The 139282-nt window shown below is 48.4% G+C and overlaps 6 protein-coding genes across 22 annotated transcripts; 1 reads left to right on the forward strand and 5 right to left on the reverse strand.

Annotated features, from left to right (window-relative positions):
* Positions 1–13203: 13203 nt before the first annotated feature.
* MUC21 (mucin 21, cell surface associated) lies at positions 13204–18010 on the reverse strand. The gene is made up of 4 exons (XM_037046814.1): positions 17636–18010; positions 14422–15831; positions 13976–14286; positions 13204–13636 (listed from the first exon to the last, which is right to left on the reverse strand). The coding sequence occupies exons 1-4, from the start codon at positions 17697–17699 to the stop codon at positions 13463–13465; spliced, it is 1959 nt and encodes a 652-aa protein (XP_036902709.1). The 5' UTR covers positions 17700–18010; the 3' UTR covers positions 13204–13462.
* Positions 18011–52382: 34372 nt separating this feature from the next.
* MUCL3 (mucin like 3) lies at positions 52383–61613 on the reverse strand. Its single transcript, XM_037046815.1, has 4 exons — positions 61478–61613; positions 54725–56109; positions 54098–54601; positions 52383–53652 (listed from the first exon to the last, which is right to left on the reverse strand). Exons 1-4 carry the CDS (start codon positions 61557–61559, stop codon positions 53506–53508), a joined length of 2118 nt encoding a protein of 705 aa, XP_036902710.1. The 5' UTR covers positions 61560–61613; the 3' UTR covers positions 52383–53505.
* Positions 61614–70483: 8870 nt separating this feature from the next.
* Positions 70484–71379, forward strand: SFTA2 (surfactant associated 2). Its single transcript, XM_037046894.1, has 3 exons — positions 70484–70651; positions 70881–70969; positions 71112–71379. Exons 1-3 carry the CDS (start codon positions 70591–70593, stop codon positions 71196–71198), a joined length of 237 nt encoding a protein of 78 aa, XP_036902789.1. The 5' UTR covers positions 70484–70590; the 3' UTR covers positions 71199–71379.
* A 2648-nt stretch (positions 71380–74027) lies between these two features.
* Positions 74028–85931, reverse strand: VARS2 (valyl-tRNA synthetase 2, mitochondrial). 10 transcript variants are annotated; one of them, XR_005066611.1, is made up of 30 exons: positions 85152–85751; positions 84953–85034; positions 84736–84836; positions 84350–84471; positions 84179–84245; positions 83984–84081; positions 83027–83108; positions 82738–82857; positions 82227–82338; positions 81440–81528; positions 80859–80949; positions 80501–80628; positions 80283–80386; positions 79998–80079; positions 79718–79794; positions 79571–79646; positions 79236–79341; positions 79031–79101; positions 78800–78925; positions 78474–78578; positions 78262–78330; positions 78058–78136; positions 77822–77949; positions 77541–77693; positions 76537–76743; positions 75746–75857; positions 75442–75617; positions 75167–75295; positions 74890–75062; positions 74028–74649 (listed from the first exon to the last, which is right to left on the reverse strand). XR_005066611.1 is itself a non-coding variant. In XM_037046821.1 (30 exons), exons 2-30 carry the CDS (start codon positions 85341–85343, stop codon positions 74967–74969), a joined length of 3180 nt encoding a protein of 1059 aa, XP_036902716.1. In that variant the 5' UTR covers positions 85344–85352; positions 85805–85931; the 3' UTR covers positions 74711–74966. The 10 variants fall into 10 exon arrangements, 9 of the variants coding, with proteins under 9 accessions (XP_036902716.1, XP_036902713.1, XP_036902715.1 ...); XM_037046821.1 differs by lacking the exon at positions 74028–74649 and adding an exon at positions 85805–85931 and having other exon boundaries at positions 74711–75062; positions 85152–85352; XM_037046818.1 differs by lacking the exon at positions 74028–74649 and adding an exon at positions 85805–85931 and having other exon boundaries at positions 74711–75062; positions 85152–85374.
* A 160-nt stretch (positions 85932–86091) lies between these two features.
* Positions 86092–91543, reverse strand: GTF2H4 (general transcription factor IIH subunit 4). Of its 2 annotated transcripts, none has more exons than XM_037046827.1 (14): positions 91372–91543; positions 90582–90724; positions 90201–90305; positions 89722–89853; positions 89372–89468; positions 89195–89283; positions 88867–88978; positions 88659–88727; positions 88360–88443; positions 87981–88113; positions 87645–87775; positions 86970–87017; positions 86754–86832; positions 86092–86359 (listed from the first exon to the last, which is right to left on the reverse strand). In XM_037046827.1, exons 1-14 carry the CDS (start codon positions 91372–91374, stop codon positions 86187–86189), a joined length of 1398 nt encoding a protein of 465 aa, XP_036902722.1. In that variant the 5' UTR covers positions 91375–91543; the 3' UTR covers positions 86092–86186. The 2 variants fall into 2 exon arrangements, with proteins under 2 accessions (XP_036902722.1, XP_036902723.1); XM_037046828.1 differs by having other exon boundaries at positions 91343–91543.
* A 4851-nt stretch (positions 91544–96394) lies between these two features.
* Positions 96395–111200, reverse strand: DDR1 (discoidin domain receptor tyrosine kinase 1). Of its 7 annotated transcripts, none has more exons than XM_037046833.1 (20): positions 111138–111200; positions 109964–110127; positions 109490–109592; positions 107282–107411; positions 107087–107189; positions 106653–106881; positions 104972–105119; positions 104655–104763; positions 104055–104241; positions 103697–103943; positions 103101–103196; positions 102835–102986; positions 101876–102041; positions 101061–101171; positions 99735–99979; positions 99225–99352; positions 98769–98987; positions 98099–98333; positions 97450–97599; positions 96395–97343 (listed from the first exon to the last, which is right to left on the reverse strand). In XM_037046833.1, exons 4-20 carry the CDS (start codon positions 107367–107369, stop codon positions 97203–97205), a joined length of 2754 nt encoding a protein of 917 aa, XP_036902728.1. In that variant the 5' UTR covers positions 107370–107411; positions 109490–109592; positions 109964–110127; positions 111138–111200; the 3' UTR covers positions 96395–97202. The 7 variants fall into 7 exon arrangements, with proteins under 7 accessions (XP_036902728.1, XP_036902725.1, XP_036902729.1 ...); XM_037046830.1 differs by lacking the exons at positions 109490–109592; positions 111138–111200 and adding exons at positions 107661–107728; positions 110790–110815; XM_037046834.1 differs by lacking the exon at positions 111138–111200 and adding an exon at positions 110790–110806.
* Between the last annotated feature and the right edge of the window lie 28082 nt (positions 111201–139282).

Consider the following 139282-nt stretch of genomic DNA (forward strand, 5'->3'; position numbering starts at 1 on the left):
TCTCCTCTTTCATTTCTGATTGTGTTTATTTGTGTCCTCTCTCTTCTTTTCTTAATGAGCCTACTTAAAGGCTTGTCTATTTTGTTTATCTTTTCAAAAAACCAACTCTTGGATTCATTGATCCTTATAATTGTGCTTTTGGTCTCTATGTCATTTAATTCTGCTCTGATCTTGGTTATTTCCTTCCTTGTACTTGCTCTGGGCTGTCTTTGTTGTTGTTCTTCGAGTTCTTGCAGGCGTCGGGTTAGGTTGTTTGTTTGAAATGTTTCTATTTTCTTTAGGTAAGCCTGTATTGCTATGAACTTCCCTCTCAGGACTGCCTTGGCCGTGTCCCATAAGTTTTGGGTTGTTGTGAGTTCATTTTCATTTGTTTCCAGAAACTTTTTGATTTCTTCCCTAATTTCAATCTTGACCCATTCGTTGTTTAATAGCATACCATTCAGTCTCCATGATTTTGGGTGTTTTGGGTTTTTTCCTTTGGGGTTGGTTTCTAATTTCAGTCCCTTGTGGTCAGAGAAAATGCTTGGTATGATTTCAATTTTCTTGAATTTGTTGAGGCTCATTTTGTGTCCTATCATGTGGTCTATCTTTGAAAATGTTCCATGTGCATTTGAAAAGAATGTGTATTTAGCTTCTTTGGGATGAAGCGCTCTATATATATCAGTCAAGTCCATTTCTTCTAGAGTGTCGTTTAATGCTGCTATATCTTTGTTGATATTTTGTTTGGAAGATCTGTCCATTTTTGACAGTGGGGTGTTAAAATCCCCTACTATAATTGTGTTGCTGTCAATATCTTTCTTGAAGTCTTCTAGGATTTTTCTTATATATTTGGGTGCTCCTATGTTGGGTGCATATATATTTATGATGTTAATGTCTTCGTGCTGGATTCTTCCCTTGAGCAATATGAAGTGACCTTCTGGGTCTCTCTTTATGGCCCTTTTTTTGAAGTCTATTTTGTCTGATATTAGAATTGCTACCCCGGCTTTTTTTTCTTGTCCATTTGCTTGGAAAATTTGTTTCCAGCCTTTCACTTTTAGTCTGTGATGGTCTTTTGTCCTGAGGTGGGTCTCCTGTAGGCAGCATATGTGTGGGTCATGCTTTCTTATCCATTCAGCTATTCTATGTCTTTTGATTGGAGCATTTAATCCATTTACATTCAAGGTTATTATTGATAGGGACTTATTCATTGCCATTTTTGTACCACAGTTCCTCTCTGTCTCTCTCTTTTCCTTCCTTTCCTTAAAGCAGCCCTTTTAGTATTTCTTGTAGAGCTGGTTTGGTGGAGGCATATTCTTTTAGACTTCTTTTGTCTTGGAAGCTCTTTATTTGGCCTTCTATCTTGATTGAGAGCCTTGCTGGGTAAAGTAGCCTTGGTTGTAGGCCTCTGGTTCTCATTACTTGAAATATTTCTTGCCATTCTCTTCTTGCTTGGAGTGTTTCCATTGAGAAGTCAGTAGCTAACCTTATTGGGGCTCCCTTGTATGTTACTTCCTTTTTCTCCCTTGCTGCCTTTAGGATTCTCTCTTTGTCTTGAAATTTTGCCATTTTAATGATGATGTGTCTTGAAGTGGGCCTCTTTGGGTTCCTCTTGAATGGGACTCTCTGTGATTCCTGGATTCGTGTAACTTTTTCTCTCATCAAATTAGGAAAATTTTCCATCATTACTCTTTCAAATAGGTTTTCTATCCCTTGTTCTTCTTCTTCTCCTTCTGGTATTCCTATTATTCGGATATTATTACGTTTCATATTATCTTGCATTTCTCTTAGCCCATCTTCATTCTTTTTGAGCCTCTTTTCCCTTTCTTGCTCTTTCTGGGAGATTCTTTCTACTGTGTCCTCCAACTCACTGATCCGATCTTCTGCCTCATCGATCCTGCTTTTCATTCCTTCTACTGTGTTCTTCAGTTCCGAAATTGTATTCTTCATTTCCTCTTGTCCTTTGGTGATAGTTTCTATTTCCTTTTTCATGTTGATATAGTTTGCGGAGAGCTCATGGTAGCTCCCCTCTAGTTTCTGGTAGCTCATTGTGAGCTCTTTGAATTTCCTGATAACTAGTGCTTTGAATTCAATATCTGATAGCTGACTTGCCTCTCTTTCATCTTACATTATTTCTGAGACTTCCACCTTTTCTTTCATTTGGGCATTGTTTCTTTGTCTTCCCATTGCTTATGAGAGTCTTCTTGTTAGCTTCAGCTTCTTAAATTGATCTCTTCTGACTCCCTAGGTTTATGGTGTGAATTTCTGTGGTAGAATTCCTGTGAAATTCAGTGGTGCAGTCTCCTGCAGGTATCTTGATGTTCTCTGCTTCCACCTACTCCTTTCTTTGTGTGTGTGTGATCAGAGTTGCTGGGCTCCCGCTGAATCCTCTGTGGCATACCCCCCGCACTGGCCATAGACAGAAGCCTCTGGGCCCTGGAAGCTGTGGCAGCAGCAGCTCCAAGGTCTTTACGCGCCAGCCAATGGCTGCTGGTCCTGCCGCTGCAGCTTTTGACTTTACTCTTGGGTGCCTGGCTCCCGAGGGCAGCCGGCCCTGCCGCTGCTGCTTTTGTCTTTACTCACAGGTGCCCAGTCCCGATGAGTCCTCTGTGTCAGACGCCCCTGTCTCTGGGCGCAGGCGGAAGCCTCTGGGCCCCGACCGCTGAGACAGCCGCGGCTCCGAGGTCTTTATGTGCTGGCCAATGGCTGTCCTCCCGCCGCTGCCACCGCCACCACTGCCGCTGCCCTTGACTTTACTCAGGGTTGCCGGGCTCCCAATGAGTTCTCCGTGGCAGACGCCCCTGTCGCTGGGCACAGACGGAAGGAAGCCTCTGGGCTCCAACCGCTGCAGCAGCCGCGGCTCCGAGGTCTTTACGCGCCGGCTAATGGCTGCCGCTGGCCTGGCCGCCTCTGTCCTTACTCACGTCCCTGAGACCCCAACCACCTCTAGCTGTCTGGTTTGTCACTATCTCTGGTCTCTTATTTTCATAAGTGCTGGGGAATTGTTGGATGGGGAATTGATTGCGCTGTTCTTCTGTAAATCTGCCAGGATTTTCTCCCAGGTGTACGAGAACTGGAGTTGCTCCGTCCTACTCCGCCGCCATTTTCCTCTCTCTAGTGGTACCCCTATAATTTGGATGTTGGAATGTATAAAGGTATCCTGGAGGTTCCTAAGCTTCTCCTCATTTTTTTCAAATTCTTGTTTCTTTATCTTTTTTGTTCGGTTGTTTCTTCCTTCCTTCTGGTCCACTCCATTCATTTGTGTCCCAGTTTCCTTTCCATCACTATTGGTTCCTTTTGCATTTTGCTTCATTTCACTTAGTGTAGCCTTCATTTTTCCATCTAATTTGTGACTAAAATGACCCAGTTCTGTGAGCATCCTGATCACCAGTGTTTTGAAATGGGCATCTGATAGGTTGGCTATCTCTTGGTCCCTCAGAAGTATTGTCTCTGGGGCTTTGAGTGGTTCTTCTGCTTGAGCCATAATGTTTTGGTCAGGTCATGTGTGTTACGTATGAGGGGCGGAACCTTAGATGTTCACCAGGGCGGGTCAACTTATATTGCTGGGTTGCGATGCTGTATGTGGAGGTGGGGTCAGAGAGGGAGCATTGGTGTTTGTTGTGCTCTCTCTCAGATTTCAGTTCCCTCTGCCACTTCCCACAAGCAAATTGGGCCCTTCTGGTGCTGGTTCCCAAGTGGGTGGGCTTGTGTACATTCTAGGACCATGTGGGTTTCTCCAACGAACTCTTCTATGAGGCTGGGAACCTCTCCCGGCACCTCAATTCCTGAAAGTTTTTCCAGTCAGTCCCTTTTGGCTTTAATTTTTGTCGTTGGAGCCTTGGGTTGTGTGGTCTGTCTCACTGCCCATTGTTTTGCCTGGTTTATCTGCACGCTAATGTGTGTCTGCAGTCAGCCAGCCACCTTGTGAGACTTACTGGGTTTGCCCGTTTTGTCCCTGTGCCCACCCGCGTCTGCTAACCATCATCATTTTCTTCCAGGACCCCTCTCTGCTGGCTGCTGAATCCACCCCTCTTACCTGTCTGGATGAGTGGTTCATTGTTGTTGGATTTCTGTGCAGTTCAGTTTTCTGTCTGTTCTGGTTGTGTTTTTGTTTCTGAATCTTTGTTGTCCTTAAATTTGATTGTGCGAGGAGGTACAATATTTCCACCTCTGCCTTCATCTTGGCCAGAAGTTGTAAATACTAATTTAACACTAAAGATTTGATATGAACATTTGGGTGAAGTATGAAATGGAATATGAGGTGTTTATGTGCAGAGGCGGGAGGTGGGTGCTCAATCTCCTTTTGAACAGAAGGATTGAAGACCAAAACAACTGACAAATAAGAATGTTATTTAGAAATAAGAAGGTAAGTGTCAAAAGAAACTCAGGATTAGAATGCACTAGAGAAAAGCAGTGGGAGAAAGGGGTCAGGATCTGAAGTTTGACTATAAGCCTGCAGGATTTTTTCCTTTTACAGAACTATTTACATGCAGTATCTAGTAAAATAAAATTAAAATGAAATAAACAAGTAAATGGGAGGTGAGAAGGGGAAATAGCAAATGTAGAGAATTGTTTAAAAGGTGGGTGATGAAGGAGAATGGAGGGGAGGCAGTGGTAGGGAGTGATGTGGCTGCACAGCTGTTAGGCATGGACATTATTTCTGTTGAGTAAATGTTGAATCCGGGAACCTCTGTGGTTAGATCACCTGAGAGCTTACTAACACAAGATCTCAGCACAGCCACTCCATGCTTACAGACCTGGGATCTCTGGACACCAGAGCTGCAAAACCAAGGTTGTTAATAATTTCCCTGAGTGATATTTATTGACACTGTTTGGATGCTGATGGGAAGGATTGAAGAATGGTGGAGGAAGAAAAGATATGAGAAGGAGAAAACCCAGAGAAGGCTCCAGAGATGACAGGAGGGTGAGAAGGGAAGCAGATGTCCCAGGGGGGAGTCAATCCTTGCTAATTCCCTATAACAGAGTATGTGTGGTGGGGGTGTTACTTTATAGACCTGGTGGTGAGACAACAGGGTGCCTGTCAGCACCTGGTACATTTGTTTCTTTTGTGATGAAATTGTTTTTGGGCCCTGGCTGGTGTGGCTCAGTGGTTGAGTGCCAGCCTGCAAATCAAAGGGTCACCAGTTCAATTCCCAGTCGGGGCACATGCCTAGGTTGCAGGCCAGGTCCCCAGTAGGGGGTACTTGAGAGGCAACCACACACTGATGTTTCCCTCTCTTTCTTCCTCCTTTCCCCTCCCTAAAAAATAAATAAATAAAATCTTTTTAAAAAGAGAGAAAGAAATCTTGTTTGGGTCTGTTTGCCTTCTGCAGCAGGTGGGGTCCTGTGAGGGCAGGACTCTGGCTTTTCTGCTTTTCTGCAGCTGTCTTCACCAGGGCCTGGCAGGTCGCAGTGCCTGGCTCAGGGTACCAACTCCGTAAATGTCTGTCGGATGACTACATGAAGGACATGCTAGGTCTGAAGTAAAATCAGATGGATAGGCCTGGAGTCAACTATTGGAAGAGTTGGAAGTGGATTTGGGAGTCCCTGGTAGGGAGGGAACAGTTGAAGCATTTGAGATAAAAGTGATCACAAGAATGGGGGAGAAAAGAGAGAGCCCTTAAGGAGGGAGGGCTGAGGCAGAGGGAGGGCTGGAGTAGAGGGAGGGAGGAAATACAGAAAAGGATGCAAGACATGGACATATTGGTAAAGAAAGGGGGAAATCTCCCCAAATCCTCTACATCAGGGGTGTCAAACTCATTTTCACTGGGAGCCACATCAGCCTTGTGGTTGCCTTCAAGGGGCTGAATGTAATTTTAGGACTGTACAAATGTAACTACTTCTAACAATTAAGCAAGAGCTTAGTGCTGCCGCCAGGTAGAAACAAGGTGCTGGGCTGGATAAAACAAGGTGGATGGCAGGATTCAGCCCATGGGCCTTATGTTTGCCACCTGTGCTCTACATCATTTGACCTAGATCTTTTCTTTTAATTCTGTACCTTCCTCCTCTTGACCTGACCTCCTATAGCAAAGCAAAGGAAGTAGATATGCTCGTTAAGCCTGTATCTAATAGTAAGGAAGAAAATTTGATGAGAGAAATCAAAGATTAGAGTCTGTGAAATCAGCTCAGGCCATGAGGTCAGGTCCCACTGCAGCCCTGATCCCCACCGCTCACCTCAGGGGTTGCTTCCTTCCACAGAAACCATCACTGACTCCCAGGAGAGTCCTGCTTTCCCATGGGCAACCTTCAGTTTGTTTCTCCCAGGAATTCTGAGGGAGGAAGTCTTGTTGAAATCATGTTGCACTTGAGAAAGGGATATTTCTACTGAACTTTAGACTCAGAACGTGGCTCTAATTTGGAATTAAGAATGCTATCGAAACTAGGATGTTCCAGTTCAAAATAAAACATCTGTTTGAAATACAGAGGAAGTGAGACACCCTTGGCTGTGCTGACCTTCAGACCCCAGGCAGTGGAGTTGGGGGCAGTACTAGCTTTTGCAGAAATGGCCAAAAGAGTAAGTCATCTTTGCTTTTGGGAGAGGAATCATGCCTGGACTTGGACCCCTCTCTCAGACCTATGGTCTCCATACCTTTCTCCTCAATTAACTCTTAAGTCACTTACCCAGGACTCCAAAGAGCAGCAGCCACGGGACCAGGAAATCAGGAGAGATGTTCCTTCTCCTCGTCTTGAAATGATGCACAGGGGAAGTTCTCATTTAGAAGGCCTCAGCCCCAGAGGAAGGTGAACTGTAGAGGCAAAGAGGCAAGAGGCACACTCCCAGGGCCTTGAAGGGAAGTATGGCTGCAGGGAAATCTCAGGAGGCCAGTCAGAGCCAAGGTAAGCCCCCAGAGGTGGAGGCTGGGATACTCTACAAATTGCCTGAGTTTGACTTCTAGCTTTCTTCTCTTTTCTCATGAGCATATCTAAGGCATTTATACTGGCCACAGCTTCAGGTCCTCCCTTCCTAGAAAAGGGAATCTCTGTGTCCTACTCTGCAGCTCCAGGCTGTTCCCCCTGGGGTCCAAGTAGGAGCAAAGGCAGCAGAAGGCAAGTCAGCCAGAGCAGAGGGGGCAGGCCCAGGGAGAGGCAGGGAAGGGATCAGTGTCTGGTAAAAGGACTCCATACTTTGAACCAGAAATTATATGAAGCCTGTTTTCTTTGAGTGTATGCTTCATTTCCAAAGCAGGCAGCCTGTGTAAAGGAGGAAAGAGGAAGAGAAGAAAAGGAAGCAAGTAGATCTTTAAGGTCAACAGGTATTCATTTTGGGGGAGCTGGGGATTTAAGGCCTTCTCCAGAGAGTTTTCTCCTAGATGCAGGGCAGTGCACAACTGTGATCCTTTCTCTGGACTCTCCCAGCCAGAGTGCCTATTCCCAACCTCATTCTGTGTGGAATCCTGGATCTGGCACTATTGGAAAGAACCTAGAAATAAGAGCACAGAAGCTACATAGGCCCAGCATGAGCAGCATGAAGAAACAGATGAAACAGTCATCAGAAGGCATAGGGCAAGAAAACTGAGGAGTCAGGAATGGGCTGAGTACGTGAAGCACACTGGCCAGAGACCATGTTTTGAATACCTGTTTGGAGAGTCAGTTGTGATGATATGAAGGAAAGAGCACACGAGAGCTGAGGGCTTAAACTTTTGTTTGGATGAGACAGCAAGAGATTCATCCATCACACTGAGAGGAATTTCAGGGACCAACCACTTGCATAAAGTAAACACAGTGTGGGTTCAAAATTCATCCTTGAGCCTCTTGTGCTGAAAGTCTTACTTGGAAAATTCCCAAGTTCCAGCTTCTCACTGCCATGTCCCTCAATGTCCTGCTTCAGATCTTCCTCAGCCTACCAGACGAGAGCCTGCTTTCTCTTTCTAATTTTAGTGTATCTTCAATTCTAGTTCTTGTCATTATAAGGAGTCTCATAGCTACCTTCCCCTATCACATGTGGTTTATCAGAAAAAATAAATAAAAAGAAACAAGATCTTCTGTGAAAAACAAACCAACATGATTTTTGCCTGCAACCCATCTTCCTCCAAGCTGCCCCCAAAGGTGGTGGTCACCCTTGGACTGGAAGTGCTAATCTCTCATGATGTTGTTCAGACTTCATCAAACAGCTAAACCACCATTTGTGTAGGGAAAAAACTACATATTCTCTTACTGGTTCATGTTTAATCTAAATTATGTACCATAAATTTAATAATTTTATTTACTTTATTTTTTAAATATATTTTATTGATTATATCATTACAGTTGTTCTATTCCCCCCCTCATTCCCATCCACCCACAAACTCCCTCCCCCACCATTCTCCCCCCCTTAGTTTATAACCACCTGTCTCAAGTTCTTTAGATTCTATATTTCCCCCACTATTCTTGCCCTCCCCCTATCTATTTTCTACCTACTGTCTATGCTATTTTCTGTACCTTCTCCCCCCTTCTCCTCCTCCCACTCCCCTGTTGCTAACCTTCCATGTGTTCTTCATTTCTACGGTTCTGCTCCTGATCTAGCTGTCCTCTTGGTCTGCTTTTGTTTTAGGTGTGGTTGTTAATAACTGTGAGTTTGCTGTCCTTTCACTGTTCATATTTTTCATCTTCTTTTTCTTAGATAAGTCCCTTTAGCATTTCATATAATAAGGGCTTGGTGATGATGAACTCCTTGAACTTGACCTTATCTGAGAAGCACTTTATCTGTCCTTCCATTCTAAATGAAAGTTTTGCTGGATAAAGCAATCTTGGCTGTAGGTCTTTGGATTTCAATAATTGGAATACTTCTTTCCAGCCCCTTCTTGCCTTTAAGGTCTCCTTTGAGAAATCCGCTGACATTCTGATGGGTACTCCATTGTAGGTGACTGTCCCCTTATCTCTTGCTGCTTCTGGGATTCTCTCCTTCATTTTAATCTTGGCTAATGTAATTATGATGTGCCTTGGTGTGTTCCTTCCTGGGTCGAACTTCTTTGGGACTCTCTGAGCTTCCTGGATTTCCTGGAAGTCTATTTCCTTTGCCAGACTGGGGAAGTTCTCCTTTATTATTTGTTCAAATAAGTTTTCCACTAGTGGCTGTTTCTTTTCCCCTTCTGGTACCCCTATAATTCAGATGTTGGAATGTTTAACGATGTCCTGGAGGTTCCTAAGCCTCTCCTCATTTTTTTGAATTCTTGTTTCTTCATTCTTTTCTGGTTGGATGTTTCGTTCTTCCTTCTGGTCCACTCCATTGATTTGAGTCCCAGTTTCCTTTCCATCACCATAGGTTTCCTGTGCATTTCCCTTCATTTCAATTAGTTTAGCCTTCATATGTTCCTCTAATTTGTGACTATAATCAACCAGTTCTGTGAGCATCCTGATAAACGGTGTCTTGAACTGTGCATCTGAGAGGCTGGCCATCTCTTGGTCACTTAGAGTTATCGGCTCTGGGGCTTTGAGTTCTTCTTGAGCCATACTTTGGACTGTTTGTGCCTGTTAAGTATGAGGAGCGGAGCCCTAGGAGTTCACCAGGGCGGGGAAAGTCAGTTGCTGGGTTGTGATGCTGTATGTGGCCACGGAGTCAAAGGAAATCAATGGCGGTCCCCTCTGCCTCCTCCCGTTGCTGGGGCTGCCCGGTCCGGCGCGAATGTGCAACCTCGATCAGCCTGCCCCGCACCCTCACTGGGTTTGCTGCTGGGGCCTGTGGGGTCCGTCTCACTGCTCACACCTCTGCTGGTTTATCCACACGCGAATGTGTGACCGAGCTCAGCCTGCCCCACACCCTCACTGGGTCCAAGCTGCCTGTGTGCCTGGGTCACCTGGGTCTCGGGATTCTTCCTGCCCAACCCTGCTCCTCTGCGGGCTCTGACCCTCTTACCGTCTTGGTTGAACGGTTCATTGTTGTTGGAATTCTGTAAAGTTCAGTTTTCTGTTCTTTGGCTGGGTCTTTGTTTACTAAACCTTTGTTGTATTCAAACTTGGTTGTGGGAGAAGGCACAGTGTTTCCACCTATGCCTCCGTCTTGGCGGAAGTCCAAATTTAATAATTTTAAAAGATGTAATACATACCATATTGTAAGTATAGATATTTAAATAATAAGGCAGTTTTATTGCTGTTTAAAATGTTTGAAATGTATGCTAACACTTCTCATCTCAGTATCCACCATTTCCCTTTTTAATAGAATATAAGCAAGTTCTCCCTTAACAGTCTGATCCACAGAGTTCCTTCTGCTGCTCTCTGAATATACCACTTGCCCCACATTATTCAACTGTAATCTTTTTGTTTAAAAGATAGTTTTGAACATCATGTTTTTCTGTACCAAAAGATATGTTTATAAACTTTTTAATTTTCCTGTGACTTTAAAATTTACATTTCTCAATAACCTTTTGGTGAAAAGTAAATAAAAATATTTTTTCTATGAAGTATTCTCCCATATTTTCAAGAAAATATGAAACAAGAACCTACCTAATATACAAGATAAGAAAATTTATAGACTGCTTACTAATACAGGACAATTCTAAGGGCTTCACAGCAACTCTGTGAAGTGGGTCCACGATTCCCTCAATTTTATGGATGAGCACACTGAAGTCTTGAAGAATTAAGGAATTTGTGCTAGGCCTCAGGGAGTTTAGATTTGAGACAAAAAATTCTAGTGCCCCATCTGTGCTCTTAGCTGACATGCTGTAAGGCCTCTCTGTGTTCCTTTCATCTTAAGATGTAGCATTAATCAGTTGGAAGTAAATATGGAACTAGTTACATTTTTCTCCTTGAAATCATGCAAGATATACAACTGCAACCTAGACTAAGAAACTGGTGAATGAGACTATCTCCTCACAAAGAATGGTGTACAAACCTGGGATGTGGGTTTCATATGTTTCTGTTTTTCAGCAATTTCTACCAACCCTGAATATCCTGCAGTACGCAGACAGACCGCCAAGGTGGGCCGCTTGCCATTGGTTCTCATCTGGGTTAGCAAAGGCACTGCCACCTGTGTTACTGGTTGCAGGGGCTGCCTGGGCCCTACTTCCACAGCAGGCTCCCACGGGAGGGGTGCATTCTTTGACACAGATGGGAGAGAACAGTTAAACAGTAATTTTATTACTCCTGTTCCTCACTCTACAATATATCTGAATACATCCCATCTGAACACGTACCAAAATTACCAGTTATACACCACTTAGCCCCTAAAAGGAATTTATATGAGGCAGGCAAAAGCATGAGCCCTACTCTGGGTATATAAAGCCTAAGCTAGAAGAAATTTTTAAGATATTCCTTCATTTTCTCTATAACGGTAGGGACCAGAAAGCAAAGATGGATGACTGTGAAGGGGAGTTAGAAGAGCATACGTAGCCTGATGCTCCGACCACAGAGGTCTTCTCAGACACATCAGTTTTAGGCAAGTATATATATGGAAGTTGAAGATCTGGAAAGTGATTCCCATAAAACATCCCACACCTGCATAATATTCTTTAGAAAGTCTTTGTGCGCCTTAAAGAGCATGAGTCAGATTCATTCGAAGATCAATGTACTAGACCAACAGAGCAAACTGGTCTGGCAGATCAGCACCTCACCTGCCCACTTCCTGGACTTCTGCTCCGTGAACCGGGCCTTCATCAGGTAAAAACGTCTGTGTTCACGGGAGTGTATTCCATGACAAAAGTTGAGTAACTGCTTTCTAACTCTATAAACATACTTCAGGCTCTGGGAGTACTGAGATACTCACAGTAATATAACTAGTGAATTAATCAGAAGATAATTTGCTCACCATAACTTCCTCCCTTCTTCCTCTATTACCAAGTGCCCATTGCTTTGAGTCCTTTGTGATTTATCTTTAGCAACGAAAATTTTTATTTACACATTTTCTATAATGCCCGGTAATAATACTATAGTAGCTTTACTGAGATATAATTACATGCTGTATAGTTCACCTATTTGAAATAGGTAAGTCAGTCAATGGTTTTGAGTATATCTACAGAGTTATAGTTAGTGAATACTTTCAATCTGCATGCTCAACTTTTTCTTCTCTTTATTCTTTCATTCCTCTCATCCATTTTCTCCTTTTTTCTCTGTTTTGAACTTATTGTTCTTGTGTTGGTATTCCCAAAATCTGTCTTCCGGTGTCTTCCACTTTCTGGTGGTTCTCATCTCTGCAGTTTGTGTCTAACTGAGCTACTTCTTTCCCCCACTTGCTCACCCAGGTTACTAATGTTATTCTCAACAGTGACCAGTCTTTCTCAGTTCATTTGTTATGATTTTAAATGTGAAAAGCTGTGTCTTACAATGTTTAATTACCTAGATGGATTGCCTTTCCTTATCGCAGTTATTTTCACACCTTTCACATTCTTTCCACAGTTCACACCAGTGGGCAGCACCTTTTCAGGGGGTTCAGCTCAGCTTCTCCTTCTGGTTGCTGAACCCCTCTAAGTGAGGTGATGATGAGCCTGCCTGTGGCTTTGCATGGCCTCATTAATTAGGTTCAGCTGTTTGGGTTTCAGAAACCCAATGAGTGCTGGAAGGCAAAACAGTTTCCACTGTTGTGAGTTGGGGTGAAGTCACCCGAAAACTGCTAATTTTCTCCCAAGGGCTCTGTCCCAGGTGTGGGCATGCTCACTGCCTTATGGAACCTAGAGCATCTTGGCATTCCAAAGCAGCTCCCTGTGTCCTCTAAGGCCTGTAGGTTCAGGTAGCCAGGTCCTCTACACCCATGAAAGGGATATGTGCAGTCCTTCAAGGAGACTTCATGAGCCTCTTAAAATGTTAGTCCTAAGCCAGAAAGGTTCAGGCCAGAAAGACCTTGCCTGGTAAAACAGGAAGTGCTTCCTCTCTCTTCCAAAGGGCTCACTCTGAGAGAAATGTGCCAACTAGCATCTTCAGTCTGACAAGTAGCCCAGGTCAGGAGCAGAAGAAAATGCCCTGCACACTGTGATGTGAAGTGAACACACCCAGCCCCCAGCCCCCTGTGCCCCTCCACCTCATCATGCTCTGGCAGCTCACACATGAGCTCTGCACCACAGACCTATTCAGTGCACTCCTGGAATCCTGGCCCAGGCCCTCCCTTCTCATTTCTCCCAACTCATTCCCCTAGGAGCCTGAATGAGTCTTGGGGATCCTGGGTAAGAGTCCTACTTGGGACAAGAATTAGAAAAGGAGGACACATGAATGAAGTCTCTGGATTTTGCTGTGGAGATTTTGAATGGCAGGTGCTTTACAGCATGGCAGTTCTCTCATATGACTGGGAAATGCATGTTAGTGCAGTAAACACCCACTCATGTGTACACACAGGTTTTCTCTGTCCTTTATTTTGGATGTATTTATTTCTAAGCCAAATGACCATAAGTGTCTCTTCTTTCCAATGTCTGATAAAAGCAACAGAGAGGGAGGAAGCATCTTCTCCAAGGCTGTCACAGATCCAAAGCTGGGAGGGGACCTCTGGGGACAAATGAAAAGACACTCAGATCTCCAGTCCCTCAGGTCAGCTTCCTCCACGAAGAAGGTGGCTCTCTGACTTCAGCCCTGTTCAGGGTCTCTTGTATCACCCTCTCATCTCCATAGCTACAGTGGATTCTTGTTTCCTCCAGAACCACCTACGGCTCCACCTAGGCCTGTGGTGGACTCTGTGACTCCTTTCAGGGCCCAGGTCAAGGTGGGGGTCATGGGGGTGGTAGACAGGTATGTTAAAGCTGCCTCTCAGGTTCAGGAAGTTTCTCTAGAAAAAGAAAGGTGAATATTTTTAAAATTATGTACCCTCTTCCACATCTTCACTATGGATTCCTACTGGAGCCCTCTCCCCTCTCAAACTACCATTGTTATCTTGTACTTCTTCCTCCAGCCTTTTCCGTTCTTTTGGCCCCTTTACTGTCAAGTCAGTAGTTCCCTTGTACACTGATTGGCTCCTCTGGCCACATTGTGGTACTTCCCTGTAGTAACTCTCCCCGATCTCCCCTCTCCCTACTCACCCCCAGCTTGGTTCCCCTATTATTCATACCCATTTGCTAGGTTCCTGCTACTCCTTCCCCAGGCACTCCCCTGCTTATTAGGCACTCACCACACAGAAGAAGAGCCCAGCAAAGAATCCCACAGCCACTACAGCCGAGACCAGAGTGATGAGAAAGATTTCCCATGGCTTCAAGGACCCATCGGCCCCCACTTTACTTGTTGAAGTAGCAGCACTTGTACTGTTTCTGCTGGAAGTTGTGTGCATTCCAGTTGACAAAGGTGGGCCTGAGGTTGCACTGGATCCAGTGTTGACAGCTGTACTGGTCCCACTGGAGGTCCCAATGGATATGGTACTCAAGGCTGTGCTGGTCCCACTGGAAGTCTCATTGGATCCAGTGTTGGAGGCTGTGTTGGTTTTATCTGAGGTCACACTGGATCCAGTATTGGAAGTTGTGCCAGTTTCACCTGAAGTCACATTGGATCCAGTGTTGGAGCCTGTGCTGGTTCTACTGGAGGTTACTGGGGATCCAGTGTCAGAGGCTGTGCTGGTTCTACTGGAGGTCACACTGGATCCAGTATTGGAAGTTGTGCCAGTTTCACCTGAAGTCACATTGGATCCAGTGTTGGAGGCTGTGCTCATTCTACTGGAGGTCACACTGGATCCAGTGTTGGAGCCTGTGCTGGTTCTACTGGAGGTTACTGGGGATCCAGCTTTGGAAGTCGTACTAGCTTCACTTGAGGTCACACTCGATCCAGTGTTGGAGGCTGTGCTCATTGTACTGTAGCTGACACTAAACCCAGTATTGAAAGTAGTGCTCGCTTCACCCGAGGTCACCCTGGATGCAGTGTTGGAAGCTGTGCTGGTTCTACTGGAGGTCACACTGGATTCAGTATTGGAACTTGTGTTGGATTCACCCAAGGTTGCACTGGATCCAGTGTTGGAGGCTGTGCTGGTTTTATCCGAGGTCACACTGGATACAGCATTGGAGGCAGTACTGGTTCTACTGGAGGTTACTGTGGATCCAGTTTCAGGAGCTGTGGTGGTTCTACTAGAGGTCACACTGTATCCAGTATTGGAACTAGTGCTGGTTTCACCTGAGGTGACACTGGATCCTGTGTTGAAAATTGTGCTGGTTTTATCCGAGGTCACACTGGATCCAGTGTTGGAGCCTGTGCTGGTTCTACTGGAGGTTACTGGGGATCCAGTATTGGAAGTTGTACTGGTTTCACTTGAGGTCACACTGGATCCAGTGTTGGAAGCTGTGCTGGTTCTACTGGAGGTCACACTGGATTCAGTATTGGAACTTGTGTTGGATTCACCCGAGGTTGCACTGGATCCAGTGTTGGAGGCTGTGCTGGTTTTATCCGAGGTCACACTGGATACAGCATTAGAGGCAGTACTGGTTCTACTGGAGGTTACTGTGGATCCAGTGTCAGAGGCAGTGCTGGTTCTACTGGAGGTTACTGGGGATCCAGTTTCAGGGGTTGTGGCAGTTCTACTAGTGGTCACACTGTACCCAGTATTGGAAGTAGTGCTCATTTCACCCGAGGTCACACTGGATCCAGTGTTGGAGGCTGTGCTGGTTCTACTGGAGGCCAAACTGGATCCAGTATTGGAGGTTGTGCTGGTTTCACTTGAGGTCACACTGGATCCAGTGTTGAAGGCAGTACTGGTTCTACTGGAGGTTACTGTGGACCCAGTGTCAGAGGTTGTGCTGGTTCTACTGGAGATCACTGTGGATCCAGTGTTGGAAGTTGTGCTGGTTTCCCCTGAGGTCACACCAGATCCAGTGTTGGAGGCTGTGCTTTTTCCACTGGAGGTCATACTGGATCCAGTGTTAGAGGCTGTGCTGGTCTCACTGAATGTTGTGCTGGATCCAGTGTAGGTGGTGAATGTACTGATTCCCTTAGGGGCTACACTGGATGTAGTGTTGACAGTTGTGCTGTCATCATTGTGGCTCATGCCTGATTATAATGATAAATGATGACAAATAAATATGTAGGTATACAGAGAGAGATACAGAAGGAAAGAGAGGATGGGACAGAGACAGAGAAAGGGAGGGAGACAGAGGAGCAGAGAGCATATATACTTACTGTTCCCAGCTTGGTTAAATTTATTACGTAAATAATTCTACTTAACGCCCACACAGGCCTTTGAAATCAGTACTATTATTATCACCAGCTAAGATGAAGAAACTGAGGCTTACAGATATTAAGCCTAGCTCAAAATTATACAGCCAGTCAGTAGTAGAAAAGGAATTTGAATCTAGGCTGTTGAATTGGCACTTGTAGCTACTACCATGCTCTGTCACCTTCTCCACACAGGCCCAACACAGGGCTTACCTGACCTAGTTTCACTGGCAGTAAGCTTATTGCAAAATCTGCTATACAAGATGTAACACAGATAAAAATTCTCATAAAAAACTTGTAGGACCCAGCTTAAACTAATATTTACTGATTATTTCATTCTCAAAGTTGTATTGCTCCCTTCTTGAACATTTCTCAAACTGTTATTCAGAAAACACCTGCATTAAGATCACCCAGAGAGCTTGTTAAAAATAAGGATTCCTACACAAACAGCCCCAGACTAAATGAGTCAGAGTTTGAGGTGGGGCCCAGGTATCTGTCTCTTCTAAAGGAGCAAGTTATCCTATTTGCACTAAAGTGCCAGGGGCTCCTGACCACTGTGGCAGAGGTTGGACAAGAACAGGTTATATGTAGATTAAATGTATAAGCTCTCCCAGGACTAAGGACCATATCAAGACCCACAGTGTAGGGTAGTTTTTAGTGTTCTTGGAGGCTCAGCTGGAGTTAAGGTTGTGCCTATTTTCTGCCCCTCACTACATTGAAGCACAAAGACACTGAGGTTCCCTAGAGCCTGTATTTATTTCAATGTGGCTCATTTTACTACTAACTGGGACATGGATGCCCACCATCTCACTCTGCATGTGTATATTTTTTCCTTAGTCTTATTTCAAGTAACATAGGATTAGGATATAGCTGTATTTTGGAAAGGTCCCCAATTCTGCAATGGGATGCAAATCAGGATTAAGATCAGAATCATGCCTAAAACTAAATAGGAAACTGAGATGATCGTGTGACATCTCACGATCAGAAGTAGAGGTGCCATGTGACAGAGAGAGTGGATTTAACCTGAGAAGTTTGGGAGAACAGATGAGTCAAAATGATAAGAGGCTCATTCTAATTCAAAATGTTGAATTCTCTAAGAAGTCAAGCTTTCTGGTTGTGCAATAGGAGATGGCCCACAGAGAGTTTGCATGCCAGGACTATGGAAACAGAGTGAGAATCAGTTTTGATCCTTAAATCCTACTCTCCTTGGTCTGAGGTTAATTTAGGCTGATGTGGAATTAGGTTAGGAACAGGACAGAAATTAGGTTTGTAGATTATTAGATGGGTGATATTTTAAAAAATAATCAACTCTCCTCATTCTTAATATTTAGCACCCCCAGCTATATCACATAGGTCATACCATTTTGTAGATGCAGAACCAATGCACAGAGTAGTTAAACAGCTCACCCAAAGTACACAGGCAACAAATGGAGCCATAGTTCCTATGCAGGCAATCGAAGAGCAGTTTTAACACTGTACTCAGACTGCTTCCCTGGCGATTTGTTATTAGACTGTGGTGCCTGGAGTAAATGATCATGGTCATATGGAGGACCCCTATAGCTGCTCTAAGTGGTGGACACCACTCCACAACCCTCCCCCAAAGGTTTTTAGACCACCGCTTTTAAAGAAAATTACTTACCATGTTTTAAAACTAGGAGATGCAATAGTAACAAAGACTTAAGGGGAATGCTTCCTTTCTGCATCTTGATCTGTCTCTTGATGGTCAGAAAGCAAGATAGCTTGATCCCAGATGCAGCCAAGACCTAGAAGGCAATGAGCAGTATTCTTGAATAAGGAGAGTTCACGGTGAAGAGATAAAAGCTGGAGCTTCCAGGAGCTTGGGTCTCCTACATATGTTCTCTTGGGAAGAGCTGTGTGTTTAGGGATGGAGTAAGAGACTGGATGGCTGGTTTCCTTAAGCTTCTTCCATGCGATGCTCTTGCCTCTTTCTTTATCATGGAAGAGCCACAGGGGCCTTTATAGCCTCATATGGGTTGGGGAGGAAGTAGAAAGTTGACTTGTTCTTCTGTCAACTATGAGCAGCTAAGAAAACAACACTGAACCTGAGAAGAAGTAGACTAGCGGTCAAGAGGAAGGTTAAAAAAAGATCACATTACACAGGGCACTGGGCTGGGTTGCAGCAGGAAGTAGAATGGGACAAGGAGATCAAGGTTGTCAGAGTGGATGGGACCCACCCTCTGAGGCATGAATGGGGCCAGAAACCTGTTCTACATCTGTTTCCTGGTCTGGAAGTCCTATGTGCCTGTTTCAGCAAGGAAGAAGCCCTAATGGACTGAGATAAGGGGGCAGGATCCCACCTCTCCCAAACAAACAAAAATGTAAGACTCAAAAGAGAGCAGTAATGAGAGATCTGGGCCCCCTCAGTTATGGGTAGAAGGCAGATGGAGCCCTGTGCTGTGCAGTAAGTAGGTATTTAACAATGTGCATTGAATGAATAGGGGAAGAGGGATACAAGGATCAATACAGCCATCTCTGTGGTCTCTCAGGCTTGGGGCCTGAAGGCATGGGGAGACTGTTGAATGTGCAGGAACAAGCCACCTGCCAGACTGCAGAGACAATATAGGGCCCCCTTGTGACCCTCAACCCAGGACTTCCCCTCTTGCTGGTTTTCAGAGAAATCCATTAGAGCTTTTCCACCCTGGGATCCTAGAGATGTTCTTTATCATAAGCCTCAATGAAGCATCTCTCAGTAGGTTATACCTCAGGTCACATTAGGACCCTTTAAGTTTGTTATGGGAGGGAGATCTACAGTCCAAGTCTGCCAGGAGCTTCCTGTTGGGTCTGGACATGGATGCAGAAGCTGGAAGCACATGGTCAGCTAGATGAGCATGAAGGAAGAAACCCAAACGAGCAGGAGGTTTGAGAGTTCATGAAGAAGACTTCTTGTGCCCAGGACAAGAGGTGTGAGCTAATGGGAGTTCCACACATACTGTGTGACAGAAGTCAGAGGCTTCTCAGATTGTTTATTTTTAGGTGAATGAGTACCCGCAACACGTGAGACCAGCTAGAAAGAAGCTGGCAAATGGGAGGGGGCTAGAGACATGTGGGACCTTGGAATAAGTGAATCTGAGAGTCAGGAAGGGTGACTCAGCATGGGGTGTGCTGAGAAAGGCTCAGACACAAATGTCCTGGCAGCTGTGTGGGCAGTTCCTGAGGCGGAGGGCAAGGGGCCAGTCAGTGACAAATTGGGTCCTAGACTCCCCGCAATCCTAAAAAACCAATAGCACTCTAAGAAAGAAACCTTCTTTTCCCCTTTAGACATGCTTGGAGGCAGAGATCCTGAAGTCCAGTCCAGATCACATCGGTTAGAGGTTATTCTTAAAGAAAAATTTTAACATGCACATTTATTATAGGCTCAATGTCATTAATATTTTACTCTTCCCCCAAAGCAACACAAGGACCTTGGCACACTTTCATTCTTATTACCCATCTACCAACTCATACCCTAAGGTTTTTAAGTATTTTAATTCTACCTTGCTTTTTATCTTTCTGAGAGATTATTGTTGTCTGCTTATATACCATAAGCCAGCACATAGTTGCACAGATACAGTCAGCTTCAAACGAGACTGGGGAATATACATGCGCTCAACTAACCTTGAGAAATCTGTTGTAAAAGATGGAGAATGGGTTTTAGTAGACAACCATAAAACTATGGCACACATTTAAACCTGCTTGCTTTGCGTTCTGTATTTAATAACTCCAATGTCTTTGGGTTTTGTGGATCTGATCCTTTTATTTTGTCTTGTTTCTTGCTGGCTTTCATTGCTGTTGTTTGATATCATTTGTGATTGAGAGTTATGACTTCAAACTATTTTTCTTGTGATAGCTGTAGAAGTTCCTTGAGGCCTGAGATGAAGGTCTGATTTTCCACAGAGATTTTGCATGTTTGGGCCACAGCGGCCTTTTAAATTACATGATAGGTTTGAGGTCTTTTGAATCACCCTTGATTTGGGGCAGCAAACCATGTAGAGTATAATGGTTACAGCTATTTCTCAAGACATACTTCCTCCTCCTCTTCCTTCCCCTGCACCAGGTTCAGAAAGAGGCCATTTTGCTTGCATTTCCTTAGGGGAGAGGTGGGCTTATTTTCAGTTTGCACTCTGCCCGGAGGTTTCAGGTTAATGTGAAGGTCCCCTACTAGAGTCCCCACTTTGACTGGTGCTACTGAAGCTTAAATGTGCTGGGTTTCGCCAAAGACAGCTTCAGTACTCCCCGTACTCCTTGGGTTCCTAACTTAACTTAGTCGCTAATTTTAACATTCCTTATTTTCCTGCTGACTCGTTGATTCATTTAAGAAGACTTTTTAGTCCGCCATTTTAAGCTTTTCATGGTGTTTTAGGCCAAGGCTCCTAACCCATTGTGAAGCTAGAAATTTATATGCCCATTGGATTGTTTTGAGAAATAAAGTGTGGTGCATTTAAAGGCAGCAGCATGGAAAGATGTGATAATAAAGGACAATGAAGAAAGAGAAAACATAAAAATATAGTTTCTAAGTGGAAGAAACAAAGAGTAAAGGAGGACGAATCTTCCCAAAGATGAAGGAGATCTGGGGGGTGCTGAGTAAGTCTTAAGATGGTTTTCTGTGTGCCCAGTTTGTGTGATTTGAAGCTACAAACCTAGAAAGTGGTTACCCAGACTTACTGAGGTGACCATTTTGCATATATACAAATATGGAATCATTCTGTTTTATACCTGAAACTAATGTAATGTTGTACGTCAGTTGTATCTCAAATTTAAAAAAAAAGGAAGCATGGGCAATAGACCAGTGAAGATCATCAGTTTGCCAACAGGCACTTGCAGAATTCCTGCTATGCACTTTTCACCAGTGACTTCCACAGTCAGGATTCCAGCCTGATGTGATTAGAGGTGACTTCTCACTGTTTTGGGAACCCACCCCTTCAACCAGACATAAAAGCCATTTCTACACCTGGGGTCCTGGAAATGTCAACTGATAATTTTTGCTAAGATGATCCTCGATATGAGACCATGTTTCAATGAAGGAGAGTTCTCTGGTGTGAGAGTCTTCTTTTCAGATAGTCGTGATGTCTTTTTTTTCTGCGGAAGTCTTAGAAAATAACTCAACAGTGTTTTTAAACTTCTGCCCTGGCAGGCGTAGCTCAGTGGATTGAGCACGAGCCTGCGAACCAGAGGATCTCGGTTCGATTCCCAGTCAGGGCACATGCCTGGGTTGCAGGCTGGTTCCCTGCAGGCCAACTCCCAGCAGGGGATGCACGAAAGGCAACCATACATTGATGTTTCTCTCCCTTTCTCCTTCCCCTCTAAAGATAAATAAATAAATAATCTAAAAATTAAAAAAATAATAATAAAAATTGGTGAATTAAAAAAAAAACTTTGTTGTTTTTGTCCTTTTTGACTACTGATTTTAGTAAAGGCTGTGAAAGAACTGCCATTTTTCTCTGTTTGAGAAACGCCTTACTGCTCTCCCTGACTGTGTTTCTTATTGTTGCTCTCATTACAAAATGAGTCAACAAATTTGCCTTGCTCTGACCTTTTCAAAAAATGAAGAATGTCAGCCCTGGCCAGTGTGACTCAGTTGGTTAGAACATCATCCCATAAACCTAAATGTTGCAGGTTCGATTTCTGGTCAAGGCCCATACTTAGGTTTTGGGTTTGATCCCTGGTCAGGGCCCATGCAAGAGGCAATCGATCGATGCTTCTCTCACACATTGATATTGCTCTCACTCTCTCTCCCTCCATTCCCCCTCTTTAGAATCAATAATCATGTCCTTAAGTGAGGATAGTTAAAAAAATATGAAGAACGTCATGTAATCTAGAAATTCTCATGGGAGGTTTTTTACACCCTCCACTTGGTATCAATGTGAAAAATAGGCATTTTTCTCGGTCCTTACTGTTCATGATGGGCAATGCAGTTTTATTCCAGTTTAACCATGCACTGAAGCTTTAGCCCTGTAGGTGGCAGCTTTATTTAGGATTTCCTATTACATGCCACCCCTTGTGCAGGTCCTGGACTTTGCCCCCTGTACCCTCATGCTGTATGTAGTTCAGTGGAGTTGACAAATACCCTCAGTGTAAAGGCTGCTTCGGAGCTTTCCTTCAGTCTCTCTGAGAATCTGTTTTCTCTCAGCTGTTGACCTAAATATTACCTACTGCCTACCCAGCTAACACAGTTACAAAGATATTTTCCAATATTTTGCCCAGCAATTTTTGTCGTTTTCCCTGAGAGGCATGATTAATGTATCTTGTCTGCTCCACTGCCTTTTTGGAAGCCCATTCAGACCCATTTTATGGTCAGTGCCTTCTGCTCCCTGATCCCCTTCCTCCCTACTATTTTCTTTCTACAGCATCCTCCGTTGACCAGTTTGTGTTTATACTCCCCCTTTCCTGTGCGGCTTCCCTGTGGCCTCCTCTCTGGTCCATTTCATGGCTGCTGTATGGTCTTCCTCACCCCCATGGTAGTGCCATGATTCATGCCATAACCAGCTCCATGACTGTGGCTCAACTCATGGCTCTCCCCATGTCCAAAGCCATGTGCTGCTCCATGGACCAGTTTCACAAGCTGTGGGGCATTCCAGGGCCCTCTCCTGTGTCCAGGTCTAGACAAAGGCTTGGAGGTTACAAATGCCTCTATTTACCGGGGAAAAAGTTCCTCTAAAAGACCCCCCCACACAAAAAAGCATCATTAGTAGAGTGAAACCTTCCTTCCATAGCATTAAACCTTCTTGGATTGTGACTGGCTGGGGCTACGCAATTTGGCTGGGAGTCCCCAGCCCTGTGTGGGGACCGTGTCAGAGGTATGGGACAAGATTACACAGGAACATGATTGATTACTGGAAGCAAAAGCTTTCTATTTACCACAGGTAAACAGCCCTTTCAACTAGGAAGGATAAACATGGCTTTCTACCTGGCTCCTGGTACCTGCGCGTGGTGTTGTTCTGCACATAGGAGGCCTCCAGTAAATACTGGTTCAATGACTCAGGCTGTCTCTTTGCAGAACACCAGTTTCCAAAGCCCAACTCGATGTTGTCTTCTTTTTTTGCTGCCTGAGGGTATGCCCAGGTACTGCTGTTGGCCTTCCCTGACACCAGGCTGGCCAGGCACCCTGGTGTCCAGTCATTTGCTGTGGGGGCCCGCCAGGCCACAAGGGGATCAAGGACAGAGTTCTCCACTGTGAAAATGGTGGATGAACTTGGTTTCTGGTCCCTGGAGCTGGCGGGTACCTTGACACTTTCCTAACCTTCTAGTTCCCAGCCTTGAAGGACACAACAAGATCCTGGCACAGGTGTCATGTTCCCAGATGGTTATGAGAACTTCTTGCCCTTTTGATAGCTTAAGGGAGTGTACGAACTTTGAGAAACAACATTGTTTCTAGTTCCCTGCAGTCTTGCTTTAGGCATTAACAGTTTGTATTTAAGACAGCTGTTCCTTGAATAAAGTTGCCATTTGCCAGCAGAGCTTATGGTCCTCTCCATTCTTTCAGTCCCTCGCCTCACCTCGTGACCACCCTTGCTGCAGCGGGCTGCGGCAGAGTGGCGCCCGAAGAACAGGGACCCAGAAAAGAGGGGTCTGGAAGAACAGGGACCCAGAAAAAGGGGGTCTGGGGGGACCTGAAGAGTCCTAATCGCGAGGATAGAGGAGCCCGAGAGGACCACTGCTACGGGAGCCTGGTAAGTTAAAAGTAAAAGTAGCAGGGAGCGGGGTTGGAGAGTTCATAATCATGGGGATTTCACACTCATCAGATCGGGGACTTTTTGAACAAGTCCTTTGCTCCTTATTGAGGGGGCGAGGCATTACTACCTCTAAGAGTCAAATACATCGTTTTGTAGATTTTATTCAACAAGTTTGCCCCTGGTTCCCGGAAGAAGGTACTATTAATATGGAAATTTGGAAAAAGGTAGGAGAACGTATTCGTGAACACTACCGTGCTCACGGTCCAGAGAAAACTCCTGTTGATGCATTTTCTTTGTGGACACTAGTGAGAGATTGTCTTAGAGGAGATTCTGAGTTTGAAAAATGGGAACGTGGGACTCGCGGTAGTTTTCGAGCCACTCGTTTGGCAGAGGATCTTTCTCGCTCTCTACCTCCAGTGCCGACTGCCCCGCCTCCAACTCCGCGGTTTGAGGAACCTGATCTTAAGGTGGCGACTGATCTTAAGGTGGCGACTGTTCAATCCGGGCCGCCAAACCCTGATGAAGTCGATTGGGGAGATCTAGCAGGTCAAGCGGCCGCCTATGACCCCTCTCATGGGGCTTTTCTTAACATAAAGAAAGTAGATGAGAATCCAAAGGAGACAGAACTGGATTTTAGTTTTAAAGACCTCCTTCATCTTCTTCAGACTTTAAAACAGCAGACTTGTGAAACTAAGGAGGAACCAGTTCAGGATACAGTCCCCATAAACCCTCCTTTTGAAGACCCTCTATTCCCGAAAAATCCTACCACTCCATTAATAGCCCGAGTGGGATATCGCCCAGGTCCGCCTCCTAATGATGTAAGTGCATCCCCCTTACAGTTGGCGATGCGGCGAGCGTTTCATGAGGGCGAATCCATAGAAGGATTTTCCTCTGCCCCTCAAATTTTCCCTGTTGTCCAACACCAAAATTAGGGTCAACAGTGGCGAGATTATGAACCTATTCCCTATAAAACTTTAAAGGAGCTAAAATTGGCTTGTGCTCAATACGGCGCAACAGCTCCTTTTACCATAGCTACTATGGAGACTATTGGTAACCTTATTTTGCCTCCACAGGATTGGAAAAACATGTAAAGCTGTAACATGGAAAAATATGTAAAGCTGTACTTTCTGGAAGAGAGTATTTACTATGGCTGACTGAGTATTATGAAAACTGTGACCGGCACGCTCAAACTAATGCCGCTGGTCAGGCGCAGATCACATATGAGCAATTATCTGGGACAGGAAATTTTACAGATGTTCGGCAGCAATTAAATTTTCACCCCCAAGCTTATGATTATATTAGATGGGCCGCCACTACGGCTTGGAAAAAATTACCCAAAACAGGGGTAAGGAAGGAAGAACTGTCAAAAATTAGACAAGGGCCCGATGAACCCTTCCAAGACTTTGTTGCGCGTCTTCTAACAGCAGCACAGAGAACTATTGGAGACTATGACGCTGCCACTATGGCCACCAGAGAGATGGCATTTGAAAACGCTAATGCTACCTGTCAAGCTGCCATGCGACCCTGGAAGGGTAGGGCAACCTTAAATGATTATATTAAGTTATGTGCTGACATAGGCCCAGGGTATATACAAGGAATTACTTTAGCTGCAGCCCTGAAAGGACAAACAGTAAATGAATTCTTAGCCACAAGAAAGGGAGGTAGGAGAAAACCCAGACCCCCCGGGAGTTGTTATAATTGTGGAAAAATGGGTCATGTTGTTAGACAATGCCCTAATTCTGGAAGGTCGAATAATCCAAGTCCTGCTCAAGGTCGCTCACCAGGCTTGTGCCCTAGATGTAGAAGGGGAAGTCACTGGTCAAATGAATGTCATTCTCAGAGAGATCGTGACGGAAATCAGTTACCCCCGTTGGGAAACGGGAAGCGGGGCCAGCCTCGGGCCCCGAAACAAATTTTCGGGGCAGTCACCAACCTGATGCCCACCTCGGGAGTACAGGGGACCGGCTTACTGTTTCCCACCTTAAACGAGCCACCCCAGGAAGCGCCAGTTTGGACCTCTGCCTTGCCAAACATGTAACACTGGTTCCAGAAATGGGAATACAGGCTTTACCCACTGGAGTATTCGGTCCTTTACCTGATAACACAGTAGGTCTCCTAATAGGAAGAAGTGGCTTTACTATGAAAGGGTTAATTGTAGCACCTGGAGTCATAGATTCAGATTATACAGGAGAAATTAAAGTTATGGCAAAAACTGAACATATTATTATTAATTTGCCTTCAGAAACACGAATTGCTCAATTATTATTGCTTCCTTATGTCAAAACTGAGCAAGGAGCTTACTCGATGAATTATCGAGGGAATGCAGGATTTGGTTCCTCTGATGCCTTTCTGTTAAAAGCAATAAAAATGGATCGCCCAGAATGTTGTCTTACTATCAGTGGAAAAAGGTTTACAGGCATTTTAGATACAGGGGCTGATGTCTCTGTAATCTCTCTCAATCATTGGCCCCGTTCTTGGCCTATGCACCCCACAACAACTACCCTTCAAGGGGTCGGACAGTCATCTTCACCATATCAGAATGCCTCTATTTTATCCTAGGCTCATGAGGAAAGCTCAACAGGCACTTTTCAGCCCTATATTCTTCCCCATCTCCCCATTAACCTTTGGGGACGTGATGTTATGGAACAAATGGGCCTTGTCCTCTGACAGCCACAGGCTCCCTCTCAGTCTTTTTCATAGCGGCCGCTACCTTTCCTGCCCCATATGCTGATCCAATCTCTTGGAAAAATAACAACCCCATATGGGTAGATCAGTGGCCGCTACCTCAGGAAAAACTTAAAGCAACCCAACAGCTGGTGCAGGAGCAGCTTGCTGCTGGTCATATTGAGCCTTCTACATCGCCTTGGAATTCCCCTATTTTTATTATCAAAAAGAAATCAGGAAAATAGAGGTTATTACAAGACCTAAGAAAGGTCAACGCCTCCATACACCCTATAGGGGTGCTTCAACCTGGCCTGCCATCTCCGGCTGGAATCCCACCTAATACTTTTAAGATTATTATTGACTTAAAAGACTGTTTTTATACTATTCCGTTGTCTCCTTCGGACTGTCCACGATTTGCTTTTAGTGTTCCAACAGTCAATCTTAGAGAACCCATGAAGCGATATCAGTGGAAAGTACTGCCTCAGGGAATGGCTAATAGCCCTACGTTATGTCAAAAATTTGTACAGCAGGCTATTCAACAAACTCGAGATCAATTTCCTCTTACATTGATCATTCATTACATGGATGATATTCTATTGGCACACGAGAATGAATCTTATTTGCATTCTACTTTCCAGCATATACAACGAGCTTTATCCCAATCTGGCTTACAAATTGCTACTGATAAGGTACAAAATACCTATCCATTTTCATACTTAGGGTATTCTTTGAAACCCACTTCCTTCTCTCCGCAGAAACTGGCCATTGATACTTCTCAATTAAAAACTTTACATGACTTTCAAACCTTTTTAGGAGAACTTAATTGGATTCGTCCCTCTCTTAAATTATCCACGGGTGACTTAAAACCTCTGTTTAATATTCTCTTAGGAGACCCTGATCCTTCATCTCCTAGGTTCATGACTCCAGAGGCAAAGAAGGCTTTACAGTCTGTAGAAGTCGCTTTATCAGCAGCTCAACTCACATATTGTGATAGTTCACGACCATGGTCTTTAATCATTCTTCCTACTACCTTGACCCCTACAGGAGTTTTATATCAGGATGGAGTATTACAATGGATCCATGGATCGTCTACTCCAAAGAAGGCTTTGAGTTCCTATCCCTCTCTAGTAGCAGAACGCATCCAGCAAGGACGTAAAATCTCTCTCCAAATTTTAGGACATGATCCCACTATTATTGTTATACCTTATACCGCTGAGCAACTCAACTGGCTTCTTAACTTTAATGACATTTTTGCTCTTGCTTTTGAAGGTTTTGCTGGGACTATCTCTCATCATCTTCCAGCTAATAAAATTTTACAATTTGCTCACACTGCGCGATTTATTTTTCCTAAAATCGTCACTTCCGAGCCCTTATCAACTGCCTTTACCTTGTTTACAGATGGATCTTCTAATGGACGTGCCGTTCTGCTTACTCCTACCAAGCCTCTCATCTGGACCACTCCTTATGCCTCAGCTCAAGAAGTAGAGTTATTTGCTGTTAGCCAGGCTCTTGCCTTATATAAACAGCCATTTAATCTTTACACAGACAGTCAGTATGTTGTCCGAGCAATGACTGTTTTAGAAACTGTTCCTTTAATTCATACCTCTAACTCTACAATTTCTCAACTTTTTTCAGATATTCAACAACTTTTGCAAAAGCGACACTTTCCCTGTTTCATTGGTCACATTCGAGGACATTCCTCCCTACCTGGACCCCTTGCCCATGGTAATCAGACTGCAGATACTTTTACGCAAATTTTCCTTTCACAGGAGCAAAAGGCTGTATCTTCCCATGCTCTGCATCATCAATCTGCTCGCTCTCTTCGTTACCAATTTCGTCTCACTCGAGAAGCTGCCCGCCAAATTGTTAAATCCTGTTCTACTTGTTCTCAGCTTCTCCCTGTACCTCATTATGGCATCAACCCTCGTGGTCTTAAACCTAATGATCTTTGGCAGATGGACGTTACTCATTGCCCAGCATTTGGACGATTACGTTACTTACATGTCACTGTTGATACCTGTTCTCATTTTATTTGTGCCTCTCCTCTCACAGGGGAAAATGTACGCAACGTCATTACTCACCTTCTCTCTTGCTTTTCAATCCTTGGAGTTCCTAAAATTTTAAAGACGGATAATGCTCCTGCATATACTAGCAAAAGTTTCGCTTCTTTTTGTGCTTCATTCCAGATTCTTCATAAAACAGGTATACCTCACAACCCACAAGGACAAGGCATCATTGAACGCACTCACCTTTCCCTCAAACATCAATTTTTTAAATTAAAAGGGGGGAGATGGTATGATCCTCATTCTCCTAAACTGTTAGTGTCACATTCTTTATTTGTTCTTAACTTTTTAACTTTGGATCTAGAGGGACGCTCCGCAGCTGATCGGCATTGGGGGCCGCGTATGCGACATTACCCGTTGGTTTATTGGAGAGACCCCATAGATGGCTCTCGTCATGGACCTGACCCAGTGTTAGTATGGGGCAGAGGGCATGTTTGTGTTTTTCCAACAGACGCAGAAGCCCCTCGTTGGCTTCCCGAACGCTGTGTCAGACATGCCCAGAGGCAAGATGAACCGGCTGCGGAGACGGCTAGCACGCCTGACAATACAGCCTCGCCTCAACCACCCAGAGCGAGCTCGGAGAAGAATCCAACGCCTAGCGATTTTGCTGAGCCTTCTGTGGATGCTGAGGATTCAAGTGAAGACTGAAGAGTATTGGGCTTTTGTCCCTAATCCTCCTATGATGCATCCTGTGACCTGGAATGATAAGGACTCTATCCCTGTTTATGTTAACAACACTAAAGTTTTAGGACCTCCTTCTATAGGGCATGTTATTCCAATATCTATACTTTATAACTATACAGGATTATCTACTACTATACCCATTTGCTTTTCATTAAATAACAATAATTGCACTCTTATCTCTAGATACGCCGATTGGGATGGGAATTTCACTGATGGGACTCATTGGGGTGTGGACTTGCTATACCTTCGACGGAATGTTTCAACTACCATTGTAGGACCGGGAGATCCTCCACCTGATATCCCATTGTGCACGCAGAAAACGCCGTCCCCAAGTCAATTGGGACCTGCTTGGAGGATTTGCCATTTCAACTATACCATCTGTGATCAAGGACTTTGTGACTGGAGTGATTACCATCCTGGAACATTCAGACCTATGAACCTATTGTATGGTATATGGACTCGAAACAACCGTACATTTCAGAGTATGTTATGGAGGGCGGTTGCTGCCCTTCAATATGTTACTATTGCTAAGAGAAATGTTCAATGGGTTCATTTAGGAAACCAGGATGCTATAAATGTTTCTGGGACTCAGAAAAATGTTTCAATTATTGCTTGCGTTCCAGATCCATATGCTTTTGTAGCCGGAAATGTTCAACTTATATATGATCAAAAGTATAACTTAAGCTGTCATAACTGCTTCCTAACCAATTGTTTAAATGCATCAATGAATGTTACTTCGTTTGCCGTTATAAAGCAACCTGCCTTCACTTTTGTACCTGTTAACCTTTCTATCCCCTGGTTTAGTGATCCAGGGTATGCTATTATTAAGGCTACTAACGATTTGATTTTAGCCCGATCAAAAAGATTTATAGGGACGCTTATTGCAGGAATTACCACCCTGATTGCCCTCATTGCGACAGCAACTACAGCTGCTATTGCTCTAACTGAAGGTGTACAAACAGCAGACTTTGTTAATGAGCTAGCACATAATGTCTCTATTGCCTTTCAAACCCAAGAGGACTGGGACCGAAAAGTAGAACAGAAATTGAATGCCTTGTATGATACTGTTAGAATTGTTGGAGAAGAGTTAAACTCGCTCGAGATTCGGTCTTCCTTGAAGTGTCATTTCATGTTTCCTCATATATGTGTCACCCCCTTTTCTTATAATTCGACTGAGTTTCCATGGACAAAGGTTCGCAATCATTTGTTAGGAATTTGGCATAATTGCAATTCTTCTTTAGACCTTGTTACGTTACATAAAGAAATTCAAGATTTGATAAATGCCCCTCCTTTAAACATAGATATTGCTCGAGATGCTCAGAATTTCTTGTCTGCTTTATCCAAGAAGTTTCCCTCTTTTGGGCATATTCTTTATAATTGGATAGGTTTTGGTATCTTTGTTATTCTGCTTTTGTTGTGTATACCTTGCATTATTCGGCTTTTTATCAAACAAATCGGTGGCTTATACGTAGACCTCAAAAAACATAAGCTGAACATGACAAAGGATGTAGAGCCAGTGCACTATATAAAATAAAAAAGGGGGAAATGTGGGGGTCCGCCAGGCCTTAAGGGGGCCAAGGACAGAGTTCTCCACTGTGAAAATGGTGGACGAACTTGGTTTCTGGTCCCTGGAGCCGGCGGGTACCTTGACACTTTCCTAACCTTTTAGTTCCCAGCCTTGAAGGACACAACAAGGCTCTGGCGCAGGTGTCATGTTCCCAGATGGTTATGAGAACTTCTTGCCCTTGGTAGCTTAAGGGAGTGCACTAACTTTGAAAAACAATATTGTTTCTAGTTCCCTGCAGTCTTGCTTTAGGCATTAACAGTTTGTATTTAAGACAGCTGTTGCTTGAATAAAGTTGCCATTTGCCAGCAGAGCTTATGGTCCTCTCCATTCTTTCAGTCCCTCGCCTCACCTCGTGACCACCCTTGCTGCAGCGGGCTGCGGCAATTTGCTCCTGGAAGCACCAGCAGCAGTCCTCTAGGGCAAAACTCTAGAGCTAATGACAGGGCATCAGAGCGGACAGATTGTGGGCATCACCAAGTCCAACCCTCTATAACTACAGACGGGGAAACAGCCCCAGAGAAGCCCCGGGGAGTGGAGTCTCTTGTGCAAAAGGCACTGTGTCAAGTCTTTGGTAAAAGTGGGTAACCTAGAAACCCTTTCTACGTAGAAGCATGTATTCACTCAATAGATTTCATTAAGTGTTTACCACATGTTAAGCCCTGGCTGGGCTATGCTGGGAGGGATACTTAGATGGGTAAGAAACAATTTTTTTCTGGAATAACTACAAAGAGGGACCCCCCAAACCCCTGAATTATCTGGAGGGCAGGTCCCTTCCAGTACAGGCTTCCCCCACTAGGTGAGTGTTCTGAGAACCCACCTGTAGCAATGTGCCAGCTGGCATTGTTGTGAGAGGCTGCATTTGGCTTCAGTGAAAATTTCTTTAAGACTCTTTCAACACATTTGCCCACTTCATGATGGTTTTTTTATGAGCACACCTGCCCACATCACACTGAGTGTTCAATAGTTTTTGACCAGAAACAGCATGATCCCCTTGCCTGACCTTTCCTATTCACCCAATCTTGCCCCAGGTGACTTTTTTTATTTGTTTTCCTGGGTGAAAAAAGTCCTCAAAGGGAAATGTTTTGCTGATGTGGAAGAGGTAAAACAAAAAATGGCAGAAGCACTAAAAGGTATCAAAATCGATGAGTTCGAAAACCATTTTGAGCAGTGGAAAAAATATCTTGACAGGTGTATTGCATCAAAGGGAGAGTACTTTGAAGGTGACTGAATTTTAAACATGCAAGAATAAATACACAATTTTTTATAAATTCCAGGTTTTGGAGGTCCCCCGTCATAACTAGATCTGAATGGAAGGGGCTGGGGAGAAGGAAAGAACAAAGAATTAAACAGAATATTCGCATGCATTGCAGGCAAGAGAGCACTAGGGTGGGAGTCAGAAAGTCTAAGAGGTTTCTATCAACTACGTTTCTGTCTCTGAGCTTTGGCAACCCTGTCCATAAAATGAGTGTGATAACTCCAGCTTGGCCTATCCATACAACAGCTGGAAAATGACTACATGAACTTTGGGTGGAGATATTTTGACAAATGAATAAATATAGTGATTTCAAACAAATAAGTTGTACCAAAGCAAGGGACTGGTAAGTGGCAAAAATGGTTGCGCCCCCACCTGCAGCAGAAAGCAGCCTCCTCCCAAGACCCTGAGCATAAGACCCAGGCAGATGTACAGAGGAGAGACAACACATGCTGGGTGGCTGGAGGGGGCCAGCCAGTGGCAGTGACACAGAACGAGGAAATGGAGGTGGTGAGATGAGCAGCATTTGCTCCCTGTTGTGTTGTTGGTGGAGCATGATAGGAAGAAGTTGGTCTGAAATTCTGGTACAACATCTAATCCAAGTGAGGAAACGTGGGCGCTAACAGAAAACTTTAGAGTTGGAGGGCAAGTGTGTGGTTTAGGAATACCAGTTTTAAGACCTTAGAGACTGACCCTCTCCTCTTGTGGACTCGGTCTAGAATGGCATGACTTTTGCCCAAGGAAGACACAAATGGAGAGAAAAAAAAAAGAGAGTGAGACAGAGGATGAGGCAAGGGCCAAACCTGGGCTTTTTCATCAAGAAGCCCTGTTTCCTCAAAAAAGCCAGTTTGCCAAGTCCTGGCTAGGCTACATCAGAAAATCAGCCAGATAGCTCCCTCTATTTCCTGCTCTGGGGGGGTGCAGATGGACAAGGCTTCTGACCGTGAGGAATTTGTACTCTTGTAGGGAGACAAATTTGCCCTTAAATAATTTCCATACTGATTTGGGAAGCTCAGAGCAGGGCATTGGGGAGGCCTAGAAAGTCTGGGAAGACTTGGATAGGCTTCTGGGGGGTAGCTGGGCCTGGAGCTGTGTCGTGGAGGACAGGAAGGATTCGGCTGCAGGCAAAAGGTTCACAGATTCAGTCAGTGCTGTCCTGAAGAGAGAAGCAGGTGTTTTGAAACTGTGTACAACATTTTTCATGGTCATAGCAGATGTGTACAAAGTGTGTGTCAGGAGTATGTCAGAATAGTAAAGATTTTAAGTCTCTACTCTGAAGTTGAAGCAACATTGTGTCCTGTGCATCTTGGCTGCCTGGCTTCAGAGCTGGGTCCACTCTCTTCCCAGGGCAAACAATCCTTACACATCAAAACAATTTTTTAAATGTAACTTATGAAGTGATCCCCCAGTAAGTCTAGTACCCCTGATGCCATCCAGAGTTATTACTATATTATTGATTATATTCCCTATGCTGTACTTTACATCCCCATGACTCTTCTGTAACTGCCTATTTGTACTTTTTAATCCCTCCACGTTTCTCACCCAACCCCCCAAACTCCCTCCCCTTTGGCAAGGATCAATTTGTGTGTTTTGCTCATTTGTTTATTTTGTTTTTTAGAGTCCACATGTAAATGAAATCATATGGTAAAAAGAAACCTAGGAATGTTAAAAATAACAAACTTTCAGTTTGCAACACTTTTTTTTCTGTTCTCATTTGTTCTTTCTGTGGGTGTGCTATTGCTGCTTCCTTACTCTCATTGGTTCTTCTGCTTCTCTAATGAGCTAACTGCTGTCCTCACTCCTGTACTACCTACCCACTCTCCTGGTCAATGCTGGGATCTTGGCTGGCTCCCTTGGCAAGGCCATGTGCCTCTGGGCTTTCAGAATGAGGGTAAGTCCTCTGCCTATACCCAGGGAGCAGAGTCTCTCAGAAACAGGGAGCCCCTTGTCGTGTTAATCAACCCACCTGTCTGTGAGGTCAGGTAACAAAAATGAAATTTCACACAACAGAAGTCAGAAAAGTAGTTGCCTGGGCTGGGCAGGTATTGACAGGGAGTGGCACAAAGGAAACTGCTCAGATGATAGAAACGTTCAATAGTTTGAACTGGGTGGTGGTTATACAGGTGTGTACACATTTTTTAATCAATCAAGATATACACTTGTACATGAGATGCATGCACCTCCTATAAGTTATACTTTGATTTAAAAAAGAAAAGATAAGGGAAGGCTGGCTCACAAGGAGCTAATGCTTGGCGGGCAAGTGGTAAACACCCACCAGAGCACAGCCCTCTTGAGCAGACTTGGCTTAGAGCCCAGCTCTGTGTTACGTCCTCAGAAAGGTACTTTTAATCTCTGCCAGATAATAAGAGTACATACCCTAATGTGGGTAAGCCAAGTTAAGGGGAGACAGTGCTGTCTTGCACTCTTAGCTCTGGACCTCACACCTGGTAAACTTAATAAAATTCTAGTTATTATTACACCATCTTAAACATGTAGAGGCTTGCTCATGGCTGGTGAGTCTCATTTTGTTCTTGCCATAGAGATCAGAGAATCTGAAATAAGAAACTCAAATAAGTTGATTGTAAGTTATGCCAAAGATGTGTTGGCTGGTGTGTGAAATTTTCATGTATTTGTTGTGTATTTACCCTGACTTATTTTTACAGGAAGACCACTTACAGGAAACATAAAGCTAAAATGGGAAAATAGAAATATATATTTAAAACAGAACAAGAAATATGCATTGGAGTGGAAGAGTAAGAGCCAGATGGAGAATAGAATGCAGAAAGGCAATCAGCGGCTGTTATGTGGATGTCAACACCCAGCAGAGGCAACTGCAGGGCTCTGGGCTGGAAACAGGTCAGCCCTCTGAGCCCCAGAACCTCCCCTGCACCAGGTCAAACATTTTGGTGGCTACCGTTCTTATTAAGGCTATCACCTTGTACTCTGTCCTTAGTCTTTAATGACGTATTTTGAAATTCCCGACCTATTTGAGCTGTACTAAGAGGCACCTAGAAAAGTGAATTTCTTTTCACTTGAGTCAAATCAAAAAAGGTGGAGCCCTGGCTGGTGTAGCTCAGTGGTTTGAGCGCGGGCCTGTGAACCACATGATCATGGTTCGATTCCCAGTCAGGGCAGATGCCTGGGTTGCAGGCCAGTTCCCAGCAGGGGACTGACGAGAGGCAACCATACATTGATATTTCTCTCCTTTTCTCCTTCCCTTCCCCTCTAAAGATAAATAAATAAAATCTTTACTTTAAAAAAAAGATGGGAAAAGAGCCCCACTGCCCTCACACTCCCAGAAGTAGTGTGTAGTAGCACCTGAAAGGAAGTGAAAGCCTACTGGGGCCCAAAGCTCATCATTTCTAGACACACTTCTTTTAGAGCTATTGTCCCAGCTACTCTACCTCATTGTCAAAGACAAGCTTCCTGCCCTTCTCCATTTCTTCCTAACTCTCCCCTGGGCCCCACTTCACCTTTCTTATTTTTTTCCCCACTTCTTGCTACATCTATCATGAACATTTTCTGTCTCTCTCCTTCTCATGGTGTTTATGTTATCCTAGGAGAGAAAGTAAAAACCAGACTGACAGGGTAACAGCCTACCCTGTCATTCATTGGCTGGGCTGACAACCTAGGGTGGAGCTGGGACAGAGCCAAATTCATTGCAAAGATCATTTCCCCAAGGGCACACTGCAGCCAGAAAGCATCACTACAGTCCTTTCTTTGAGCAGCTTACTCACTTTCAGTGATTTAGTCAGTGAAAAATGTTGTTCTTCAAAACCACAGACTGTTTCAAATTTGCTGTTTGAAAGTATATCAGTAAGAAAGAAATATTCCAATTTTGTCTGGAGAATCTAAGTTACTTTGACACAGAGAAGCAGCCCAGGGGCAAAGAGTTTCTGAATATATCCGAATCCATTGTAACTTAGTGACTCGTGCCCAGAAGAACTGGGTCCACTTCACAGTCCAGGCTGCTGTGGACCCTGCTGCACAGCCCTGCCTCACTTTGAGCTTACTCAAACTCTGCTCCATTGAACTTCACTGAAACTCCACATTGCCCCTAACTGTGAGGACTCTCTTCCTTAGTTCGGTAAGAAGATCCTTGGTCCCCCTGGTGCACAGCCTCCCTTGTGGCCATGCACCTGCAAATCTGCTATGAGGCCACAGCTTGCTCCTGCTGCTTGCCTGTAGTGGGCTCAAATAAATATGACTCCTCACACTGCTCTCTCCTTCTGAACATCCATCCCCATTATTTTACTCCCACATGTGGTCTAGCTGCTAGGTGGGTTCCCCCATTCCATGCACAGTGACTCCACAGGTGAAAATTCCATCCCACCAGCAATCCAACACTGACCCAATGGCAGCCAGAGAGATGAGGATGATGGCCCAGGGCTGCAAACGCCCACTTGGTTTAGTGGCATTTGTTGGTGTGTGGCTCCTATGGACTGTATTTGTGCCCATGGTGACTGAGCCAGTTTTACAGGAGGTGGTGCTGGTTCCAGGAGTGGTGGTCAGCTCAGAGGTAGACCCTGTGCTGGTGGTCCTGGTTCCAGGGACTGATGTGGTAGATGATGCTCCAGTAGTGGAGGAGCCCAGGCCAGAGGTCTTCAGAGCAACCCCAGGGTCAGCACTGCTGGTCACAGTGGTCATGGACTCCATTCCAGTGGTGACAGAGATGGGTCTAGCAGGTCTTGTTCCAGTGGTCCTGGTGCCTGGGAAACAGGTCACACAATATGCTGCATCTGCAGTGGAGACCATTAAAGGAGAGGGAGGTGTACTTAGAACAGAGGAGTTGAATCTGGCACACCTGTGGTGGTGGTGCTGGTGGCTGGAGGAGATGTATTGTGGTGGTAAAGCAATTTACTGGAGGTCATGGTCCCCAGAATAGAGGCGAGTGTCTCATAGAAGAGAAGGCACAGTATGTCCACTGGTGGCACTGATGACGGTGTGGGCAGAGGATTGAGGAAATGTGACTATGACTCATGCAGAGCAGAAGACCTATTCAAGTTCAGAAGTGCCACCCAAAGAGATAAAAGTGATACTTGTGTGATGTAGTCACGGGGTGTGAGGAGGATGCTGGAAGAAGTTGAGAGATATTCATGGGTGAGGCAGTGGCCAGGGCTGGGAGCAGAGGTGACATGATCTAACACCATCATGGAGGTTATCGAGGTCCAGGTGAGTTTGCTCTGAACAGGTGTGGAGGAACCTGACCCACGTGGAGGAGGCTAGCTCCAGGGACAGGAGAGAGTGGACTCAGAACAGACACCAGTAGCTGAGGGCCTACTATAGCAGAGGCAGTGCAGGTGGTAGCTTCCACAGCAATGGCTGTGTTTGCATCAGAAGTGGTTACACGGATGCACAGCAGTGTCACTCACTGAAATAACAGTGGGGGGCTCAGGATGAAGTATGTATAATCTTATTCAACATGAGTGCTGATGGCAAGTGCAGATGTGGTTTTGTTCACAGCAGGTGCCAGAGCACAAGAAAAATCATCCTGGTCTAAGACTGGAACAAAGATTGGCAAACTTGTTTTGTAAAGGGTCAGATGGTAAATTTTTTAAGCTATCTGGATCACACAGACTCTGTTACAACTATGCAACCTAGCTGGAAAGCAACTACAGATGTAAATGAATGTACTGGCTGTGCTCCAATAACACTCTTCTTGGATATACAGGTAACGGGAGACACTTGGCCCATGGATGGAACCAGGGGTCAATATATGGAAGATGAGGTGGTGATGTCACAGGTGGTAGGTTGTCCTTGGCACAGAAGTGAGAGTATCTGACAAACTGGGATAGTTGTCAATAGAGTTGAGGTAAGTTTCCTGTTGGCAGAAGTGATGGGATGTAATTAACTTGTGTGTAGGGGATATTTGCAAAGAGGTATTTCTGATTGGGACAGACGTGATAGACAGAAAACAAAAGGAGGGGAGGCCAGAGTAGAACAGGGAATAGTATTTATCTAGTGTGTGGTGACTTGACTAGAGTCTAAACCGGAAATGATAGAAACAGTTGAGAAGGTGCTTAGAGAAGCTTTTAGTATCTAATAAAACTGTTTTAGAAGCACCATTGTGATAGACGAACAGCCCTGGAGGCACTGGAACATTGGAATGAGCTGGAACACTCCTAGTAGATACAGATCCTGAAACGTATACAAGTGTATCTACAGCCAGCCAGGATGCTGGTAAATGAGGAGTACGAACAGGCAGTTGAGGGCTTACGGAAACCTCCAGGCTGCTAGTGGTATAAGGATGCAAGGTTGATCAGGCAGCACTCTATTCAAAAAGAGACAAATGTTTATAAGGAAATTGCGAATCATCCAACTGGTGATAAGAGAACAGTTACTGAAGTCCTAGTTCACCTATCTGGCTATCTGACTGCGGAACACTATCAGGGAGAGCTCTAGCACACCAGGGCTCATGGCGGTGACCATGGTGCTGCCCACTGAGAAGCAAGATCAAACTGTTGTGTTGGAGTCCTCAGAGCTCCACATTTCAAGTCCAGGGACAGAGATTATGCTAACCAGAGTCTGAGGATGTTGCATTTGGGAAGGGGGATAAAGAAGAAATCTCCAATATGGTTGCATATGTGCAACTAAGCCCATGTGCATGGACTTAATGACCCTGAATTGTACACTTCAAAATAGTTACATTGCAAAAAAAAGTTAAAATACCAGAGCTTATATTATACATATTTTACCACAATAAAACATTTTAAGAAAAAGGAAGAGGAACATTAGGAGGAGACGGAGGAGGAAGAGAAGGAGGTGGATGTTAGGGAGGAGGAGTAGGAGGGTGAGGAGAAGGAAGGGGAGTTTAGCAGTTTTACCACAGGCTGACACAGAGGAGGATGAATATTCGGGGCTATGCAAGTATATTGCTTTTCAAAAAATAAAAAAAATAATAATAATTGAGCACAGGCCTGAGAGCCAAAGGGTAACAGTTCGATTCCCAGTCAGGGCACATACCTGGGTTGAGGGCCAGGTCCCCCACGTTGATGCAAGGAGCAACCACACATTGATGTTTCTCTCCCTCTCTTTCTCCTCTCTCTAAAAGATAAATAAAATAATTGTGATATGCCATTTCATGCACTTGGAACTTATTCAAGAGTATTGTATCTGTCATTGTAGCTATGCTTTGGAGTTCTAATACAGACTGTAATTCTTAGTTCCTGATTCCCTAAGCCAACCATCTGTGTCCACTACCTGTGAAACAGTCTTTTTCTTTTCATAAGAGCTTTCCTAAACAGGAGTTAACTGCAAATATACTGTCATGTTTTAATACAGAGGATTTTAAAACTTGTGAGCCACATTTTCATCACACTGTATTTTTTGTGATCTGCTGAGCCTCGCTATTGCATCTGAGTGCTTTTCTTTCTTTTTACATTTTAAAATTAACTTTTTAAATTGTTTTTCAATTATAGTCGTCCCAATTTTTCTCTCATTGCTCTCCCCTGTCCTACCCACACCCCCCCCCCCAACTCCCAGTCAATCTCCACCCTGTTGTCCTTGTCCATGGGTCCTTTATACATGTTTCTTAACTAGACCCTTCTCTGTTCCCCCATTATCCTCTTCCCCCTCCCCTCTGGTCACTGTCAGCTTGTTCTTTATTTCAATGTCTCTGGTTCTATTTTGCTTGTTTGTTTTATTGATTAGGTTCCACTTATAGGTGAGATCATATGGTATTTGTCTTTCACCACCTGGCTTATTGCACTTAGCATAATGCTCTCCAGTTCCATCCCTGCTGCCACAAAGGGTAAGATTTCCTTCTTTCTTTCTCCTGGATAGTATTCCATTGTTTAAATGTACCACAGTTTTTTGATCCACTCATTTACTGATGGACACTTTGGCTGCTTCCAGCACTTGGCTATTGTAAATTGTGCTACTATGAACACTGGGGTGCAGAGATTCCTCAGAATTGGTTAATGCTTTTCTGAGACAGGTAGATTTTGTTAGTACAAATTACTTAAATAACTGGTATAAATGAATGACAGAAAATACCCGTATGAACATATAAGAAATATAAATAAAATATACCTGGTGAAAAAAAATTTAAAAAAGAAAAAACAGGGGAGGGGGCAGGGCAGGGAATATAAAACAGAAAACTGTACTTGAATAAGAATTAAATAAAAAATAAAAATTTGGCAAAAAAGAAAAAAGAAAAAACAACTTGCACCTTGGCTAGTATGGCTCAGCTGGTGGGAGCACCATCCTGTAGCTGAAGGGTGGCAGGTTCAACTAACTCCCAGTGAGGGTACATACTTAGGTTGCAGGTTTATCCCAGGACAAGGGACTGTGCATACAGTTCCTGGTCTGTGCACAAACATCAAGCAACCAATCAATGTTTCTCTCTTTCATCAATGTTTCCCTCTCTCCCTTCCTAGCTCTCTAAAAGCAATGAAAAAAATGTCCGTGGGTGAGGATAAAAAAAAACTTGTAAGCCAAAATCTAGATAAATTATGTTCTGAACAAATGGAACAACAGGCATGGATATTGTCTTGGGCTCATGTCATTTACTCTTGGAGACTTTCCTTTTTATTTTATTTAATAATTGCTGCTAAAAGTAAAGTTTACTGATAAAAAATTAATTAGACCTGGCTGGTGTAACTCAGTGGGTTGAACTCGAGCCTGCAAATCAAAGGGTTACCAGTTGATTCCCAGTCAGGGCACATGCCTGTGTTGCAAGCCAGGTCCCCAGTAGGGGGCACAAGAGAGGGAACCACACATTGATGTTTCTCTTCCTGTTTCCACGGGAAGTATCCTGGTACTACACCTCCTTCCTAATACTATGCCGCCTCCTATCCTTATTCTTTCTCCTGGTGTGCTGCATTTGCAAACTGGGGCTGTAGCAGGGGCTGAGCAAGCTAAGCAAAACATATTAAGTATCCAAAAGTACAGACAATACAGAGATAGGCTATGAAAGGTTTCTTAGGCTCTGCTGAGGAAGAAATGCCAATCAGCCACAAAGTGAGGCAGTATAAAGCTTTATTGGGGTTTGCTCACCCGGGCGAGGTTCTCCAGTCCACAGAGTGGGGCCGGAAAAGCCATGACCAAGCAGGGAATGTGGAGGGGTTTTATTTTGGTTGGCTCTCTTCGTGGGAGCTGGGGATTGGTCCCCTTTGAAAAAAGTGGCAATATATCATTGGCGGTTCTCCCCGGGCTCAGGTTGCTATGAGGATATCTGTTTTGGCAAACCTTGCCCTTTCGGCTCTCTGGTTTGACATCATGTCTTTTCCGGGTTGTGGTTCAGCCACCATTTTGTCCTACCCCGCCCATCCTGACATTCCAACCTCTTTCATAGGATAAGGGGCGTCCTGTTCGATCCAGCTACTTCCTGCTGTCAGGGAAGCATAGAGGGGAGGTGCTAGAGGTCGGGCGTTTCTGGTTTGTCAGGGAGGGGTGAGTAGGTTTTCTAACAGCGGGAGGATAAGGGAGGAGGAAGGGGTCAGGTTTTGCGTGATCTGAAGAATGGCGCCTAATAATTGGAGAACATCCCATCCTAGAAATGGAATAGGGCAGGAGGGTATGACAAGGAATGAATGGGAAAAGGGAAAGCCATCCAGACTGCAGGTAATCAGGGGGTGTGGCATTGCGAGATGGGATCCCATCAACCCCCATGACTGAGATCTGGGAAGGAGTAAGAGGTCCTGAAAAAGGTGGTAAAACAGAGTAGGTAGCCCCCATGTCCACTAGGAAAGAGATAGACTTACCCACTACCTGCAGTGTTACCCTGGGCTCGGCGAAAGTGATGGGGTTCTTCGAGCCCAGGCTTCTTCAGACATCTAGGAGTCTGAGAAGTTCCAGCGCAGGCAGGGAAGAGTACACACCTTGATCAGCTGGTCCCCCATGTGGAGACACTGGGGATGAGCCTCTAATGGGACAGGCATCCCTCCAGTGGCCAAGCTGTCAGCAATTGGGGCAAGGCTTCATTGGTGGCTGAGGTTGAGGACACTGGCGGGCCCAGTGCCCTTCTTTGCCACACTTGAAACAGGCCCCCAGTGGGGTGTTCTTTGGCCCAGACTTAGGCTTCACTCCCACGCTGGAGTTTGCTGCCAGCCATAGGGCTGCTAGCATGGCCTGGGTTTGCAGGGTTACCTTTTGCTGTAGACGAGCCTGGCAGGCAGCCTCAGCCTCTGCTTCCTGGTTATTGAAAATCTTAAATGCCGTATTTACCAGATCTCAGATGGGGGTTTGGGGGCCATCCTTGGCCTTTTTCAGTTTCCTTCTAATATCTGGGGCCAATTGGGAGATAAAGTGAGTAGCTAAGACAGTGGCCCCAGCTTTAGAAGCTGGTCAAGGCGGGTATGGAGCACCATTGCTTCGGTTAGTCTGTTGAGAAACAGTGCCAGATTTTCTCCGGGGCCTTGGGTGACTTCTCTGAGCTTATCATAACTGACTGTTTTCTGGGCAGATTAGTGCAAACCTGCTATCAGGTCACGGCGCCTCTGACCCGCCTGTCCTACCTGGTAGTCCTAGTCTGGTTCTGCCTCTGGCACAGCTTCAGCCCCAACTGGCATGAGGGGATTGGTGGCGTGGGTTTGGTCTGCATGAGCCCTAGCTGCAGTCCAGACGTGGTCACGCTCGTCCGGGGTCATGGTGGAAGTTAAAATGATGTGCAGGTCATGCCATGTGAGGTCATAAGCCTGGACTAGGTACTGGAATTCCCTGATAAAATTGGTAGGGTTAGTGAAGAATGAGCCTAGGCATTTCTCAGTTGAAGAGAGGTCAGTTAGTGAAAAAGGGACATGGACCCAAACGACACCTTCTGCTCCTGCCACTTCCCAGAGGGGTCAAACACGGGAGTCTAGGGGCTCTAGATTCAGGCTGGAGCAAGTATGTGAGCTGACAGGGGAAGAAAGGTCTTCAGAGGGAGGGGGAGAATCCAGTTGAGAGGGGAGGGCTGGGGTTGGAGTAGCTGTTGGTGGGAGCTGATAAGGAGGGGGAGAAGGAGGAGAAGCAAGATCTTCAGGGGAATCAGAAAAGGAGGAGGGAGGTTCTGGGGCAATAGGCTTAGGAGGCTGGACGGGTTCAAGGTTCCCTTGGGCGAGGAGAACTTGGGCTGTGGAGCATTGGGTGCACAGATCCAGGTGGGAGTGCAAGGCCCAAAAAAAGCCCTGAATGTAGGGGACCTCAGACCATTTGCCAGTCCATCTGCAAAAATTATCTAGGTCAGTAAGGGTAATGAAATCGAAAGTGCCTTTAGGAGGCCAAGTTTCATGATTATCGAGCTGATATAACGGCCAGGCCATAGTGGATAGGGAAATCAGCCGTTTTTGCTTGAGGCCATGGTCAATTACTTTAAAATTTTTTCAGAAGGCACCCTAGAGGTGATTTAGGATCCGGCTTGGACTCCTGCCCGCCCCACCCCCCCATTCCTGGTCCCACGAGGAGCAGCAGATGGGAATTAGCGTCCCTCAACCCAATCTGCTGGTCCACTCTGGTAAAAATGGGGATCTAGGCCCAGGGACGTGTCTCCAGTGCCTAGAGCCTCTCAGCAGGGGAGGGCAGTCCCTCCCAGAAGGGTCACCCTGACGCAGCGCTGCGATTTGGTGGAGAGCAGTCTCTCCCAGCAGACAGGGGCCTAGAATCAGCATTTGGGGACCAGAAACTTAAGGGCAATGGCACTTACCCTGGTTCTTAGTCTGGACTGGTGGGGCAGCCATGAGGACTCCTCAGGGATTAGGGAGAGGAGCAGTCTTCAGCAGACAACAACTCCTACTGGGTTTGGGCACCAGATGAAAGGTTTTCTTAGGCTCCGCTGAGAAAGAAATGCCAATCAGCGAGAGTTAGGCAGTATAGAGCTTTATTGGGATTTGCGCACCCGGGGCGAGGTTCCCGGGTCCGCAGAGTGGGGCCAGGAAAGCCGTGCCCAAGCTGGGAATGTGGCGGGGTTTTATTTTGGTTTATTTTATCTCTTCGTGGGAGCTGGGGATTGGTTCCCTTTGAACAAAGTGGCAATATATCATTGTTGGTTCTCCTCGGGCTCAGGTTGCTATGCAGATATCCGTTTTGGCAAAGCCCGCCCTTTTGGCTCTCTGGCTTGATGTCAGCTGTCTTTTCTGGGTTGTAGTTCAGCTGCCATTTTGTCTTACCCAGCCCATCCTGACAGGCTACCCCAAGAGCGGCCTGCTCCCCAGAACTCCACCCTGGGGGAGTTACGGTCACTAGTTCAATTCCTAGGATTACTGCAAAGATGCCAACAAGAGTCAGGTATCCCCAGGAAGGCAAGAATCCTCAGAAACAACAATCCATTTACTGGAGTCCTTGCTGGTGACTGGTCTTCTCCTTAACCTCAAGGTGGGCAGCCTCAGCGATGGTTGCTCTGAATCGTCGTCAGCCCTCTGGTCCTCGGGGTCTGCTGCTGTCTTGGCTTGGCTGTAGTGGATCCAAGGCATGATTCCTGCAACCTTAAGGGCAGTTGGGGTAGTTAAAATGACTAAAGGAGGCCCTGTTCATGTGGGTTGGAGGAGCTCCTTTTTCCAGTCTTTTACCCATACATAGTTCCAGGCTTATGTGCGTGGTCTGGGCCCCCTGTAGACAGGGTTCCTGGCCTAATCAGGCCTGGTGTATCTGGTTAAGTGTTTCCCCTAGCTTCTGGAGATACCTAGTCTGCCCTGCTTCTCCAAGAACTTTAAGCTCTCCCCTAGGCAGGGTCAAGATAGCTGGTGGCCTGCCGTAGACTAGCTCGAATGGTGTGTAACCAGTGGGGTTTGGGGCATTCCAAACTCTGAACAGTGCTAATGGCAGCAAGTTGGGCCAGGGTAGGTTAGTCTCTTGATCAAATTTGGCCAGCGTCTCTTTCAGAGTCCAATTCATGTGTTCTACCTTTCTTGAGCTCTGGGGGCAGTAGGCAGTGTGTAATTTCCAATTAATCCTTAGCTGAGTTGCAAGATCTTGGGTCACCTTGGCTATAAAGGCCATTGGATCACCTTGGCTATAAAGGGTCCATTGTCACTCCCTATGGTAGTGGGCAGTCCAAACCTTGGAATTACTTCTCTGCTTTTCTCTGTCCGAGTGGGGAACGCCTCTACCCACCCAGAGAATGTGCAGACTATCACAAGGAGATATTTGTATCCTTTGCTAGGTTTTACCTTGATAAAGTCTATTGGTAAAGCTTCAAAAGGCTGTAGTCCTTTGTATTGGACTCCCACTGGAGTTTCTGGGTGGCCTGCTGCATTGTTCTGGGCACAGATCAAGCACTGTGCTGAGGCTGTACCACATAGCTTAGACATGTTGGGGAAGTAATAGCATCTCTTAAGCAAAGTCTCTAGGGATATTTTTCCCAGGTGAGTGAGGGCGTGGCATTGCCTGACCAGGTTGCTGGCTTGGCCCTGTGGGATGTAGAGCCGGCCATCTGACAGCTTCCGTATTCCAGAGGCTGTTTGTAGGCAGCCCTCTTGCACTGTCCTCAGGTCCTGGACCGGCCTATACCCACTCCCATCTGGCTTCCGTACTGGCAGAAGGGGAGTGTTCCATGGGGACTGGCACGGTACCAGTATGCCTTCTCATAGATGCTTGCAGATGCCTTCTGCAATGCCTATTCTGGCCTCTCTGGAGATGGAGTATTGGTGGACCTGCCTCAGGCTGGCTCCTGGTTTTAGCCTTGTTAACATAGGTGGATAGTTTTCTGCCAGTCCCGGCGGGTTATCTTCCACCCATACTTTGGGATATTTTTCTCACAGGTTGACTTCTTTATCTTCTGCCTCTCCCTTCCAGTCCCCTTCAGCCCCCTGATATAACCAATACTCTTTCTCCCAAGTGACCAGGACTGCAATGAAGCTTGGGGTGCCAACCTGTAGCTCAGCTTCTCCCAATGGATGGAAAATAATGCAGGCTCCTAGTTTTGTGAGCAAGTCCCTCCCTAGGAGTAGTACAGGGCATTCTGGTAGGTACAGGAACTCATGCTTTATCTGGTGGACCCCAAGTTCAACAGTTCAGGCCAGGCAGAATTGTTTGGGGCTACTGGGCTGTCCTGTGGCTATGACTATAGAGATTTCATGACCCGACAGTGGTGCAATGGGCGTAATCACCACCGAGCCCGGGTGTCTATCATAAAGGGGAGTGTTTGGCCCCCTACTATCACTTTGACCATGGACTCATAGGGCCGAGATTCAGTGGGCCCAGTCCCTCCTAGTCTGAGTCCAAGCCAACCAGGATGAGGACTGTAGGTGCCTGTGACCCTGGTCCCTGTTACCCGCCTGTCGGCGTTCTCCTTCTCTTTATAGGGGCACTCTCTTTTCCAGTGCCCTTCCTCTGCAGTAGGCGGACTGACTGGTCTGGGTCTACACTCCAGGATGCCGGTCTATTTCCTTTCTCAGATGGCTGCCTTCCTGCTCCTTTAGTCGGCCCTTTCTTGCTCGGTGGGGGTTACCAAGAGCGGCTGCCAGAAGAGATGCCCTCTCCCTCATCTTTTTCTGGGCCTCTCACGCTGCCGTCTCCTCCCTGTTGTTGTAGACCTTGTTAGCAACCTCTATGAACTGGCTTATATTCATGCCGGCAAGCCCTTCAAGTTTCTGGAGATTCCTCTGGATGTCTAAGGCTGACTGGGAGACGAAGGCCGTGTTGACCATCCTCTGGTTATCTGGCCCTTCCAGATCGAACAGGGTGTAGACCCGATAAGCCTCACACAGGCGCTCATAAAAATCCCCTGGGCACTTATTGGGGTGCTGGGTGACATTGGCTACTTTCGACATGTTTGTCAGTCGTCAGGGCCCCGCTTGGATCCCTCGGAGGAGGGCATCCCGGTAACACTGGAGGGTGGTGGAGTTTCTATCTCTGGGGCCTGTGGGAGAGTTCCCAGAGCATATGGGGGAGGGAGACCCACAGGTGGCTCTTCCTCTGGCTCTCCTTTGAAAATTGGGGGGGGGGCGGGGGCAGGGCGGCGTGTTTCTCCTGACTGGTGACTAAAACACTGGATTGCACCACTTTTCGCCTACCACCAGCCCTTCCTACCATCTTAGGCTTCTGACCTGCACACTGCCGGAGCCATGACAGTGTGTCCTGCACTAATTCCTGCCATCTGTGTATGTAAGTGTACTGATCTGGGTGTCCTGGCTTGCCTGTGACTTTTAGATGTACTGCCCGAATTATCCTTAAGTTCAGGGCTCCCTTGGGGAGCCAGCCTACCCCAAATGTTGGCCACTCTGATATATAGAAAGTTTCTAATTGGTCTAGAGTCATGTTTGGATCCTGGCCCCAAAACTGATCAAAGTTCTGCAACATGCAGTCTAGTACTGTTGGGGGGCCTGCGCCCATGATGTCCCTCCCACCACAACGCAGACAAAGGGATGGGGTTTTCAGTTTTGCCTACCTGGCCTCTCCTCTGGCCAGGAACTGGGGTCTGTCTTAGCTAAGGCTGCCCGGGTAGAATTCGGGTTAAACTCCCAGCCGTTACGCTGTATGATGGACTGAGGAACCGCAGGTTGGGGCCCACTCAGACTCTGTGGGTTTTCACCTGTGGAGCCACTACTCAGTCACTCACAAAAACACACAGACAAACCTCCGGCAAACATCCGAGAGTTTATACAGTCCTGCCCGAGGAGGACTGCCCTAACCAAGTGGGGATACATTTCCCCTACCAAGTGGCCAAGTGGCCAGTTGGCCTTTAAAGGACTTATGGCTAATTGCCTGCCTGAGAGGTGATCAGTCAGTCTCTCCTTCCACCACAAGGGGTGGGTCTAGTCTCGGGTCCTAGTCCCCAGGGCACTTACCAATCCAAAGGCTGCGCAGCTCCCCAAGCTGGACCAGTTCACTCCCTCTCCAGTCCAAGTAGAGAGTGGGTCTCATCAGCAGCTAACCACGGAGTCCGGGATGGGTGAGGACCCGAAATAACCAGAGCACGTGCTTCCTCTCCGTCACAGGGCTCCACAGAGCTCCCGAGGCCACCTCACCAGAGGCAAACGCCTGCTCATGTGAGTCATTTCCTGGTCACAGAACCAAAATGTTACGGGAAGAACTCAGGCCGAACACTGGAGGAAGCGAAGTGGTTCCTTTATTTACACGTGTGAACCCAGAGGAGGCAGTCTCCAAATTCTGGGCCCCAATCAGCGGGGAGCAATTGCTTATATAGGGTGAGGGGTGGTCTGCCACTTAGACCATTACTTCTGGTGGGAAAGCAAGAAGCAGCTTACCGAAGCGAACACTGCTATCTCTAGCACAGAGACACAATGTTGTCTCTAGCGCACAATATTATCTCTAGCAATCGTTATCTCTGGTGCCCAGGGACAAGCAAGAAACAAAGGAAGAAAACAAGTCATTTCCTGGGTGCTGTGCTATGTTTTAAAATAACTGCCAATTTCTTCTAATACATTAAGAACTGTAGATCCACAGAGACACAGCTGATGGTGCTGGGGACTGCGGGAGGCCTGCCCAGCTGAGCTCAGATCACTGGGAGCGACCGGGAGTCTAGCTGAGCTATGGACTTCTTTTTCTTTTCCTGAGATACAGTGCCCCTAAGACTGGCCTGACTGGGCAAAGGGAAGGAAGACTGTATGTGTTTGTGGGTGCTTTAAAGGGACTTTGGGATTTTAACAGCAACATTCCACCATTACTCTAAACCTGCATAACTTTTGAATAAATAGTTCCTTTCCTTTTTACCACACTCTGGCATTGAGAGCCACACTTCCTAATACTTGGTGGCGAGCGAGGACCATAGTACAGCAAGACCTCGGGGGAGGGGGCTTGTTTCAGTAACAGCATCTGGGCTCCCTAATGGGTTCCTTTCAGTAACAATGTGACATTCTAGTGACTCTGTTATGGGAGAAAAAAAACCTGAAAATACAGGACTGGATTTCAGAGAAAGCCAGGCTAGAGACAAATCTGGAAGTCACCTGCAGCAAAAATATAAACGAGCTTTCAGAGAGGCAGGGGAAGGGAGAGAGCAGGGTGTGCAGGACAGTGGTCTCCAGGGAACAGTCCCTGGAGGGAGCAAAGGGATCATGCAAAGAGCAAGCATCAAAGGAGACAGAAAATAGCACTCCGGGTCCTGTTCTGTCAATTCCACACCCACCCTTCCCACTTCCCCTTAGGCATGCTATGAGACAGTGAAAGTAAATAAGTTGTTTCACATTGGGTTTTAATAATTAAGAGGAGAAATTCTACAAGAGACTAGAAGTGAGGTGAAATGGCTGGAACAGAGTAGCTCAGGCTTTGCTTCTCTTCGGGCTGATTTCACTCACAAGCCCCATAGCTCTGGGCTCTCTATGGCCCGCCTGTTGCATGTGTCTCTGCCTGGGGATTATGGGAGCTGACCAAGGATTTAAATTGAAGCAGCATTTGTTGAAGTCCTATTTTCATTTGACTGGGCTTTATTTAAGGTCTAATAAGGAATTAAGGATGATATTGACACTAAGATTTTCAAGCTAGACACAAAACATTTATCAGGCAGTCGTTACACTCTATTTCACTCCTGGATTCTAAGGGAAATAAAAGCAGCTGCTATGTGTGCTCATGCTGAGAGCTGAGGGTTTGAGGGGAGGATAAAGGTGGATCTGTGGCACAGGGGGGGTCAGAATCACCATCAGTGAGGGCTACAGCCAGTACTGACTTTCACAGAAATGCCAAAAAGAAGTTTATTATCTTTGCTTCCAGCAAAAGAATGGGACTATGCAAGCCAAGTACCTGGGACAGGGACCCTTCTCCCCTCTGGCTTTTCGTGGCCTCCATGTCCTCTCTGATCGATGGACAATAATACACTTACCAGGTCCAGAATTCCAAAGTGAAGCAGCACCTGGTCACTAGAGGCAGGAGGTAATTTTCCTCTCCTCACCCTTAACTAATGCACAGGGAAGTTGCCATCAAAATGTCTGGGTTCGAGAGTGAACATGGGCTGCAGAGGCATTGGGAGACTCAGTGGGACATGAACTTTCAAGGAAGAATTAAAAGCTGGTCAGGGCCAGGGTTCTAGGAGGAGCAAGATCAGTTTTACTCTTACCAGGAAACCTGCTGCTCCCCATCAGCAGGTTTCCTGGAGGTAGGGAGCTGGGCACTGGGACAGCTGGACTCCTGGATATTGAGAGTTGCTCCCACAGCACATCTGCCTTACTTCCTTGTCTCATGTGGCCAGAGCTGTGGCATTTATAATTGCCACTGGACAGGGGAGGCCATAACTTCTGGGCCCTCCCTCTTGAGGGAAGAGAAGCTGTCAGAGGCAGAAAGACCCACACTGGGGCCAAAGGTCAGCAAAAATCATTTCTTTTCTCTAGAGATATCTCATTTCTAGGACAGAGGCATTTTTGGGAGGCAGAGGAGAAAGAAATGGGTCTTGTCATTGTGCCAACAAGTGTTGTCCAGGGCAGGGGGGCTATAAAAGCTGGCAGTTAGCTAGAAGGGGACTGGGCCCTGTGAGGGGGGACGGAGAACCTGCCAGGCTAGTTCAAAGGTCTCAGAAGTTGACAGAGGTGACAGAGGCTGGCTGACAGGAAACACCTGGCCTGGGGTATTGACTGTCCAGCCAGAAGAACAAGGCTCTGAGCCCAAATCCAAAAGGGCTGAAAGGGAAGACCTGACTCTGGAGGAAGAGGCTGGATGCACTCTGGCGCAAATCTCGACAGCACTTTGTTCCTTCAGTGGTCCTGTGACATCCCAGTCATCAGGGCCATGCTGCCAGCGGCACAAGGAACCTGGTGCCACTAAGGAACAAGGTGAAATTGAATTTGGAAGAAAATAAACTGTTCCGCAGGGGCGGAGAGAATGTGAACTCTTTTCCTGCGTGTGAAACATGCCTCCAGAGGAAGTGGCAGGGTGCCTGGTGGTTGGGGCTGTGTGCAGGGAAACAGCAAAACTCCAGAGTTCTGCCAGGGTGCGCGGTAGTGGAGGCCAAGCCGCAGGCAGTCGGAGGGTGGGGACAGAGAACGGTGTGGCGACGGAACCAGGCGGATCCACCAGCGCTGGCAGCGCAGCAGCTCCTCCCGGTCTCCTGCAGCTCCTCCCTGGCCTCCTGCAGGTGCCGGAGACCCTGAACACTCCTGTGCTAACTAGCGACAACCCGGAGCCCCGGCCAGTGGAGGCCTGAGGTAGGAGGGAGTGCTGAGCAAATGAGAACGGAGCCCAGGTGCCCACTGCCCCGCTGCGCTCGCCTCCCCCCCACCCCGCCCCTCCCCGGGTCTTAGGCACCCGGTCCCAAGAGGTGCTCTCCCCAGGGGCCCGGGGTGCCATAAGCGTGAGAAGAGAGCCACTCATAAAATGTTTTTTGCCAAAGGTGAGCCCAGCCCGGGAGTTTGTTAAAGGGGTTCCCCTAGGTTGCAAACTGATCACTAGCAGGAAAGATAAGTGGGAAGAATTGTCCTTCCGCCCCCATTTGCCCTAGAAATGAAAAACCTCCCCACTTCCTCATCACACGCCCTTTGACCCCAGTGCTCCGTGTTGGTGCCTTGGCAGGGGCAAGGGTGTGTTTGCTTTATTTTGTTTTGGCTTTTTAAATTAGGGTTCAGGGTGGAGAAATTCAGTGGTTAGAGGTTGGGATTATGGGGTATCTGCTTTGCTCCCAGGGCCAGTGACACCCCTGCCCTAGCAGCTGCCACACGCTACATCGCCATCTGTGCAGACGACTAAAAATGGGGCATCCTGCTTGTTTTTCTCGGGCACTTCAGCCTTCTCCCAGGACCCAGGTGGCCCTCTTTGCCTCAAGGTTCTCTCCAGGGGCCTACATCTGGAGTCCTTCTGGCACCTGTCATGCCTCCTTTCTGGGACCCAGGCAGAGTGGGTGTCTGGTGGGAAACAGACCCTCGGGCTGAAGCCTTCCAGCCCAGATCCGAGCTCTGGCAGACTATTCAGTCTCACTAGTGTCCGGAATAGGATTAGGATTACTGATTAGGATAGGCTGCCAGTGGCCCACAAGTGGGATGCCAAATTTAGCGAATTTGATGCTGGGTGGAGTTATGGTTGGAAGGCCTATGGCAAACCAGGTGCCTTTCTGATCAGCAAAGACACGCTGGTGCGAGTAAGGCTTAGGCTCCTTGGAGGATGGGTGGCAGTTCTGCTGGGACTGACATTTGGGCACGGCATGGGTTTGGAGCAGGGCTAGCATAACTATGGCACATGGCAGATACCCATAAATACTGGGTTTCATGCATTAGAGTCTTGTTTTATTCTATGCAGTACTACCTTGTTATAGCTCTTACTGAATTAATTTAAATTTTCCTGTATTTGTGTCTCAGGTGGGAACTGTGTCTTAAAGTTCTTTATCTTTCTCAACAGAATGTATAATAGGTACTTAGAAATACTTGCTTATTAAATGACAAGTTTTTCCCTAGTTTTGTCAGCATGTAATTGAGCTCTGCATGAACTCAGCCCAGCTCATCTAAATCCAAGAGTGAGCCATTTTAGGAGCAAAAGAAATTCAGCCCCCTCTCTCTTCACCCTCCAAAGATATTCAGGCCTGTCCTCTAGCCAGTCCTACTTAAGGTCATCTACAAGTTTACAGCCAAGGCTAGGAACACCAGTTAGCACTTTCTTCCAGCTGATAGTCCAATAACTGTGATGTCCTTACTTTATAAATATTTTGTACTTTATTATAAAAAGACTGAGAGCTACAAGGAAGTTATCTGTCATCTGTCAACTCTCTCTTTCCACCTCTATCCAATTAATAGTAGGTAAAAGGGTTTTAATAAGTTGGAGGGAAAAATCTAGAAAACGTATAGGTGAAATGCTTACTAAGGGGGGATTTGGAATCTGGGATGAAGGTGTGAAGAAAGAGGATGGGGCAGTAGAGAAGACTGGCGAGTGGCTTTGGTGGAAGAGACAGAAAAATAAAACCCTGAGTGCAGAACACCATCAGGGAAGGTCTGGGATGGGTATCAGTGGATCAGACTGCAGGCCAAACAAAATCCCTCCTTGTGTGATCACCCACACCCAGCAAGCCAACCCTGCAGGATGCCCACCATAGACATTTAGAAAAACTAAGGGATTTGAGTGGAGGAGGAGAGAACCATCTCAATGAGAGATATTTATGATCTTTTCTGGAATTTTTGTTTCTGTTGGGAATGGAGAGAATGCAGAAAGAAATAAATTTTGTTTTCCCTCTAAGATCCAATTTTTACATCAGGAGGAGGAGAAGGAGAAAGAGAAAAAGGAGGAAGAGGAGAAGGAAGGGGAAGAAGAAGAAAAAGAAGAACAACAACTACCCCCACCACCACCTTGGAAATTCAGAGACCAGCCTGTCTACATACTCTCTAAATAACAGTAGATGGAAATAATATAGATTGTCCCCAGTCTCCCCCTTCTCATAAGTCCACCTCACAAGCCAGATCTGGGCATTGCCCTCAGAGGCTTCCAAACTTCCATTAGTTGTTCTTGCCCTCCCAGCATCAATGTCCTATATTGGTCCCCATCCCAAGTGTCCAAGATACATCTCTTTGTTCTCCAACCATCGTCTTCTACAGAGAACACTTGTTTGTATTACTGGTTCTTTCTTTTCTATCTCTCAAACTCACATCCTTCTTGCTATCACCTCCCTTGACCAGTTTCAATAAGAACACAGCAGACAAAGGGTTGATGCTGTTAACTGTCAGTACTCTGCCCTTCCTGTAGTCCAGGAAATAGGAATGGTGAGTCTAATTCCTCATCCAGGACAGGGGTAGGGCATGGAAGAGCTGAGGGCAGGCACTTTCTGAAAAATCATCGTGGGGAAGGGATCTGGCCCACACCAAGTGTCTGCTGCTCCATCAGGTAGACTTGGTAAGAATTGGGGCCCCTGTCATCCTCTGGGTCATTGTTCTCAGTGTTGTGAATCAGTGCACGTTGTGTCCACATCATGTGGGAGATCTGTGATTAGGAGGAAGGAGAAATAAGTATCATCTGCCATGGCATTTGCTTCCTCAACACCCCTATCTCAGGCCCTTTTCTATTCCCTGATCCAGACCTTCAGCTTGCTTCTTTCCCCAGATTCCATATAAACTTGATTCTTATTCCAGCCCTTGATCCCGTACAGAGTCCCAGACCTCTTCATCCTTCTTCTGTCCTATTTTCTTTTTTCTAACAAAATTTCCCTCTTCTACACAATTTTTCCTGATCCATATCCTTCCCTCAATTCTATATTTCATGCCCCATGCATCTATTGTCTTTTGCAGTTTTCACTATGACTGCCCCTCTATTGCCAACCCCCATGCCTCTTCTGCTACAATGATTATTCCCTCTAGTTCTGATCCATAACCTCTACTCAGCCCCCTTTCCCATGGGCCCATTACCCTGGAGCATCCCTGTACCTTACCAGGAAGATCAGGCCAAGGAACATCAGCAGGAGAATCACAGCCACCAGGACCACAATAACTATGGCCCACGGAGGGAATGAATCATCCTTCCCCACTTCTTCAACATGGAGACCTCCTTGTGAGCTATCTTTGTTCTGGTGTGAATGGCTCTTGTTGGCTGGGGCTTCTGACATGACAGAACTCAACTCCATGCTGAATGTGGAAAGTGTAATAGAGCCAATGGGCAGCTGAGGGGTATTCTCAGTTCTTTTTGGATGAGGGGAGGAAGTAGTGATAGACTGGTCTCCTGTGACCTTGGTTGGAGATCTTATAGTCTCTGTGCCAGCTGTGTTGCTTGCTGGGCTTTCTGTAGGCTTTGCTGGAATTGCTGTGGTCTTCCCTTTGTTAGACGTTTTCTTCTTTGTGTGTACTATAGGCTTTCCTGAGGCTCCTCTGGATTGCTCTGTGGCCACAGTAGTCTTCAGATGGTATTCTGTAGTCTCACTTGAGCCTCTTGTGATCTTCTTCTGGGTCAATGTGCTCTGCTGTACATATTCTGTAGACATTGCCAGGGCTCTTGTGATCTCATGGAACAATGTGCTCTCTTGTCTGCATTTTGTAGGCTTTGCTGGTATTCTTGTGATCTCATGGACCATTGTGCTCTGCTGTCTGTGTTCTATAGGCATTGCTGTGGCTGTTGTGATCTCATGGACCAACGTGCTCTGCTGTCCCTGTTCTGTAGACATTGCCGGGGCTCTTGTGATCTCATGGACCAATGTGCTCTGCTGTCCCAGTTCTGTAGACAATGCCGGGGCTCTTGTGATCTCATGGACCAACGTGCTCTGCTGTCCCTGTTCTGTAGACATTGCCGGGGTTCTTGTCATCTCATGGACCAACGTGCTCTGCTGTCCCTGTTCTGTAGGCAATCCTGGGGTTCTTGTGATCTCATGGACCAACGTGCTCTGCTGTCCCTGTTCTGTAGACAATGCCAGGGCTCTTGTGATCTCATGGACCAACGTGCTCTGCTCTCCCTGTTCTGTAGACAATGCCGGGGCTCTTGTGATCTCATGGACCAACGTGCTCTGCTGTCCCTGTTCTGTAGGCAATCCTGGGGTTCTTGTGATCTCATGGACCAGTGTGCTCTGTTGTCCATATTTTGTAGGTATTTCTGGCTCTCTTGTGATCTTCTCATGGGCTGATGTCTTCTGTTGTCTATGTTCTGTAGGCGTCGCTAGGGCTCTTGTGGTATTCACATGGACTGAAATGGTCTTTTGTCCGTGATATGTAGGTTTTACTGGTGTTTGTTTGTTCTTTTCAGTGGCTCTTGGTGTCTCTTTTGTTTGTTCTCTAGTATTTATCAGTGTCTTATCTGAAGCTACTGCAGTATGGTAATTAGCAGGTGCTGTATGATCATCAACTTTTTTTTTATTTTCTGTGGTTCTTGTCTTGTATGATTCATTGTATGCTGTGCTTTTTTCTGAGGAAAATGTGGGTCTATTGCTGCCCTCTGATTTAATGGAGTGGTGGGAAAGAGTTGTGGTGCTCTTACTGTCTAATGTAATGATGGTACTTTCCAAAGGTGTTACAGTTTTGAAGGCATTTCTCTTTACTGTTGGTGTGCATATCTTGTACTTAAGACAAGTTGTTTTACTCTTGGGTTTTGTAGTTGGATATGTTGCATCCGATAATATTTTGTGTATGTTACTAGAGTCAGCAGAGCGTCCATTCTGGATAATTGGGTCTTTTCCCTGATTGCTGGGGTTTTGTCCAGAAGTGGGAGCAGCTTTATGATGAATTGTAAAGTTTTTGGAGTTCCTTATAGGTTTGTGAATTGGCCTAAAATGGTGTGTGGCATTGCAGTGGTGTTTAGATTGATGAGTTTCTGGAGATTTAGGGTGCTCTGGAGGGCTTTGTCCTAAATGAAGAGCAGTGTGGTCAGAGGGAGTAGTATAAATAAGGTTTGGAGTAGGAGATAAATTATCAGATGTTGGGGATTCACCAGGGTTCTGAAATTCTTGAAATGTGCTAGCACCTGTAAAAAGAGAGAGTCAAGTAAGAAACTTTCTTCATGATCTTCCCTGCTTCCCTGACCACCTTCTTCTCTAGGGATCCCTTTATTACCCCAAATATATCTCTCCAGCCAGTCTCCCCAGAATACTATAATATCTAATCCCCATTCTCACCTCCAGTCTCTGAACCTTTTTTCAGGCTGTGCCTTCGGTGAGAATCTTACCTCACACTTCCCCACCTCTACCCCTCAATTCCAACTTTTAGATCTTTATGGCATTTTTCCTGATCTTTTCAAGCAGATAAGATCTAGTTTTACCTCAGTGCTCAAAAAAATTTTTTGTTAGTTATTTTTTCCTGCTATCTGCAACTTGACATTACAGTTATCTGTGTGCCTGTCAAATTCTTCACACTTCCCTGCCTATCAAGTCATAAGTTTTGAAAGCAGTGTGATGAAAGCAGTTTTGACTGGCATTTTGTTCTGCAAGTGCTCCTTTAGAATTTATATAATGTTTATGGAATGGAGTTCCCTTTTGATGACAGAGCTGATAAGAAAGGTAATAAATATTAGAAGCTTCATCTTTCCATAACATTCCAGCTCCAGAGATCAGAGCTCCTGCAGAATTTCCCATAAGAGTTAGTAAGTAGACATAGTGATGAGTGAGAGAAGGAAAAGAAGAGGAATGAAGAACAGGAAACTTAGACTTTGATGATGGAATTCAGTCTGGGTGAAGGGAAGTAAATGAGATGACTCAACTCTCTGGTTCCCCCACAGATCCCCCTCTTGGAAGATCAGAGCTAAAGCCATCTTGGATAGATGAAGGTGGCCCTCTTACAAGAAAAAATATCTGCTTGGGGGTCCTGAGAAGAGTGAACAAGGCAGCTGGATTCTGGGAGACACTATGTTTAAGGACAGGGTGTGAGGAAAAATACCCCTATCAATAAACAGATACGAGCCTTAATTTTATGGAAAACAACCCATGGGGACAGAGTAGCTGTCTGAGTGAGAGCCGGGAGATCACCAAAGAATGAGAGATAGTGTTGTTACATAACTGACATTTCCAGTTTCTGTTAGCTCAAGGTGGAAACCAGAACCTGGACCCATTCCCAATCTCAGGAAACCACAATCCACCCAGCTCCCTGCTGACAAGGACAGTTGGGAGCTGGGGAACTCGGTCCTTGAAAGAAATGTGGGTGGGAGGAGAAGGGAGAGATAGTAGAAAAGCCCACATCTCTGAAGGGAGTCGAGGCCATGGCACTGGGGTGAGAGAAGAGGGCTCAAGCACCAGGTGCCTCCATCACTGTGCCCACCCTGCTCTCCCACTCCCTCTGCAGCAGTAGTTCTCACTCACTGGGCCCTTCTCCAGCCAGGCACTCCACTCATTGCCTCACATACAGTCTCTTTCTGGATTCTCCTGCACAGTGGCTGATTTCCCAGCTCCCCACAAGGCATCTTAGAAGCTGTCAACTCCCCTCTTTTACAGCCCAGAAACTTGAGTTTCAGGGAGAAATGGTGACTTGCACACAATCCCTGCATTAGCAATAGTCAACCAAGAACACTGACTGTGAGACAGGCCGGGCCTGCAAAGGAAGATGTATACTAACTCACTGTTCACAACAACCCTTTAAGGTTGAGAGCTATTTGCTATTTTCCCTTTTTTATATGTGAGAAAACAAGGTTCAGGGGTCTCCAAGCACCCTCAGCAAGTAAGAGGTTAAACCAGAATGGAACACACATTCTGGGCTCCCAGCCCCCAGAGCCATACTGCACGACTTGTAGGTCAGCCTAGACCCTTTGGGCAGGAAGAACACAGACATTTGTGGAATCACTGAAGGATGCTGTTCTTCATTTGTTTATTTCATCTTCACTACAAACCTGTGAGGCGAGTGTATGATCTTATAGTCTGACAGGTGAGGAAAGGAGGTTCAAAGATGTTAAGTAATTGGCAAAGTCAGACTTTTCTCTACACCCTAGATGCTTTTAGATGTGATAAGGGGTGAATAAATGCCCAGCCAGAGAATAAACAAGTGGGCCACAGCATAGCCTGGCAACTCCACTGCCTAAAGAACACAGGCCAGGACTGGGATCCAGGCTGGTGCCACACCAGCTTCACATCCTTACTCAGGTCACCAAACTGCTCTGAAGCTCCATGTCCCCAGCTGTCTATAACAGTGATGCCAGCTGCAACAGCTTAGTGCGAGGATTGAGGGAAGTGGAGTGGAGTTGACTCTTTAAAGTGTTTGTTGAATCCGAATTGTAGTCTTTGAAACAGTTTGACACTTTTCCCTGTTTGACACTTTGCCCTGTTCTCCTGGGAGCAGGGGAGCTGGAGACACAGGCCTGCCCTCCTGCCTGGCCCACCTGTTCTATGTGCCTCTGAGCCATTGCCAGACCGCTTCCCCTGGGGCTTATCAACATAGCACTTGCCACTTTCTAATAGACAATAAGTTATTTAATTCCTATAATGTCAGGGATTTTAATTTGTTCAATGCTGTATCCAGCCTAGAACAATGTCTAGCCTATTACAGGCACTTCTTAAATATTTGCTGAATGGGTGAATGAGAGAATATCTTGAGACTAATGAACTCTTCAAAAACCTTGCCAACAATCTTTCATTATGTACATTTAAAAAAAAACATATTGTGAGCTCCAAAGGTTGGAAGATCAGGGGTAACTTCCGCTATACTAGGTGCTAAGCCTCTGAGTTGAAAAGCTGGTGAAAGACCTCTAGCTCACCAGTTCTGGGACACCGGCTGTCACTGAACCACAAGAGCCACACGGTCAATAACTAGACTCAGCAAATTAGATCTTAAAATTCATATCCACATCACACAGCTGTGGAAATATCACCTAGGAAATCTGACCATCAAAAATGGCTACTCCATTTACAATGAGTCAAGTTCCAGGGTTCCCTGGTCCTGGGCCCAGCCATGAAGTGAATCAGAGACTAACCCCCAGGACAAACTAACCATCTCTTCTCTCCAGTAGATCTACCATTGGTAAAAGCTTTATTTCCCTAGGAATTTCTCACTGTGAGATTCATTTCACTGACTACAATAATGGCCTGTAGGGGATCTTTTTGGTCACTGAGGTTTAGGCAGAGAAGAAAATCTGGCTTTAGCAGAAGACACTGGAGATGTGTGCTTAGCTTGGATAAAAGAATGAAAACAAATCTCAATATCAAAACTATACAATTCCAAAGTTTTGTTCAATATGCTTCACTACTTGTTTGAAAAGAAGGTAGACAGGCTGCCATCAGAGCAGCCTCCCCTAAGCAGCACTTCGGGTGTTTCTTGCTGTCCTACCAATGATGTGGTTAAATGCTTGTTAAATGTCTATAGAATCTCAGTGTGTGACCTAAAACACAGACGTAATGAAAAAAGACTGAAGGGAAATACACGGAAATGGTTGCCCAGATGACTAGAAAGTATTGAGAGATTTTCTTTCTAATTTTTTTCTGTTTTTCAGTTTCTAGAATGAATGGCCATAGAAATTAAACGAAATAACATTTACTGTAGGAAAATGTCCATTCTGGAGTCTCCCCAGGACCCCAGGAGCCCAGCCCCAGGTGTGCTCCCTCAAAGATGATGCCATCCTAACTCTGCCCCTAAGCTTCTGCGGCTGCACTGTGCAGACCCTGGGATCCTAGGGTCCAGTTATCTAAGTCTCAGTATGGACTGAGATAAATGATAAACCGTCATTTGTAGATAAATGAATCCAACCGTCACTCTTCTCTCCCTCCCCAGCCTCCCTCTCTGCTGGACTGTCATACTCACATGCAGTTCCACTCCAGCCCAGCCTTAAGCCTCCCACCTCTCACCACTCCATGGATCTGAATATCCAACCGCCCATGCCTGCTGGCCATTTCCCAGATCACACCCACCCACCCAGAGCATCCTGCTCTGGAATTCAGATTGCAAATCTGCCTTGTGCCTATCCTGTGCCCTAGAGTAAATGTCTCTCAGGAAGTGAATGTGCATGGAGATAATTCATTCCCTTCTGACCTTACAGGTACAACAGGTGATACATAGCTACAGGTGGCACCTGATATCAGCCCCAGGGAAAGAGACACGAACTGGGGGGCTGATGGTGGCTCTGAAGCCTCTGTACTCAGACCCTCAAAGTGGGAGGAAGCCATCACGTCAGGACACAGACAGAAGGCAGTGCTGAGCCCTAGCAGAGGCAACCTGAAGGCTTCTCAGGCCCTACCCCACCACCCACCATCTTCCAACTCCCACCCCGTCCACTCTGGCCCCAGCAAAACCCTGTGCTCAAGGAAGGAGAATCTCCCCCTAATGTCCCCCTCAGTCACACACACTTGGAAGGAGAAGCTGCTGCCTGTCCCTCCCCAAATACTGCCCAGAGCAGCCAGACTCAGCTTTCCTGGCCCTGGCTGAGAGCAGCAATGCCACTACTGTGGATAACCCTGTCCACTACAGGGACAGTCTGTCTGAGTCTATTTTTGCATGTCTGCCTCGTGCAGACCCTCCCCCAAACCACTCAGGCCTGCGCCAAGCTGCATCTGTGTTTGGCATCTCCTTTCCTTGGGTTCAGTCACAGAACTGTTTCTTAACTAAGTGACCTAATTTGGTGATTTCACTTTATCTTGTAGGGTCTGCTTAGTGCATCAGACTTGTCCATATTCGTTTTCTCATCAAAGCCCTGGGATGTTTCCCAGCTTTAAAGTGGAGACAAAACCACACACCCTTTTCAAGTTGCCATGAGGGTTCAATGAGCCACCGTGGGTGAAGTGCCTAAAACAATGCCTAGCACACAGTAACTGCTCCATAGGCCATCAGCCATTTGCATTGACCAGGCAGCGTGCTGCCTGTTTCATGGACATGTGGATTAATTAAATGGGCTGGAGTCAGGGCAGAGCCCAGGTCAGCATAGAACAGGACTCTCAGGAGAGAATGTACCCTGTGCCCCAAGAGCGACAAGCAGTATATGGAGTGGCCAAAGCCAGCTTGTCTCCAAGGCTTCGGCAATACCCTTAATCTTTCTGAGTCTCACTCTCCTCACTACACAAGGGGATATTATTAACCACCTCAAGGGATTTGAGGAGATGAAATGAGATGCAGGACCATAAGAACCTGAGTTCCTCGAATAGCTCAGAGCACGTTTAGTCCCTGCTCCCCACACAGCATCTGTGTGCAAACTAGAAGAAAACCCCTCTACATGGCTGCAAAGAGCAAAGCATAGGCTAGATTTCATCGCCAGCACGCTCCTTAGCTGGCACACCTGAGCAGTGCACAACTGGACAACTGTTTGCAGCAGTTTGTCCCTCCGCACATTCATCTGCTGTCATTTCTATGATTGCTAAGAAACGACCCCTCTCTGTCTTCTATCCCCCTGTGTAAAGGTGACTCCTTTGCCTCTGAAGGCACCTTACCTGCCCTCTGAGTCGCTAGAAGGAAGAGGAGGCAGTACTGGAGGCCAAAGTCAGAGTGGGTGCGGTGAGCTGGCTGGGCCATGGCGGTGGTGGCAGCAGTGGTGGTGGCGGAGGGTCAGCTGCTTGAGGCTGACAGCTGGGGTACTCTCACCTTATACAAGGCCAGTTTGACATCACGGGGGCTGGGGCCCCTCAGGCCTAAACCTTGAACAAACAGAGCCGCCCCACCCCACAGGGCTGTTCTGATAACGGGAGACCACAGCTGCTGTGTCAGGGAGTCAGGAACATAGGTGCCTGCCCCAGGGCTGGGATTGGAGGGAGGGCAAAAGAACTTGGAAGGTAGACTCCTGACCTTCTTAAGCAGGGTTCTGAGGCTGGGGGAGAAGATGGTGGGTTGTAGAAGGACTGGGTTCTGCTGGGCAAGATGAGGAGGGGAGATCAGATGCCGGTACAAGAAGAGTTTCAAGTTCTGTTTCTTCTCCAGCTTTACCTTCTGTCTCCTGTCTAGCGCAGCAGCCCAGCTCACCACACCCCTTGCACACACAGGGCCACCCTTTTTGCCCCAGGTGGAGCTACCTGAGGGGGTCAGGTGAAAGAGCAAAGGAGAGGCAGCCCTCACATGGCCATCACTGCAGCCCTGGGTGCCTGCAGGTAGGTGCCCAGAAAGAACACAGCATGTGGAGACAGCAGAGCAGTTGCAGAGACAAGACAGACACTGAACCCCAGGAACTGACTGGACATGCCCCACCAGGGATAAAGACAAGTACAGGCTAACCAGAGACACTGAAGAGAGATTTTTAACACCCCTGCCCTTTCCCCTCTTCCACCTCAGACCCCATCCACCCATACACAGAAATGCAGACCTCCTATCTCTAGGATCCTCCAGCCTCCCTCTTCCTTCCCTCCTGCACCCTTGCCTGAAGCAAGCCTTAGCTCAGAGACTGTCCATACTGGGGCTGAGGTGGGGGGAGGACAGACTGGGGGAACTCTGAGAAGAGACAGAGCTGGGGGTCCAGGTGTCTCTGTCACCACTCCATTGCTCACTTCGGTGTGTTTACAGTGGGTCTCCTCATGGAAAGTCAGCAGCCATCAGACAAGGTCTTTGCCCTGGTCACTGCTGCCTCCACAGTGCCTGGCACAGTGTCTGACTCACAGCAATCAGTAAGTGTTTGGTGAGCCAAATGGAGTGGAAGCCAAGGCTGGCCGTTGCCCTTGTTGGGGAGTGGCGCAGGCGCACAGGCAGAGAGGGCCAGGATGTAGAGGGCAAAAGGCCAGGGCCTGGGGCAGTGGAGCTCATGGGAGGGTGGGGAGAACTAGGGACTGACCACGTGAATTCCTCTCATCACTTGGTGTGATTAGGGCCCTGGGCAGGGCTGGAATGGGTGGGAAGAAGAGAATAGGCCAATTGCTCATTAATGTGATTAATGGGAGATTAATGAGGCTCAATGGAGTCAGGCCAAGACTGACTATTCAGAACTGGGCCTCCTGCAGGATGGGGACCTGAGACAGATGCAGGGCCCCCTGTAACTCTGCCTGGACTCAGGAATGACTGGAAGCCATTAGTCTGCTAGGAAGCCTTTCCACCAGTCTGCTACCCCAGCCTTTTCCCAGGGACCTAGGAAGGGCAGTTCTGCTCCCCACGCCCCCTACCCCCCACCCCAGGGACATTTTTTCAGTGTCTACAGACATTCTTGTCACAACCTGGATGGGGCTGCTACTAGCATGTAGCAGGCAGAAGAAGGAGATGCTGCTACACATCCTATAATGCACCCACCAGCCTCCACAACAAAGGACTCTCCAACCCCCATTTGTCAACAGTGCTAAGGGTGGGAATCTCATTGTGTGAATGAATACCCCCTTTCTTTTTAGCCACAACCTCCCCAGAGGACCCAGGCATGTGGGGTAGAGGAACCTGAAGACAGATTGTTGTGTCTGAGCTACAGGTTAAGAGTCTGGTCACAAAACAGCCCTACCAGCCATTGACCTTCGAGTACTGCTATGTACCAAAGAACATGCTCATTACCTGATTACCTATGAGGTTAGCAATGTCAACCTCAGATCAGGAAAGGACTCACCAAAGGTCATAGCACTGGAGAGGCCAGAAATGATTAGCGCCTGCTGGATGGCAAAGCCCACACACTTAGGCAAATGGAGACCAGTGGAGAGGATGCTGTTTTACTCGGCACTCACCCAGAGTGTCCAGGGGGCATCAGAGAGCAGGGCTCCTTGCTGTCTGAAGCTGAGAGAATCGGGGGTCTTGGGAAGGCCAGGAGCTAGCACAAGAGAGCTCCATAAGGAAAGGGATGTGGAGGGGAACCCCCCTCCTGTTTCCTGGGGACCCAAGCAAAGTGTCCTCAGCTAAGAGCTGTCTCTGATAGTTGGGGAAGAGGGTGGGAATGAGGAGAAAGTGTAAGGGGCAAAGACTCCATCAGGGCTAGAAGACCCGGAGACCATCTAGTAGTAGTGCTGGTCCTTCCTTTCACAGGTGAGGACACTGTGTCAGAGAGGTGAGGCAGCAGCCAGCAGGCTGGCCACAGGACCAGACCATGGACTTCCCCATACTCCATTGTGGGAGGACACCTGGGGGCGCCCATAGCCACAGAGCAATCCACCCGCAGGAAACAGGCCTAGATAGCCTGAATGGAAGGCTGGCTACATTTTTTTCTTTTGGGGGCAAGGGGGAGGCGGGGGTCCTTAACTGTCCCCAATTTTTTTAGTTGAGATAACATTGGTTTATAACATTATATACGTTTCAGACGTACAACATTACAATTTGACATCTGTATACACCACAGCCTGCTCACCACCAAAACTCTAGTTTCTACCTATCACCTGACAAATTGGCCCCTTTACCTGCTTCACCCTTCCCCCAGCTGAAGCCCCGCTGGTAACCACCGACTGGTTGTCTGCCTCTCTGGGTTTTGTTTCTGTTTGTTTGTTTGGGGTTTTGTTTGTTTTTTTGAATGAGTGTTTAGGAGAGAAAGTAGAAAGGCCAAAGAGGAGGGGTGTTCACTATCGTGGTTCCACCTCTTCACTTGACAGAAAAGTGCTGCCTGGTGGTTCTGATGGCAGCTGGAAGGGGTCACAGAGCCACAGCCAATCCCCACACTTATCTCTTTGTGGAACTGGTAGGCCTGTGAGATGAGGGGGGATAGGATGGGTTAAGCAAAGCCCCAGGAACATGGACCACTGCCTCCCTCAGTGCTCTTCTTCCAGCAAAAAACAGTAATGCTGTTTTCTACAGAGCCCTTACTGTGTTCCAAGCACCTAAGTGCCCTATGTGCATATAAGCTCATTTCACGCTACAATAACCTTTGAGATGGATACTATCATTCTCATTTTATCCAGGATTCAATTACCTCATCTCTACAACAAGGGGTAATAATAATACCTATACTATAGGTTTGCTAGAAACTAAAATAGATTCAGCACCTGACACATAATAAGTGTTACTGAAGTATTACTTATTAGTAGTAGTAATGAGGCATCTGGAACACAGAGGTCAAATAACTTGTACAACATCACCCAGATATAATGTCAGAGCCAGGATTCAACCTGTGGCTCCATGAACCTGATTCTTCATGGCCAAGAGCTGAATTAAGCTGTAAGCTGATAAGCCTCCAGCACTCCCCAGCCTCTCTGTCAGTATTCTCAAGCCCCCATTCCTGCCTGCTCAGTGTTTCCTCCCAGCCACCAGAACCAGGATTCCTTTCCCCCATATCCTCTATAAGTGTGTCAAACAGCCACCTTTCTCCCTAAAGCCCAGTGCTTGTCAGAGTGTTGGGGTACCAGGTCCCAGCCCCACTGGCCTGAACACCCATGCATTCAGACCACAGCTTCATTCATCAACTTGATACCATACAGTAAGCTGACGATTGTTGCCACCACAGTGACCGTGATCAACACAGTGGCCCACTCTGGAACAAAGCCCTTCTCCTGAGGTGTCAGGCCTGAGGGGCAAAGAGACGGTGACTGAGGCAGGTGGGACCTCAACCCCCACTCCCCAACTTTCCACCTTTCCTTCTATGACACTCATGTTTCTGTGACTCTAAGACCACATTTCTCTGTGGAGTTCTCTCCTATCCTCTTGACACCAGAATCTGAGTGGAGAGGGTTTTCAAGGCCTTCAACCCAAGCCTTTGGTAGAATCTGATGGACTGATTCTATACAGATGAAAAGTCTGAGAACAGCCAAGGCAATATGAAAGAGAAACAGAAGTGGAGGACTGGATTTCCGGCCAAGATGGAGGCGTAGGTGAAAATACTGTACCTCCTCGCACAACCAAATTTAAAAACAACAAAGATTTAGAAACAAAAACACAACCAAAACAGACAGAAAATTGAACTGTGCGGAAGTCCGACAACAACAAACCATTCATCTAGACCGGTAAGAGGGGCGGAGTCAGTGGCCAGAGAAGAGGGGTCCCAGCAGGGAAAAGCAGTGGCTGCTAGACCGACCCAGGTGTGAAGGTGGAGGTTGGCAGATCCCAGGTATGGGGTGGGCAGACCCAGTGAGAGCGCGAGGTGGCTGGCTGACCACGGTCACACATTCTCACACAGATAAACCAGGTGAAAAAATGGACAGTGAGACAGACCGCGTAATGCAGGACCCCAGTGCTGGGAAATAAAGCCTAAAAGCACTGATTAAAAAAAACTTTCAGGGGTTGAGGTGCTGGGAGAGGCTCCCAGCCTCACAGGAGTGTGCTGGAGAGACCCACAGGGTCCTAGAACGTACACAAGCCCACCCATCTGGGAACCAGCACGAGAAAGGCCCAATTTGCTTGCGGGAAGCAGCAGAGGGGACCGAAATCCAGGAGAGAGCACAACAAACACCATTGCTCCCTCTCTGACCCCACCCCAGTCACAACCCAGTGACTGGGTTGACCCACCCTGGCAAACACCTAAGGCTCTGCCCCTCATATGTAACAGGTGTGACAAGACCAAAACATTATAACTCAAAGCCCCAGAGCCAATACTTCTAAGCAACAAAGAGATAGCCAACCTATCAGATGCACAGTTCAAAACACTGGTGATCAGGACGCTCACAGAACTGGTTGATTTTAGTCACAAATTAGATGAAAAAATGAAGGCTACACGAAGTGAAAAGAAGTAAAATGCACAGGGAACCAACAGTGATGGAAAGGAAACTGGGACTCGAATCAATGGAGTGGACCAGATGGAAGAAAGAAACAACCAAACCGAAAAGAATGAAGAAATAAGAATTCAAAAATTTGATCAGAGACTTAAGAACCTCCAGGACATCTATAAGCGTTCCAACATCTGAATTATAGGGGTACCAGAAGGGGAAGAGGAAGAGCAACAAATGGAAAACTTATTTGAACAAATAATAAAGAAGAAATTCCCCAATCTGGCAAAGGAAATAGACTTCCAGGAACTCCAGGAAGCTCAGAGAATCCCAAAGAAGTTGGACCCAAGGAGGAACACACCAAGGCACATCATAATTACATTAGCCAAGATTAAAATGAAGGAGAGAATTCTAGAAGCAGCAAGAGAGAAGGAGACAGTCACCTACAAAGGAGTTCCCACCAGGCTATCAGCTGATTTCTCAAGAGACCTTACAGGCAAGAAGGGGGCTGGAAAGAAGTATTCCAATTCATGAAATCCAAAGACCTACATCCAAGATTACTCTATCCAGCAAAGCTTTCATTTAGAATGGAAGGGCAGATAGAGTGCTTCTCAGATAAGGTCAAGCTCAAGAAGTTCATCATCATCAAGCCCTTATTATATGAAATGTTAAAGGAACTTATGTAAGAAAAAGAAGATAAAATATATGAACAGTGAAAAGACAGAAAACTCACAGTTATTAACAACCACACCTAAAACAAAAGCAAACTAAGAGGACAGCTAGATCAGGAGTGAAACCATAGAAATGAAGATCACATGGAGGGTTAGCAACAGGGGAGTGGGAGGAGGAGAAGGGGGGAGAAGGTACAGAAAATAAGTAGCATAGATGGTAGGTAGAAAATAGACAGGGGGGAGGGCAAGAGCAATGTGGGAAATGTAGAAGCTAAAGAACTTGTGATACATGGACATGAACTAAAGGGGGGAATGGGGGGAGGAGGTGTGCAGGGTGGAGAGGAATGAAGGGGGGGATGGGACAACTGTAATGGCATAAGCAATAAAATATATTTTTTAAAAAAGAAGTGGAGGACTCATACTACCGGCTAGGCAGACTTGCTGCAGAGCTGAGTCACAGAGCCCTGTGGCACTGGAGCTGGGGCAGACAAATGAGAGAGCAGAATTAAGTCCAGACCACACATCACGGTCACCTGATTTTCAATAAAGGTATTCACACAGTGCAATGGTGGAGAATGGCCAATGGTCTTGGAAATAAATGGTTCTGGAGCAATTGATTAACCAGAAGGGGCAAAACTGGACTTGACCTCTACCTCAATCCATACACAGAAATTAGTGTAAGATAGGTCATAGGCTTAAAATTGAAAACTAAAATAATAAAGCTTCTGGAATAACATGTTCAAGAATATTTTTATGACCTCAAAGTAAGAAAGGTCTTAGGCAGGATACAAAAGGTACTAACCACAGAGAAAAAGCTGAGAAACTGAAAAGTAGGAAGGGGCCCTTGGGCTGGCACCAATGCCAGGGCTCTGCTTCATGAGGCTCTGAGGAACTGCTGACTGATTAACTGATGCCGCTGACTCAGCCCGGAAATGCCCCCACCCACAGCTTCAGGACATGCCAAAAAAACAAGTCCTTCAAGGATGGACTGAGCAATAGAAATATCACCTGGTGCCCCTGGGACTGGTCCTGCAGTGTTCACAGAAATGGTCAGAACTAAAGTCTGAGCTAACTGGAAAAACACTCAGAGGTTGAATAAACTGTTGAAAAACTCACAGACGTGGTGGGGAGGCTCTTTGAGATGGTGGGGGCAGTCACAGAGACATTCCCAGAGAGAGAGGGGAGACCCACAGAGAAAGAGGAAAGACCCCCAGAAACAGAAGGGAGACCCCCAGAGACAGAAGAGACTGTCAGAGATAGTGGGGATGCCTCCAGCTGCAGTGGTCCTTAACGGGGCAGCTGAGCTGTTGGAAAAGAAAAATATGATCAGGTTAGAAGAGTCGACCACATCCCTGGGTCTTCACCCCAACACAAAGCACCGCTTTCGAGTCCATGATCCTTGTGTGTGGCAAAGGCCTGCAGACCCACAAGCAGCACTAGCACGGCATCTATGGTGACTGCCCAGATGCCTTTCCAGACCCATTGCCGGGGCTTATTCAAAGACGTGCCTCTGGAGAGCCAGGTGTGCCAGGACCTCCATCAAAACCGGGATCCCCATATATGGAGAGGTCAGCAGGCTGTCCCCGGGGGATTAACCTGTCCCAGCCTGATCCCAGGAAGCATGGGTGAGGGGGACAGAGAGTAAGAGCCTGAAAATGCCCTACCTGGCTCTTTCCAGACTAGGACCTATCCCCCAGACCTGAGTCAGTCCCCAACCTGTACCCTCCTGAAAGGGAGAGGACCAGGTGTCCTATCCCCAGGTCCTCCTATTGATGCTAGAAGTACAACTGTTGAGGGTGAGGACATATTGGTCTCTAGAAGAAGCAGGAATTGGGAGCTGGGTAGGGCTGGAGGACATCGTGGCCTGAGGACTGCATCTGACCCTTAGGAGACCCAGGACAGGGTAGGACCTGAACCACCCTCATCCAGATGGCTCCAGCCCAAAAGTTTTCCATTCCTTTGGTGGACAAGAGGAGCAGCAGGGAAGCCGACATTGTGTTCAGAAACAGTGCACTGCAGAAGTTCAGAAACCACCTCTGGAGCCTGTCTGCCCTGAACCCACCACTTCGCAACTGTGTAGCAACTCAGATGTGTCTTCACTCCTAAAACAAGGTGATCTAGCCCCTAGGGTACAGGGGCATGAGTATCAAAGGGGACGTCTCTAACATGACTGGCACACAGCGTCAGCTGTGGTTACCTAGAAAAGGAAAGACACGGATGCTCCCCTCTCCTCTTAAGAAGACTCAGATAAGAAAAATAAAACAAAAATTGTAAAAAATACAAATGACAAAAGAAGACTCAGATGCCCCAGAGCACCTCTCCACCTTGTGCCCGCTGCTCCTACCTGCAGGCCTGCTAATCTTTCTGTCCATTTACTCCTCACTGCGAGTCTGGGAGTCCCATTGATGGTAGAGACATCTCCCCCCATCTCTGCCTCCATTCTTCTGTGCTTGGGCCCTCTGGTTGTCAGGAGGGGAGATGTTACATACAGAAGCAGATGGGAAGATGTTACTTTGTGGGTGCCAGGGCTGATGTGACTGGTCTGTCAATCTTGTCCATGTGTCTGGTGTGCCTGGCATTGTAAGGGGTGAGTTGTAATCTCTCTGCTACTGACTTACTGTGTGACCTTAGCCATTCACCCTTTCTGGGCCATATTTCCTAGTGTTTAAAGAAAGATGATCCCCAAACTTGTCTCTACACATCTGTCCTGTGTTTGCCATTCTGAGGGCCTGTGACTAAGTAGATGAGGGTATCCCCTTTTGCCTGAACACAGAAAGTAAAAAAGGAGGATTTGATAAAACCTGTGTCACCACTTGAGTGTCTGGGATGTTGTAGAGCAACTAAAAACATTCAAAGATGAAAGTTTCACATTACCCAGATTTTTCACCTAGAAAGTCACTGTGGCTGGGGGAACACCTGGGTTTGGGAAGAAACTTGATTTAATCCACCCCTCCCTTTTGGACCCACATTCCTGAGCCATTCGGTGGCCTGAAAGATTGGAATCAATTGTAGTTAATAATTAATCCCTAAAGAGCAATGAGAGGCCCCAGCCTGGGTGGGGTTTAGACATCTACAAGAGGGGCACCTCCTCCACCTCGATCTCTGTAGGACCAAACACCCATGGGGGGTGGGTGAAGAGGGACCACCCACTGTTTTCCCAAGCAGCGCAGTGAATGGCCCTCTCCTGGGTCCTCAAAGTCACGTTGGGGGAACTGGAAAATCCAGTTACCCAGCTTCCCCCTCCCATTTCCCCCCAAATGCCTGTGCTGATTGGCTATAGAAAGGTAGGCTGAGTAAGGAAAGGCCAGGGGGTGCTTCAGACATCTCTCCTGTCCATCAAGAAGTGAGGCAGCCACAATGGGGACCAGACTAACACTCTTCCTCCTCCTGACCCTCTTTGGCAGCTCACATGGAACAGGTGAGGGCTAGAGGGCTGGACAGAAGGGTCCTCATGGCAACAAGAGGCCAAGAAGGGGAGAAAGAGGTACCCAAGTCCTGAGCTCCCCAGAATTCAGGAGTGAATTCTGCCTTGAGAGGGTCTGAAAGGGCTTTTTGGGAAGAGGGAAGCTGGCAGGGGTGAGGCAGGAGGGGTGCCCACATCTCTGGCCCTGGTAGCTGGGTCCTAAGCTCTACCTCTGGATCCCTAGGGCCAGGAATGACTCTGCAACTGAAGCTGAAGTGTTCCTTTCTTGCAAACTCACCTTGTGATTCCAGCTCCCTGGAATTGCTCAAGAAGGTAGGTTTGGGGGAAGGGAAAGGGTGGCGTTGCGTGAACTCAGATTGTTTCTGAGTTGCTTTGGGTCTTTCTGCTGGCACCTGGCCATTCGAGGTCTGAGAGCCGTTTTACACCTCACTCTCCAACCCTTTCTCTCCCCCAGCTCTGCCTCCTCCTCCACCTCCCATCACGGACCAACGTCACCCTCAGTCAGGCTGGACCCCCACAGCACATTACTTGTGAAGTCTGAGAGCAATCACAGCCTGTGCCCCTCTTGGATGGGATGTTTGCCCCCTCCCCACCTGGTGCAGGGGTAATACCCTGGCCCTATCTTGCAGCAGGCCCTCACCTGCTGAGTGGCAGGAAATATGCTGAATTAAATGACTTTGAGGATTCCTGAGCCCGCTGTAAAAAAAGTTTTGGACACCCAAGACTCTGATTCTCCTTTGAAAAGCAGAGAGTTTCCGGGATGGACTTGCTGTCCTTCAATGCCAGTTTCAAAGGCCTAGAGGGAATCTAGGCAATTAACTCTGGGGACACCTCCTCCCCAAACGCACATACACAAGGACATAAATACACACTTCAATTTGAGATCTTCAAAACACCTGGGAATAAGGGAAAGACCCATATATTGAACTCATACTTTGCTCCAGGTGTGACACTTCCCCAGGTCAATACTTGCAGCAATATTAAATATAGCATAATAGGTATTATCTGATTTTATAGATCAGGAAGTTGAGGCTTAGAAAGGATAAGCCACTCATCTGACATCCATTTGAGTGGAGAAGTCAGACACCAAACAAATGCCTTGGCTTAAGCCACATTTTTGTTTCCTCTCCCATTACTTAAGCTTTGGGGCTGGGGGCTCAGAATCCAGGCAGGGATGTGGACAGACACCCACAGGACATGGGCCCTCTGACCCAGGGATTCATACAGGCCAATCAGGGTAGGAGGGGTGAGAGGCAGCTCAGGTGAGAGAGGAAGGGTTCAGCTGGTGAGAGGGTGGCCAGCTGGTGTAGGTGGGGGGGATGGGTGCTAGCAGAGGTTGTGCTGGCTAAACATAGACATGTAGCCACAGAGGCCTATACTTGAATCCTAGCTGAGTTTCTCATCTGTGTGGAGCCCGCGTTTCTTCACCTGCAAAATGGGTATAATGACAATACCTGCTTCATAGGATTGTCCTGAGAATTACACAGATAAGCTACCTAGGGCACGTGCCACTGTGCCTGTCAGATAAAGGGACACAAGTGGTAAGGACTGTTGTTAGATAGAAAATTGGTTCCAATGTGTAAGTCCCATCAAGGTCCAGGGTTGTCCTCCTGATTTTTTTTGAGGCAGACGCTCATTTGACTCCCCCACTCAAGATCATCTGTACTTCTTGCCAGCTGTCTCAAACTGCAAGCATGAAGCCAACACTCTACCATTTGGGGTACTGATCTGATTGCTTCCTGCTCTCCACAGCACCTGTCCCTGTCAACCACACATCTACCCAATCACCAGCACTGCAGCATGAAATTGGAGCCTTATTGCTCTGGGGCAGATAAAGGCAGCAACTCTGTGTGGAGCATTCCTGAAGATGAGGGGAGCACAGGAAGTGGAAAAATAAAAACAAAACTCACAAAATTTCCCTAGTTTCCCTTGTAATTGTCCTGAATTAGCCCGGAGGAGAGCTAGCTGAGGGCCCGGTATTTCATGACTTGCCCCAAGCCTGCACCAGTGGGCAGGTGACACCCACAGGTCAAATGTGTAGGCCCCAAACAAGTTGGGGGACTAGATATCTGGATCCCCAAAAGACTGGAGGAGCAGACAGCTAACTGTTCCTGGACCTGGTTCTTAAATCTGAGAATTTGAAATTACTGAGATTTCCAGATTCTTTTCTCAAAGAATCTTCTTCCCAAACACAAAATAGGGCAGTGTAGTGAAAAGAATGTTGGGGATTCATTAGACCTGGGTGTGGTAGAAACTGTTAAGTGTCTCCTTATAAGAACTCTCCTTTTGGATAGTCATGTGAATTTTAGCTGAGCGCCTGACTCATTCTATTTCCCAGCCTCCCTTGCAGCTAGGAAGGGCTGTGGTTAGGGTTTAAGAGGATACAAGTAGAAAAAAGTATGCAACCTCCTGGTAACATCCTTGAAAGGAAAGGGACTGCCACTTCAGAAGGAAGAAAACAATGTCCTTACAACTGCCAAGGTCCCAGACAAGCACTTTCCAATGGAACTTTCCCTGATGATAGAAATAATTTAGAAACTGCACTGAGCAATATGGTAGCCACATGTGACTATCAAACACTTTAAATAAGGAACTGAAAGTTGAGCTTTATTTAATTTTAGTTACTTTAGATAGCCAAATGGCTACCCTTTAGGACAGCACCACCCAAGATAATCCTTGAGCCTTCCTATCCTTATCCCATCATTCTCGCACTTTGTTCATCCCCTAGTTGCTATTCTTTGAGCACTCTGGGCATGCTCCCCGACCCTGGCTTTGCTTTGGCTCTTCCCTCCACCCAGAACACTGCTCCCAGGCATCCGCTCAGCTAATTCCTCCACCTCCTGCAAGGCTTTGCTTAAATCTCACTTCTACAGTGAACTCTACCCTGCCCTCCCATTAATACTACAACCTGCTCCCCAACACACACCCAAGTCCCCTTACCTTGTCCTACACTTTCTTTCTCATGGCATTCATGACCTTCAGACACACTCTATATTTTACATCTTTGCATGTTATTTCTGACTTTCCCTGCTAGAACCAAAGTACTACCAGGGCAGAGATCTTTGTTTCTTTCATTCATTGATAAATCCAAGGGTGGGCACACATGGTAGGGCCCAGTACATTGCAGGTGCTCCAGAAATACTTACTGACCTTGGGGAAGAGAAACAGGAAGCTGCCCATTCCCTCCTTTTCCTCTTCCTTCTGGGTGGGAATGTGAATGTGTTGTTGGGGACTGGAGCAGATCTTAGGTCTAGTTAGAAAAAGTGTATCAAGAATGGCAGGAAAATGTTAAAAGGGGTGACTCTTCTGCCCAGAGAAGGGGTGACACTTACTCATCTAAGCTGCCACACATGATACATGAAGCGTGGTTACAGCAACCAGAAAGAATTTACACCTAATTTATTGGGTTGAATCCCAGTTGATACTTTATACAACCTAATTTTATTCTCTGAGCACATTTCTTCACATCTGAAACGGACAGAACACCCCCACCTCTGAGGTTCTCAGGATAAATTGCACCAGGGAGGCCCCAGCCATGAGAAGCCTGCCATAAACAGTAGATTCTCGGAGTCCCTGGACAGAACAGAACCTGGGGAGGAGAGAGTCAGCCCCCGAATTCCACTAAGATGAGACAAGATGTTTGGGGTGGGGAGGTCGGCATCTGCCTATCTTATATACCTCTGTCAGGGGCTAGGAAGGGTACCCCTGGCACTCCAGTCTCAGGCACACACAGGGGGGTCACTCTGCAGCCCCTCAGCACCCCTGGGGGTTGGGCCGAGGAGCAAGGAAGTAGAGAAGTATCAGCAGAAGCTGGGGCACTGTTGACAAGTCTCGGAAGCAGGCGGAACCCAGGTCACTGTGTGAGGCCTATGAGAATCCTCCTTTCCTCCAACAAGGTAGGCACTGCCCATCATCCACACTCCCACTGTGGCCCAAACCGAGCCCGAAGAGGCAGCCCTCCTCCTTTCCCAGACCAGAGTCTCAGGGAACAACTGAAAGGCAAGAAAGTCACCACTGAGGGAAAGAGAGATAAAAGAGCCACAGGCATGTGTGTTTAAGATTTTAAAAGTATATCTGAATCTCTTCATGCCTAAGCTTCCAGGTGGGGCTACAGGAGGGAAGCAGGGGCAGAAATGTGAGCACCTCAAGTCACCCACAGTCACTCTGACCAAGCTGGTTTGTTCCCATAAACGAGGGAGGTGGACCACGTGGTCTCTGAGGCACCATCTCACCAGCCGCTGCAGAATCAGTTTGTTCTCAAAGGCAGGCCTGGGAGGGCAGAGAACCGCCAGAGACAGTGAGTGAGGGCTCAGGGTTCCCTGGGGCTAGGAGAGGCATTCATCAGCTGCCGGATGTGAGAAGCTGCCTTGTCCAGTTTTGACAATTCCAGCTGGATGGAAGAAAGCTGGACAGGGTGGGAAGCAGGTAAGGATCCAAGTATGAGACCCACCCTCCTCCCAACACATTCCCTCAGAGAGGTGAGCTCTGTGGGTGGCCTCCCAGCCTTACCCTCTGCTGCCTTTGAGTCTCTGCCTCTTTCTCTGATGGGGTCCAGGCTATGAGGCCATCAAACTGCTTCTGCAACTTGTGTCTTCGCGCAGCCAGCAGAGGCAGATGGGTCTGGGGGTCCACCAGGCCCTGTGAGGGAAGACAAACATCTGTGGCTCACCCAGTACTTCCTTCCTCTCCATCCTAAGATCCTTCTGCACTTTTATAAAGCTCACCCTTGCCCTCTTCCCAACATCCTTTTTGACCCCTCCCACACTCCAATCTCCTCTGAGCACCTGTAGCTCCATGTAGACCTGAATGGTGTCACTGACAGAAGCCTGGGCCCAGCCAGAGGGAGCAGCTGTGTCAGCAGGTAAGAGGCCCACAGCCCCACAGCGGCCCAGGGTGCCCAGTGGCTCCAGGAAGGCCTCAAAGGCACGCTGCTCTCCAGGCCCTGAGCTCTGCAGCAGCACTGGAAGGAAAGGGAACCTGTCAAGGCCCATGACCCTGCCTCCCTTCCCATCCCCCACCTTCTACCCTGGGCCCCGCCCCCAGGCCTCTGCCCTGCCAGCCCCTTCTTTCTGCAGGGACACACCTCACCTCGAGGCCGGGCCTTGGTGAGCTGGTACGTGGCTTGAAGAGACCTTAGTGCCTGCACAGCCTCCTGGACCCTAGAAAAGCGCTGCTCCAGCTCAGGCTGGTGCCAGTGTTCCTATAGACAGGGACCCAGAGTTGACCAGCAGGCTCCTGGGACTCCTGCACCAACTCTCCTGGCTCTATTCTCCATCCGTCCACCCCACTCCTCTGCACCGCCTCAAGGACAGAACGTGGCAACAAACTGGGGAGTCATCTAAGAAGATCTTAAATGATCAGTGGCTGACATCTGTTGAGTCACTCTGACTGAAGATGGCAAACAACCAACACTAAAATTTAAAATGTATTATTCAAAATTCAGAAAGCCCCATAAGTCAAAAAACCACATAATTAAAAACAAAACTTAGTTAAGCTTTAAAATGTTTTGAGGTTAAGTTTCCTGCATTTATCCTTCTCAAATTATTAAAGCTTAAAGCTGCACTGAGACTTTTGGGCTATCCTATCACTAACATCTAATCCTCATCACAACCATGACATTGACCATTGCTATCCCCAGTCTAAAGACGGAGGAACCAAGGCACAGTCCCACAGCTAGCAAGGATCAGTCTAGCGACAGTCCTGCTCCTGTCCACCATGTGACACCACTCCCCAAGACAGCACTACAGAACAATCCATCTCCCCAAAGACTCCAAAGCACAAACCGCTACTGTCTGTGACCCCATGGCAGCAACCCTTTTCAGAACATTACTCCCCAACCCTCACGCACTAGTCCTACTCCAAGAATGTGTGTGACTCACCAAGCTGCTGGCACTGGGGTAGGGGGCAACAGAGATGCTGGGGGCAGGGAGGTGGCCTGGCCTGGCAGGGAGCCTCTGCCAGAGCTCCTCAGCCAGGAAGGGCATGAATGGGGCGAGCAGGCGCAGCCCAATGTCAGCACAGGAGAACAGCACTTGAGGCGGCCCAGCAGGGCAGGGGCAGTGTGACAGCTCCGGCTTCACAGCCTCCTGGGGAAGAAGCCTGTAGGTCAGGAGAAAGGCCTGGGCCACAGCCATAGCCTTGGCCCCTCCACACACTGGCAGCCCTACCAGCTGGGGCACTGTGGGTAAGAAGCATGGCGCAGCTCAGATACCATCAGCTGTCCCATAGAAAGGGAGTCTCAGGCAGGGATTCTCAGGGGTGGATGGGGAATCAAATTGTCGGGAAGGTCAGGTAGTTTAGACAAAAAAAGTACTGAGCCTTTGCTTACAAAAGAAACAGAGGATTTGTTAAATTGGGTTGAGAAGCAGTCATTGAGCTAGCAGCACCGCCTGGGGCAAGCAGTGATGATTTTCACTGCACCATCCTGTCTGGTCAGTCAGCATTCAGACGAGGTGGGGCACAGGTTAACCAGCTGTCCCTCCCAGTGACTCTCACACAGGATTAAGTGTGAGAACCCAGGGTCTAAAGACCATTCTTCTTCCTCCTTATCCATTTATAGCTCCCAGCCTGCTCAGGATCCAAACTCAGCAATCAAAGGCTGAGGAAGAAGCTCCATCTGCCTCCTGACCCTGCTTTGTCAGACTCAGTTTTCCAGAAGTATCCCCATATCCTCCTCTCTCCCCAGGTGACAGGCAGGGAACAGTGGCTAGGCTAGTTGTAGGAAAGAGGGGAACTAGAATTCCCTGGCTCATCTATCTTCCTGCCCTAACAGAGGGGGCGATCGGGAACCTTGCTGAGAGCTCTGTGCCAGGGAACCCAATCCCCAGGGGATAAGGAGCAGGTTTGTAGGAATGCAATGCATACCAGCCCTAGCCCCACTCACCAAGTAGACATCGCAGAGGCTGTGGAGCCAGAAGTGGCGCAGGGCATGGGTGGCAAGTGGGAGCTCTCGGGTGAGGAAGCCTCGTCCACACTCTCGGGTAGTGTGGGCCAGACGGCTCAGGATCCAGGAATCCATTGGGGTGGAGGGGGACAACTGCAGGCAAAAGAGGGGTGCAAGACAGGGACAGCTCGACTCCCACTCCTCGCCTTTCCTTCTGGATGCCATCTCCACCTCAAACATCAGACATCCCTGCTTCCAAGCACCTCTTTTTTCTCTCTTACCTCCTCTGCAGGCTGGGGTGTGAATTTCTCCCCTAGGACATTGAGGATAAAGCGCAGGGCATTCCAGATCTTGTTGCAGAAATGGCGGGAGCTCAGGACCTCAGAGACAGACAGGTGTAAGTCACCTGCTGGGAGGGAGAAAAAGCAGAGAATCTGCAGGTAGACAGCAGTAACGTAGGGCGTCCTCAGCCCTGCCAACCCCTCTTTGCACCCCAACACCACCTGGCCCAGCTTACCCAGGGCCCCATGGGAGCACAGGGCAAACCGCAGGGCATCCGTCCCACACTCAGGGATCCCGTGAGGGAAGTCCTTTCTCTGAAACCAGAGGGAGGACGGGTGGCAGATTTCTATGAAGCCACAGGGCCAGAAGCCTGGGTCTCAGAGGAAATGGGTTGCTCTGAGTTAAGAGGCCAGATGGGGCAGACACTGGGCAGACACACCTGTGCTGCAGTTGCGATCGCCAGCTCTGCAGGGTCCAAGTTCCCATCTCTCAGCTCCTCCTGCAGCACCTAGGACAGGTGAATATTCGCTGGCCTCAGTCCAAGACCGACTCCTCCGAGGTTCCCACCCACTGTCCCCCCAGCTCACCACTCTCCGCAGGCTCCCCTTCTCTCCCCCATAAACCCCAGCCTTGTCCAGCTGTCATCCTGACCTGCAGCTCCACCCCTCTGATGATGTGCCGTGGGTCCAGCACATTCCCCAGGGATTTGCTCATCTTCCGGCCCTGCCTGTCCCGGACCATGGAGTGAAGAAGCACCTGGGGGTATGAAGGGGTCAGCAGAGGGCAGCTTGAAGAGCCTTTCCCCAGAGGGTCCCTTGGGACCTCTGGCCTCTGTGCTTTAAGGGTTAAGGTGGGAAGTGAACCATGAAACAGGAATCAAGAACATGGAAAACACAAAAGTAGGGGTTAGAAAAGAGGACACAAATAGGGAAGACTGGAGAGTTAGAGGGCAGGACGGGGCACTAAAGAGTTGTTACCTTGTTGAAGGGGAGCCGCCCTGTGAGCTGGGTGCCCAACATGACCATTCGGCCCACCCAGAACAGCAGGAGGTCACTGCCCGTTTCCAAAAGTGACAGGGGGTAGAACCGACTGAGGTCTGGGGTCTAAGAGGAAAAAGATAAGCAGGGTGCCATCTCCTCAAGACTTTCAGAGGGTGTGTCTTTCGTAGTCCCCACCTTCAGTCTCTTCCTCTCAAACCGGTGCCTCACCTGATGGGGCCACCCCAGGGCAGAAAAGGGGAAAAGAGCTGAAGAGAACCATGTGTCCAGGACATCAGGGTCTGCAAAACAAACAGGGAATAAAAACAATTGGCACCTCAGCTTTTAGGGCCTCAGCTTGCTGCTGCCCACCGTTCCAACCCAACCCTCACTGCCAACTTTCCCGATACCACCTCCCCAAGACCCAGGCCCTCACCGCGCTGCAGGGTCAGCTCCGCCCCTGGTCTCCCTGTCAGTTCTGCAGCCAATTCTCTGGCCTCAGCCTCTGTCCGGCCCACTATCCAGCAGTCCTCCCTATGGTCCTGCAGAACAAGGGAAGTGTGAGAAGGAACATCTGGCAGGTGGAATCATCAGTCTCTCAGTCTCTTTGGGGGCCCCCTGGTGGTGAGACGAGGAAGCCACCCTGATAGGCTAAAGCACCTGAGAGGCAGGAAGCTGGGCTGGCAATGAGCCCCAGGACTCCCTGCTAGGGCCCTCTCTCCACCCACCCATCTGCCCAACCCCATCCCTCCCACACTTCTTCCAACCAACCTTCCCAGACTCCTCTACAAGCAGGTAGGCTGGAATCCGATGGCCCCACCACAGCTGCCGTGAGATGCACCAGTCCCTGCCACAGAGCAGAGCAGCTCCTCAGTGTCGGCAGTGGTCCCCTCCCAGGTCCACAAGTGCCCCTCTTACCCGATACGGGAGAACCAGAGCCGCCAGTTTTTCTGGTGAAAAGATGGGCTCAGCTCCAGGGCCCCAGACTCCACAGCCTGCAGGGAGAAGGCCTTCAGATAGTGCTACCTGTCCTGCACCCACAGTGGCCCTCGGATGTGGTCCTTGAGCTCAGAAAGGACCTCCCAAACCTCCTGAGGACACAAGCCAGCCCAGTGTGGGCCACCTTGCCCCTTGGCTCAGCTGTCCTGTTTCTTCACCCCTTCCCCAGGGTCAGTCCTTGCTTGCAGTGCAGCCTCACCTGGGCAGCCCGGTCCCCCATCTCCTGGCAGCGCACAAACCACTGGCTCTTCAGCAGGTATTCTACCACGTCCCCGGAGCGGCTGAAAGGGAGACAGCTGAGTCCACTGCTCCCCCAGCCCTGTGCCTCTACCCCAGGGACCCAGGACCCTACTGGGTGCCAGGTCCTCAGTACTGAGAATACAGCAGCCAATGAAGCTGATACAGCCCGTATTCTAACATGAGAGTACAGAGCCCATGCCATGTCTCTCCTAGGGGGACCGGAGGTAAAGTTAAAATAGGTCACCTGCAAATGGGTAGCACCATGGGATGGCTCTGGAGGCCCCGGAACAGGCCCCTCTCCCTCAGTGCAGACACTATCTTTTCCCGGGCTGCAAATCGATGAAGACCCTGGGAAAATAGCAACGATAAAAGTTAATGGGCTCTAGAGAAATGAGAGTGGGAAAGAGGAGGTGGGGCAAAGGGTGCCCCTAAAGGATGGGGTAACATTGAGCCCGGTACCACCTGTAGCCAGTCCCCACAGACAGAGGTCATGGTCCCATCCTCAGCAATGACACTCAGGGAACTCAAGCCGTGTCGGCTCCCCAGCTCAGCATCAGCAGGACTGTGAGCTGGAGTCACCTTCACTGCCCCTGGGGAGCAGAGACACCATAAGCACTTATCCCTGACCCTGGCTTTTGTTTTTCCAGAGGGATCATCATCACTCATGCTCCCGTCCCTCCACTCTTCTCCGAGCCTCCCTTTCATTCCCCCCACCCACTCAGACTACTCCACACGAGCTTTCCTTCCTTCCTTTCTTCTTCCTCCTGGTCCCCAGCCCTCAGCACCCCAGCCTTCTTTACTCCCCCTGACCTCCACTCACCTGTACCCACGTGTGGCTGGACAGCAGGGTCTGTGATGAGGGGGAGAAGCTGCCCTGTCAAGGGGTGACGAAGTTGTCGCCCATGTAGATGCTGAAGGGAGAGGGGTCAAGACAGGCATGTGTGAGCAGAAAGATCTTGGCAGGGGCAGGAGAGCCCTGAGGGTAAGATGAGAACCCAGGTAAAGAGTCAGAATGGCAGTCAGCCAACTTTTTCTTAAGGGGATGGAGTGTGAACACTTTAGGTTTTGTAGGCCAAGAGGCAAATGCAGCCTTTGCCCAGTTATTCCACCTGCCACTATGGCAGAGGTGATAACACAGCCAAGATGAGCACAGCCAGTAAGTGTGTGCGCGCACACACAGGTGGTGCGAGTCTGCCCCGGGCATGCCTGGTCAACCACCGAGCTAGAGGAGAAGTGCAGCACCGAGAAGAGAAGGAAGCAGACTCAGAGCCACTGGAGAACTGAGCAAAGAAGACTTAGGAAAAGGAAGTGGAAATACGAAAGAAGGAGCCACCATCCATAAAAGAAGGGAAGAGAAAGCTGTGGGAAGAAGTGCCAGGGGCAGGGAGCACGGGGCATTACTGTATATCGGGTGTCGTCGGGATGAACGGCCACTGCCACATCTCCAGGCAATGTCTCTGGCCTCGTGGTCCCTATCACGACCTCTGCATCTGAGGACAAAATTCAAGCGTATCTAGCTAGCAGTCATTCTCATTCCTCACTGCAGACACAGCTAATGCCAAGAGAACTGGAAAAGGGAAGGGCAGGAGCAGTTGAGGTTGGGCAGACCCCCAGAAGTAACTACAGAAAATTAAAACCAGTGTTTACAGGAGCCTGGGTCAGTATACGGTGCCAAGGAATTCCTTGACAGTTTGCATAGGAGAAATGGGTATGGCATTAAGAAAAGCAACCAGAATCTTTGATGGTATCCAAGGGACACTTAAACATTTGGTGTTCTAATCACAAACACTGTGATTAGCACTCTTTGGGTCTGGCACCAGCCCCTCCTACAAGAAACAGACTCTGACATTTCAACTCACCTATCTTCCCCTTCTCTGAACTCTTCAGCACACTTACTGTTCAAACCACACTTCGGAACTGATCTTTCATTTCTTTTGGAGGTAACAGCCTCCTGAAGAATTATACTAAGCTCTGAAAGGGCAGTGACCATGGGCACTTTTCTTACATGGCCCAAAACAGCCAGGGGAAGTACCCACGAAAACACAAACACTAGCAAGGTTCCTGATGCCCCTCCCACCAGGTCGTGTGTGAAACAGGCTGGTGGGTTCCCTCCCATCAGCCATGCACAGGTTTGAGAAAGCAGGGGAAGCAGAGTTCAGTGGGCAACCCTTCCAAGAGCTGCACCCACCAGGCTCTCCATCCACAGGGAAGGCCACAGAGACAAGGAGGCCAAAAGACACAGGGGTGGGGAAGCCAGGCAGTCGAAGTTCCGTGTGGCCAGGCAGGGACCGGGTCTCCACCTAGAGGCATGGAAGAAGCAGGGTCTGAGAGCAGCCCTTCTTCAAGGCTCATAGTCAGTCTTCCCACCTCTACTCCGCCTGCCCAGCCTCCCTCTACTCTCATCTAATTCTTGCGTAGCACAGTTACAATAAATATTCACCGGACACTTAAGCCACACACAGGTACTGTGCTGAGCACCTTCCACGAGTTCTCACTTCATTCTCCCAACACCCCCAAGACGCAGGCATTCCCATCAGCCCTAAATTACAGATAAGGAAAACTGAGGCTCACAGGAGCCAGAAGTCACAGAGCTGGTAAGTGGCAGGGCCTAGAGGTGAGTCCAGACAGTCTGGCTCCAGACTCTGGGCTTTCACCCTCCTCAGCACTCTCACAAACCTGCTTGTCTTTTTCTGCCTTACCTCGATGTCAGAGATGGCTGATCTTAAAGCACATGACCAGTTGACAAGCTGCTGGCTGCGGTACAATAACCCTGCCTTATGAAGTTGCACAAAAGCTTCGGTCACAGCCACTGAGGAGCCCTAGAATGACCTGAGTGTCCACATCCAACAGCCCCTTCTCAGCCTGTCACCCCATTCAAGGACCATCACTCCCACCCTGCTTTTCCCCCTGCACATACCACAACCCAACTCCCTGCACATCTCCAAACACCTCCCTGACACCCACAGGGCCCAGGCTGGGCACACTCACAGCATCCATAGTGAAACATTCTCGGTCCCAGTCCAGGGAGGCCCCCAGAGCTCGGAGCTGCTCACAGATCTCTCCACCCTTCCTGTGTTCAGAAAGATCTGTCAGCAAACACATCCCAAGCACCAATAACGTACCAGGCCCAGTGACACCCCAGCAATGCTGGAGGCTGGGGTGAGCACAGCATTGATCTAGCCTCTAGAAGCTAATGGGGACAGACTCACAAAGCCTCTTCTACAGGAAGCTTTATAGTGTGAAGCCTCCTATAAAATGTTTAAAAGTAGAAAGTTCTACAGTAACAAAAGAAGGGGCAGGCAATTTGCGGGAAACCTAATGAAGCATTATGAGAAGATGGCACGTGATAACAGACCCAGAAAAATAAAGGCAATGTCAAGCAGACGGAAGGTGGAGATGGGTGAATAGGAGAAATGAAATCTAGGCAAGAGAAAATGAAGTAAGTAGGGAGGGGAGAAGCGTATGTGTACACATACATATGCACATATATACTTCAATATACACATCTTATTGTATCATCCTGACACACAGGCACAGACACAGAGAGAAAATACACACAGAAACACACAGATGCACACACATACACACACAACTTGGAGACCCCATCAAACTCTAGCAGGGGGTCCAACCTGCAGCCCACGGGCCACATGCGGCACAGGATGGCTATGAATGCTGCCCAACACAAAATTGCACATTTACTGAAAACCTTTTTTTTTTTTGCTCATCAGTTTCTGTCAGTGTTCATATATTTAATGTATGGCCCAAGACAGCACTCCTTCTCCCACTGTGGCCAGAGACACCAACAGGTTGGACATCCCTAGAGCTCCAATCTCTGGAAGTTAGGGAAGTGGGGGAAATGGGAAGAGCAACCACAAACGGGGAAAGGGACGAAAAAGTGAGACCCCAGACCCATGATTCGCACCTCCCTGTGTCTGTCATACTCACTCCTCCTTCCACTTCCACACCTCCTGAAGGAAATCTTCCCGGCTCAGTTCGTGTCTTCTTACCCCTCGCTCCTTCCACAGCTGCTTCTCCACCACAGCCTACCAGATTAAGGGGCAAAGAAACAATGAATCTGGTCACTTCTCTGGGAAGAGATCTCTTTCACCCAAGAAAAGTAGACAGTGGCAAATGACATACTTGGGTAGCGATTCCTGCATGATCTGAGCCAGGGACCCACAGCACCTGATCCCCACGCATCCGGTGCCTGCAATAGAAACACCAGCACATGAAACCCTGAGCTTATATTTATCCTCACTCCTGGCCCCTTTCCCTTCCCTCCAAGAGCTCAACCAACCCCTTTCCCCTCACCAGCGCACAAGAGCATCCTGGATGGCCACCGTCAGTGCATGCCCGATGTGTAGGGAGCCGGTGACATTGGGAGGTGGGATACACATGGAAAAGGTCTCCCCTGTAGCCTGGGGCAGCTTGATCTAGAAGCAAGCAACAAAGTCAAGGGCAAGAGAAGACAGGATCTTAACTGGTGAATAGCTCCCTCTGGTATCTCCAAGGCATAAAGAAGAGCAGGAAAGAAAGGTCCCACAAATAAGAGGGAAAGGGAAAACCCACCAACAGAATGCTTTGGAGATACCAACAGCAGTTGACAAGCTCTCTAATATGGCTAGCTGTGAGCTCCAGACTCTGAGATGCAGTTATGCCCACCAATCTCATGGTCCCCCTCCCTGCCAGGTACAAACCTGATATTCTGGCTTGAAGAAGCCCTCTCGAACCCACCAAGGGTACCAGGCTGCTTCAACATATCGGGGGCTGTATGCAGGAGGTAAGGGCTGGGAGACATCTGTGGAAGCAGAGGAGAGCTCTGCAAACTCCTGAACTTCACTCCCAGGGTTCATTTCAGCAAACCAAATGGGCAATGAGAATGTGAAAGAGAAGGCCTTCAAGTTTCCTAGTTACCTTTCTTTTCACCAAGTTCTGTGGGGATTTCATACAACACTATTTCTTTAGGAGTCCAAGCCTTCCTGGATTCTGCAGGTGACTGGGGGAAGGGACCAGAAAGGGAAGACGCAGTTCCCAGTAAATGCTAAACATGCAGAATCCAGCAGTTTCTCTTCCAGCCCCCTCCCAAATCTCAGACAAGCTGTGTGACCCCAACCTTGTTCTTCCGGGCTAAGCCAGCCTCCAGCGCCACCTGCTTCTCTCGCAGGCGCTTCTGTTTGGCTTCACGGTTCCTCTGGGAGATGGGAGATCCATAGAGCTCTGACTGGGTAGAAAGGGTACTGCACCTGGGGAGGCCCCGTGTGGGCCTCAGCCCCCGTTGTAAAGAGGCCAGAGGCAAATGAGGCATCAGGGGTACCTGCAGAGGCCGTGATCTGTTCCTGACGGACAAAGCACATGAGAATATGGGGGAGCTGGGGGGAGCAGGAGGGTCACACCCCTAAAGTCACACCCTATCTCTTATTCCCCGCCTCCTACTAGCATTGCTGTTATTCTATCCCTTCTCACTCAACCGTTACTCCCGGAGGACTACGGGGCATGTCGACAATAACAGGATCCTGGAGCCACAAGATCAGGTCTCTTCTGGGGAGAGGTCAGCGTTTCTGGCCCCCAACATACGCGTGGGACACGTGGGGTGACCGCTAACACATGGGAACGTAAAGGATTGGGGGAGATGACCGACATCTTCCTGCCCAAGGACCAGCAAGGTGTCCTGCCACTCACCGCGACCTCGGCCTGACCAGACACACCGCCCTCACGGCCTCCAGGTCCACGCATCCTACCCACCGGAGGCTACCACGGCGCGCTCACCGGGCGAGCCCACGGCGTGGCAATGGCTGAGCTGGGGAGGACGGGAAGGATCCACCAGCAACCGGACTCCTGAACGGACTATAGATCCCGGAACCGAACTGCTGTGCGCAGCACGCTGGGTTGCAAAACGAGGAGGGGCGGGGCCGGGAGGGGAGAAGGGGTAGGACTTCGCAGGCGCAGGCGCTGTTGTAGCTGCTCGGCCCCGCCCCTAGCCCGCCCCCCTAACCAATGACTGCAGAGGGTGCGAGCTAAACCCGCAGAGAGGGAGGTGCTGGAGGCCACGTGGCTCACTTTCAAAATAACTTTATTTAACAGTCTCCACTAAAAAGTAAAAACCCCTGAGTTACAGGGCTGAGCCTGGCTCCTGTCGTAGTGCATAGGCTCAGGAGCTGTGCTTCTGCCGCTTCCAGAAGCGCTTGACGTCGCCATGACCAGCTGGTGTCACTACCATGAGCCGCTTGGCCGAGTTCTCGAACACCAGCACGCCCAGCTCCCGCGCGTGGGCCAGTAGCAGCTCAAAGTCCACTTGCGACAGGAACTGGTTATACAGGACGCCTGGGAACCGAGGACAGGCAGCAGGGAAGAAGAGGAGAGCCCATGAGCCCCTCTGCGGCAGGGGGGCTCACCACAATTTAAACATAATCTTCTATGTCCTTTCACAGCTCATCCAGCCATATTCAGAGAGCCAATATAATACAAGATAACCCAGTAGTGCTCACCAAAACCAGAGAGGTGCTGTGGATTATCCCTCCAAAATTTTCTCTCCTAACTAAATTCAAATTGTACTAATTTGAGATTTTATATTCAACTATCAACTAACCCCCAAATAAAGTGTCTTGTAAGCAAAACAAAAAACAAAACAAAACATCAATAGCTTTTTCAGGTCATCAAGACTGAATTGTTCTTCCTCTGGCCAGTGACCAAGAATCAACGACCAGAAGTCACCCACCCTCAGTGAACCGGAGTCTGTCCCTTTCCAGCTCCCATAGCCGAATCTGGTCTGTGATGGTGGGCGGCAGCACGGGTGTCTGCAGGAGCAAGGGATGGATGGAGGATTCAGGAATACTGCTGCGACAACCCCTTCCTCCACTGTTCCCCAGAGTTGCCGCTTCATCACTAGGTGCCAGGGGCTGTCAGCCTCTGGCAGCTTGGTGCCTGAATATACCTGTTTAAGCATCACTGGGTGGGCCCTTGTCCTGAGGAAGTGAATGATCTAGAAAAACAGAAGAATGGGGTCAAGGGCTCAAATAAGAGGGCAGGAAAGCTACTTAGGCAGTCAACTAATGTCAGTGGAACATCACCTTACTGTTTAAAAAAGGCTCATAGCCACATGCCTGTTATCAGCCCACGCCCCTGTTCAGCTGTTGTCCCAAGCCGCCGTTCCCACTGTCAAGTCTGCCACTCCTTCTCTGGCACGTCTGCCCTTTGTACAGCCTTGTTTTGTTTTTCTTTAAAATAGCACTGACTGTGGCAGGCTCTTTAGCTCAGTGTTTTACCACTGTTCTCTCACTAAAGCCTCTCCAAAACCTGGTGAGGTGAAAACTCATTATTTTCATCTTCCAGATGAAGATACTGAGGACTGGAAACAAAGCAACCAGCCTGTTCATGCAGCTAGGAAGTGGTGGTACCAAGATACAAATTCAGAACTATCGCCCGTCCCTCAGGGCTTTCTCTCCAATGTCCACCTATTCCCACGCCTAGAGCCTGGACTTCTCATGTGCCTGATCTATACTAAAACAGACAACTCATCATCAACTCTGTCACTGGCTTGGTGACCACCCTGTACCCCACAGTACAAGTGCAGCCTGTCTTCCCACCAACCCCTAAGGGGGGGGTCTACCTGCTGGGCAGTAATGCCACTGGCGATTGCCTGCTGGACACTCTCCCGGGTGACCTGTGCCACCACCACGTTGGGGAAGCGATAGAGCATCTCCGAGAAGAGGGCAATGAGGGCGATCTGCAGCTCTGACTCTGACCCAGGGACAGGAAAAGAGGATGATGAGGCTCCCCCACACCCAGACTTCCTCTAGCCCTGCCCTCATATGTGAAGGGAAATGTCAGAAAACTCTGTAAATTATCAGGTAAACTGAAAAAATACTGGCATTCCTTCCTGCTTCCTTTGCCCTTCCCACTCTCATCCCCAGCCTGCTCTCCCAGGGGCCCTCTGTTGACTCACCAGTGTAGGCATACAGTCGATAATTGGTTTCCACGACAATGAAGCCTGGCTGATGTGCAGTGCCCCCAGCCCCAGAAACACCTGATGAGAGGTTGATAGCCAGGCGTGTGGGGTAGTAACGCCGAGACTTCCTCTGGAAAGGATAGAAGGGAAAGGCAGAGGGCCCTCTCTCAGGTGTCACTGCCCTGCATCTTCCTGAGACACAAGATCCCTCCCAGTGCACAGAGCCCCAACTCCCAACTTCTCTCCCCAAGGGACCCGAATATTCAGTCCTGACAACTGCTTACTACTGCCTCCCAAAATCCCCTGCCTTTCTAAACGCCAAAGCAGCATGTCACCCTGCCTCTTCCCTAGAAGCCATGTCTTTGGGTGCTCATACCTTCCTCTGGAAAACAAGTCCAAACTCACGCAGATGTTGCAGGAAGTTCAACAGAGAATCACTCATACCTTCCACAGAGTAATCCTGGGGAAGAAAAGTAGGCAGCTGGAGTCCAAAACACATCCCTTTCTACTGCTCCCAACCCAGTCCATCTGCTCCCTCTTTTCCTAACTCTGGCCATGCTTTGTCCATTCTCCTCTTTCACTCTGTAGCCCCACAGCCCCACTTCCCCTCCCCACCTCTCCCCCTTCAGTTTGCCCACCTAAGCCTCCAGCTCCAGCCCCTGCTCCCCTGCTTACCTTGCCCAGAGTAGAGAAGCTGAGCTGGAAGAGGAAGGAGAGGATCTCCACTAGGTCCATACCTCGACTCTAAGGAGAGATGGGCAGAGACCAAGGGAAGGGCAGGAAGAAGAAAACGATAGACAAGAATGTCAGGGAGCAGAGTCTAAGCAGCAGTCTCTGAGTGAGCCTTGCGAAGAGCCAGGAGTGCAGGCGAGCAGCACCTCACCTGGGCTGTCTGCAGATACTGCAGCATAAAGTACCAGAGCTGGGCAGGGGTGTCCAGCAACAGGAACTGGAAGCCAGCAGAGGTGATGCAGGGTGGTTCTCCAGGCTCAGCACTGGGGACAGAGAGAGGGACAATGGGAGAGGTGTGCAGAGAAAGGCCACCATCCCCACTGGTCCTCTCATGTCTTCTGGCTTACCCCTGGCAACACTCCACTCAACTCTCCTTTTTCAGTCAACCCCCTCCACTTCTGACCCACCCAAACACTCAGTTTAGCAGGGACCCACAGATACATCAAACTAGGCTGCTGTCGCACCCCTGGCTTCCTCACCTCTTCATGAGCCCAGCCTGGATGAGGAGCTGAGCCAAGTCCTGACTGACAGCTGCGTCAGGGGAGCCCACCATGAAGTGTAGCACCACCTGAGGAATGCAAGACAGAGGGATGCCTCTAGGGTCCACAGCAAGTAGGAGCACAAGCAGAGATACATACAGAGTCCTACGTCCTCACCTCCCATCGCTCCTCGGCGTACTTATCAAGTGAGGGGACATCCCGAGTATGCTTATCTGGTCCCAGCTGACTTGTGTCATCAGACCAGGCCTTGCCCCTATGCCAGGATGGACCGAGAGTGAGAGGCCCTGCCTGTGTTCCCTGCCCTCCCTCTGCCTTCTTTCCACCCTCATCCCCATGGGTCATGAGGAGGAGGTCTTTCTTACATTGTGCAGCTGTATCGGTCAAACTTATTCCTAAAGGAGCTCCCAAAGGTAGAGCCCACAAGGTTCCAGACAGGGCCATCACAGATCTCCATTCAGAAGTTTAGTTCCCCAGGCCCAGCTGAGGAAGAGGTGGAAGTGACATACCCACCCAAAAGGGCAATGCGGAGGTTCTGGCGGAAGACAGGGTTGAGGATGAGGCCCTGGAGACCACCAGGGAGCAGCTGGGTGTGCCAGATACGGAGGCTGCTCAGTAGCCCTGTACTATCCTCCTGAACTCTGAAACAGAAGCAGAGAGGTGAGGGGGTGTCTGGAGAAAAGAAAGGAGGCCCATAAAGGCCCCCACTCCTGCCTTTTCTGAACCAGTGATTCTTGGATCACTGTTTCACAGAGAGAAACCAGTGTCTTCTTAAGGCAAATTTCTTTGCTGCAACACTTACCCAAGCCTTTCTATAGACATCACAACTCTACAAGAGGGAAAATACAGCATACAGTTTCCCACTCTTGTTTAATTACAAGTTTTGTGGTGTACCCATTAATATTTCCTGAAAGTGTTCCAAGAACAGCAGTTTGGGAAATCTAGATGTTCGGAAATTTGTATTTAGCTGAGAATCCAGCAGACTCACTTGCTGAATTCCTTCTTCACCCACAGGGTCACAGCAGCTTGTGGCAAAGGCTGCTCCAGAAAGAGCATCCGCATCACCCAGCTCTTAGCCAAAGATGGGAGCTCCCTGCAGGAGGCAGAAGTAAAATGTTAATATCAGCAATTGCCTTAGATCTGCATCTCCGTCCCCAACTTGCATCTCAGCCTCTCAAACATGTTGTGTCCCCCAACCACCCACACACCTTTACCAGTGTTGCTGTCCCCCAAAACACTATCTGTTTTGGCCTGACACACTTTAATCTCCAAGTCCCTTAAGACTAAGCTTCTACCCGTGATAACTTATCTGTCTGCAACTCTCATTACATTGCCCCACCACGGCCCCTGGCATGTAGGGTATCCTCACCTGAAGACAGCCAGACAGGTGGCAGGGTGTCCGTACAGTCGGTCCAATACCCCAGGGTTCAGACCTCCAAGGAACTCCTGCAGATTCCTGCATTGTAGATGTGCTCGGTTCAATCCAGCCTTTGAGGGGGTGCTCTCCATCACCTGAGAGGTGCAAGTGTTAGAAACTCATCCCCACAATGCATGCCAGTGTCACCCCTCCCCTTTCTCATTCTGGTCCAGATCCACTGGCTCCCACCATGTGGGCCCATCTTTTCTATGGTTTCTCTTTCCATGTCATTCATTTCTTGTTTCTCCCAAATCTTACTGACTTCCTCCTTTCCTGCCGGTCACCCCACTTCTGGCCTCAACTCGTCTTCTCTCAATTTCTAATGAACAGAATTATTAATTGCCCCATATCTGCAGAATTATTTTGTATTTCGATGATGTGTCTCATCTTTACTAAGCAGTGACAAAAAGACTTGTTTGAGCCCAATCCTCTCTCCCTTCCACCTCTCCTGGTCAGAGTAGCCCATAAGCTCCACGTCTGTCAGACTTTCCCACCTACTTCTTTGCCCCACTTCTCTTGCTGGGCATGGCAATAAACTACCTCTCCGCTCCACGTCTCCCAAATCTAATTCTACCTCTTTCCTCTCCCTCCCCAAGAGTACTACTTCACCCCATTCAACCTGATCCACACCATCCAACCTCCTAACTTCTCTCCCACTCCTCCTCTCACTCACAGCTCTTACACTCCACCGTCCCCTCTCCCGGGCCCCTTACTACTCTGGGTTGATTCCCCCCTCGCCCACCATGGGTTCCAAGCCGTCGCTTAATCGGAGCCAAGGTCTCGCATTGGTTCCCGAGAATAAGGGAATTGATAGTAAAAATTAAAAATTAAAAAAAGAAGAAGAATTTCACAGACAATAATCACGAGCGTAGGACTCAGAAGACAAGGGAAGGAGTAAAAAATGTAGGGAGGATAAGAGTAGTTGTTGCACTCGCTGCGAGGCATACTGGGATTTGAAGTTTTTGTTTCCTCCCCGCCCCCGCCCGCCAGACAGGATGGAGTGTGTCTGACTACAACTCCCAAAAGGCACCGCGGGGAAGCCGCGAAAAAAGAGGCTGGCCTTTAGTAGAGAGATCTCCGGACAACAAAGGCCAAGCCACTTGGTTCCCCATCGCTTTCCACCCTGGCCGCCAACACTATGTCTAACCCGTCCGAACTGGAAGCGGGACCGGAGAATGGACGTGCCCGTAAGGCGCCTGGTGTAGACGCGCAGAGAGCGCGGCGGGGAGGTGCTGAGGTTTAGAGACCCACGAAACTAGTTTCCTTGAACTCAGTTGCTCCCAGTAAAATTGGAATACGCTCTGCAGAGCGTTTTCGCGAGTTAGGAGTTTTTAATACAATCCAATGCGTTCTCACTGGGCACGTTAAGTATAGATCTTAATTGCCATGTCCACCGTGTTTCAGCAAACCCCCCTCCCCCCGTTTAATTAGAAGATCCTAGTAATTTACACTGTATTTACTAGGGTCGACAAACACAATTGTTTGCTCTGGTTTATAAACCTACTGCAGGCAGTGAAGGCCAGAGCTACGCACTTCCCTAAGTTCCTATAAGGTCAGGGTTTTTTAAGGTTTTATTTATTTATTTAAGAGAGAGGGGAAGGGAGGGAGAGAGATGGAGAGAAACAGCCATCCATCAAACATCCATCTGGCAGTTACTTCTAGTACACCCCCCAACTGGGGCTCTGGCACCAAACCCAGGCATGTGCCCTGACCAGGAATCAAACTGGGGACATTTCGGTTTGCAGGCTGATGCCCAACCCACTGAGCCACACCACTCAGGACAAGACCAGTTTTATTATTACCATTTTACAGTCTTGAAGACTGAAATCCAGCAAAATCAAATTTGTCCACAATCAGACAGCTGGAAAGTGCCAAAGCCGAAATTTGAAGGGTATTTGCCCAGGACGGGGGACTAATTGTACAACACTTTGTCATTGTACAAATTAGTTTTGTTTCTTTAGCAATCAATGTTTAAAATCTTCAAAGAAGGCCACAAAACAAACAAAGCTTCTATATGACAAATATTATGTACAGTTAAAAGACAAATTACAGTCTAGCAAGAAGTATTTGATAAAACAGAAAAAATACAAAGCTCTTATAAAGCAATAAGAAAAAGAAACAACCCAGTGGAAAGATTGACAAAAGAGAAAAACAGGCAATAAACAGAAGAAATACAAATGACTTATAACCAAGTGTAAAAACTGTTTACTTCGCGAGTAATTAAGGAAAAGTGAATTAAAGAAACAATAACACATCCAATTGAAAAATAAGGATTGACCACCTCGATGTTAGCCTTGGTGTACAACATATGAGCGTACTCATATAGTTTTGTTGAAAGCTGACATAGGCATGCTTTTTTTAAGGGCAGTTTGGCAGTACATACCAGCAATTTTAATGTGACTACCCTTGGACCTAGCAACTCCTCCTTTGAGAATGTATCATACTGAAATTCTCCTACCCAGGTGCAGAGATATACATGTAAAGATGTTTATTGAAGTGTATTTGTCGTATTATGAAAACAATGGAAACAGCCCAAGTGTCCATCACTGGGAGTTGGTTAGATAGCATGCTGATCATTGCAACATAACAAATACTGGGCAACACTTAGAGAGGAGGTCAATGTGTGACCTGGAGCAACATACAACCTGCCATGAAGAGAAGAAAAGCAGATTACAAAATGGCATAACTAGGCCAATCCCATCTTTGTAAGGAAGTTTTTATATGTGTATAGAACTCAAGTAGGTCATACGCTTCATTTTGATGGGAATAAGCTTAGGTCACAGTTCTCTGCAATGTAAGGGAAACTCTGAGGCTACACTAGCCACCTGTAGATATTTACATTTAAAACGATGTTTAAAATTCAGTTCCTATGCTAACGGGGGCGTAGCTCAGTGGTTTGGGTTTTGTCCAGCAAGGTAAAGTTTTAGTTCCTGGCTGGAGCACATGCCTGGGTTGTGGGCCAGGTTTCTGGTTGGGGACATTTGAGAGGCAGCTGATTGATGTTTCTCTCTCTCTCTCTCTCTTTTTCCCTCCCTTCCCCTCTCTCTGAAAATAAATAAAAAAAATATTTTTAAAAATAATTTAGGTCCTTAGTCACACTAGCCCATTTCAAGGTACTCACTAGTGGCTACCTATTGGATGGTAACAGTATAGACCATCTCCTCATTGCAGAATTCTCTTCGAAATGCCTGCTCGAAGGAATGCCATGGATGAGGATAAGGGGTCCATGGCAAAAACTGAGTTTCTGGGACTGGTCTTTAGGAAGAAAATCAGTCTGGGCTCCTAGGAGCTGATTTGTAGAAGGAGCTCCATGACTTAGGAGTATCTAGCCTGTGCTCCAAAACTTGCTGTGATACTGGGTTCCTGACCACCCCTCAGGCAACGTCTTGGAGAAAGAGCAAAGACCCAGGAGCCCACACAGGCTGCTTCTGAGCAGCTTGCCCTCTACAGCTGTGCCACCTTGGGCAAGTGGCTTAACCTGGTAAGAAGTTTTCTTCTCTATGGAAAGGCAATCATTTTAGCTATTTTATATGTTGGGAGTATTAAATAAGATATAATACGTAAGAAGTATAATACTAGCACATAGTAGGTGTTCAGTAAATATTATTTTCTTAAATAAAAAAAAGTTATCGTAAGTGCCACAAAGAAGAGAGTCATGTTGCTCTGTGAGCATCAATAGGGGGTTTGACCTGGTCGGGCAAGTCAAGGGCAACTCCTGAAGGACAAGCAGGCATTGCTAAGGCAGACAGCAGGGAGCTGTGTTCCAGGTGGGCAACGGCATACTACAAGGGCCATGTGGCAGGAAGGACTGAGGTCAGTGGGCAGAACTGAAAGGCCAGTGGTGCACAATGGAGAGAGAAGGGAAGGTCCCGAACTGGAACAGGGGCACCAAAGTTGGCCAAGATTTTGTGCTTGTTCTAAAGTCAATGGGAAGCCATGAAAGGGTTTGAAACAAAGGAAAGGGATGAGATTTATGTATTTTCAAGATCACTGTGTCTGCAAGGCTGACAACAAACCAGAGAGGAACAAGGTAGATCCTGATAGACTATTGTAGTTTGGGCAAGAGGGAGGTAGTATGTACTGGGGGTGATGGAGAGAGAGAAATGGCAAACTGAAGGGAAATTTGCGAAGCAAAATCAACAGAGCCTGGTCGTAGACAGAATTTGGGAGGAAAGACGTGACCCCAGGTTTCTGGCTTGTGCGGCAAAGTGGTTGACACTGCCATTGAGTCAGGGAGCAGTGGGGGCGAGGTTTGAACACGCCAAGATGGAATGCACGTGAGGTCTCGGTGCTTGCATGTCTAGAGCAGCGGTTCTCAACCAGGGTGCCACAAGAATTTGTAAAACAAGCAACACCTGACTATTTAGTCTGGGACACTGACCTCTTTTTTCTTAGATTGTCAAATTGAAAAATGACAACAGCCAACACAACAATAGTTGCACTATGAGAGTAAATCAAAATTATATCTTTTTATCAGATCAGCAGAAAATATATTTTTGGTGTGCCAGGGAATTTTAGTAATTAATTTATGTGTGCCACGAGATGAAAAAGATTGAAAACCGCTGGTCTAGACCTTGAGTTCTGAGCTCGGAGATGGAAGGGCTCAGCTCTGTGTGCAACGTCTGCCCCTAACTACTCTGGGTTCTGGCTTCTAAACCCTCGGCTCCTTGGTGCCCACCTTGGACTGTGGTTCACAATGGTCTGACCTTATGCAGGTTTCAGCAGGACTCTTAGATCTGTGTTCTAGACCACAAGGGCCTATGAAGTCAACCTAAGATTAAATTATCCTTGTTATCCTCATCATCCAGTTGGCTCATTTTGTGAATATCATCAACCATGACCCCTGGGTCTTTATCTCACAAGAAGAGTCTCTGCCTTTTCTAATACTTGCAAGTGAATTTTTTTCCTTTCCAGCCAAGTTTTAACTCTTTGTTAAATGTTTTTTGGTGGTCATAGGTCATCCTTCCAAGCCTTTGAGATAATTCAGCCTCTTGTTTCTGGCCCCTAGCAAGTCTTCCACTGGGTGATTGGCAGGCTTGATGAACTTAATCCAGGGATTCTCCACTTGGGACTTCCAGACCTGTTGGTGGGAGTGGGGTCCGAGAATATGGGCCAAGAAAAAATACCTTTATTTTTATTAACTTCTAACTGAAACACAGCATTTCTTCCAAGTCTGAGTGTGAGCAAAACGCCAGCTGTGCTAGCAGTGCCTGACCATCACTAATGAGCAGCACAGCTGTTTTCGTGCCCGCTAGTCTTAGAAATCTCAGATGTTATTGTTACACTATTTAAAATGTCAGTATTTAATACACCTGCTGCTAGATGTTATTAAATATACCTAAAAGGATGTTAACATAGCATAATTGTTAGCATTTTGGTAAACTCTATAATCATATATATATATATATACACACACACACACACACACACAAACACAACACTCTAAGTGGGTTTTATAACAGAATTCTGGGGAGGAATTAGTAGACCTCTCCTGACTGTCAGCAGGGTTCATGGCTCAAACAAGGTTAAGACCCCAGGCCTCCTGCAGAGCTCTTGTTGGAGCTAATGGGGTTTATCAGCTGATGAACCTGAGGTCCCACTGGCAAGGGCCTGGCTTAAGGAGACACAGAACACTGTTCTGCACAAAGTATGTGGTAGGAAATGGAATAGAGAGGAGGAAAAAGAGAAGGAAGAAAGAAAATGGGATGAGGGAAAGGAGGCCAGGAAGCAGATTTTACCAAAACCCCAAGAAACTTATGCATAGCTGTGGAAAACTCAATCTTTATTACTACCTGCCTAGTGCAGGGGATTAAAATTATATTGAGCTAGATCCATATATTAGTGTAAAAATCTGTGTCTCTCCCACCAAAAATGTACAAATCCCAAGTGATTATAGAAAAACCAATGTGGCAGCTATAATAGAGATGCCCAATCCCAGGGCCTCAGGCGTTGTTCCCTCTTTCCCCTAATCCCAGTATTTATTCCACAGAAACATACAGACTTAGAGAAGTTCTAGTTCCGACACGGCAGGGAGAGGTGGGCATGACTGGGGGTTGGGGGCAGGGGTCACCCCCAGGTCCAGTGTTTCAGAGGGTGGGTGGTGGGGAAACAAGCCAAAGCTGAAGACAATTCCAGGAGTAGGACAATTCCTTTGTTTGTCCTCCTCACTCCCCAGATTCTCAGCCAGTGGGGTCCAGTGTGTGATAGAGAGGGGCAGGGGCGTGGGGGGGGGGGGGGGCGTGCAGCCAGTCTTCCCTCCAGGAACCAGTGTTGTCCAGGAGCCCAGGTGTTCCAGGGGCCAAGTCCAGTGTCTGTTTTGTATTTGCCCCATGATCTCCAAAGGGGAGGCTAGAAGATGCCCTAGAGGACCCCATCCACAGGGCCTGCTGGGTGGGTGGTGGGGGCTTCTAGGAGAGGAGCAGGGATGGTGTCAGCTCCCTAGAAGGCCTGACCCACCTGTGGTCACTCTGCCTCTCAGGGGTGAAGGGCAAGGGGAGTGGAGTTGCCATTGGCTCCTGTGGTTTGGTGCTGCTGGCCTCCCCACCCTGAGGGAGGGCCACTGGGTGTCATGATTCACACTGTGTTGAGTGCATCTTCTGCCAAGAACTGATGCATTTGGGAAAAGGGTGGTCGCTGCTCAGGCTCCCGGCTCCAGCACTGAAGCATCAGCTCATACAGGCCCAGCGGGCAGGCAGGTGGCCGAGACAGGTACACCTACATTGTGGCAGCAGTGTGCACGGAAGACAGGGAACAAACGTTCTTTAGTTCCCAAGAGACAGGCTCTGCCCTCCCAGCCCCCAGCCCCATCCCTTGCTCTGACCTGCCGGCCCTGGTCTCGGAAGAACTCCCCTGCATTCTCAATGACTTGTTCATCTGTCAGCTGCCCAAAGGGCTGGGTCCGGCAGAGCATCAGCACCTCCCACAGAGTCACCCCAAAGGCCCACACATCACTTGCTGTTGTGAACTTCCCCTGGTGTGTGGATAAGGCAACAGGCAGAGAAAGGCATCAGGCATCACAGACTTCCTCCTTTCCCCACAGGGCCATGGACCCTCAGCACTTCCTGGGACTGACACCACTCTTCCCAGTGGGCTCTCTTCCAATTAGCCTGTTCCTCCCTCCCTCAGCTCTGCCTTCCTTCTCAAGCTCTAGTCCTCTCCCTCATCTCTTCCCTTTTCTACCCTACTGCCCTCCATTTCCCGGTCCTGTCTAGCTCCCAATTCATCCCCTTCTCTCTAGACCCCCGTCTCTTAGCTTCTCTTGGTCTCTGCCACTCTGACTCCATCTTTCAGCTCCACTGGTCTCCTGGATCCTTCCCCATCACTCCATACCTCCCTGCTTTGTCCAGTCCCTGAGCCACAGGGAACCTTAGAAGACACTGGTTCAAACCCTCACTTTATAGATGAGGAAACTGAATGAGACCACAGACTTGAAGAGGCAGCTAGAGCTCCCTGCCCTGCCCTCCTCTCACCATGAGAATGCACTCCCAGGCCATCCAGCGAATGGGCAGCACCGCTCGGCCCTGTACACGGTAATAGTCCCCAGCATAGAGGTTCCGACTCATGCCAAAGTCAGCGATTTTGATGGTGAAATTTTCCCCAACCAGGCAGTTCCTTGTGGCCAGGTCCCGATGCACAAAGTTGAGTGTGGCCAAATAGCGCATGCCTGAGGCAATCTGGGCTGCCACGTGCAACAGCATTGGGTAGCTGAGTAAGGGAGCCAAGGACAGAGGGTCACTGGGGTAGCCCCAGCCTCATCCTCACCTCACAGAGTACCAGGAGAGGAAGGGCAGCCACTCCCTGGGACCAGGCTATACCAACTCTGGTGCTGAGATGGGAGTACCAGGTGGAGGCCCGCAGGTAGGTACCTATTCAACCTTCCTCTGACTCATCCAACCCTGGAGAGCTACTGCTTTTATAATGTCTCAGGCAGTGAGGGTGACAGAGGGCACAGAGAAATTCCTGACAGGGTCCAAGTCCCTTCAGCCCCTCACTGTAGCTATGCCTGGCTCTTCTGGCCCTCATATTCCTCATCCCAGACCTCCCCAACACCCAGAGCCTCCACCTTCCTCCCCACCCCTTAGCCCACTCTGCCTTCAGGCTGGAGCTCTCAGGGAAAGGCCAGCCTGGGTACCCACTGACCTGATGGTGGGTCTCTGGGCGGCCTCCCCATCCCTCAGGGCCCCCTCAGCCGCCTTGTCCTCCAGCTGGTGGGCGCTGAGGAACTGGTTAAGGTCACCGTTCTCCATATAATCAGTAATCATGCAGAGAGGGTCATCCTGCACACAGACGCCCAGGAGCCGGATGATGTTTCGGTCCTTTAGCCTCGACATGATCTTCACCTCCTTCAGAAAATCGTTCCTAGAGACAGGGGGAAAGTAGTGAGGACACCGGGGGGGGGGGGGGGGGGGGCGGCAATAATCTCCACCTGTCCCCCTGCTCAGGTGGACCAGCACCCCAGCCCGGCGTGCACACCACCTGGCTGTGAGGTGAGGCCTTCCCCAGACAGCCCTCTGTTGCCTCTGCCACATTTCTCTGTAGATCACTCCTCACTCTGCACAGCTTCCTGCCCTCTCAAATGCCAACTCTGGTCCTTACCTGGCATTCTTGGTGGCATCTGGCCGTAGGATCTTGACAGCTACCAGCAAGGGGTGTCCCTTGCGCACATTAAGGGGGAAATCAAGACTGACAAGATCTTGAGGGTTCTCTACCTCACAAAGGTGCACCTGTTGAAGTAAGGTCATTTGTTAGATAGTCAAAAGGTTTCCCAAGGTGGCCCTGACTGATGTGGCTCAGTGGGTTGGGTGCTGTCCTGCAAATGAAAAGGTCACTGTTCAATTTCTAGTCAGGGCACTGCCTGGGTTGCAGGCCAGGTACCCTGCTGGGGACATACCAGAGGCAACCGATTGATGTTTCTCTTGCACATCAACATTCCCCTCCCTCTCTTTCTCCCTCCCTCCCCATCTCTAAAAATAAATAAATGAAAAAAAAATTTTTTAAAGGTGCAATTAGGATAACACAGTCACAGATGACAGGTTCCTGCTCGAGGGGGATAGGTGGGCATGGTGTCAGAACCCCAAATGGATGGATGGCAGGGATCCTCCTTACCTCCCCAAACTGGCCCTCACCAAGCTTCTCCTTGAAGCGGAGCCGTGACCGAGGGAAATCCACTCTGGGGGGCCCATCCCCAGCCACCCCTGGGGGCAGTGCAGGCACAGCATAGGTGTTGCCCCCAGTGACACCCTGCAGAGTGACAATGTCAGCCTCGGCATAATGGGGAACGCTGTTCTGGGGAGGCGGGGGCAGAAGCGGGGCACCTGGCTTCTCAGGCTCCATGTAGTCCCCACTGCAGGCTGGAGGGACGAAGGAAAGAAAACAGGACCAGCATGAGGAATAGCCCGGAGGGCCATGGTTCTTCACACCCCAGCCTTCCATAGGTGCTATCTCCCAGCCGGGTGACAGACTAGGTCTACCCTTTATCTGCTTCCTCAAACCAGAGAAAATGCCAGTATGGGATGAGTCAGCTGTTCCAGAGTTTTCAAGGCAGTTTTCAAGGAGATGGTTATAAAGTCTTACTCTCTAGGGATCCCAGCACAGCCCGAGAAACCTTGAGGTAAGTCTTGTCCAGAAGAGGAATTCCTTTACCCGCCATCAGAAGAAAGATGGTGCCAGCCATCCTGTCAGCCTCCACTTTCCAAACCTTTGTTCTACTTCCCGAGAGCCCCTCCCATTCCCTGAGCTCCCACCCGCTTCTCCCACAGCCCCTACTCTCAGCCTTGGCTCTTCCCTGCCCTCGATACCCAAACCTTTCCTGACCCAACACACCAAGCTCAAAGACAAGCAGAGACAGGGGCACACAGAGAAGGGAACAGTTCCTCACAGCCCACACAACGAGGGGTCTACAGACAGAGGAGAAGAGGCAGAGCTGCCCCTCTTAGCCCAGGAGAACGGTGACAATGAAGAGGCAACACCAAGGAGAGGAACAGACAGAACGGGCAGGGATGTGAGCCTTCACCTCTGGGACTGCAGAGAGAGGATACATGGGGGGACAGGGCAAGCACCCAGGGTGAGAGGCCCTCCTCCTTGAAGCTCTAGAGAGAGGGGAGAACAAAGGAGTTATAGGAGAACCTGGGCCACCACCTCAACCTTCTCTCTGGCTCTGGAGAGCTGAAGAGATGGGGTGGAAGAGGAGGAGGGGGACAGAGCTGGGAACCAGTGGGCTTTCTACATCTCAGCTCAAGGGGAGGCCTTAAAAAGAAGAAAAGAAGCAGCAGCAGCAGAGGAGAGCTAAGGGCATAAGAGAGCCCTCCACGGGAACTCAGGAGAGCAGAAGAGGCCACAGTGAGGAGAGGAGGCAGTGCGAGGTGTGAGGGCTTTTCCTTGCCCCAGTAGAGGTATTGGGAGCCTGGTGGAGCCCGAGGCAGAGGGGCTTACCCTGGGTGTTGGTGGGTTTGGCCCAGGCGGGCGTGGGGGGGCCTGGGCCTCGAGGGGGACGGGCGTAAGTGGCCAGAAGGAGGCGGTAGGCTGGATTGGAGAGCAGCAACGCTGTCGGGAGAAGGAGGGGTGGGGGAGACATGGGGAAGGGATGAGACCCAAGGCTAGACAGACAGGGAGAACTGGAAGACAGCAAAACCAGGGCTGACGGAAATAAATGTACTAAGAGAGACAGGATAAAACAAGGATGTGGAGAGTGCTGGATAGCCAGTTGCATAACGAATGGATACACAGATGGATGACTGAATAGATGATGGATGGTTAGATGAATGGATGGATGGATGCTGGATGGATAAATGGGTGTATGAACATATATAGAGACCAATGGATAGATGAGCGATGGGTCAGTGGTTGGACAGGTGATAGATGGACGGATGATAGATGAATAGATGAATAGACAAATGATAGATACATGATGAATGGATGAATGATATATGAATATAGATGGATGGACGATGAATGGATAGCTGGATGGCTGGAAGAACCACAGTGAGTCTAGGGGAAGGGAGAGGGGCCAGGAAGATACAATGTGAAGCACGACTGAGAAGACGGAGAGGTGTGTATGGGACAGAGACAGTAAGTCTTGAGGGAGACTGTATGGTAGGGACATGGAATGATACAGTGGGTGGCAACCAGGGGCCGCAGAAATAAAATGAATTGAAATCAGGGACGACAAAAATGAAGGGAATGTGAAAGAAACACAATAAGAAAACAGGCAGAAGATGGCGGTAGAACCGGAACAAGTCACGTCTTACCAGAGCCATTGGGAACACTGGGGGCAGAGTGGGGCAGATTCCCATGAGGCCGGGGCTCCTGGTAAGGGGGTGGCTCTCGAGGACCTGGGCGGTTGTTGATGAGGATGGTGTCCCCAGGGACAGAGAGATGAACGGTCAGCTCCTCTTCTAAGACCTGACGCTCGGCCTTGTCACGGAGAAGGCAAAATGGGAGGTGTGCTGCTGCTTAGCATGCACGTGCCAGTTCTTTGTTAAATGCTGTCCCCCCCACCCCCCGTCCCCTTACTCTGTCCTCACAACAATAGCCCTAGAGTTGTAGCTCCAATTAACTCCACTTCACAGGTAAAGAACCAGAGGCTCAAGAGCATGTGAATCCCAGGATGGGATCTCACCCAGGTCTAACCAGTTTGTAATTGTCAACTTTAATGTGTATCACCAGCCCAGACTCGCACTGAAAGACATGGGTGTTTGGGGTATGCCAAACTTCTTCTCGCTGCTCCTCCAGCTTCACCTTTACCCACTTGGTGTCTGCCTCAAGAGATGACCAGCATAGACTTCAGCGACAGGCTGTGGTTGGGTTAGCCAGAGAGGAACCCAAGGAGGAGTTTGGAGGGCAGACCCACAGAAAGTGCTGTCAGGCCGATTGCTCTCCCAGCCCCTCCCTGAGGGGAGAACTCAGGCTACTGTATCCTTGAACCAGTCTGCTGCCCCGCAAGGCACCTCTGCACAGGCTCACTGCCTGGGTTCTGGCAAGTGTGGCCTCCTCTCACCAAGCAGCCCAGGATGATGACATTGTGCTGACTGGCCCTGGGAGCCTCACTACTCCTCTGGATTTCCATGCACTCCACCCACACTTTTGTAAATGGTCTCTTTACTGAGGCCTCTCCAATGAGACTGTGCTCTGAGTCCACGATGGACCCTGACTAGTGCAGACACAGGTGGCTTTAGGCCTGGAGCCCTACCCTGCCCCAGCCACCCACCTTGCTGAGGAGCCTGCGCCAGTGCAGTCGCCACAGCATGAGAGCGATGATGAGTAGCAGCAGCAGAATGATGGCCACCAGGCAGCCAATTAGGATGGCAGTTGGGCTCCCCTCAGCCTTGGCCACAGGCTGCTGACCCCTGGGCTCCAGCTCTGGTGGAGGCAGGAGGGTCAGAATGGCAGAAAGTTTCCCACCCAAGGTGGGGGGCATGCAGGGAGGACTGGTGTACAAGACCCACACCCAGAACAGGCCCCAGGGCTGCTCACCCAAGCTGCTGAGGTTGGTGGGATGTGGGCCAGGCGGCCACCAGGGGGCTGGTGGGAAGGTGCCCCCCAGAGCCAGAGAGGAGTCATTCACAACATCTGGGAAGAAGGAAGAGAAGAAAGCAAAGCAGATAGAAAGGAGAGATGCAGGGAGGTGGACCTTCAGGAGAACTAGTGAGGAGTGGGAGCATAATGGGTAGAGGAACAGGGTTCCAGGGGTCTGGAGGCCCTGGCTGTGGTGGATGTTAACCTTTTAGCTGCTAGATTGTGGGGAGATTCAGGGCTCCCAGGGGAAGCCCAGGGCAGGGATGGTAGTATCAGGAGGCTTAGAGGAGAGGCTATTTCCTAACCAGCACACAGCATTCCGATATTTTAACAGCCAGCACTATCATACTGGCTCCACATCAGTCCTGAATAAGGGGCTCATACAGGAAAGACAGAGACAGTGGGGGGAGGGGGGCATTCAAATTATTTGGGGGACCCACTGCCTGAGAAGTTTTGTGGGCGATGGGTAGGTATGGTGCCAGGGTGGGGTTTCTTGGGGACCTGAGGGCTTGGCAGTCCCAGAGGTTGGGGACTGGGCTGACATCAGGGCTTACCAGCGATGAAGGAGATCTCGCTGAAGAGTAGCCAAGGCCCAGCGAAGAGGAAGCGGCACTGCAGAAAGCGGGCCACACGGCCGCCCAGGGGCACTGACACAGCCCGGGCTCTGGGGTCCCCCAGGCTGCCCCCCAGGGCATGGCGCACAGGATCCCCCTCCCAGGCCATGGCTGGGCCCCGCTTGAAGTGACACTCCACCCCTCCAGGCAGGCGGGCTCCCAAGGTGTGCATGTTGTTACAGTGGACCTGAGGGGAAGAGAAAAGGGACGTAGGGCCAAGGCCAGGAGAGCGCTGGCAAGCATCTCAGGGGTACCCATCCTGGTCTCACAGCCTTCCCCGGGAGCTGGACACACCCACCTGCATGGCCTGGAAGGCCCTCAGCCTGTCAAACTCGAACTCCATCTCCATGTACCCGCTGGGAAAGCTGTGGTTGCTCCATCCCACATAGTCATAGCCCGGCCAGACCCGCAGCTCCTGACTCTTTCTAAAGTCGTCCAGCCCCACCACGCCATCTGCCAGCTGACCCAGACCTCCGTACTGGAGCCTGGAGAGGAGAGGCCGAGGAAGAGGTTGGAAGAGAAGAAAGTATCTCCTGCCCAGATGCTCTGCCACCCCAACCTCTGCAGTGGCCTGGCCCAGACCCGGGACTAGAATGGGCACTTTGAGTCCTTTGCTGCACAAAGCACCCTATGATGTGTATGTTTACTATGACCGTCTCCAACAGATGTAAGTATTAACAAAGGAGTGCCTTTTTCTAATTCATATGAAGTGTCATATGAGTTAGTGGTCACGTTGCTGCCCTTCAGTCCTGGTCCTGTCCCTTGAGACCTCAGCTAACCCATGCTCTGTCCCATTCTTCTGTCTCACTGCCCAGACTATTTACCAACCCCCCCACCCCCACCCACTTCATCCTCCCTCCTTCCCCAGGGTTCAGTCCTGTAGGGCCTGCTTCCTCACCCGCCAACAGTGTGTGTGGTGTGTCCATCATAGGTGGAGTCGTTGAGGTGCACGGCCTCGGATAAGTACATCGTCTGCCCCACAGGGGCAGTGTAAGACAGAAGTCCATCTGAGGCAGGGTGGAAGGAGGGGTGTGAGGTCAAGGAGCCTCCGTCCCCCATCCTTCCACAGGCCCACTGGCATGGAGGAGGCAATGTTGGCCAGTTCCCTCCTCACTCAGAGTGACAGCTTCCCAACAGGAGAAAGAGATACCTGGATGCCCCTCTCCCCAGGACAGGAAAGGAGTTCTGAGGGGGATCAACCACTGAACAACTCACCCTTCCAGAGGCAGCCATAGAGCTCCACCCGCAGACAGACACTCATGACCCGGTCCGCCCGGGGGTAGAAGCGAACCAGTCGGGCCACCATGGGGGGCCCAAGGTCCTTCAGCACCACTCCCCCAGGGTCCTCATTGCCTAAGATCACCTGTGGGCCAGGAAATGGGGTGGATGGGTGGGAAAGGCAAATCTAACTTCCCTGTCACCAGCTGCTTCTTGGCCCTGCCCACACCACAGAGATCCAGGAAGGAGGATGCCAGGCACACAGGCTACGGGGCTGCAGCAGAGACCTCTGGCACCTCTGTCAGCCTGAGGGTCAGTCCACCCACTCCAGCATCATCCCTTCCACTCCTAGCCTGGCTCCCTGTATCTGTCTCAAAGCCACTCAGCTCAGTGTACCAGGTTCCGCCCCATCCTCACAGCCCTGCACCCCTGCTCCAGTTCCCCCACCCCCTCGGTTCACTCTGCTGGTCCAGAGCCTGCCATGCACCAGCCCTCATGTCCTCAGTGGTGAGCACCAGTCCCTGCCCTGTGCGACTGAGCTGATAGGAGAAACAACTGTGAAGAACAAGAGGCAGGAAGTGGGCCTGGAGCAGTGGGAGGGTCAGAAAAGGCTCTCTGAGGAGGTGACATCTGGGGGAAGAACTTAATGAAGTCAGGGAGAGCCTGTGGACATGGGCTGGGGGGCAGGGGAGGTTTCCAGGCACAGAGAACAGCAAATGAAAATGTGCTGAAGCTGTGGGATGAGCCCTAGCTTGTTCAGGAACAGCCAGAAAACTAGGGTGGCCCAGGTCGGGCCAGGATAATAGATCCACAGGAGCCAGAGCAGACCCAGCTTCAGCACTCAGAAAGGGGATTCCCTTTTGTTCTGGCACAGTGGGGAGCCAGCAGAAAGCTACCAGTGTTTGTTGTGTTTTTTTTTTTAAAGATTTTATTTATTTTTTTTAGAGGAGAAGGGAAGGAGAAAGAGAGGGAGACATCAATGTGTGGTTTCCTCTCTCAGGACCCCCAGTGGGGACCTGGCCTGCAACCCAGGCATGTGCCCTGACTGGGAATCGAACCAGCAATCCTTTGGTTCGCAGCCCACGCTCAATCCACTGAGCTACACCAGCCAGGCTCAGTGTGTTTTTTAAGTATGCTGGATGTGGCCTCTAGGGCAAGATCCAACTTCAGACAGGAAGGGCAGAAGCAGGAAGAACAGTTAAGAAACTACATCAACACTTCACGTAAGTTGGGATGGGGTGGGGGTGGGGGTGGTGGGGAGAGATGAGAGGCAGGAAACAGCACGGAGGCAGCAGAGACTGGCCCTGCTGATGCGTTGGAAGCAGGAGGTGAGAACAAGGAGCCAAGGAAATCATCTTAACTCATGGCCTGAACAACTGAGTACATGGCAGTACCATTTCCTGAGCTGGAGAACCATGTCGGGGTTGGGGAGACAGGCTTAGGGTGTGCATGGGACTCAAGTTCAGCTTGGGAAATTGATGATAAGTTTGAGACACCCATTAGACATCTAAGTGGAAAGGTGCTGAAGTTGGTGAGGTGTGCCAACACTAGATAGAGCTCAGGTGGAGAGATTTGGGCTGGAGAAGTTGTGCACTGGAGGGTGGTCAGGGGTATGTGGCATTTAAAGTGTAGCTGGAGAAGAACCACCCTTCCTGTCTGCTGCCCCTGCTAACCTCACCTCCTGACCCCAGCGGTCCCTCCAGTCCATCCAGCGATGGCCGTCCCGGGAGTAACGCAGCCGGTAGCTGGGGGAGAACTCCTTGCCCAGGCCCCCAGCATGCCGCCCCTGCGTGCCCACCAGAGCCACCAGGTGCAGGCGCCGAAGATCCACTTGCAGGTACTCCTCCTCCTTCGGAAAGACTGGCCCTGCAGGGCACCATGCCCCATCCCCATCACTGCTCTCCAGCCTGGGAGGGGGCAGGAGATCACAGGGAACGTCTGGCCCTGGGTCTGCCTCTAGATCTAGTATTTAAAGCCCCACCCTTCCCAGGACTATGGAAGTTTCATTGGCATTGGCCTTCTCAGAAGCCTCTTGGCTTGTGCAGAGGGATTGGAAGGGCAAGTAGAGACCCTAGCAGTTAACCTCCAGGGCAACTCCGGTGTGCCAGGTACCTGCTGTGGCGAGCAGCTGTGGAGTCTGACCAGGAGCTGGAGGCAGAGATGTCTCCATCTGGGATGGTCCGGTCCTGCATGCCCAGGGCATAGCGGCACTTGGCTGGGTGAACACAGGCAGATAGATGGTCAAGGCCCCTGATTCTCTGACTCCCAAGCCCCATCCCTCAGGGACCCAAGAGCCAGTCTCCTCACCAGGGTCAAAATGTCCCTTCATGTCAGCATCTCCAGTTGCCACCAAGCACAGCAGCAGCAATAGAGATGGGAGGGCCCCTGGCCCCATAGCTCCTGACCCCGTGGGCCTAAGGGGGTGGGGGCAGCATCTCTGCAGGAGACAAAATGGGTGGGAGGTAAGTTAAAGGGCAATCACGGAGCCCAGGTCACAGCTAGCAACAACAGAGACAGAATGAGCTGCCTTGGGCACAATGGCAGTCAGACAACAATGGGAGTTGTTTGACAGCATCAGCTGTATTTTCAGAATGATTCCCATGTGCCAGACACTGGGCTAAACTCTGGTCCCCTCCCCACCTAGGAGCCCAGAATTCTAAAACAAATGGGGGACTCCGGCACTTTCCAACATCGCCGACCTCTGTAGCCCTGCTAGGCCCCGTGTGATCCCTGGAACAGCAACTTCAGCAACACCTGGGAGTTTGGGAGAAATTCAGGGTCTCAAGCAGGGTCTCCAGACCAGCACATCAACACAATTCCAGGGTGATCTGTGCCCGTGAGTCTGAGAACCCTTGCTCTTCCTCACTGGGGCCCAGGCAGCTCATCGCGATTAAAACCATTTCCTCTGGTATGTCCTTATGAATCCTGGTACAGGGAAAGTTATACTGACCTCTCCTCTTCCTAGGTCTTCACTGAGCTTCCCAGGCCCTGGAATCCTGAGGGACCTCTTGGGCCACCCCTCATACCTGAGCTCTCCCTGCTCTGCCTTCCACCAGACCAGCTGTGCCCCTAGTTCCTACTTTCTGAAGGGGAAGTGCCCAGGGCTGAGGGAAAAGCTGAGTTGCATTGGAGAGGAGAGCGGGTCTGAAGACAGGGCTCAGGTCACCCCAGGAGGTAGGAGGAGTGGGGGACATTCCCCCATCCCTTTGTCCTCCTTCAGCTGCTCCCACAATGCTTTAGGCAGGAATGTAAGAGGCAGCTGAGACCCCACAGCTCCGAAGCAGCAGCTGAGGGGCTGACTGAGTTGTGGGGGGCACCCTGGTATCCAAGCAGAGCTAGGACCAGAGGCATCATGCCTAGTCCCTCGGAAGTCCAGGAGCTACAGACACACAGGGGCCTGGAATTCCTGGGTCCCATTCTCCACCCCCACCACTGTTGTGAACAGTGGGGCCCTTGTTCCCCTGAGTAACCTTCATGCCTATCCCAGATGAGTCATCGGAGCCAGAGAGAGCAAGAGAAGCCCGGGCAGAGATACAAAGGCAAGCAGAGGATAGGAGGCAGCAGGGTGAGGGGAGGCAGGGCCAGAAACACAAAGCGAGAGGTAAATAGAGCAGGCTCAGAAGCCAGCAGAGAAACACAAAGGCACAGCCGCCTGGGGCAATGCTTCTCAGATACCCCCATCCCCCATTCTCTCCACCCGATCAGAAACGGGAGTGCAGGCCCACCAGACCTACCTCAACCCCACCCACTCTGCCCCATCACAACCAATTCCACATAAAGGGCCAGGCACGGAGGCAGGTTGTTTATGCTCCCTTCCCCACCCCCACTCCAGACAACACCCATACAGCTCTGTATATACAGATATACACTCACACACACAGACACATAGACACACATGGTCAGACATGTGGACTTACAGAGCCTGCTGTAAACACAGGCCAGATTAGCACAGCATACACACCCCTCTGTGTCTCACAGACAACCCGTCGCAAACTCAGTGACATGCTCCCATGTGACAGCTACATAAATCTGTCACACACACAGATTCCCAGCCAAGGCAAACACATATGTTCTCACATCAACTCCATCCACACCTCAGCCTTCTTGGAAGTCCAAGCCCATCATTTAGTGAAGAGCCATCATCAGACACCTGTGACCGTGAGATGACAAGACACCACATATATGCTCCTGCCATTACTGGACAGTGTGAGACACACACTCAGGCCCTTAGGGGGCAGGATCCCATGGGCCCACCACCTAATATACAGGGCGACCAAGCCAACCAGAAGTCAAGGGGGTGGGGAACTTGGGACAGCTGGTGGCAGCTGAGGAAGAGCCCTTTACCACTCAATTCTGCACACACTGACTGGCCTCAGCAATAGTGAGTCTGAGCACCAGACTGGCTGGAGTGGAGGTTCGGAAAGGAATGTGCAGCCAGCAGGGGACCTGTGGGTGGCGGAAGGCTGGGGGGAGGGAGTGGAGGAGGCACACTGAGGATGGTGCTCATTCTCTCACCTCAGAACCACCCGACCATTCAGCGTGGATGGGCGGCTGCCACAGGCAGATTAGGGAGCCAGTCCCTCTGCTGGGTTGTGGCCAGGCTGCCCCCGGGAGCTGGCTGGGTGGAGGCCCCAGGGACCAGCTAGGTGGGAGGGCAGGCCCACTTCTCAGGGACCGAGGTGATTCAATGGGGCTACCTATGAGCACCTGTCTTCCTTGCTGAGTAAGGGCGGGGGCGGGAGGTGGGGTGGGGGGAGGGGACGGGGGGGGGGTGCCTCGCTCAATGCTGGAACACACTTTCCCGACGTCAGAGCTTCCCGCACTCCCGGACAGTAAGCCAAAGCTCTAAAGAGGCGGACAGGGACAGACCCCAAGGGGCGGGACGAGCAAGTGCAGGTCCACAAGTCCTGCCTCCCCGGTGCGGCCCGCACCCCAGGGCCGCGGCGCTCGCGCCTCCGCCCAGCGGGGGTCCTCGGCTGCTCTCCCTACCTCTCATCGCTCTTCCCGCGGACCCGGCGTCCAGCCCGCAGTGGGGCCTCGGTGGTGGCGGCGACTGGGCGAGGGGCGGGGAGGCGGCAGGAGCCGGGAGCCGGAGCGGAGGCGCCGGCGGGGCTCGGGTGTCGGCGGCGGCTCCCTGAGCAGCTGTCGGGGGCCTGTTCGGGGAGAGGAGCCAGGGAGGTACGACACCGGCCCTGGCACCGCCTCCCTGGCCCAGCCCCCACCCCTCCCCCTGCCTGCGCCCAGCAGTGGCCCGCCCCGCCCCCTCCCGTCGCCAACGCCCTGCTCCCGCCGGGCCTCCTACTACCTCCAGCCGGTCCCCAAGGTCACTGCCCACCTCGTGGTGGCGCCCCTGTCGCCCTCCACCCACCCATCCCCCAGGTTCCCCACCCCAGAGGACCGCAGAGCTCAGGCCCCTGCAGCCGCCTTATCCCCCTTAGGGCCTCCCGCGCACTCAAGCCCCTCCCTACTCTCCCTTTTCTGGGCTCAGTTCGGGGGGAGAGGGAGGTGATGGGGGAAGCCCCAGGGCAATGCGAAGAAGCAGGTTCCCACAGGCCCAGGCCCCAGCCCAGCAGCAGGAATTCGGTTGGGGAAGAGAAGTAGGGCTCACCTGCTCAACCAGCCCTCTCCCCAGACCCACTCTGCACCCCAAACTCTGCTGTCCCAGAGGCTGGCTCTAGCCCCTCTCTCCCGACCCTTCCAGTTTTTCCACAGACTCCGTGGTCCAGACTCCCGATCCTGGAATCGTCCTCAGGGCAGGCCTCCCTCAGGCCCAGCTAGCTCTGGCCCATGTGCCTCACAGCACATACAAACTCACCCAGACAGCAGCCCGAGAAGAAACATGAAGTTCCACCCTGTCAAGTACACAAAAGCGCTACCAGGAAGAGGCTGGCCCTTGGGAGAGCCAAGGGATAGATGGGTGTGCCTTCCAACCCACAACAGACACACAAACCCAAGGGTGCCCCACCTGCTAAGGGACTCGCTAACAGACAGCTAGGGTCACTCAGAGAATTACCTCTCCCCATCATACCCTTCCACCAAACCCCAGAGTGCACCCAGAGCACCTATCCCTCCGGAGACAGTCCCTGGAGAACCTGGGCCAGAAGAGGCTGACCCGTGGGTGGAGTCAGGCTGGGGAAGGGGCCGGGGTATCCAAGAACCTTACCTGGGCAGCTCTCAGCCTCTCCTTCCAGGGCAATGCTGGGGAAGACCAGCTGGAGGCCAGGCTGAGCTGCACCCCTCTCCTCAGGAGAGAAGCTGCAGCCCCTTACACCCTGGTGGGACATTTCACACTCCAGGCCCACACACACCCAGGCCAGGTGGCATGGCTGGTACCAGACAGAGGGGTCCACTGAAGAGAGTAGAGTTAACCATGAAATCCTGAAACCCTTGCCCACTATCCACCCAGGAGAAATTCCTAATCCGTGCGGCTCACCTCGGCCCCAGCCCAGGGCTGGAGGAGTGGCAAGGACGCAGGGCTGGGGCCCAGAGGAGCCAAGTGACTGCAGAAAGAGGGCTGGAGCCGGCTGGAATGTGGGGCTCAGAGCCCAGATTCCCAGGGGCCAGCGAGGGAAATCCCTATCCTTCGGGGCCTCAGAGCAGTGCCAAGACTGAGTGTCCACCCAACTACCCGAACCCACCCCATGTCTCCTGCATCATGTACAATTCCAGAGGCCCTTTGTCCTCCCAAGCCCCCAAAGGTCTCTTCCCTGCTCCCATTCCACCCAGGCTTCCCTCCCCTTCAAGCCAATGGCTTCCTGCTGCCCAGGAAAGAAAGGAAGGGGAACCAATTGGGGAAAAAAATGTGAGGAGAGGCACATAGGAGGCAGTAGCGTCAGGACTTCAGACAACCTGGCCAAAGTGGGGAGGCCCAACAGGACAAGCGAGAGGGAGGAAGGACGACATCAGCCTCCCACAGGCACTGCAGTTCCCTTCCTGGGAGGTGCAGCTGGCCCTGGGGCAAGCAAGCTGGGTTAGCAGCTGGGGAAAGTGAGAACAGGCTAGTAGGAGGGTAGGGTGAGGGGTAGATGAGGCCTTAGGCAGGAGTCAGGCCTTGACACCAATTGGTACAAATGGGAAACTGAGGCCCAAGAGTGAAAGAATGTAGCACTGGAAGGGAGAAGGATGCGATCCGCAAGCCTTGGGATACCAAGCTGTGGATAGCCTGGGGCATGGAGAAAGCTGATGATGGTGAGGAGCTCAGAGAGACAGGGGATACACTGAGGCCAAGAAGGAAGAGGGCTGGGTGTCCAACAGAGGAGAGGGAATGGAGACAAGGGTACACCACACGCAGCAAAAGGTGGGAAGGCTGAGGTCCGGGGAGAAAAGTGCTGGACTGCAGGATGGGAGGGCGGGGAAAAGCGATGAGGGCGAGAGAGTGAGGCTCCCTGAGCAGTGAGCAGCCAGACAGACCAGGGGTGCGAGAAACAAGGACAAAGCAGAGAAGAAGGGGCTGGAGTGAGACCAAAAGGTGGGGGAAGAGGAGGGAGACTGAGGCACAGGGGTTGAAACACAGACATGGGGAGATGAGAAGAGTAAGAAGCTAAAAAAGGATGGGCAGCTGTGGGACAAAGCAGGGAAGATGGGGTGGGAGATGAAATCAACCCTGCTTCTGGGCATCAGGACACAGAGGCCAAGCACCACCCCTTGGGGGCACCCTAGCCCCTCAGCACATGGTCAAAGTCTATTCTCCATCCTTCCCCTCCTCCTACGAGGCTCTGGGAGCTCCCCTCCAGCCTACCCAGCCTGGCCCCTCTCTCAAGGGGAGAGTCCACCTCAGTGCCCACTCCCGCCCTCCCAGTTCAGCTCTGGCTTCCTCTCACCTCCAGCTCAGTCCTGGGTCCCAATCCCTCAGTCTCAGGCCCTTGGTGGTTACAGGTCTGAAGCTGCCAAGGCTGCCTGCCTTTGTCTGCCCTTCATGGCCACGAGCAGCTGCCTGGGCCAGCTGCCTTGGCTTCAACGTGACCATGGCAACCCATCCAGCTCCCCTCTCTGAGCCTCCTAGCCCCTGCAGGGAGGGAGGTAACAGCCTGGCCTGGGAGGAAGGGAGGGGAGGCCAGGACCAAGAAACTGAACCAAAGGGAGACCTCAGACAAAGACCCCCCAGACAAAGGCTAGTGGAGGGAGGCAGCCTGGGAGAAAGCTGCCCAGCTGGCTGTGCTGAGGGCTCAACTAGGGCATTTGGATCCAGGCGGGAGGGACAGCCCAGGCTGGAAGGAGAGAGATTAGAAATGACTGGTGGTGGTCCTTTGGAGGCCTCCTCAGCCCATAACACTTCTCTTCCTTCTCTCAGTCTTTGCACTCTGGGCATAACCTGAGTGCCAGTTTCCTAGTTGGCTGCCCCCCTGTACCAGTGGCCCATAGGAAGTACCTGCGGCCAGAAGTCACCCCTAGTTTTTAAGAACAACCCCAATTTTAAACATAGTCTGACCTGTCCCCTCTGAAGTACAAATGTCCTTGTCAGACATATGCTCTGATTATTGGCTTGGAAACCAGTCAACCAAAGCCAAAGGTGACTAATTGGGCTTGGAGAGGTGGGGAGGGGAGGAGGGAGGACTGATGCCTCTCACAGCACCAGGGCCCAGGACTCAGAGCATCACGCGGGGACCAAGGAGCATGGCTCTCCTCTGAGAGGCCAGGAGTGAACTTGCCACTCACCATCTATAACACCCTAGTTCCCTCACCCTTAAAATGGAGATAATGATGTCTGCCCTGCCTAGGGAGCCGGCTGGGATGAGGTGAGAGGTGCTTTCGGTGAAAGCAGCCATCCAAGTCCAGCAGTGTGGGTGATCTCCCGCTGTGGCTTTCTCAGGTGTCACTCGGGTCTCTAAGTTCCACCTCCCAGCTCATTCCTCAGTTATTAAGGGTTTGTGCAGGGCAGGGGTCTGACGGTAGAGCTATGAAAAGTGCACTCACTGCCCTCCTGGCATTTACAGTCTAGAGGGAGAGCCAGGCATGCATGCGTGTACCTGTGTGTGTGCATGCATGTGTGTATGCATGTGTGTATGTATAAATGTACGGGGATATGTTAATAAAGACTAACTGGAACTTTAAGCCAACAATCAGTTTGGAGGGTCTATGGGAGGAACTAGGGCTTATGGAAGTTCTCACACTCTTTTTTTCCAAACATTTTATTTATTTATTTATTTTTAGAGAGAGGGGAAGGGAAGGAGAAAGAATGGGAGAGAAACATCAATGTGTGGTTGCCTCTCATGTGTCTCCTACTGGAAACTGGCCAGCAACCCAGGCATGTGCCCTGACTGGGAATTGAACTGGCAACCCTTTGCTTCACAGACTTGTGATCAATCCACTGAGCCACACCAGCCAGGGTGGAAGTTCTCACACTCTTAAGTAATCATGAGAACCATACAAGAGAGAGAGCTCTACAGCAAAACTCTATGTGTATACTAAAGCTCTAAGGTTCCAAATTCTCCTTTCTTTAAACTCCTTTCCCTTGTACAAATACCCCTCCATCCTGGCATGCTGGCCAGAGTGTGCACGTGGCTTGCCAAGTCTGTGTGCATCGGGTTGCAACCTAGTTGACATTATTTTTCAGACGGCATCGTGTGCATGCACATGTGTGCCTGTGTATTTCTATAAGCACAGAACACGGCTGACCTGTGCTGTAGTCAGAGCTAGAAGGGGCTGGGGGAACCCAGGTCCTACTCCTACTGTACAGAGTAGAGGGCGAGATTGCTGAAGACCTCGTGGGAAAGTAGGAGCTTGAACTGGGCCTTAATTCAGACAAAACTTTGCAGAGATGAGACGAGGCCATTCCTGGCTGAAAGCGTTGAGGGAACAATCCCAGGGAGGGGTGAACGTGATTATATGAAAATGCAGCGTGACTGGAAGACAGGGTCAGTCCAGGTGAGCACACCCAGAGAGGCAAGGTGAGGTGAGGTGAGCTCATTAGTAGTTTGGCTTATTCTGAAAGTGAAAAGGGAGATCCTTAAGATTTGAGCTGGGAAACCGCATGATTAGATTTATGTTATTTTAAAAGTGGTTCTGGCAGCAAAGTGCTGGATGCACAGTGCACAGCAAGGTTGAGGTAGAGGGAGGGGTCAGCCCACCTTAATCTTATCCATATACCCCTGGTGTTTTATCCCAACCTCCCATCCCGGAATTGCATGAGGAAAGGGTGAGCTCCTGCAGAAAAGTAGTGCACATTCTAGGTATTTTCCTGGCATTTTTACCTGTCATTTGGTCATCTCTTTGGGGTCACTAAGGTGGGTGAGGTTGAGCTCTTCATAAAAAGGGAGCCAAATCCAGGGTGGCTGTAACTTGCCTTAGATCTAATCTCTGTGACAAGTTGCTGCTTCCCACCAAGGACTTCGCCTAGATCCTCCACTTGACTCTTCCAAACTGGGAGGAGACAGATCAGCCTCTGTGGGGCTGAACTGGATGCTCACCTGAGCCTCTCGGGTCCTGCCCACCCATTGGAAACCCCACCTTTCACCAATCTTTCGTGGGTCTTACAGTCCCTGCAATGAACGAGGAGGACACCGGGGGGCACTCACTGCACAGATCACCAACATCACTGCAGAAAATGAGAAAGCCTGGGCTGGGGGAGAGGAAGAGACTCAAGTGTGTGGTGGGAAGGTAGGGCAGAGCAGCTGGGAGGCAGATGGAAGAGAGAACTGAGAAAGGCTGAGAGGAAGCTTAGAACAGCTGCAGGGCTCATTAGGGTGAAGTATTCTGACAGTCATACATCAGAAAAATGATTTATAGACAGAATTTTAGAATCTTCACTTTCTGTTTTCTGTTATTGTTCACCAAGTGCCTGTGGCGGCCCCAGCAACCCTGAGCCCCTTCCTGAGGATGGCTGCTGGTGGCCAGCCCTGCTGGTGGCCAGGCTCTGCTCTTAGCATTTCCAGAGTCACCTCATTTGTCTCTCACCACAGCTCTGAGAAGTGGCATTTTGAAATATGCCCACTTTTACAGGGGCAGAAATGGAGGATTCGAGAAGTTGAGTAACTTGCCCACAGTCTACATACACACCAACTGGTACATCTAGAATTCCAAGACAAGTCTTTTTTACTCCAAAGCCAAAACTAGCCTGGAGGGTCTTAGGCATCCTTATTTTTCAAACTCTAGAGGTCTGTAATAAGTCTTATCCCTTTCTTTTTAAAAATATTTTATTGATTATGCTCTTACAGTCATCCCATTCCCCCCCTTTATTCCCCTCCACCCTGCACACCCCCTCCCACCCACATTCCCCCCCCTTTAGTTCATGTCCATGGATCATACATATAAGTTCTTTGGCTTCTACATTTCCCTCACTATTCTTACCCTCCTCCTGTCTATTTTCTACCCACCATTTATGCTACTTATTCTCTGTACCTTTTCCCCTGTTCCTCCTTTCCCCTTTGATAACCCTTCATGTGATCTCCATTTCTGTGGTTCTGTTCCTATTCTAGTTGTTTGCTTAGTTTGCTTTTGTTTTTGTTTTAGGCGTGATTGTTAATGATTATGAGTTTGCTGTCATTTTACTATTCATATTTCTCATCTTCTTTTTCTCAGATAAGTTCCTTTAACATTTCATATAATAAGGGCTTAGTGATGATGAACTCCTTTAATTTAGTCTTATCTGGGAAGCACTTTATCTGCCCTTCCATTCTAAATGAAAGCTTTGCTGGAAAGAGCAATCTTGGATGTAGGTCCTTGCCTTTCATGACTTGGAATACTTCTTTCCAGCCCCTTCTCACCTGTAAGGTCTCTTTTGAGAAATCAGCTGACAGTCTGAGGGGAACTCTTTTGTAGATAACTGTCTCTTTTTCTCTTACTGCTTCTAGGATTCTCTCCTTATCTTTAATCTTGGGTAATGTAATTATGATGTGCCTTGGTGTGTTCCTCCTTGGGTCCACCTTCTATGGGACTCTCTGAGCTTCCTGGACTTCCTGGAAGTCTATTTCCTTTGCCAGATTGGGGAAGTTCTCCTCCATTATTTGTTCAAATAACTTCCACTTGTTGCTCTTCCTCTTCTCTTTCTGATACCCCTATAATTCAGATGTTGGAATGTTTAAAGATGTCCTGGAGCTTTTTAAGCCTCTCCTCATTTTTCTGAATTCTTGTTTCTTCATTCTTTTCTTTTTGGTTGTTTCTTTCTTCCTTCTGGTCCACTCCATTGATCTGAGTCCCAGTTTTCTTCCCATCACTATTGGTTCCCTGTATGTTTTCCCTTATTTCACTTAGCGTAACCTTCATTTTTTCATCTAATTTGCAACCAAAGTCAACCAGTTCTGTGAGCATCCTGATTACCAGTGTTTTGAACTGTGCATCTGATAGGTTGGCTATCTCTTCATTACTTAGTTGTATTTTTTCTGGAGCTTTGATCTGTTCTTTCTTTTGGACCATTTTTTTGTTTTGTCCTGAGGTCCCTGTTACATGTGAGGGACGGAGCCTTAGGTATTCACCAGGGCAGGGCAACTCACGTTCCTGAGTTGTGACATTGTATGTGGGGGAGGGATCCAAGAGGGAACAATGGCACTTGCTTGGCTCTCTGCTGCTTTCAGTCACTTCCCTCACCCCACAAGCAAATTGGGCCCTTCCGGTGCTGATTCCCATGTGGGTGAGCTTGTGTATGTTCTAGGACCCTGCGTGTCTCTCCAACAAACTTTCCTGTGAGGCTGGGAGTTTCACCTACTGCCTCAATCCCCACAAGTGTTTTCAATCAGTGGTTTAAGGCTTTATTTCCCAGAGTTTGGGTCCTGGGTTGCTCAGTCTGTCCCGCTCTCCAGTTGTATCCCCCGGTTTATCTGCACATGAATGTGAAACCACCCAGTCCGCAGTCCGCCGCCTCACTGGGTCCTTCAGCCACTGCCTTGCCACCAGTCCTCTCTGCCAAGCTGCCCATCTCCTCCCCTCCTACCAGTCTGGATGGATGTTTCCTGTTTAACTCCTCGGTTGTCGGACTTCCATACAGTTTGATTTTTCTGTTGGTTCTGTTTGTTTCTTTGTTTTTAAATTGTTATTGTCCTTCTTTTGGTTGTGGGAGGAGGCACAGTGTGTCTACCTACACCTCCATCTTGGCTGGAAGTTGTACTCTTACTGCCATTTTTATATTCCTTGAAGATCCTCTAACTTTCTTCATTTTCCAGAAATGGTGGTGGCCCAAATCATTCTTATTTGTGTGTGAAGAATGTACAGAGATCCAACAATTGCAGGAGATCAGCTCAAGCTCACCCGGGTGTCAAGGTCAGTGCTAGAATAATGTTTCGCAAACTGAGTCCTGGACTCCTTAGGACCCATGGGTGAACATGTGAAAATTATTCAATTTCATGTTTTCATTTCATTGGTAATTTTTTAAAATATATTTTATTGATTATACCATTACAGTTGTTCTATTCCCCCACCTTCATACCCCTTCACCCTGCACACCCCTCCCCCACCCTTCCCCCCTTTAGTTTATGACCACGTGTCTCAAGTTCTTTAGATTCTATATTTCCCCTACTATTCTTGCCCTCCCCCCTATCTATTTTCTACCTACCATCTATGCTACTTATTCTCTGTATCTTCTCCCTGCTTCTCCTCCTCCCACTCCCCTGTTGCTAACCCTCCATATGATCTCCATTTCTATGGTTCCCCTCCTGATCTAGCTGTCCTCTTGGTTTGCTTTTGTTTTAGGTGTGGTTGTTAGTAACTGTGAGTTTGCTGTCCTTTCACTGTTCATATTTTTTATCTTCTTTTTCTTATATAAGTCCCTTTAACATTTCATATAATAAGGGCTTGGTGATGATGAACTCCTTGAATTTGACCTTATCTGAGAAGCACTTTATCTGCCCTTCCATTCTAAATGAAAGCTTTGCTGTATAGAGCAGTCTTGGATGTAGGTCTTTGGATTTCAATACTTGGAATCCTTCCTTCCAGCTCCTTCTTGCTTGTAAGGTCTCTTTTGAGAAATCCGCTGACAGTCTGATGGGAACTCCTTTGTAGGTAACTGTCCCCTTATCTCTTACTGCCTCTAGGATTCTCTCCTTCATTTTAATCTTGGCTAATGTAATTATGATGTGCCTTGGTGTGTTCCTTCTTGGGTTCAACTTCTTTGGGACTCTCTGAGCTTCCTGGACTTCCTGGAAGTCTATTTCCTTTGCCAGACTGGGGAAGTTCTCCTTTATTGTTTGTTCAAATAAGTTTTCCACTCATGGCTGTTTCTTTTCCCCTTCTGGTACCCCTATAATTCAGATGTTGGAACATTTAAAGATGTCCTGGAGGTTCCTAAGCCTCTCCTCATTTTTTGAATTCTTGTAACTTCACTTTTTCCTATTTGGTCATTTCTTCCTACCTTCTGGTCCATTCCCTTGATATGAGTCCCAGTTTCCTTTCCATCACTATTGGTTTCCTGTGCATCTCCCTACATTTCAATTAGTTTAGCCTTCATATGTTCCTCTAATATGTGGCTAAAATCAACCAGTTTTGTGAGCATCCTGATTACCAGTGTCTTAAATTGTGCATCTGAGAGGTTCGCCATTTCTTTTTCGCTTAGAGTTATCGGCTCTGGGGTTTTGAGTTCTTCTTGAGCTATATTTTGGACTCTCCGTGCCTGTTAAGTATGAGGAGTGGAGCCCTAGGTGTTCACCAGGGCGGGGCAAGTCAGTTGCTGGGTTATGACACTGTATGTGGGGGCGAGGCCAAAGAAAAGCAATGGCGGTCCCCTCTGCTGCCTCCTGCTGCCGGAGCCCTCGCGGTTGGTCCCACTGCATGCGAATGTGCAACCCTGGTCAGCCTGCTGCCTTACATTCTCTCTGGGTCCGCCACTGGAGCCTGCTGGGTCCGTCTCACTGCTCACTCCTCTGCTGGTTTATCTGTGTGCAAATGTGTGACTGCGGCCAGTCCGCCCGATGCTACCCCAGATGCCTGGGCACCTGGGTTTGGGGGATCTTTCCTGCCTGACCCTGCTCCGCTGCTGGCTCCACCCCTCTTACCAGTCCAGTTGAATGGTTCCTTGTTGTCGGACTTCCATATAGTTCAATTTTCTTTTCTTTGGCTGCGTCTTTGTTTACTAAACCTTTGTTGTATTCAAACTTGGTTGTGGGAGAAGGCACAGTGTTTCCACCTACGCCTCCATCTTGGCGGAAGTCCCCTGCAGGTTGATTCTTTTATGTGCTTTTACTGGGTACCTAACCTGTATCCTCGGCATATTTAGATGATGCTCTAACTGAACTACCTAGCCAGAGCAAGCTAGCACTTCTTAATTGCCTGAATTGCATTTGTACCAAGTACAGTGGACACGTACTGACAAAAATTTCTTGATAATTTGAATAGACAAGTAGGGGGGAACTGAGTGTTCAGCAAGCACACAATGGAATACTGTGTCAATTTCAAAAGAACCTGCATCAGTCAGCACATTCATGATCCCAGCAGCAAGTGCATTTCAGAAAAACAACTATTCATCTCATCAAATTGAGACAGGCTGGTAAGCCAAGACAGCAAGATAGGGAAGCTGAGACAGACAGTTTAACAAGCAGTCTACATCCATGCAGCAAATCCTTTCTTCCCTAACTAAACCAAGAACACTGGAGAGTGAGTGGTTTAAGCATCTTTCCAACCAAAGGGTAAATAGCTTAGATCACCCCATTCATGGAGATCGGTGGCAGAAATCCAATTAGTGCCATTTGCCAACCACACCCAAGGACAGATGAGGTCCAGGGAATAAACCTCATCTTAGTGCATCAGCACAAAGCTGGTGAATATTCTATTGAAATCCTCCCCTAATATCGCCCCTAAACTCCCAGCCTTTAAAAACCTTCAAAATTAAAGTCCCATTGTACACTCTCCCTCCCAGTAGTAAGCCCAAGCCTTTGCCTTCCCCATCTCCTTCCCCCACCGGCACACATCTCCTGAACTCTAAGGGACCCCATGAAACTTGCAACGCAGGGAACAACAGGCAGTGGCAGCTTGTCCCAGGCCGACCCCTGACCCTGTCCCCAGGGACCCCTTTTCTCTGACTTCCCAGTAAGCCAATAGCAGCCCCACCTTGGCTCACTTCTGTCACTGTGACTTTTATTTCTCAGTGAGCTGTCAGCAGCCTCATCTCAGCTCATTTCTTTTCTATAACGTTTTTGGTGAATCAAAGCAGACCCACCTAGGCTCTCTCCTTTTGCTCCTTCTATTTAAGCCCTTCCTTCTTTCACTGTCCCCAGCTTTAATAAATATCCTCTAAAAATCACCTGCACTTGTGTTGTGAAATCTTTCCTGAGCTCCATGAAGAACCCACACACCACGTGCCTGCCCTAGGCAGACCTGTCAGGGCCAGATCCCCTTTCTGGTAACAAAAATACTGTTAGTTTAAATTGCCTTCTTACTTTTGTTTGATTTATTGTTACTCTGTTTTGGTTTATAACTGTTTAAGTTCTGAAGCACAAGAAATTTGTAGTTAACTGTGTTTATACATGGTATCCACACATTAAGTAATAAAAATAATTTAAGTAAAGTCCATGAGAATTGAATTCCTTCCAAAAAGGTCTATACGTTACTCAAGTTCCAAAGCTCAGAGCAGGGCTGAGCTAAACCTGGGCTTTCAGGGGTCTCCAGGGAAACCTGTGGTGATTGAATCGTTTTGAAGATCAGAAATCTCTCACCCTTAAAATCCAGTGCAAGGAAGTTAGAACCCAGGGCTCTGGGGTACTGGGCATCACGGAGTGGGCACCTAGGGGGAACTCCAAAGAGAATTTACATGACAGGAGCAAGAATTGAGGTGAGAATTTGTAGAAATTTTCCCAAATAAGTTTACACAAGTTGTTGAAGAAAATGGGTGTCATAGAAAATAAAGAAAAAGAAAATGGCTATGTCTATGAAAATGCTAGATGTGCATGGTACTGCCACCCAACAGCCCTATGCCCCTAGGAATTTATCCTATAAATGAGTATATTTGTACAGATGTGCGAAGATGTGTACATAGTTTCCATTACCTAGTTTGAAAAGAAAGGAAGGAGAAAAAGAAGAGAAAGGAAAGGAAAGGAAGACAGTTAAATGTTTCTTAACAGAGGTGAATAGCCACAACAATTATTGTTTTAGTTAAGTTTCTCCAACAGTAGTCCTTAGTACGAGGACTTGCTAAAAGCAGCTTATTTGGTCATAGAGGCCAGAAAGCACAGGTAAAGGGCTGGGGGGGAGTGAGGTGGGTAGGAAAAGAGCCCAATAAAGTATGTGGATAGGCAAATGACTGTAGGGGGCCACTGGGACTTAAAACTGTTGGGGACCCTCTAAGGAACTATATAGAATGCTGTTCAGCTTTCTCTCTCTAAGGAATGAAGTTTTTACCCACCATCTTAGTTTAGGATGCTGTTTTAAAAAAACACCACAGACTGGTGGGTTTCACAGCAACCATTTCTTTCTCTTATTTCCATATGGGGAAGGTGCAGGCAGATTTTGGCATCTGGTGAGAATGTTCCTCCTGGTTCACAGGTGGCTGTCTTCCTCTGCTTACACAAATACAAATCCCATCATGGAAGCTCCGCCTTCATGACCTCATCTGAACCTAATCACTTCCCAGAGACCACACCTCAGATCCCATCACATTTGGAATTAGGGCTTCAACATATGAATATGGAAGGAGGAGGGACACGTTCCGTCCGAAGCACTTACCACATCCTCTCTATTATCAATGGTCAGTTGCCCTTGGCGGTATTAATTCCCTGGCAGTTCTAAGCTGTCTTCAATGGCTGAGCAAGGTCTCATGGTACTAGGGAAAGTCACCAAGCAGAGATGCAGAGACTTGGGCACTTGAGTACTACATATATATATGTCCATAAATACTGATGCGTGTGCATGTGTGCAGACCTGTGTGGATGCTATAGAACAGTTCCTGCAGGGAATCACTGAGGCCTATGGATGAAGAAGGAAAGGAAGTTTTACTTTATACTTCGTATTTTTTGTATGTTTTAATTTTTTATAACAAGCATATATTTTTTAAAAAGCATTTGAACTTAGCCAGACAATGCAGCTCCATCTGTAACCAGGCAGCCTGGGTTCTGGCTGCCTGCCACCTTGTACACACATAAGGTGAAGATCAGGGGGAAGGAAACAGGTTTTTATTAACAGAGCTGCCAATTTGAGGAGACTGGGAGCATTCCTGCTCTGAGCCCACCTCTCCCACAAGGCATAGAACACCAGCCACCCCCAGGAGGATTGAAGTCCAACCCACGTCCACAAGTTCCCCATTATGGCTTGTCTGTAACCCGGGGTTGTTACTCCAACAGGTCTCCATATCTCCAGCTCCAGGCTCATTCTCTCTCTGCTGCCAGAGCCACCGCTGCCTCGCAGCAGCTCTCACTCAGGGTCGGCGGTGCGCTGCCAGATCACTCCAGACGATCCTGCAGGGGTTCCTGCAGCAAGTTCCTCCATTTGCGGGGAACTTCCCAGCTCACCCCTCTGTGTGCTGCGCTCAGCCTCCATGCACTCTCAGGGTGAGAGAGCGGAAGCAGTGCAGCACCCGTGCGGCGTGCTACACAGCATCCCAAGAGCAAGAGCGGTGCCTGGCTCCCAGAGCCGGCTTCCAACAGGCGAGGCCTAAGACCCAGGGGAGCCCAGCACATGGTCCCACCATCTCTCTTGCCCTTGTGAGAGAAGGCAAGGAAGAGAGAGTAGCTTCTGTCTGTCTTCTGTTTAAACGTCCTCTTCCCAAAATCCCACACATAGGAAGCCAATGGGAGTGTCCACCTTTTCAACCAATGAGGGCTAATATTGGTCGTGTTTGCCTTTGCCCCTCTTGCCGCCACCATGTTGCATAGGAGGGTAAAGTGTCCAGTCCCTTAGGGCACAGCGTCCAGCCCCCACTGCTCACCCAGGTGCTGTGCAGCCTGTGTCACAAGTTGCATTGATTGTTCACTTTCCCCAGGGATATGGAAGCACGCCCTATCTCTAGTTTCAATCTTGAGCTGCCTTCGGCACCTCCCAACCCCTTTAAGGTGTTCCTCTTGGCAGTACAATTCTGCCCCTTCTCCTGCCAGCTGTGCTGGTGCTAGTGACACTGCCTGAGACAGCAGCCTCCTCCCCGCCCCCCCCCCCCTTCCTTGTGGGAAAGGCACAGGCTGCTTGGTTGTCAGGGCAACGCATGCTGGTTTAGTAGAGTTTCCTTGGTTTACAGTTGGCCTGAAGAAGTCTCCCTTTTCCCTCAGTCCCGCCCATCTTCTGCTGAAGGCTGGCTGATTCAATCTCCATGCCTTGGCAGTTCTCCCCACACCCTGCCTTCTCTTGGCAGGAGGGGGGAGCAGCCTTTTGTGCCAGATTAGGGTCCCCCAGATTGGGGTCTCCCTGGTGTCTATCGATGGTCTGACCTTCCTGTCACACATCCCCACTCCAATCAGCAAGGACTAGGTGAGGGGCCTAGAATTCCTCAGATACCGGGCCTTATGAAGGCCTCTGGGGTTCTTCCTCTCCCTTCCTTAGTCTCAAAAAAGACTAAGTGAGGACCCCAGATTTTTATCTTTGCCCAATAGCAAAGAGTCTCCTGCTACAGGGGGCTGGAGAGCTGAAAAATATCATGACAAAAATTTAAAATTTACTGGATAAGTTCAACAGCAAAATGGAGAAGACCTGTGACTATAACCAAAGATCTAACATTTGTGTCATTGGGGTCTCACAAAAAGAGGAAAACCAAGGTGGAACTAAAGAAGACTTTGAGGAAATAACACCTGAAAATTTCCTAAACTTGACAAAAGACACAAATGTACAGAATCAAAAGGCTGAGCTGTCCAGAAACAGAATAAACTCGAGTAAATCCACATCACGGCACATCATAGTGAAACTCCTGAACAACAAAAACAAAAATACCTTGAAGACAGCAAGAAATGACACATCGCCAGCGGGAAGGACAGCCGTCCTAGCGGCAGAGACCGTGGGAGCCAGAGGAAGCGGCACAGCACTTTTGTGGGCTGCGGGGTAAGGAGTGTCAGCCTGGAACCCGCACTCATTTCAGAATCCCTCAGGAGTGAAGAGGAACTCAAGGTGTTCTCAGGGGAGAGGAATTAAGAGAATTTGTCATCAGCATACATAGCTTGAAAGAATGACTAAAACAAATGCTTAAACCAAAAAGGAAATAATAGAAGAAGGAATCTGGGAACACCAAGAAGAAAGAAAACAATGGAATGAGCAGAAATATAGCCAGGTGACATTTTTTCACACTTCATGTCATTTGGCCACATGACCTGCTCCATCCGATGAAATGTGAGCACAAGGGCCTTGTGTTCCATCCAGGAACCAGCTTTGAAGGCCAGTGTATGGCTCTCCATGACTCCGTCTGGGTTCGGGTGTGATAGGACAGGGACAGACCTACTGCCAACCTATAATGGATGTACAGCACAAGCAAAAAGTAAACCATGGGTGCTGAGAGGCCTTAATAGTTGGGAGTTTTGTCACCATTAAAAAAACACCTAAATTTTGCCCTGGCCCGTGTGGCTCAGTGGATTGAGCGCTGGCCTGCAAACCAAAGGGTCACCAGTTCAATCCCCAGTCAGAGCACATGCCTGGGTTGTGGGCCTGGTCCCCAGTAGGGGGTGCATGAGAGGGAGCCACACACTGATAGTTCTCTCCCTCCCTTTCCCTCTCTCTAAAAATAAATAAAATAAAATATATGTCTTAAAAAGACTAAATTTTTTCTGACTGATACATAATCCCTGGTATATTTGCATAGTTCTTGGGTGTTCCTGAACCATTTCCTACATATTTCCTTTGAGCTTCACAAAGGCCTCTGATTTATGGAGGCCAGTCGATGATATCTCCATACCAGAGACTAACTGAACCCTGCATTGTCCCGTTAGGAGCTGGCAGTAATACACATCTGCCGCACCTGCAGCCCAGTTCCCACAGCTGCCTGCACTGCAGCCTGAGCGCTCACAGGCTCACAGTTACAGCCCCTGGGTGAGGGTCCTTCTTGCCATTACTGTTTATTTTCTTTGTCCACAGCATCTTGGGAGGCTTGGAATGTTTTTGCAGATAAATTTAAGCTGCTTTGGTGGGTGACTGACAACTTTTTATGAAGTGACACCACAGCCCCACTAAGTTAGATACACTATATTCCATATAACATATATTTTAAGTCACACTTTATCAAACAAAACCTTCAAATTCAGTAAAAATTCATTCCGTTAGTTATCTGTCACTATTTGATAAATTACCCCCAAAGTTAGTAGCTTAAAACAATAACAAATATTATCTTTCTTATATGTATACACACAAAATAGTAATAATTTGTTACTCTTGAAGTTTTAAAAAATAATTCGCACATTAAAAACCTACTTCTCCTTGCTGCCCAAACTGGGCCTCTTCTGGTGCTTCTTCTCTCAGAAGAGGGCCCACCACCATGCAACAAAGCAAGCCAGTGTCTTGGCAGGCTTCTGACACCTCTTGCTCTCCTTTATACCCGTATCCAGCCCGGACCAGACTCTGTGAATTTTATTCCCTAATTACTTCTCAAATATGAAAATATCTTTCCATCTCCTCCATCAGTCCTCCTAATCTGTATGCTGTCTTGCCTGAAAGAATCCAAGACCCATCCTGGGCTACTTCAATTGTTCCTTCACAGAATGGGCAGAGGGACCTTTTCAAAACAAACCTCTGATCATGCTCTTCCCTGATTACATTCTTTAATGATTCCCTTTGTTCTCACAGATGGAGATTAAATTCCCCAACATGAACCACACAGCCCCTGCCAGCCCCTGCAGCCTCATCTGCTTTCACGATCCCGACACTGTTTTCTTCTCTCTCCATCAGCTCTGTCCACTGCTGCTCACCTACTATGTCTGTAGGGCTGGCACACAGTAAGTGCCCAATAAATGCTTGTTGCTCAGATAAATGAATGACTGGGCTTATAAATTGTGCCAGGGTTGAGTTCAATTCTCTAAGACAATACTGATGGATCTTAAAGACAGTACTGAATGACAAAGTGAAAATAGAATGAGAATTATAACATGACACTACTTGATACTGTTTAAGAAAATGTTACGTAGCAGCTACAAATGAGCAGCCAAAGGGAAAATAAAGTCAGGGCCCTCACCATTACAATCTAACAAAGAATTAATACAGGAGGCTAGAAGGAAAGGAAGACCTGTTGACCCAGTGGTCCTGAGGCTTGTCCAATAAGATTGCCAGGCATTCTGAACTGTTACAAAACAGAGGTCCAAGGTGGGGGGGCAATATTTGGCCCACCCAGGGACACCAAAAACTGTTACAGAATAACAGCCCCCCCCCCCCGCCCACAAGGACAGTATACTAATACCGTCCGGACCACCTACTGGGCTCATCTGTCTGCTGCCAGAGGAAAGACATCTCTCAATGCCAGAGATTTGTGAAAAGGAAAGGAAAGGTTTATTTAAAGCTGTGCAGACTTATCCAAGTCATGAAATCCAAAGACCTACAGCCAAGATTTCTTTATCCAGCAAAACTTTCATTTAGAATGGAAGGACAGATAAAGTGTTTCTCAGACAAGGTCAAGTTCAAGGAGTTCATCATCGCCAAGCCCTTATTATATGAAATGCTAAAGGGACTTATATAAGAAAGAGATGATGAAAAATATGAACAGTGAAAGGACAGCAAACACACAGTTAACAACCACACCTAAAACAAAAGCAAACCAAGAGGACAGCTAGATCAGGAGTGGAACCATAGAAATGAAGAACACATGGAGGGTTAGCAACAGGGGAGTGGAAGGAGGAGAAGGGGGGAGAAGGCACAGAAAATAAGTAGCATAGATGGTAGGTAAAAAATAGATAGGGTGAGGGCAAGAATAGTATGGGAAATATAGAATCTAAAGAACTTGAGACACGTGGTTATAAACTAAGGGGGGAGAATGGTGGGGGAGGGAGTGTGCGGGTGGAGGGGAATGAAGGGGGGGAATAGAACAATTGTAATGGTATAATCAATAAAATATATTTTTAAAAAAATAAAGCTGTGCAGACTTAAAGTAGTGACCCAATGTCCCCATTAAAATATCAAAGTCCTTTAGGATACCCACAGATGCCTACAGCGCTTCCTTCTTCCCCTGCCCTAACTCCGGGTACCGTATCTCAGGAAAAGAAGCACAAGTCTGTGTTTCAGGCTGCTGACACCGTCAGCTGTGTCGCCATCCAGGCAGGATCTCCAATTAATCCAAAGTCATGTGGCACCTTCTCACAGTCCACTGGCAAGAGTTCTTTGTACCCATTTTTCCAGGCAAGTCTCTCCTGCTTCCCAGGCCATGTGGCCAGAGGGAGCATCCCAAAGCCACGTAGTCCTTTTCTACCAAAGCTGCAGGGGTCTTCACTCTGGCCAAACCCCATGGATCTCCCTGCAAAGCTGCGAAGAGGATAGGGTAGCCACCCTGGCAAAGCCAAGTGGCAATTCTCTGCTAAAGTCGCATGGTGTTCATTCTACCTCCAGATGCGGGGGTCCCCACTCTGTCCAAAAGCACGTGGCTCTCTCTACACTGCCACAGCCTCATGGTTCCCTCTCCTTAAATGGCTGTCATGTCTGGGTGTTAAATCCCCGCACCTGTCCTCCTCTGCAGCCCCATTTCTGACTCCTCCTACAACCGGCCACACTTGCCAGCATTCCTGTATTATTCCAAGTTTACTAGGCTGCCATCGTGAGTCTGGGCAGGTGTGGCCCCATGGCGTGGAGCCAATCCTCTCCAAGCTCCCACGCAGGCGCTGTAACTCAGGGGACCTGCCCCTAGTTATATCTTGGGTGGAAGTCACTTCCTTCTCCCTGGCTCAAAGCACGGCCACAGCTATTTAACATATCCATGAAACCAGTTAAAGGTTATAGATATGTTAAATGACCATGCCAGAGGTTAGCTGCAAAGCTGGTTGCTGTACAAAACAGCTCTCAATGGCCCTGCTCCATTTGTCTCTTCCCCAACTCATACCTGGGTGGGGAAGAGATGAGGATATCTTAATATTTCCTGGACACCTCGAGTTCTGGACCCCATTCCAAATCCCTTTTAGGGACCCCCTCTTGGCTGCACCCTGTTATGGAACAACACATGCAAAAACTATGATAGCACAGGAAGGAGGGAGTCCTCGAAAGTCTGTGTGTATCATCTCCACTAGCTGAGAAAAGGAAAACCTTGAGACTGTGTATTCATCCCAAGGCCTGGAAGGGAAAATGGAAGGGGGACTACAGAGCTCAAAAAAAAACCCATAAACCAACTTTGGTTAATCGCTTGCCTCCTGTCATGTACAAAATGAATAAATAAGATATAGAGCAAGATAAGGGTTCAGACTAACAGACCCCAATCCCACCAACTATGTAAGTCCTCAGAACAAAGGACTCATTCTCTTGGCTCTCTCTTGCCATATGGGGGGACTCTGGCCAGGGGTCCTCTGGCCACCTAGCCTCTAGCCACCCTGTTCTTGCCACCCCCACCTCTTGCCATCCTTGCTTTTGCTCTCCCATTAGAACATAGTACTAGTAACCCTGGCTGGTGTAGCTCAGTGGATTGAGTGTGGGCCTGCAAACCAAAGGATCGCAGTTTGATTCCCAGTCAGGGCACATGCCTGGGTTGCAGGCCAGTTCCCAGCAGGGGACGCACAAGAGGCAACTATGCATTGATATTTCTCTCCTTCTCTCCTTCCTTTCCCCTCTAAAGATAAATAAATAAATATTTTTTTAAAAAAGAACTTAGTACTAATAAACTTTGCCTGCATGCTAATAGGCTTACTGACCTATAATTCTTTTTTGTTTTTATAAAGATTTTATTTATTTACTTTTAGAGAGGGAGTGTAGGGACGGAGAAAGAAAGGGAGAGAAAAATAATTCATGACAGATACATCAATAGGTTGTGTTGAATCCACCAACCGCGAGAACAAATGTCGGAGACTTTCAGGGTTCCAAAGATGTTACTTTATTGGCCAAGTTTAACCTGCGCAGGAGTGAACTCTCAAAGTGTCCAGCGACACAGTGCCCACAAGGGCTGCAAACAAGAGTCACACCTAGCGCTTACAGCCAAGTCCTTATATAGAGGCAAGCAAACAAGCATTACACAGATGATGTGGCGGTTAGCTATTGGCTTACAGGGCCGCGCGTACGGGAACAGGGTGGGGTCTGACTCAACTGAAAGGAAAATTTTGAAACTAAACAGATGGCAATCAACTTACAGGATGTTTGCTAGGGATGCAGGCTTCTTGGGGCTGAGACTATTTTTCTTGACCCCAACAGTTGCCTCTCACACACCCCCAACCAGGAACCTGACCCACAACCTCGGCATGTTCCCTGACTGAGAATTAAACCAGTGACCCTCTGGTTCACAGGCCAGCACTCAGTCCACTGAGCCACACCAGCCAGGGCTGACTTATAATTCTTTACTGCATCAGCAAGAAGAACCAAGTTTCTCCTGTTAACAAGTCCATATACACCAAATAGTGACACAGTTTGTACAAACACATTCAAGCAAGAGGGGAGACAGGGAGCATGCTAGAATGGCTACCCAGGGAAGAGGGGCATAGAACTGATGGGGGAAGGGTTACAACAGAATAAATTGACAAAATAGGGGTCTTGCACATACGCATGAGGGCCAAGTACTCTGAACTATGGTCCCACAGGGGAGGAATAAGAGACAACCACTGGTGGAGAATGACAAGAGAACCCCGCTGAGCCCTGAGGGGCCCCATGTGTAGGGATGGCTGAGAAGGGTGGCCAGCATAGGACCTGAGCTGGAGAGGTTGGGCGGGGGCGGTCAGAGAGCAGCAGGGTGGCAAGGCATCCTGCAGGCCTAGCGAAAGGAGGTCATGCCCTGTGAGTTCTGAAAAGGGTCACTCCTAATCCCTCAGCTGAGTCCTTTAACTGTTTCATTTTATATTTAGATTATTTAATTTACTTTCAATATGTAGTACATTTCACAGTTCAAACTGCAGAAGGTCTAAAAGTATCTTCAGAGAGGCCATCCTGGTCCCTTCCCCAGAGGCAGTGATGCCAATGGTTCTTCGTGTGCCCTTGTGTACACATACATGCATATTCATAATATACAGACAGACGTGCACACATGCACTATTCTGCCCCTTGCTCTTTTGCTATCAGTTTAACTTGGGTATTGTTTAATATTGACATAGAAAGAGCTTATGTATCTTTTTTATAGCTGCACTGTGGTCCACTGTATGGAAATAGCATCTTCTTTTAAAAATCTTCACCCAAGGATATATTTATAGATTTTAGAAAACTAGGAAGGAAGACAGAGAGAGAATGAGAAACATTGATGTGAGAGAGAAACATTGATTGGTTGCTTCCCATATGTGCCCCCCAGGGGATCGAACCCACTAACTTTTGGTGTATGGAATGACGCTCCAACCGATTGAGCCACCCAGCCAGGACTGGAAATTCCCTCCTCTGAAAGACTGGCCTCCTAGTCATGACCATTTGAGTTATCGCCAACCTTTCGCATGAACAATGCTGCAGCAAGCACCTTTCTAGGCATTGTTTCACACACCAGCGTGTGCTGGGGGGGAAGATTCATACAAGTGGGACTGCTGAGTGAAAGGAAACTTGTGATTTTTGTAGACTTGGCCAAATGCCTTCCATGGAAAGTGGACCAGTTTACTCTCACACTACGAATGTGAGAGGGTCTTCTTAGGTTAGCTTTTAATGGAAAGCATTTGTCCCCAGAAAATAGACTGACAAAATTAAAGAATCAATGAAACCGAGATATAGATATAGAGGCACTATAATTTTTTTTAAAAGCAAAAGAAAATACCTTCTTTCTGTGTGTTCAGAAAAGCTTTTCCAGCTCCTTTCCACTGTCTCCTGGAGAAAGGCCTTGCTTGTTGCTGCCTCCAGGTCACTGGCCACTAAAGCTGTCCTGCACGCTTGGGCACGCATGCCATCTTGCCCTTCAAACTCTGGTGCTGTTAGGAATGCTGAGAAGAAAATGTCCTGGCTAAGCTAGAAGATCATAGTATTAAGTAGAACATGGGGTAAATTAAATTTAAATAATTTTTAAAGGGAACCTGAGGCATACCAACCAATTGCAATATATGGATCTTTTTGAATCTTTATTTTCTAAGAAACTGTGTGTGCATGTGTGTTTGTGTGCATGCAAAATAATCAGAACAGAGGAAATTAATTCTTTAACACTGACAGGACATTTAATGATACTATGAAGGAATTCCTGTTGATGTTTTGAGATGTGATGATGGTTTGTGACTGCGTCTTTCAAAAAAGAAAGCTGTTCCTCTTCCACCAGGCCAAAATGACTCAATATTTGGCTGCCTGAAAAGCACGGGTGGCCGGCCCAGCACCAACCGTGTGCTCACACGTGGGACTGGGTAGTGGGTGCAACAGGGTCTGTTATAGCATCACCTCTCCTTTTAAATATGTTGGGAATTTTTCATAATAAAAGGATTTTAAATTTAAAATTCTAAATGTTTACAAAGTTATATTTGTCCCTCAAATAATTGGTGCCTGTGAGATGTCTTAATTTTCCTATTAGATAGCTTAGTAAAAGAAGGTTGGGAGATATTTTTGCTCATAATGTGATTTTGATAAGAAAAGGTGGGAAGTTCTTATCCAGTTCAGAAATGGAATCATTTCTCACATGGAGACTGGAGCCCTGTGGGGTAGTCTGTCAGAGGGGCTGCAAAGACCTCACAGAGGAAGTTACACCTAAGCTACATGGGAAAGATAAATAGTGTTTCCAGGCAGAGAAGCAGCAAGGGAGTTTTCCCGACAGAGGGAGCTGTTATATGCAAGAGTGTGGAGGTGAGAGAGACCCTACAGGCTTTAAGTAGAAGCAAAGAAAAGGTGGATGTAAAAGATGATTTGGGAAGGTTTATCAGTCAGAATGTTTGTGGCTGCAAGCATCAGAAGAAGCTTAAATAAAAACTCTGCAAGGTTCCAGGTTAATTTGTTGACTTGACGATGTCATCAAGGACTCAGCTTCTTCCCATTGTTCTGTTCCCCTTTCCTCATTGTTTTGGAATTCATTCCCACAGACACTGGCTGCCGCAGCTACCATGTTCTTGCAACTGTGTCCAGAGGTAGAAAGCCTTTTCCAGAAGAGCCTCAGTCAACTTTCCCCCATGTCACTCCCAAATCCATAATAGCACGAGGAACAGAAGTAGCCCTCTGGCTTAGATCAATCATAGTAGCATGTCTCTGGTACCAGAAAGGAGACCAAGCCAGAGCAGGTCTGCCTAGGGCCGCTGGTAGTGTGTGGGTCTTGATTTTGTATAGGAAAGATTTCACAAAACAAGGTTAGGTGATTTTTAGAGGACATTTATTAAAGCTGGGAACAGTGAAACAAGGATGGGCCCAGAACAGAGGAAGCAACAGGAGAGCCTAGGCAGGGCTGCTTTAGCTCATTGGGAAGTCAGAGAAGAGGGGGCCTTGGAGACAGACTCAGGGGGCCAGCCCGGATGAGCTGTGGCTGCCTGTTGCTCCCCTGGTTTCAAGTCCCGCAGGTTCCCTAAGAGTAGGAAATGCATGTCTAAGAGGGTAGAAGAGGTGGAATGGAAAGGCCTGGGGGCCCTGGGTCCTTCATTTTCAAGGGCTTTAAAGCCTGGGAGTTTAGGGGAGATATTAAGGGAGGATCTTGATAGAATATTCATCAGCTTTATGCTTATGTGCCAAGATAGACTCATTCACTTGACTTCATCTGTCCTTGGGCACTAACTGGATTTCTGCTATCTTCCTGAGTAGTGCTTTAAGCTACTTACCCTCTAAGTGGGGAGGAAAAGGGTAAACCGAACACTCTCAGGTGCCCTGGGTTTATGGAAGATAGGATTTACCAGAGGGCTGTAAACTGCCTGGACATGTAACTCTCTGTCCTAGTCTCTCTATTCCACTTGTCCTGCCTTACTAGCCTATATAACAAGAGTACCTCCTCCTCTGATATCTGACAGACAGCACTGAAAGCATAAGTAACATTCATAAAACTTTGCCAGCAAGAAAGTAGGGACAGTTGTTTTGTGAGCACAAAAAGTGTCTTTTACAAAAGGTTGTCTTTTTTCCTCAATTTTCAAAAGATACACTTACTCAAAGGGACTTGCCTGCCCTGACGAGGGGTTTGGATCCTATCCAAGATGTTGTAGAAAGCCTTTTTGAAAATTGAGGCTGGAGGCCTGGGCTGGTGTAGCCCAGTGGACTGAGCTCGGGCCTGTGAACCAAAGGATTGCAGGTTCAATTCCCAGATCAGGGCACATGCCTGGGTTGCAGGCCAGGTCCCCGGTGGGGGCCACATGAGAGGCAACCACACATTGATAGTTCTCTCCCTCTCTTTCTCTCTCCCTTCCCCTCTCTCTAAAAATAAATAAGTAAAACCTTAAAAAATTGAGGCTGGGCATGATCAGATTTGCATAATCCTATAAAGGATGATGTGAGGGGGAAGTGGGATTAGTGGCACAGGTGCCAGTCATAAGGCTACTATTTATCTGCTTATAACTTTAAATCAACTATATAACAGGAAACCAGAAATAGCAAATGAATGGATAACATATCATGCCTGCTGGATCTCCCTTGGAGATCTTCCCCATGAACTTCACAGCCCTCACCCCTGGGTGGAGCCAACCTAAATACAAAGAGCAGACTCTTAGAACTTGACTCAAATTCCAAGTCACTCTGAGGTGGGGTGTCTTAAAGGATCAGAGGTCAGAGTGAGAAGGAGGCTAACACAGGTGCTAAGTTCTGCCACTATATTCCCTTAACAGACCACCATGTCCCATTCAAAGCAACCTGAGATTCCCAATTGCCTTATTGTTGGCATCATGCTATAAACTACACTCCCATCTCTGACATAGTCATCTGGGGAGTGTCTGGGGGACCTCTAATGATCTCTCTCCTAGAGTCCAGGGAAACCATGGCCAGGGGCTTCGTGATGATCTGTCTCTGGCAAGAGCAACAGTGATACAAACAAAGTGGCCCATGTTGTTCCTGGTGCCCGCTCATGTCCCTCCATTCATCAAAAAAATAGTCTGTCACCACTGCACACCTTGTGACCATCAGCTGTGTCTCCTCTGCTGAAGGAGTCACCTGTCTACTTGCCACTGTCCACAACCAGGGCCCAGACACAGTGTATTGGTCACCTGAAGGTGTCCTCCAGTCTCAGCAGGCCCCCACCCTCAGTGAGGTATCACTTGTGCCCCCTGCACACCTGAATTTAGGAGCAGGGGTTGTGGTGGAAGGTGAAAGAGAAAGCTTTTCTGCACAGATCTCTCCTCGCCATAATGGGATGAGTCTTTTAAGTTATTGAACTGACTTTATAACTTCAGTTCTGGAGCATTCTACATGCAAACAGAGTAAAAGATTTCAAATTATGAAGAATCTCTCACTTGATAAAAGGATTCCATTAAGTAGCATCTTCACTTAATGTGTGTGTTTTAGGTCAATAGACACTGAATAGAGAGAGGGATGGACTGAAAGTTTCTGTATTCTAAGCAGCAGAACTAATTAGAAAGTAAGCAGGTAAAAAAGGAAATCTGAAACTGTAACAATAAAAAAAGTTATGTATCTGGTTTGTCCTGGACAAGAAGCTAAACTTCCTGGCTGGTGATCAGCCCTCTGGACTGTCAGACTAAGCTGGAGCCTCAGCCGGTGTGCCTGGTCTGCACAGCTGGAAGGGGTGTTCTGGGGAAGCCCTGGCCAGGTGAGGGGCTCCACCTTCATGTTTGTTCACTGGGATGCCCTGCATGAGGTCCTTTTGCAAGAACACATCTCCTTTAGGTGTCATCAGGGAGCGGAGGACTATTCAATCTCACAGAAAACCCCAAGAAAAGTTGTACTCAAGGTTTTCAATCTAATATCAGAAAAAATTTTCAAAAATTACAGGGAGGAATAGGCATAAACCCTTCCAAATTAGTAGACAATGCCTTCAAAGTTTATAACAGTAGAGAAACCATGACTCACAGGTCCTGGAATTTCTAAAGCCATACGGAAAACTATAGGTTGATGTGTTGCGTGCCGGAAGAACAACCCCAAGACAGATCCCCATGCCAAAGAAAGAAGGGAAACAATACCAAAGACAATGCCCACTTGAGGACTTGCAAAGAGATTTTTAAAAAATATTTTCACTTATTTTTAGAGATAGGGGAATGGAAGGAGAGATGGAGAAAAACATCAGTGTGTGATTGCCTCTCATGCACCCCCTACTGGGGACCTGGCCGGCAACCCAGGCATGTGCCCTGACTGGGAATCAAACTGGTGACCCTTTGGTTCATGGGCCAGTCCTCAATCCACTGAGCTACACCAACCAGGGCAGTGGCAAACAGATTTTACCCAGATGCCGAGGGCCCAAGGATGGATCCTATTTCTTAGTCTTTGCTGACACTTTTTTAGGATGGGTGGAAGCCTATCATACCAGAACTGAGAAATCCTCAGAGGTAGTGAGGACCCAACTGGAGGAAATAATCTCTTGCTTTGGCCTATCCAGCAGCAACCAGAGCAATAATGCACCTGCTTTTGTTTCAGAAATTACACAAGAGCTTAGTAAATTTTTAGGAATCAAGTGGAGGAGACTCCACAGAGCATGGAAACCTCAGGCTTCTGGGACAGTAGAGATGATAGATCATACCTTGAAGAAAAATATAGCCAAACTGTGTCAAGAAACTCACCTCCATTGGGATTGAGCTTTTCCTATTGTCCTGCTCATTAAGGGTGGTCCCTCAATGTGGAATTCAATTGAGTCTTAATGAAATTTTGTACAGGTGACCATTTGGGGCTATGTCTGAGGTGGGACATACGTATACATATCAAGAAGTGAAGGTAAAGAACTATGCACAACGTCTAAGTGAGACCTTAGCTGTGATTGATGATGACCTTGCTTGTACTGGACACCTCTCCCCGACAGGTTCAATAAAATATTTTGAGCCTGAAGATAAGGTGCTACTGAAGACTTGGAAGGCTATAATCCTAGCAGTAGAGTTGCTGGGTCAAAAGGCAGTTCCATTTTTAGTTTTCTGAGTTAATTGGAACCTAATCAACACAATAAGCAAGCAAGCAAAATATAATCAGAAACATTGAAATTAAGAACAAACGAACAGTAACCAGAGGGGATGTGGGAGGGGGTAATAGGGAGAAAAGGGTGAAGGATTTTCAGGAACAACTATAAAGGACACATGGATGGGTGGAATCAGGGGAAGGAGGTGGGGATGGCTGGGGTGGGGGGAGAGGTGGGGAGAAAAGACAGAAAACTGTACTTGAACAACAATAAAATTTTAAAGTATTTTTTTAAATGAAAAAAAAAAAGACTTGAGAGGCAAGGTTTCCAGAAAGCCAAATAGAAGGAAAGTTGACTAAAGCTGGGGACGAACTCCTCACCACCAAACTATGGTAAAATTAGCAGCAATAAAACCTTGGGTTCATCCCACCAGAGTAAAGAAGACACCAGAAGAACCATGGACCACCAAAACAAAAGAAGAACTGAAAGTCATTTTTTTAAAAACAATGACATATTTTCCCCATGTTATGAAGAACTTATTTCTTTCATATGAGGTGAAAATATTTGGGTATATTTAGTAAACTGTTCTAAATATCTCTGACTTTTGTCTTCAGGAGGAAGATAACCTATGTTGAACAAATTTTCACTTCATGTCTGGTAGTCACTTGTACTCCCCTGAAAAGCCTTTGAAGTTATTAATATAATTGGAGACCTATAGTAACTCTAGAGGACAGGGAAAAAAATTTTTTTAATTGCTAATGTAGCCCCAGCTGGATAGTGTGCTACTTTTGTCAACTGTACTAAAACTGTTTTATGCTTTCAAATGTGGAGACAAATTGCAAAACCACCACTAATGTATCATGCCTTTAAGCAGTCACATCGAATTGCCTGAAGGATTGTTTCTAATGTATGGAAGGACAGTTTATTCCTATATGCTCAAAAGCAAAATGATTACTTCCATACGAACCTAATCTCAAAGAAATAAGATGATTAAAACCAACAGTGGGGATGATAGGGGGACTCAATTGTTAAAGACTTAGCTTTAGTTATAGTGGATAGGCTTAAATGATTAAAGCATGTGGAAATCTGTTTTTCCAGGTGCTAGAATACTTGACCTGTGTGACTCCAGGAGGTTGACAAGCAATTTAAACTTCGTGCCCCAGGAGTCTGCAAGTAATTGAGATGGTATTTGAGTCCCTGAATCCCAGGGAGGGAACCACGACACAGATAAAGAATTGTTGAACTTCCGCCAAGATGGAGGCATAGATGGAAACACTGTGCCTTCTCCCACAACCAAGTTTGAATACAACAAAGGTTAGGAGAACAAAGACACAGCCAAAGACCAGAAAATTGAATTATACGGAAGTCCCACAACAATAAACTGTTCACCCGGTAAGAGAGGCGGAGCCAGCAGCTGAGCAGGGTCGGGCAGGAAAGATCCCCCGACCTAGGCACGCGGATAGCCCAGACCCAGTCAGGGTGTTGGGCAGACTGGCTGCAGTCGCACATTCGCGCACAGTAAGACGGACCGTGCAGGCCCCAGCAGGCGAACCCAGTGGTGGAGGGCTGAAGGCGGTGGCACACTCGAGTGCAGTGGGATGAAATGCGTGGGCCCCGGTGACGGTGGCAGCTGCGGCAGCTGTGGTAGCAGCGGCAGGAGGCGGCAGACAGGATGCCATTGCTCCTCTTTGACCCTGCCCCCACATACAGCGACTTAGTTGCCCTGCTCTGGTGAACACCTAGGTCTCTGATCTAGATACATAACAGGCACGAACAGCCCAAAAGATGGCGCAAGAAGAACTCAAAGTCCCAGAGCTGATAATCCTAAGCAACCAAGAGATTGCCAGCCTCTCAGATGCACAGTTCAAGACACTGGTAATCAGGATGCTCACAGAACTGGTTGATTATAGTCACAAATTAGAGGAACATATGAAGGCTAAACTAATTGAAATGAAGGGAGATGCACAGGAAACCAATAGTGATGGAAAGGAAACTGGGACTCAAATCAATGGAATGGACCAGAAGGAAGAACAAAACATCCAACCAGAAAGTAATAAAGAAACAAGAATTCAAAAAAATGAGGAGAGGCTTAGGAACCTCCAGGACATCTTTAAATGCTCCAACATCCAGATTATGGGGGTACCAGAAGGGGGAAAGAAACAGCCATGAGTGGAAAATGTATTTGAACAAATAATAAAGGAGAACTTCCCCAGTCTGGCAAAGGAAATAGACTTCCAGGAAATCCAGGAAGCTCAGAGAGTCCCAAAGAAGTTGGACCCAAGAAGGAACACACCAAGGCACATCATAATTACATTAGCCAAGACTAAAATGAAGGAGAGAATCCTAGAAGCAGCAAGAGATAAGGGGACAGTCACCTACAAAGGAGTACCCATCAGACTGTCAGCGGATTTCTCAAAAGAGACCTTACAGGCAAGAAGGGGCTGGAAAGAAGTATTCCAAGTCATGAAATCCAAAGA

Source organism: Sturnira hondurensis, unplaced genomic scaffold (genome assembly GCF_014824575.4).
Source record: "Sturnira hondurensis isolate 20B ecotype Veracruz unplaced genomic scaffold, ASM1482457v3 Scaffold0005309, whole genome shotgun sequence".
Classification (NCBI taxonomy): Eukaryota; Metazoa; Chordata; class Mammalia; order Chiroptera; family Phyllostomidae; genus Sturnira; species Sturnira hondurensis.

Bases quoted from the DNA above. Each gene is read 5' to 3' on its own strand.
- MUC21 (XM_037046814.1), bottom strand. From the start codon at position 17,699: ATGCAGAAAGGAAGCATTCCCCTTAAGTCTTTGTTACTATTGCATCTC. The intron at 15,832-17,635 runs GTAAGTAATTTT...CATTATAATCAG, and splicing joins TCTCCTAGTTTTAAAACATG to GCATGAGCCACAATGATGAC. The intron at 14,287-14,421 runs GTAGAACCAGCA...GTGTGACCTCAG, and splicing joins TGGATCCAGTGTGACCTCCA to ATAAAACCAACACAGCCTCC.
- MUCL3 (XM_037046815.1), bottom strand. From the start codon at position 61,559: ATGGCCCAGCCAGCTCACCGCACCCACTCTGACTTTGGCCTCCAGTAC. The intron at 56,110-61,477 runs GTAAGGTGCCTT...CTCTTTTTACAG, and splicing joins TCTAGCGACTCAGAGGGCAG to GTGCTAGCACATTTCAAGAA. The intron at 54,602-54,724 runs GAGATCACAAGA...TTGACCCAGAAG, and splicing joins AGCAGAGCACAATGGTCCAT to AAGATCACAAGAGGCTCAAG.
- SFTA2 (XM_037046894.1), top strand. From the start codon at position 70,591: ATGGGGACCAGACTAACACTCTTCCTCCTCCTGACCCTCTTTGGCAGC. The intron at 70,652-70,880 runs GTGAGGGCTAGA...CTGGATCCCTAG, and splicing joins TGGCAGCTCACATGGAACAG to GGCCAGGAATGACTCTGCAA. The intron at 70,970-71,111 runs GTAGGTTTGGGG...TCTCTCCCCCAG, and splicing joins CCCTGGAATTGCTCAAGAAG to CTCTGCCTCCTCCTCCACCT.
- VARS2 (XM_037046821.1), bottom strand. From the start codon at position 85,343: ATGCCTCATTTGCCTCTGGCCTCTTTACAACGGGGGCTGAGGCCCACA. The intron at 84,472-84,735 runs GTTTGTACCTGG...GCTTGCTTCTAG, and splicing joins TCTTCAAGCCAGAATATCAG to ATCAAGCTGCCCCAGGCTAC. The intron at 84,082-84,178 runs GTATGTCATTTG...TTAATCTGGTAG, and splicing joins ATGCAGGAATCGCTACCCAA to GCTGTGGTGGAGAAGCAGCT.
- GTF2H4 (XM_037046827.1), bottom strand. The intron at 87,776-87,980 runs GTGAGTCAACAG...TCCCTGGGTCAG, and splicing joins TCGACTGTATGCCTACACTG to AGTCAGAGCTGCAGATCGCC. The intron at 86,833-86,969 runs GTATATTCAGGC...TTGCTCCTGCAG, and splicing joins ACCCAGTGATGCTTAAACAG to ACACCCGTGCTGCCGCCCAC.
- DDR1 (XM_037046830.1), bottom strand. From the start codon at position 110,815: ATGTTTCTTCTCGGGCTGCTGTCTGG. The intron at 107,412-107,660 runs GAAAGTGCCGGA...TGTCTCCTGCAG, and splicing joins TACAGAGGTCGGCGATGTTG to AGATGCTGCCCCCACCCCCT. The intron at 101,172-101,875 runs GTAAGACGTGAC...TTCTCCCGACAG, and splicing joins CAGTGTTCCCAATGGCTCTG to CGTTGCTGCTCTCCAATCCA.